At 34.0% G+C, this 140,620-nt stretch overlaps 18 protein-coding genes and 1 pseudogene across 38 annotated transcripts in view; 12 read left to right on the forward strand and 7 right to left on the reverse strand.

Annotated features, from left to right (window-relative positions):
* Positions 1–4,424: 4,424 nt before the first annotated feature.
* On the forward strand, positions 4,425–21,274 carry LOC108227973 (protein CHROMATIN REMODELING 24). Of its 8 annotated transcripts, none has more exons than XM_017403397.2 (26): positions 4,426–4,692; positions 4,779–4,910; positions 5,559–5,687; positions 6,375–6,443; positions 6,558–6,674; positions 8,244–8,357; positions 8,671–9,566; positions 9,668–9,798; positions 9,903–9,957; positions 10,355–10,477; positions 11,351–11,458; positions 11,915–11,970; positions 12,045–12,135; positions 12,685–12,822; positions 12,901–12,978; positions 14,191–14,400; positions 14,611–14,682; positions 16,808–16,888; positions 16,973–17,088; positions 18,133–18,244; positions 18,751–18,819; positions 19,098–19,192; positions 19,362–19,487; positions 19,869–19,934; positions 20,025–20,157; positions 20,828–21,274. In XM_017403397.2, exons 1-26 carry the CDS (start codon positions 4,578–4,580, stop codon positions 20,963–20,965), a joined length of 3,570 nt encoding a protein of 1,189 aa, XP_017258886.1. In that variant the 5' UTR covers positions 4,426–4,577; the 3' UTR covers positions 20,966–21,274. The 8 variants fall into 8 exon arrangements, with proteins under 8 accessions (XP_063935849.1, XP_017258886.1, XP_063935847.1 ...); XM_064079777.1 differs by having other exon boundaries at positions 8,677–9,566; XM_064079776.1 differs by having other exon boundaries at positions 6,561–6,674.
* Positions 21,275–22,482: 1,208 nt separating this feature from the next.
* On the forward strand, positions 22,483–26,393 carry LOC108227974 (purine permease 1-like). Its single transcript, XM_017403401.2, has 3 exons — positions 22,483–23,253; positions 23,591–23,916; positions 25,914–26,393. Exons 1-3 carry the CDS (start codon positions 22,824–22,826, stop codon positions 26,262–26,264), a joined length of 1,107 nt encoding a protein of 368 aa, XP_017258890.1. The 5' UTR covers positions 22,483–22,823; the 3' UTR covers positions 26,265–26,393.
* Positions 26,394–28,807: 2,414 nt separating this feature from the next.
* Positions 28,808–31,146, forward strand: LOC108225054 (purine permease 3). Its single transcript, XM_017399858.2, has 3 exons — positions 28,808–29,325; positions 29,878–30,203; positions 30,661–31,146. Exons 1-3 carry the CDS (start codon positions 28,926–28,928, stop codon positions 31,009–31,011), a joined length of 1,077 nt encoding a protein of 358 aa, XP_017255347.1. The 5' UTR covers positions 28,808–28,925; the 3' UTR covers positions 31,012–31,146.
* Positions 31,147–31,767: 621 nt separating this feature from the next.
* Positions 31,768–33,710, forward strand: LOC108226995 (purine permease 1-like). The gene is made up of 3 exons (XM_017401990.2): positions 31,768–32,299; positions 32,502–32,827; positions 33,146–33,710. Exons 1-3 carry the CDS (start codon positions 31,888–31,890, stop codon positions 33,488–33,490), a joined length of 1,083 nt encoding a protein of 360 aa, XP_017257479.1. The 5' UTR covers positions 31,768–31,887; the 3' UTR covers positions 33,491–33,710.
* A 352-nt stretch (positions 33,711–34,062) lies between these two features.
* Positions 34,063–36,310, forward strand: LOC108225506 (cytochrome P450 CYP736A12-like). Its single transcript, XM_017400395.2, has 2 exons — positions 34,063–34,921; positions 35,219–36,310. The coding sequence occupies exons 1-2, from the start codon at positions 34,229–34,231 to the stop codon at positions 36,044–36,046; spliced, it is 1,521 nt and encodes a 506-aa protein (XP_017255884.1). The 5' UTR covers positions 34,063–34,228; the 3' UTR covers positions 36,047–36,310.
* Positions 36,311–38,651: 2,341 nt separating this feature from the next.
* LOC108226352 (purine permease 3-like) lies at positions 38,652–40,548 on the forward strand (annotated as a pseudogene).
* A 1,148-nt stretch (positions 40,549–41,696) lies between these two features.
* Positions 41,697–48,943, forward strand: LOC108224908 (purine permease 1). Of its 3 annotated transcripts, none has more exons than XM_064079934.1 (4): positions 41,697–42,002; positions 43,333–44,070; positions 44,324–44,649; positions 48,489–48,943. In XM_064079934.1, the coding sequence occupies exons 2-4, from the start codon at positions 43,653–43,655 to the stop codon at positions 48,804–48,806; spliced, it is 1,062 nt and encodes a 353-aa protein (XP_063936004.1). In that variant the 5' UTR covers positions 41,697–42,002; positions 43,333–43,652; the 3' UTR covers positions 48,807–48,943. The 3 variants fall into 3 exon arrangements, with proteins under 3 accessions (XP_063936004.1, XP_017255156.1, XP_063936003.1); XM_017399667.2 differs by lacking the exon at positions 48,489–48,943 and adding an exon at positions 45,482–45,966 and having other exon boundaries at positions 41,701–42,002; positions 43,325–44,070; XM_064079933.1 differs by lacking the exon at positions 48,489–48,943 and adding an exon at positions 45,482–45,966 and having other exon boundaries at positions 41,701–42,002.
* A 699-nt stretch (positions 48,944–49,642) lies between these two features.
* On the forward strand, positions 49,643–51,750 carry LOC108192770 (uncharacterized). Its single transcript, XM_017359251.2, has 4 exons — positions 49,643–50,018; positions 50,123–50,298; positions 50,844–51,043; positions 51,447–51,750. The coding sequence occupies exons 1-4, from the start codon at positions 49,837–49,839 to the stop codon at positions 51,531–51,533; spliced, it is 645 nt and encodes a 214-aa protein (XP_017214740.1). The 5' UTR covers positions 49,643–49,836; the 3' UTR covers positions 51,534–51,750.
* Positions 51,751–53,389: 1,639 nt separating this feature from the next.
* LOC108192771 (cytochrome c oxidase subunit 6b-1) lies at positions 53,390–56,579 on the forward strand. The gene is made up of 5 exons (XM_017359253.2): positions 53,390–53,549; positions 55,219–55,599; positions 55,703–55,785; positions 55,907–55,988; positions 56,244–56,579. Exons 1-5 carry the CDS (start codon positions 53,508–53,510, stop codon positions 56,295–56,297), a joined length of 642 nt encoding a protein of 213 aa, XP_017214742.1. The 5' UTR covers positions 53,390–53,507; the 3' UTR covers positions 56,298–56,579.
* A 4,259-nt stretch (positions 56,580–60,838) lies between these two features.
* Positions 60,839–62,108, forward strand: LOC108224680 (blue copper protein). Its single transcript, XM_017399366.2, has 2 exons — positions 60,839–61,084; positions 61,494–62,108. Exons 1-2 carry the CDS (start codon positions 60,919–60,921, stop codon positions 61,886–61,888), a joined length of 561 nt encoding a protein of 186 aa, XP_017254855.1. The 5' UTR covers positions 60,839–60,918; the 3' UTR covers positions 61,889–62,108.
* Positions 62,109–66,819: 4,711 nt separating this feature from the next.
* On the forward strand, positions 66,820–70,071 carry LOC108224679 (serine/threonine-protein kinase SAPK1). 2 transcript variants are annotated; one of them, XM_017399364.2, is made up of 9 exons: positions 66,820–67,098; positions 67,288–67,362; positions 68,203–68,304; positions 68,620–68,673; positions 68,754–68,846; positions 68,958–69,050; positions 69,139–69,243; positions 69,364–69,486; positions 69,564–70,071. In XM_017399364.2, the coding sequence occupies exons 1-9, from the start codon at positions 66,979–66,981 to the stop codon at positions 69,837–69,839; spliced, it is 1,041 nt and encodes a 346-aa protein (XP_017254853.1). In that variant the 5' UTR covers positions 66,820–66,978; the 3' UTR covers positions 69,840–70,071. The 2 variants fall into 2 exon arrangements, with proteins under 2 accessions (XP_017254853.1, XP_017254854.1); XM_017399365.2 differs by having other exon boundaries at positions 66,825–67,098; positions 69,364–69,462.
* Positions 70,072–70,704: 633 nt separating this feature from the next.
* On the reverse strand, positions 70,705–79,760 carry LOC108226354 (uncharacterized). Its single transcript, XM_017401296.2, has 9 exons — positions 79,499–79,760; positions 78,504–79,355; positions 78,024–78,343; positions 73,820–74,083; positions 73,574–73,735; positions 72,337–72,592; positions 72,168–72,232; positions 71,969–72,091; positions 70,705–71,351 (listed from the first exon to the last, which is right to left on the reverse strand). Exons 2-9 carry the CDS (start codon positions 79,312–79,314, stop codon positions 70,980–70,982), a joined length of 2,373 nt encoding a protein of 790 aa, XP_017256785.1. The 5' UTR covers positions 79,315–79,355; positions 79,499–79,760; the 3' UTR covers positions 70,705–70,979.
* A 1,856-nt stretch (positions 79,761–81,616) lies between these two features.
* On the reverse strand, positions 81,617–87,499 carry LOC108225159 (uncharacterized). Of its 7 annotated transcripts, none has more exons than XM_017399978.2 (11): positions 87,346–87,492; positions 87,057–87,199; positions 86,775–86,947; positions 84,561–84,985; positions 84,427–84,478; positions 83,706–84,049; positions 83,134–83,534; positions 82,902–83,049; positions 82,523–82,684; positions 82,347–82,435; positions 81,617–81,967 (listed from the first exon to the last, which is right to left on the reverse strand). In XM_017399978.2, exons 2-11 carry the CDS (start codon positions 87,167–87,169, stop codon positions 81,829–81,831), a joined length of 2,046 nt encoding a protein of 681 aa, XP_017255467.1. In that variant the 5' UTR covers positions 87,170–87,199; positions 87,346–87,492; the 3' UTR covers positions 81,617–81,828. The 7 variants fall into 7 exon arrangements, with proteins under 7 accessions (XP_017255467.1, XP_063936615.1, XP_017255466.1 ...); XM_064080545.1 differs by having other exon boundaries at positions 87,057–87,177; positions 87,342–87,487; XM_017399977.2 differs by having other exon boundaries at positions 87,057–87,177; positions 87,346–87,485.
* Positions 87,500–110,576: 23,077 nt separating this feature from the next.
* On the reverse strand, positions 110,577–124,074 carry LOC108225495 (uncharacterized). 5 transcript variants are annotated; one of them, XM_017400374.2, is made up of 19 exons: positions 123,327–124,074; positions 120,347–122,416; positions 119,007–119,079; positions 117,946–117,989; positions 116,926–116,968; positions 116,737–116,781; positions 116,503–116,661; positions 115,019–115,087; positions 114,733–114,777; positions 114,492–114,571; positions 114,265–114,329; positions 114,115–114,181; positions 113,899–114,012; positions 113,658–113,731; positions 112,618–112,715; positions 112,501–112,542; positions 112,319–112,399; positions 112,183–112,236; positions 110,577–110,971 (listed from the first exon to the last, which is right to left on the reverse strand). In XM_017400374.2, exons 2-19 carry the CDS (start codon positions 120,439–120,441, stop codon positions 110,909–110,911), a joined length of 1,311 nt encoding a protein of 436 aa, XP_017255863.1. In that variant the 5' UTR covers positions 120,442–122,416; positions 123,327–124,074; the 3' UTR covers positions 110,577–110,908. The 5 variants fall into 5 exon arrangements, with proteins under 5 accessions (XP_017255863.1, XP_017255862.1, XP_017255864.1 ...); XM_017400373.2 differs by having other exon boundaries at positions 110,580–110,971; positions 112,483–112,542; positions 123,327–124,033; XM_017400375.2 differs by lacking the exon at positions 116,737–116,781 and having other exon boundaries at positions 110,581–110,971; positions 112,483–112,542; positions 123,327–124,029.
* LOC108224974 (putative F-box/LRR-repeat protein 23) lies at positions 121,786–123,634 on the reverse strand. The gene is made up of 2 exons (XM_017399750.2): positions 123,327–123,634; positions 121,786–122,416 (listed from the first exon to the last, which is right to left on the reverse strand). The coding sequence occupies exons 1-2, from the start codon at positions 123,632–123,634 to the stop codon at positions 121,786–121,788; spliced, it is 939 nt and encodes a 312-aa protein (XP_017255239.2).
* A 936-nt stretch (positions 124,075–125,010) lies between the features above and the next one.
* LOC108226355 (farnesylcysteine lyase) lies at positions 125,011–130,808 on the reverse strand. The gene is made up of 5 exons (XM_064080523.1): positions 130,131–130,808; positions 128,419–128,592; positions 127,020–127,379; positions 126,748–126,923; positions 125,011–125,477 (listed from the first exon to the last, which is right to left on the reverse strand). The coding sequence occupies exons 1-5, from the start codon at positions 130,614–130,616 to the stop codon at positions 125,210–125,212; spliced, it is 1,464 nt and encodes a 487-aa protein (XP_063936593.1). The 5' UTR covers positions 130,617–130,808; the 3' UTR covers positions 125,011–125,209.
* A 1,598-nt stretch (positions 130,809–132,406) lies between these two features.
* Positions 132,407–134,774, forward strand: LOC135147046 (F-box protein At5g39450-like). Its single transcript, XM_064079350.1, has one exon. The coding sequence runs from the start codon at positions 132,977–132,979 to the stop codon at positions 134,552–134,554; it is 1,578 nt and encodes a 525-aa protein (XP_063935420.1). The 5' UTR covers positions 132,407–132,976; the 3' UTR covers positions 134,555–134,774.
* Positions 134,775–135,139: 365 nt separating this feature from the next.
* LOC108192392 (F-box protein SKIP19) lies at positions 135,140–137,421 on the reverse strand. The gene is made up of 2 exons (XM_017373346.2): positions 136,922–137,421; positions 135,140–136,011 (listed from the first exon to the last, which is right to left on the reverse strand). Exons 1-2 carry the CDS (start codon positions 137,269–137,271, stop codon positions 135,381–135,383), a joined length of 981 nt encoding a protein of 326 aa, XP_017228835.1. The 5' UTR covers positions 137,272–137,421; the 3' UTR covers positions 135,140–135,380.
* A 2,507-nt stretch (positions 137,422–139,928) lies between these two features.
* LOC108192525 (farnesylcysteine lyase) overlaps positions 139,929–140,620 on the reverse strand; it is a 5,757-nt gene continuing 5,065 nt past the window's right edge. Inside the window, exon 5 of the mRNA XM_064079775.1 lies at positions 139,929–140,409. Within this exon, the coding sequence (XP_063935845.1) occupies positions 140,142–140,409 (268 nt within the window). The 3' untranslated portion in view covers positions 139,929–140,141. The remainder of the gene's footprint in view (positions 140,410–140,620) is intronic.

A 140,620-nucleotide genomic window follows, 5' to 3' on the forward strand; every position in this document is an offset into this window, starting at 1 on the left:
TCATCATCAGTATCTCCTCCTTTAGAGGTTGTAGGAAGCATCCTTAGTAGTTGCTCTAGTTGTTGTGGAGTTATTGTTCCTGTGCTGCTTGCAACAGACCTTGCATCACCATGTAATTGACCCTGAGCATTTGCAGCAACTCTTGCACCACCATTTGTCCTTCCCTTGTTCCACCTAGGCTGGTTGTTGCTGCCATTTCCTCTTCCTTTTCCTTTGAATAAGGGCTGAGTCTGAGGTTTTGCTTTAGCATGCCAGCTTGGATATCCTACTACTGTCCAGCATTTATCAGAGGTATGTCCTCCTTTTCCACATGCTCCACACTGCACTATTGGGGAAGTCTGTTGCACATTTGCTGAAAGACCAGTAGTTCCTTTACTAAACATTGCCAAACCTTCAGTTTCTTCTTTAACTTGGCCCAGCACTTCTCTTTGTGCCTCTTCCTGTTCCAAGTAACTACAAGCTATTTCAACAGATGGGAGTGTAGTCATCATTAGAATCTGACTTCTCTGAGCTCCATATATTTCATCAAGGCCATTCAAGAACTGAAATAATTTTTGCTCTTCTCTTTGTTGATGAAGGGCTGATATTAGATTTGTTATATCAGCAGTCACAGAACTGATTTCTGGAAGAGCTGTGAGTGATTCCAACTCTTCCCATAAAGCCCTCATCTGAGTGTAATACTCACTGACATGCTTTCCTTGTTGCTTGGTTTCATACAGCTCTTTATTGAGCTTGTATTTTCTGGATCCATTGGTGAGAGCAAATCTCTGTTCCAGATGTTTCCAGATTTGGTGTGCACTGTTGACAAACATTATGGATTTTTTGATAGATTCAGACACAGAACCTAAAATCCATGAGATGATCATATTGTTACAAGTATCCCATGCCTCTCCCTTGACAGCATCTGCTACATCTTTGGTGAGAGTTCCATTAACAAACCCTAACTTTCTTTTAGAAGATAGAGCTATCTCCATAGATCTTTTCCAAGATCTATAGTTACTTGATCCTTGGAGCTTATCTATAGCCATGAAATTGTTTCCATCAGAAGGATGGAGATACAAAGGGCTTGAGACATCTATTGTTGTCATCTTTTCCCTCTGTAATACTGAGCTAAGCTGATAATGATACTAACAAGCTATTCTAGTAAGTGTTTGTGTGTTTATGGAGAACCTCGCTCTGATACCATGAAAACATTTGAAACTATTCTGTTCAAACCAGTTCTCCATTTTCATTCATCTTAAAAACTGATTACAATATGAGAATTCATTCTCTACACAAAGGAAGTCTACAGAATGCATCCAAACCATTGGACAGGACCACTATCCTACTGACATAAACATGCAGACAAAAACTATAACTAATACTGCTAGACCAGACAATTAACCATAACGGACTCTGGCCCTTTCTGGACTCATGCATGCTACTGAATTTCTTCTGGACAGATGGTCCTTTGACTTCCATAAAGACCTTTGGCTTCATTAATATATGATCTTTCTGGATAATCATCAACATTTTGAAGCAACAGGGGTTAATGGCTCAAGACTTGTTAAAGCTGGCAAAACAGACCGACGATTAAAAATTAATCAAGAAAAAACATGAACACTGCGCTCTCATTCGCCGTCCTTTAGATTCAATCACTAGACACAAGCTGTGCTGAAGCTGGGAATTAAGCATTAATCTGGTTTATCATGCCTCATTAACAGATCACAAAACTAAAATTTCTATTCATCTTTAAAACATCGACATAATTACATTAATCAAATTAACCCCAGTATCTAACTTTCTTCTACTTGGATGCCAGAACAAGCCAAGACTTTTAAACATCGACATAATTTACAAGAAACAATAAAAAACGAGTTAATAGGCTAAAACATCATTAAACTGACCCCTAGTTGCAGTTGGATAACTTAACTCAAAAAATTTGCAGCCAACTCATGAAACTGATAAAGATTTGCATTCAACTCTACTCACAAGCAAAGGCTTTTAGTTATTTTTTGCCCAATTTCTTGTGAAGCAGATTCTTCAACTCCACCTGATACAGATCAAACTCACCGAACTTTTTAAAGAACTCATGATTTATTACCTCCCGTAGTGTTGGCGTATGCGATTGATACAAACAAAACTTCGCGAAATCTCTTACAGCCGATCCCGTCAGCAGCTCTTTCCTCCTCGTCTTCCCGTAAAAGCACCCCAGAACCAATCTATCACGAACAAATTTATCACGGTATTCATCATTAAACAAGCACAAAGCTAATCCTCCAACCATCCGAATATCGGCCTTCTGCTCCTCATCCTCACAATTCCTCCTCACAGGCAACTCAAGCTTCACCTCACAATCTTCATCCAAGAAAACAGTATTCAAATTAATGTTCCCATGCACGCGATTTTCACGTGCATGAATATACTCCAGTGCTTTGAGGACTCCCATGATCACGAAAGAAATAAATCTCTCGTGGCAGCCACGTCGAAACAGGGAGAATGAGTGCAGAGACTTGGCTGGCTGGATCGATATCGAAAACTCGTGATTTTGTACAACAGGTATCAAATCCAGGATGTTTTTGTGTTGGCGATAGATGGTGTCAGCTTCAACCAAATCAGAACTTTGAGTTGATGCCATTGGAACCGAAACACTTGATCGAGATTGACAGAAAATATACATGAGAGATGTTGATTATCTAGTGAAATTATGATACGGAAGTAGTTTAAGGTATGATCCCCGTATATAAGTACTGGTTTGCACAAATTAGAGTAGGCTTAGAACTCAAAAGTGAGTAATTTTCCTGGTAAGTGCTCGTTATTTCGGGTAACTGTTCTTGAAAAAGGTAAATCAAATATACGAAGAAATCCTAATAAATTAGATTTTGATTTGGCATGGACTGAATTTTATAAATATCATCGTCACGCAATTATTTGTATAAATTTATTATAAATACATATACTTCATGGGTCGCCCTCCTTAAATTAGAACCATAGAACTATTAGGGTTTTGCGGTAGAACTCTAAATTTTTTAGGATCTAAATCTAAATACATGTTTTTTTTTCATTGTTGTGTGTGTACAAAAATAATTTTAAAATATAATGCATGGATATTGACATTTTTTAGATGTGAAATTCTGCGGCAGAACCCTAACTAATACTAGAACCCTAACTAATACTACTAGAAATAAGGTAAATGTTGGGTCTCGTTCTTTCCAGAACATGACCCTATAACTCATTGTTTAAAAAACAAAAACAAGATAATATTTTAGAATCAAAATATAAAATTTCTCTAAAATTTGAATTTAATTGTTACTGTAAGCTGATTGACCTAATTTTATTATGAATAATAATAATAATAATAATAATAATAATAATAATAATAATAATAATAATAATAATAAACAATAAAAATGAACTAAAACACCATGATTATATGTAAAACTAATTGTGCAAATAATATTGATATAATTCTATAACGGATTTCATTCTGAATTCTATAATCAGAAGAAGAAGAGGAAATCGGAATTCAACGTGAGCGGGAGGGCAAAGGGCAATGATGGATTGATGGGCGAAAAAAGAATCAATTGTGAGGTCACGGTGGCGATGTGGGAAGAGGTCGAAGGATAAAATCGAGACAAAAAATATGGATAGTATGATCTTGATTGATATAGCTACATGTCTACATTTAGGATTGTATTAGAATTTAAGTTACAATTTTAGTTGATTTGATTTATCTTGTTTCTGAAAATTAGTCGTGTTAATTGTTGTTGATAGATACTTGAGAATGCAATCATTTAAGTTGAATTTGTGGTCACTATGTTTTTAATAATATGTTTTAGGTTGCGTTTATAATTTTTTTTTATAAGAAAGATATTTTTTGTATTTTTACAAAAAAATATTTCTAACTTGAATATTTGTGAAAAAATTTATTATTATTATATATATAATATATAATATGTATATATATTTCTAAATACATATATTATAATTATATATAATCTATTTTTAAGTATATAATATTAATCATGACATAAAAGCATACGAATGATAAAGACGATAATTCCAAATTGATAGTATTCAAATTTATCACATATTAAAGTGAACACGAGAATAAATAAATTAAAAAACACGCAACACAATAAATTATCAACTAGTAATTATTAAGTCTACATTCATCTCACTTGATAACTTTTATCATCACCCTCAAATTATTTCAGCATCTCTGCAAAACAATAAACTCCCGCAGTAAAATAACTAAATTCGTGTTATGACTCCACAAAATGTAAAAACTCGACCATTGAAAATTAAAATATTCATTACCACTCAAAAATTATTTTTTTCTTAAAAAAACTACTCAGCTCGCACAAAATCAAAACAGAAATAAGAAAAAAATATAGAAAATAGCAAGCCCTAGAATTCAAATATTTCAAATACAAAATCCGATACACAAACCCCGGCCAGCACAGCAAAGCAGACTATATTATAAAGGAAAGCAAGCGTAGATAGAGGAGCGATACAAAAATTTGAATAAGTGCCTTTCCGCTCAGCGGAAAATCTAACCGTTTCCAATCAAAATTAGGGTTTCGAGATTTCAATCCATGGCGGAGAAGAGAACAGCGGCGAAAGAGCCGATGAGTCTGAATCAGCGTCACAATCGTCTCCTTTCTGACCTCTCTTCTGCTCCGCATCCCAAGCCTCCTTTTCATTTCTCAAGTAACATATCTTTTGATTTCGTGTGTGTGTTTAATTTGATTGTTGTGTGATTGTGATTGTTTGAATTGATGTGTGATGTTTACTAGGAGATAGAGAGGATGAAGCGAAGGTTAATTTGACTAAGGCTTTTTCGTCGAGTCTTAATTTAAATGATGATGATGATGCTCCTACTTTCGCTGGGATTTCTGATTTTGATCCTCCTCCTCTTTCCAGTCCAGGTACTCTCTCTCTCTCTCTCTCTCTCTCTCTCGCTCTCCCCCTCCCTCCCTCCCTCTCCCTCCCTCCCTCTCTCTCTCTCTCTGCCTCCCTCCCTCCCTCTCTCTCTCTATCTCTCCCCGCTCTCTCTCTCTCTCTCTCGCCTCTCTATCTCTCTTGCCTCCCTCCCTCCTCTCTCTCACTAGATCCTCCCCCTTTCTCTCTTCCCCCCCCTCTCTCCCAGCAGCTATACGTGTGTGGATTAATTATTTATGTATATGTATATGATATATCGTCTGTTCTAGTGAAGGACATGATACTATGAAGTATGAAGTACGCTGCATCATTAGTCTGTGTATATAATATAATTATAGCTGATTGTATCGAAGTATTACCAGAGAATGGTTTTTAATTTATAGATATAACTTGTAATCGTATTAAATATTAAAATTGGAAACAATGTATGTGAATATATTGTATAATGTATTTGTTCCAGGTGCGGTATTAAGGATTTAACTACCATTTCTGGTTTATAGGTTTTAATGAAAGATGCTATACTGAAAAGATTATATCACCTCTTTACTGTTATGATCTGTTACAAATTTTAGCTGATTTCATTTATATATCTTGTTTGGTATATTTGTTGTGTAATAATGTTTGATTAAAAACAGGCGGAAAAGAGGAAGCAAAGATGAATGTCACCAGGGAATTCTTGCCAAGTGTTACTGTGAATGATGATGCTCCTACTTTCTCCCGTATTGGTGATTTTGGTTCTCCTTCTCCCCCTCCTCCTAAATCACGTACTCTCTCTCTCTCTCTCTCTCTCTCTCTCTCTCTCTCTCTCTCTCTCTCTCTCTCTCTCTCTCTCTCTCTCTCTCTCTCACGCGCGCAAGAGTGTATAATGTTTCTGGTTAGGTTCAATAAAAGTTATATATTTATCATTTTGGGTTTTTTGTATTTTTAAGTGAAAGTACTATACTATAAAATGATTATCATCCGAGTGCGATGAAAATACTATACTATAAAATGATTATCATCCGAGTGCGATGCTTTAGTACGGTTTTAGCTAATTTTATCCATGTATATTTAGAGAAATGATTTTCGATTGACACCTATAACTAAAATTTTTAAATGAGGAAACATAATGTGTGTCTCTATTTGTATAATTTATTTTTTCAGTCATAAATTTTAGAATACAGTACCCTTTTTGGGTGTATAGTTATTTTAATACAAGATACATGATACTGTGAAGTGTGAATTGGATATCATGTTTTTACTTCTAGGAATTTTTACAGTTTTAGCTGATTTCATTTATATGTATATATCTTGAAGACAAAATTTCCCTTAAATTTTTATTCGAATTTTTTTTTCCCACGTACTTATATTTGAATATTGATTACAATTTGTAATGAGGAAGAGTTTATCTCAATAATCTTTTTGGAATTATTGTTTTACTATCAAATTATGAATTACAACTACCACTTCAGTAGTTGCAGGAAATCCACCAGCTGTTGAGCATCACGTGGAGTGCTGGAGTGATGCACACAACTCTTTTGGTAGATCATAGTGTTTTCCCATACGATAATGCCGCTTTAGTTTTACGTGTGTTTCAGTGTTTTGCTTTTCTCCTCACTCTCTTGTTAATGTTTTCATTAATGACTTTTTTATAGAAGAAGAAGATTCACAATTGAGTCTCAGCAGAGCTTTGTCATCAAAGGATACCCAAAAAGATGACGCCCCTCATTTCTCCGGGATTGTTGGTTTCGACTCTCCTTCACCTCCTTGTGGTAAATCTTCTCCCTCCCTCCCTCCCTCCCTCCCTCTCTCTCTCTATCTGTCTATCTGTCTGTCTGTCTCTCTCTCTGTCTCTCCGTTTGTCCGTCCGTCCGTATGTATGTATGTATGTATTTTGCCTTCTCCAGTTTTGGGGTTTTTTAGTCTAATTTGAGATGATGGACGTACTATGAAGTTTTTGTTATCTCATTACAGATTAGAACGATATTAGCTGTTGTTGTGTACTTGTAATTTTCTCTTTTTGGGTGGTTAAGTGAAACTTTTCATTACTATTGGGCCATTGGCTTTTAGAAATTAAGTTCTATTGTTAATGGGAAGTTATATCTTTGCATGATGTAAATATGATTTCGTGCTTTCATATACACACTTAACTACTAATGCTAATAGATGCAGGAAATTCATAACCGTTGAACATACATTATTGTTTTCTCATCTACGATAATGCAGTTTATCTGTTTTCCTGATTATTCTGTTTTCGTATTTTGCTTTTGCATTTGACGTGTGCATGTTTTTGTTAATGTATGTTTTATTTGATCAATGTCTTATACCTGAAACAGAAGATTCAAAAATGAATCTCAGCAGAGCTTTGTCATAGAACAATACAGAAAAAAGTAATGCCCTTCTTTTTTCCATAACTGTGATATTGAGTCACTTTCCTCCTTGTATGCTGTTTCTCTCATCTTTGTGTACATAAATATCGGCCAATCAAAGTATTAGCATACTCTAGTCATTCTGGGTTCTTGGTCTGTTCGCATAGCAAGGTACCATTAACTTGTATCACATCATAACTTGCCAAGATAAAATCTAATGAACTCTTTAAAAATATTTAGGCCTCTTTTGTTTCGTCAACTTTCAAGTTGCATAGGAAATTGAACTTCCTTGTAACTAAGTTGCATCACAGAGTTCCAAGTTAAATAAGATGTTTGTGTTTGGTTCATCACTATGTAATTAGGAGTTGCATAATTAATTTTGGTAAGTAATTAATATTTTTATATTAAAAAGCTATTCAACTTGGAGTGACTATGGTGAACCTAGGTGACTAAGTTCCCATGTTTTGAGGTAACTACAAATATCATGGAATTTAAAGTTCCCTTATCATATTTAGATATCATGTAACCAAACACTTGCACCCAATTTATATCCAAGGAACTTCTAGTTACGTAGTTGGGTTACATCGAAACAAACAAGGCCTCAGTTTCCCATTAATATTTAATATGAAAATTTTTAAATGGGATGGATATATTAATATTTTCACATCACGTGTTTTCATATGAACTGAACTACTAATGTGTTTTATTGCACAAATTCCATCAACACATGAGCATCAAGGAGGCTACTCACACAGCAGTACTGGTACTGTATTATATAGTTGTTTCTTGTCTCAAATGGCTTAGATCCATACATATAACAATTTGATTGCCCTTTTAGAACATTATTACCATCGGAATCTCCTATTATATTTTTTGATGTAATATATTAATGCACTCTTTTATTTTTTCCTTTTCGCTGCCATATACCTCCTTTTGAACTATCTTTATTATCTGAATGAAAAATGATTGCAGAACTAGAATCAGACGTTGGTATTAAAGTCAGCAGTTCCTTAACCGAGGGTGAATACATGCCTTCCCTTAACAAAGTTGAGAAGGCCGAGTTTCATAAGTTTGGTCATCCACCTGGTAATCTTTTGTACACACAGGCAAATACGAGTCCACACACAGACACACATATGTATTGTATTGTATTTATTTTAATATGTGTACCTTGTAGAGTGTAAGGTAGGAGCAAGTCAGCATACATATAAAGCAAAGAGACTATAAAGCCGTGAAATCTTTTGAAGCTCATTAATCATAAATTAGCATTAATAATATGCTTCGTAATGATTTTTAACATGTATAATAGAGGGGCGTGTCATGTAATATTTTTGTTAACTGAAATAATACTTATAATTTTGGTTGTATCGGGTTAACTAACGGATTATGTAATGTACAGCAGAAGAGAGGAAGCCTTTGAAGGTTAAGCTTGAAGGTAGACGTCGACTCTGCAAAACAGTTTCATCAATTAATGACTGTGAAGAAGATGACAGTAGCACTTTTTTGAACGATGAACCAGACAATTCAGGGGTAGCAGATTTTAAATCTCCGCCCCCACTGAAGAAAGACCTAAATAGTGGTGATGAAATCATGGATATTCTTCATGATTTAAGTGCTAAATTTGAGGTTCTCTCGATGGAGAAGACTAAGAGACCATTTTCGACGAAAACTGGGCTAGTGGAGGATTTATCTGCTTCACGTATGAATAAGGGTACTGCATTTGACAAAGAAAATGAATTGCATAAGAATGCTGGTCCTTCGCCAAGACCTGATAGCTTTGGCAGTTCTAGTGGATATGATTTCAGCAAAGCCAAAGTGTACGATGATGTGTCTGAAATCAGGAGAGATGGTGGCATGTTGGTAAATGATATGAAGAATTGTGCAGGAGATAAAAAGAAGAATGGAACTAGGCACATGAATAATCACATCTCTAATGCAGGACAATCTAATAATTTAAAACATGCTCATAGAAGAAAAGACCGCAATGATGATGACTGTGTAGTTATTAGTAATCATAACTTTTTAAAAAGTTTAAATGCACGGGAAAGCACAGTAAAGTGGGAGCCTGATGATCGTGACAATATAAATAAATTGGACAAGGCTGGGGAAAATAATTTTGGAAATGAAGATTCTATTGTTTTGAGTGATCCTATCTCTCAGTTCAAATTAAATGGGAAAATTGCAAAAATGCTGTATCCTCATCAGCGTGATGGATTGAAGTGGCTCTGGTCACTTCATTGTCAAGGTAAAGGAGGCATATTGGGTGATGATATGGGTCTAGGGAAGACAATGCAGGTAAATATTCTGAATTTACTCCCAAGCTTTTTCTCATAATTCATTGAATATGTAAATGACACTTAAGATCATAAATGACATCTTTTTACACTTTATTTCAGATATGTGGTTTTTTAGCTGGGCTGTTTCACTCACGTCTTATAAAAAGGGTTCTAGTTGTTGCTCCCAAAACACTTCTACCGCATTGGATCAAGGAACTATCGGCTGTTGATCTTTCTCACAAGACAAGAGAGTGAGAATGCTTTGTTTTATTTTTTTATTATTGTAGTGTACTAATAACCTTGTCGTTAGATGAAAAATATGAAAACAGAAATTCTGAATATTTTTATATTCCAGATATTATGGGACATGTGCAAAAGCCCGGGAATATGAACTTCAATCCGTTTTTCAGGTGCTCCCTGTACTATATGCTTGTTCCTGTGACTGAATACCACTATAAGAATATATTGGTCTAGTTAGCAGGCCCTTTTAGGTTGATTGACATTGTTTCAAAAATAAAACATTGATCTTATAATGGTTCCATTATTTCCTCATGTTCCTAAAAAATCACCTTTATGTCCTTCATTTTCGACTATGTTGGAAAAGTAAAGGATTTATCTATTTTGTCTACCAAAGTATGATTTTCTTAGCAGACCAGTTTTCCGATTAAGTCTGGCTTCTTTGTGCCACTCTCACTTGGATTTCTAATATTATAAATTTAGAAAGAAAAGTGTTGGACTCATATCCAATGTTTTAGGTATGATCCATGTCATAATTTTGACATTTTAACTATCTTCCCTTCCTCTTAGGACAAAGGTATTCTTTTAACAACTTATGACATTGTCCGGAACAATACCAAATCTTTACGAGGGGACCATCACTTCTTTGACGATGAAGATGAAGAGACCTGGGATTATATGATACTTGATGAGGTATTTATACATCTTTGGTTTATGGTTCTGTTATCTTATGTAGGCTGCTTCAAATAGACATACCATTTCATTTAATAGGCTAGATCGTTCTACATGAATTAATACCTATATGTTGTTTAGTAGATTGATGTGTTATGTGGTTATTAAATATTTGGTAGGTGTACTGATTGACTAATGGAATAATGTGTATGTTGATGCTAATTGGTCTTGTCTGATGTGTTTGTTATGTGACACATGCTGTTTACACCTAAAAGAAAATGTTATCAAATTTTCCTTTGGTCACGATATCTCTGCCTTCCTTCATAAAAATATAAAGGGTTGTGCTGGGGTTTTAATTGTAGTTGAAGTGACAGGTATTAGATTAGCGATGATAATCAATTATGACGTATTACTTAGAAAATATATTTTTCTTCGTGGGAATTGTAATTTGTATGTTTTATCCACTAATTAACAAGTATTGATCTGGAACAGGATTTTATAGCAAATGAAAGTAAAAAATTATTTAAATAAGTCTGCATGCTGCCATGGTAGCAATCACAAACTGGAAAGAAAAGTTCAAAAGCAAACACTCGGGTATTCTAAAGTGTTTTTGAAACTTTTTAAATAGGAGTTGCTGTCATTTGGTCATTATTTCTTGCTTGCTAATGGCTTATACTTTATGGAGGTCGTTGTGTTACTTACTGAATAACTTCATGCACTTCTTTTATTATCCTAGAGGTAGGACACCTGTCTTAATTTTTGTATTTAAATATCAGTTTATAAAATTGATTGTGTTGCATTGATGCCATTATAATTGACAATTGGTGTCTTATTGGACATGAAAAATTATGATTAGTTAATAGAGTATACCTTTGTTGACATAAACAATTGCAGGGTCATCTCATAAAGAATCCTAGTACGCAGAGAGCCAAAAGTTTGCTTGAGATACCAGCTGCTCACCGTATAATCATAAGTGGCACACCTATACAAAATCACCTCAAGGTACTGACTGTATTTTGTGGCAATTAATCAGATATTTTGTAGTGTACTCTGTTTCACAGTTAGACTCCCAGTCAAGTTACAAGTGTAGTCAACTTCTAAAGTGTCAATACCAAATTTGATACTTATTAAATATATCTACCAAATTTGATATGATTTTCTTTGATCTGTGATCATTGTAAAACCAAGAATTAATATCACAAAATATGATACTTTTTAAATATAAATACCAAATTTGATCTGATTTTCTTTGAATTGTATTCTTTGTAAAAACTAAAAATTAATATAACAAGATCTATTAAAACTTTCTTACTTTGCTTATTGATGAAGTCATGCCAACACTTGAATCTTTGTATTTTACAAACACGGTAAAGCAGGCATATCCTGGAATAGAGGGCACACGTTTTGTTACTTTATTAAGCAGTGACTATAATCCTTTCTTCTATAAAATAATTGTAGGAATTGTGGGCCTTGTTCAGCTTTTGTTGCCCTGACCTTCTTGGTGACAAAAAATGGTATTTCCATATCTCATGAATGTGTTTCAAATTTTGTTTATAAAAAGAAATGATGGTCATTTATTCTGTTTTAGGTTTAAGGAAAAATACGAAAATGCTATTCTTCGTGGAAACGAGAAAAATGCTTCTGATAGGGATAAGCGTATTGGTTCGGCTGTTGCAAAGGTGATATTAATATGATCAAGATTGTATATTATTAATATTTTTATATTTACAGTCCATGAATTGTAAATGAAATTCGTTTTCTTGTGCATGTTTAGTTAAGTCTAAGATTACCTGATCATTGTCCTAGCTCCTACTGCATGTAATTTTCTGATTAAGGTATTAAAAACAAATGTATTTTTGTTGCTATTATATGTATAAAGTATACAAAGTACAAATGCTTGGACTTGGATGTGAATTTTGGCTTGTTACCCTGTCTTAAAGCCATCCACAAGTAATGATAGTAAATTTTATGTTTTGTTATTTTGTCGCATCTATTCTTTTCTTAAGATTATCCTGAGATTTGTTAATAGTTCACTGTTACATTTATTAATAGTTTGATTTGCTACTTATAGTGAAAACAAGTATCTCAATCTCCTAATAACCATGGATTTTGTCTTGTCACTTCGACATCTAGTTGACTATTTAAAAGCACCAACGTTTGGTTTATCTTGTTGAAGCTTGTCCGTTGTAGCATAAGAGTCAGTCATCATCATACGCTTATCTTGACAGGAATTGAGAGAACGCATTCAACCTTATTTCTTACGTCGCTTGAAGAGTGAGGTGTTTTGTGATGATGATGGCACAAACACGGCCAGTCTTTCCCAAAAGCATGAAATTATTGTGTGGTTAAGATTAACTAAATGCCAGGTACTAGCTAAAAAAATCTGAATTCTTTAGAAACGGTGATGACATATGTCTTATAGCTATCTATATTGCTTCATGCAGAGACAACTTTATGAAGCTTTTCTAAAGACCGAGTTGGTTGTTTCTGCCTTTGATGGATCTCCATTGGCTGCGCTAACGGTAATATCTATATTGTTTTTGACACACTTCATCTTATTGTGTGATATACTGATATCCATATCTGTAAATACAGTATCTACTATTTAATATTTGCATAATTAGTTATATGTTTGTGTTATGTGCGTATGTACTGAATATAGCTGCTCAATATGGATATTCTTTTGGTTAGAGCTCATTAAATTTTTTTATATTATGGCACTAAGTACAGAGAGTTGAATGAAAGAGGCACATTTAAACCTAAAAGGAATTCAGAAGTATTAATGAGTAAGCCATGTATGCTCGCAATGTCTGCTCAAGTTAGAATTCCACCCCACATTAATTGCTTTGCTTGCTTTAAATTTTTAATTATTGACCGTCAATTGCTGTCTATTCGGTCCAGTGGCCAGATATTACCATGCCATTAATGTCAATAGAAGAATTGGTATGGCTGTAGTTGGACACATGTAAGAATGTGATATAGCCTCTGGGGCTGTTTCTATAGCAAGAAGGGAAAAATGCAATGGATAAAGTGATGAACAGATTTGTTTTGTGTGAATTTATTGGAGATGAAGAGCTGTAGTAATAAAATTATAAAAAACTTCTGAAGGAGAAGAAACGAAAATTAGAATGAGATTGACATCTCATCTGGTAGTTTTAAACCGAGCAAATACCTGAAAACATATTTCTGTTTTCCATCCAATGTCCATTGCTACACAACACAGTAAAAGTTCAGCAAGCTTGATGTTATAGAACATGTTAGATTGTCTTTTTATGGATCTGTGAGGATGCCCTGTGTCACAATAGAAGGTCTGTATTGGTCAAACAACTCACCACACTATAACCTGCGCAACTTGATGAAAAACTTAAAAAGCGAAGTGTACGGGTATATATGGCTTTTATGTTACACACAGTTTATATATTTCTAAGAAAACTTAGGCCAGTTCAATAACTAAGTGCAAACAGAGGAATAGGTCAGAAAAGAAAGAGGCAAAAGGTGCCACAGTCATCGCCAATATCAAGCAGTGCTGTACAATGACGGCTGAATATTTAATTTTTTTTTATTTGTTATATCCTTTGTTGTTAAATTCAGCATCTTCTATATATCTAAGTCTTTGTTGGTTTTCTTTAAGGTTAATTGTTTTAGTCTTTGAAGTATCAGAATTTTGATTACATGTACGCAGTCTAATTTCACTTCATAATATATATCTTAGTGTCTTTCTTTCTCTCAAGTAGATCCTGAAGAAAATATGTGATCATCCATTGCTTTTGACGAAAAGAGCTGCCGAAGATGTATTAGAAGGGATGGATTCAATGCTTAACCCTGAAGAGCATGGCGTGGCTGAAAAGTTAGCAATGCACATTGCGGATGTGACTGAAAGGCTGGATTTTGCAGAGAAACACGACTATGTGTCCTGCAAAATCTCTTTTATATTATCGTTATTGGTTAGACTCCAACATTATCTATAAAAATATATAGATATATGCTCCTTGAAATGAAGCCACACTACTCACTACTAGTAATACATTGATAACAAATATTCTTACAACTACTAACAACCAAACAATTCACTCGCAATATTATTCGGCATAGACATGATTACTCATTTTTTGAACATCATCTGAATTTGTTATATCTCTAATGTTGTTTCACAGCCAAGCTTAATCCCCAGGGGTCATAATGTTCTCATCTTTTCCCAGACTCGAAAGATGCTTGATCTAATTCAGGTTAGTTTAGCTAATTAGTTTCTTGAAGTTTTGTCCATTACAAATTAACATATACACTAAATATTGTGTACATGCAATTAACGGTGATATGAGTGTAGATTTTACCTTTTTTTGGCTAAACGCAAGCTCATTGACTCACAAAGTTACTTAGTATTAGAATCTATACTCATTAAGTGAAATCCCCTTTTAGTGGAACATCAGAAGTACCAAATACCAAAGTACCAAAATTTGGCTGTTATCATGTAATTTCTTTTATTTGATAATTATTTTTTTATTATTCTCCGATAAAAAGACTTCCATATTGACCAGGATTTTGTAATGTAATGATTATCCCACCAACATAATTATATCGCCAACAAAACTATGTGTTTTAATTTTTAAAACTCAAAACAATTTAATTTACAAACAACTCTATAAAATTCCTATTGCATTTCAGAATTCTAATAAATAAGGAGTCCATATTGATAATATCAGCCAAATCCATATTAATATGAAAATTAATTCAACCTCTGCCTTTCACAAGATTGCGATAAAGACGAAGAAGGTGGGGTAACACGATAAACGCAAACTCTGTCAAGAATTAAGCTATTGCCACTACCACTATTAGAAAGATTGTCCCTGTTGCAACGTATAGTAAAAGGATCGAAACACAAGACATTGACAAAAAAAATTGATAACAAATTAGTTCTAAATTAGAGTTATTTAGGTTAAAAGCTCTTCTGTTAGATGTGTATATTAATATATTAATTTGTCAAACAACTACCACTACTAGACCTAAAACTTACACATAATATTCACCTGTTCGACTTTTATATTAATTTGTCAAAAAACTATTGAAATAACATTTGATCCTATGAATTTATTTTAGAACGATACGTTTTATTTTAGACCTACAAAAACTCCGACTAACCTTACACATAACATTTACCTATCAGGCGTCTAAAACAATTGCAAATTTAAAATTTTTAATTTACTAAAGATTAAAGACCGTACAAGTCAACTAATATTTGTTGGTGCTGAATATTCTTTCCATCTCTTTAAAAATCATAAAAAAGATAATGATTTTGCTAAAATAAAACATATTGTTCTAAAATAAATTCATAGGATCAAATGTTAATACATGAAAAATATTATATCTAAACAACAATAGTTTAAATGAGTATATGAAAAAGATGATAGTGTAATTAAATAATAAGACCTTATAATTCTAATAAATAATAGATTTAAAAAATTCATATAAACCGTGCTTGGCACGGGTAATAAGCTAGTATGATTTATATGCATGATGCTAATGGCTAACTTGTACACACACACACACATATAGACACACACACACACATATATATATATATATATGTTTGTATAGTATCACTATTATTTCTTAGCTATGATTTCTGTAGCATAATTATTCACCATTCTAAATCTTTGTTTTTTTTGGGCATTGAATAATCGCACATCAGAAGTTTAGCTATAACATACTTCTGTTTACTTTTAGCATCACTATGACCACAATAGTTCTATTTCCAAAGAACACAAGCAAGTACTTGTAAACCAACATTGTAAAAACTAAAAGCAAATTGCTAAAGGCTTGATTCGATATATATAAACATTCATTACATTTACAACGTAAATAATGGAGGTTAGGGGCAACAGTGCATATATATAATGTTTTTATTGCCTGCCAATGTTCTGGGCATTGAATTGTTTAGTATATTCTGCTTTATCTTATTCTTTGTTTCCTGTTAATGTGTTCAGCATTATGGGCGCCTTGTGTATTTTTTTTTTGGAACATGATTACTGCCTCTGTTCATTAGCATCCATTATTATTGTGCCTTATTTGCAACTCCTGTCTAAAGTGGTTTTTTTTATCACATTTGATTATAGTAAAGCTCAGTTGCATTAAATATATTTGGCTATTAGGATATTATTTGCATTTTTTTGGCTAAAATATTGTATGTCGCATATTTTAGTATTATGTGAGTGATCTTTTAGTTATATTTTTGTCTAATAATTTTACATCGGGTGCTCTGACTATTGTATTGGTAACGGTTGATCCAGATTCGAATCCGAGGTGATATTTAGTAGAATTTTTAGTTTTCTGATTAATCTTTATCTTTTTTTTTAGGATTCCCTAATATCTAACGGCTACAAATTTTTGCGGATTGATGGGACTACCAAAGCTAATGACAGACTGAAGATTGTTGATGTGAGTGTGCTAAATTATGCTAAATTAATTATCAGGAAATATTAAAAAAAATAGTTTTAGTGACACAAACTTGCATCGCAACAGGATTTTCAAGCAGGCGGAGCTCCCATTTTTCTACTGACTTCTCAAGTTGGCGGACTAGGACTTACACTAACAAAAGCAGATCGTGTCATAGTAGTTGATCCAGCTTGGAATCCAAGGTGAATGTTCACAAAATGTATACCGTTACATTATAAAGTCGGATCTAGTTTTCGAGTTGGTTAACTGTTTTGAGTCTAGTAGCAAGTTTAAAGTTTAATCTATTTTTCAAATATTGCTCCGTTTGCAATTAACTTCAAGTGCAATAATCTGTTTCAATTAATTAAAACGCATAACTTCTCTGTATACTAATATACATTCCCAGTATTCTTTGCACGGCATAAGTTTATTTGTTAGTGAAAAAAAGTCAAATACAATATTAGCGGTCTATTTGTATTTATCTTAAAAGTACTTTGATTTTCAGTATGTATAACTTAAGTGCTAATACTAATTTATTTATATTTATAGAATTAATAAAACTTTGTGCGATAATGAGGGACTAACTTAAGTACATTTTTGTACATTTAAAATTGTGAAATTCTACACATATATGTATATATATTATTTTCACAACTGTATAATAATTTCACGACATGGTGTCCTTCGTTTACAAATTGAATAACTTATAAAATACCAAGATAAGCTACTTTAGAAGTGCATTTCATAGTCTGAAATTAGTTTTGATGTGGTAGCTCTGTATAAAGATAATGGAATTCAAAAAGTAGAACTATGAAAAATTAGTTTTGAATCTTTTGTGCTGGTCACAAAGGAGTATTTATATACATGTGATTGAATTTGATTAAAACTTGGACTTTACCAGAGAAAATGAAAATAACATACTTTTTTTTATGCTCTAAAAGCAGCGACTGTAATGTACCAAAAATAAATTATGCGATTGTTGGATTAGCTTATGACATGAATTTTTAGCTGATGACTTTCAGATAAGATTTTGCCAAATCATTACCATGCATAAAATTATTCCTTTCCAGGTCTCCGTATGTACCCAATAATTTATCTACATAATATAACTGTATAATATGATACAAGTAAAACTTTTCTAAATAATTATAAAATATGTGTAAAAATTAAAAGTTTAGCTCCTCTCTCTGCATGATCTATATAAACATGAAATGCATTTAATATTTTATTTTCCATATCTTTTGCAGCACCGATAACCAAAGTGTTGATCGTGCATATCGTATTGGACAAAAGAAGGATGTTCTAGTGTATCGATTGATGACTTGTGGAACTGTTGAAGAAAAGATATATAGAAAGCAGGTAGTTTTTTTTAGATATGACTTTACTTGGTTAAGTTTTATGTTAACTTATATTCTGGTGATGCCATATTATGTCAATAAACTGTATGTTTTTTTTCTGATATTAAATTATGGGTTGTGGCGGGGATGTGGGTTTCACCCAAGGACTGCTCATATGACTTTACTTGGGTTAAGTTTTATGTTGACTTGTGTTTTTGTGTTGCCATATTATATCAATAAACTGTATGCTTTCCTTTTGATATTCAATTTTGGGTGTGGTGGGAATGTGGGTTCGCCCCCAAGGGCTGTTGCCTGTTCATATGTATAGAGTATATTTGGTACTTTTTTCATTTACAAGGTACCAATAATTTATATCTTGTATGCCTCAAGAACCTGCTGTTTGTTGGGGCACACGGTGATTAAAAAAAAACTGAAAGTCAATTTATTTTTGGCAATACATGCAATAGTGTTCTCATTTATTTGTAACTGCCCTCTTATAACCATGTTTTGCTATTTTATGTGACATAGGTTTTTAAGGGGGGCTTGTTTAAAAGTGCAACTGAACACAAAGAACAAATTCGATATTTCAGTCAACAGGTACTTAACTAACGGATCCAAGTCATCTTGATCTCTATTGTTTACTTGAACAACACACACACACACACTCACATAAGACACACAGTCATGCATTTTTAAATTCATATCTTTGTTTATAACAAAATTGGATCTCTTGACACACACACACACACATACATGTCATACTCACATATGAATATGTAAATTCACATCTTTGTTCTTAAGATATATGAATCAGTCAGACTGTTTTCTCTTCTTTTTTTCCTCCACTCAGTATATGTGTAAACATTTTTATGCAGGATCTTAGGGAGCTGTTCAGTATCCCTGAACAAGGTTTTGATGTTTCTCTCACTCAACAGCAGTTGCATGATGAGCACGATGGTCAGCTCAAAATGTAAAATCTTTTTTCATAAAGATGTTTATAGCTCTTTTTTGGTGATTTTTGTACCAGACCTGTAGTTTTAACTTTTAAACTACAATGCTAGTCACTGGGATTGGTATTTAAGTATTTTCATGAATATGCACTTATCTTTTTATATGTAGTACTGATAATAAATCTACAGGGATGAGTCACTGGAAAAGCATTTAAAGTTCGTGGAGTCGCTCGGTATAGCTGGAGTTAGCCACCACAGTTTACTTTTCTCAAAGACAGCACCTGTAGCAGCAGTGCAAGAAGAGGAAATTACAAGGTGAGCCTTATGCATGTATACTTGCTAGAACATTATGATACACAGTAGTAAATGCAGTGGAGATTGTGTAAACGTGATTTCTGGTACTATATGTAAACAACTGTTTAACATCTATTTGTTCATCACCATTCAAATTAGGGGATGTCTGAAGTGAGAAATTTTGACATTCAAATTGTTTGAAAGCCTAGAAATTCTTAAAACATTTGTGTTTTGTGAAGAAATCTTACGAGGGACATTGTCTCTCTTATCTGTAAAAACACTGATTTTTGATTGTATGTCTATGAAAGAATGAATATCTAGGTGAGGGAAACTTTAGATGAATCAGGGAAGGAGGAAAAGTTACTACTATTGTCTCCATCCTAATCGTTGTGTGGTGTGCAGGGTAAATCCTAATAGATTTGTGAGCAGCTCAGCCTCTTTCTCTTCAAATGAACGTGATATAGATGGGTAAAGCATATAGTGATTGTCAGTTTACTCCCTTCCACAATCATATTGCATTATTAGTTGGTATTAATTTGGAGACTTTTGTTTAAACAGTGCTAAGTATGCATTTAACCCAAAGGATGTTAAATTGCACACCAAAGTTTCTTCATCAAACAATTCATGTTCACCAAGTGAAAGGGATATTCAGGATAGGATCAAGAGGCTATCTCAAGTTTTCGCAAATAAGGTACTTCTTCTCTAAAAAATATCTGTTGGTGTTAAAAAACAAAACTGATTTACAATTGCTCGCTCGTTTTCCAAATTTTCCGAAGCAAGGGACTTCTTGTATGTGATGCATCATGCGAAAACAAAGACACCTTCCCCTTTAAGTCTGTTCAGAAGTTCATTCTGAATATTGTAACTTGAAATAATTCATGCCCAATCTTACCGACCTGTTAGTTCTTGAACTCTATGAAGGATTGTTCTGCAAATTCATGAAAACAAAACAAAACTGTGAACACCAAACAACAGTAAAAGCTGGGCTAGTTGATATCTATGATTGCTTTCCCTCTGTGTCATTCCTTTTTATTTTACTTTGCCTGGGATATAAACTTTGGCAAGTTATATTCTATATATTTATTGCATTATTAGTCTGGTTTGTAGCTTTAGCTAAATCATTGTCATTGGGATATGTATGCCGTAGAAGTGGTATCCCCTCCTTACAAAAAGCATGTAAAACTATTTTGATAAAGAGAACTTAATAGATTGATACTATTATACAACTCCTTACTATTTAATGCAATTGCGAAAATTTAGAACCAATAGCACACATCCTATAATTATCTGCTGCTTTGTTTGGTTTATACCCTTTCGCAGATATTGGCGTGTCCCTGAGATACCTTTATTCTTTTTTCCAGGTTATGATTTCCAACCTACCTGACAAGGGAGACAAGATAAGAAAGCAAATCGCTCAATTGCATTCGGAACTTGAAAATATTAGCTCGGAGGCTAGAAATAAAAATAATATAATCGATTTGGATGAAATATCAGGATAAATCATTTTCTTCAACTTTAGATATCTGATACTGACACAATTGGTGTTCATGATGATTTCATGTACAACTGAATTACGGGTGCAGTTGTTTTTCCAGACTTCCATTTTCACGAGCAGTGTAATTTTTCGGTCCATGTACTGCTCGGAGTCTGATAACACATTTCAATATTAATATTTTGTTGATATTGAAAGCACAAATGACACTTATTATTCCTCATTGTTACGTGTATAACAAGTGTAGTTGGACACAACTGTACCTGGCCAGTTTTTGGTTCTCTGATCTAAGTATCTCTTTTTTTTTTTTGGCTCATTTCTCCGATACACTTCTCTTTTGGGGAATTAAGTATAAATTAACCTTGTTTTCATGCTCACTGGCTCAGTGCTCAGATACCCATATTTATGCTACCCTGCAGCAGCTTTAATGAAAGGTGCAACGTGTTGCAAGTGTTTTATGGTGGCAGTTTCGCGACAGTTCTGATTACAGATTCTAGCAATGGTGGTTGTAGTATGATGTTGAAGCTGTTTTGTGATGGAACCGAATTCTGAGCTGCTACTCACAAAACTGTTTCAGTATTTTTCATTTTGGCAATTTTCAGGTAATGTGGCCGGGAATCGTCCCAACTTCCTATTGTTTCCTTGTTTCGTAATTGTTTTGTTAGTTGTCAAATGTTTGCTGCCTCAAGTTAAAATAAAATGCTCGTGCAGACTTTCGCTCATTCGAAGATTTTCTTGATTTTTTTGATGATCCCATGCTACAAATATCTCAAACCCGTTTATATTTATTTAAAAATTTATAAATTCTTGACGTTGATATGTAACCAAAGAAAACAATTCTGTTTTGTATTGTATACACTACAGTATAATTATTTAATGAGATATTCTTACGTTACAATCGTACAAGTCATATGGGTCACATTAAGCTGTCAACTATTACTTATGGCCCAGGGGTGAAGGACCCGTAAGTTCATTCCAAGCGTCTTCTTCCAAAAGGGAAACTAAAAATACTTTTCACATTATTAATGTGGATGAAAAATGTATTAATAACGATTTTTTTAATAATCTAACCGTACGAATGAGTAGATACTATAGAATTGAGCAAATATACGAATTTTCATAAAATTATATAACTTGCAACAATGAATTTATAAATCAGAAACCACATATATCGATAAGATATTAATATCCGTAAGATTTGATTAAAAAGTAAATCAGAATAGTAACAAAACTGAACTAACTGATAAATTATTAACATAGAATTTGAGATAGTCTTTTCTCTTAAATTAAGAAAAACTACGTGTATAATATGAATGTTCTAATAGACATGCAATTGATTTGATATATATATATATATATATATATATATATATTCTATTAATTGAGTTATAATTTTAAAATATTAGATTTTGAAATGGAAAAAAAAATCCAAATTCTTTTAAGTATTCAGGATGCACTTTTAAATAAGATATTCAATACCTCTCGGACCCAAACGAATATTAAGCCCGTAGATTAGTTCGACTAGCTAGCAGTGGCCAACACTCCTAAAGCCTAAAGTTTTCACCAAAACTCTAAAAGACTTAAAGCTTGATTTGATTCATCGGTTTATATTTGCATGTAAAAACATCTCATTTCTACGTGTCACCGACCGGCAAATCATGTCATGACTCATGAATACACCAGTGATTTCTTTGATTGCATGAGTTTACAATCGCGTTTGACTTAACTTATAAATAACTCGTAACCCGGAAAATATACATATTTTTCGGATTTAAGTAGCTTATAAGCTCGTCCAAACACTCATCAGTCATCACAGTCTATAGGAGTAAATAGAACTAGCTAGAGAATTTGTACAGCAAAAAATCATGGAGAACAAGGAAGCCGAAACTGATGCATCGCTTCACGAGACAGAAGTATCTGTACTTAGCCCCTCTACGAGAAAAATGTTACTCATAATAAGCTGCATATCCCTCTCCATAGGAAACTGCGGTGGTCCATTGATCATGCGCCTCTACTTCATCCACGGTGGCAACAGAATCTGGCTGTCAAGCTGGCTCATAACGGCCGGCTGGCCTTTGATTATCATTGTTCTCATCGCCGCCTTCTACCACCGTCGTGCCACCACGGGTGACTACACTAGCAAGCTCTTCAACATGAAGCTGCGCTTGATCCTCGCCTCTGCTGTCGTTGGTGGTCTCACCGGTGTGGATAACTACCTCTTCTCATATGGAATAGCTAAACTGCCTGTGTCCACATCAGCCCTAGTTATTGCATCTCAGCTTGCATTTACCGCAGGTTCTGCATTTATTTTTGTTACGTTAAGTTGAATAATACTCCTTCTGTTTTGTTTTATAAGTCATTTTAGAAAATGTTACTTGTTTATAAATATAGTTCGTTCTCTCTTTTCAAGAATAGTGGGGTTGTGTAATGACCATTTGTTAGTCTGCCCATATACACACTGACAACTATTTTTCACTTAGTGGAAGATTTTATTGGTAGAAATTTTTGCGGGTCATCTTTTTTACTAAGAATATTGTAGCCAATAAAAATCACCACCTAACTAAAAAGTGGTTTTGATGGGCACACGCTAGAAAATCCGTTTATTTATTAACAAATCCTTTTGTCATTGCAGGTTTTGCGTATTTACTAGTGAAGCAGAAATTCACTTCATTTTCGATTAACGCTGTTGTTCTGCTGACAATTGGATCCGGAGTACTAGCCCTGCACACGAGCAGCGACAGGCCGGAAGGAGAGTCGAAAAAAGAGTACATTCTAGGGTTTGTGCTGACACTCGGAGCTGCGGCGTTGTACGGATTTATATTGCCGGCGATTGAGCTGATATATCAGAAAGCAAAGCAGGCTGTTGATTTTCCGCTGGTGATGGAGATTCAAATGGTCATGGGTTTATTCGCCACTCTTTTCTGCACTGTGGGGATGCTCATCAACAAAGATTTCCAGGTATGCATCCTTGTTTTGTTTAACCCTAAGTTTCTACGTAGTTAAAAATAATTAGTTAGCTTTGCATGCATGCCATGCTTAGTTAATTGTGAACTTGGTATTCAGGACTGTTTGGACAAATTCATTTTTAAAAAATAATACCTTATTTTTTCTATAAAAAACACAAATATAAAAATAAAAATAAAATGAATTTGTTCCTTCTCATTTTTTTAACTCACAATATGGTATAAGTAATATATGAGTTCATGAAATATTATTAAAACACCATATATATGTCAATTTATATATTCACTAATTCGTTAAAAATGATAATTTTACTAGATTTCAAAATTTACCTGAAACCACTTGAAAATATTTTAAACCGTGAGGTAGATTTGTAATTTCTTTGGGATTGATTTTAGGGGCCGTGGTCAAAGAAAACGGAATCTTCTTTTTAACAATGGAATCTCGTTATCACTATTACTAGCTGTCTCCCAAATTCAAATTATTTTCATCAGTAAAACAAAGTCACACATGTCACATCTGGTTGAACTTTTTCTAATTGCAAATAAAAGTCACCTTTTTTGAATTAAGGTATCTGTAAAATTTGGGGCCTGACAAATTTTTTGTCATTCATAAGGAAAATGGAAGCGAAATAACCTTTTTTATTGGGTCAGGTTCAGGTATATGTAAGTCTTGTAGCCTAACAACTTCTGGTCACTCACTAAAACCTAGTTGGTAGAAATTGTGGCTGGACTACCGACTGTATATAACAACTTCCGGCGGTTTTATCAGTCACAAACAAAACACCGTCACTAGGAGCCTGTTTGTTTCGGGCTTGTCGGGACTTAAAAGTGTTTATAATTTTAAACTGAAAAATATTTTTTTTTGTGATAAGTCAAAAATTGACTTAAAGTCATGAATAAGTAGGGAAACTGACTTATTTTTATTAAATTTTATTTTATTATTATATTTTTAATAACTCATAATAAGTTAAAATCGTCTAAACAGACAGCTAATAAACTCTCAGCTAATTATATTAAGTCATATTAAGTTATAAATCATAATTTTCAGTTGAGCGAAACGAATTACTTTTTTACATTCATATAAGAAATCTAGAACTAGTAGCTTGTAACGGTAAAAAGAAGGCAAAGATGATTAAATCAGTCGCTTGCAATCTCAGACCCGGCTTAACTGCACGAGTCTGAATTCATTCATTCCTACAAGTCTAAAGAAGTTGTCTATTATGAGTAGATGGGAGAGTAAATAAGGGAAGAGTTGGGTGAGCTAGTGGCGCGCACACAAGGGACCAATATTCAAGTTGATCAGGACAATTCAAACCACTGCAATCTAACTATTAAATCTTCGACTACATATCATTAGCCCTACCCAAAAATGGACCATCACTGGAGTGTCCTGGTGTTTGTTCATTCCAAATAATATCACAATTCTTTTACTACAAGAAAACAACGGCTATATAATAAATCTGGGAAAAAACGATCAAATTCAGTTATTTTTCATCATAATCTTCTTTGTCGAAGGTAGCCTTTTTTTAACGCTCGAAATCTTATTTTATGAGTTGAAGAGTGGATCAGATATTCCCATCTTGTTCATATTTTATTGTTATAGTATTCAGAAATTCAGTCCTCTACTAAATCAGAGATCGGATATCATGTTGAAAAATAGTCAATCTAAAAATGTACTCCCTCCGTCCCAACAGATAGCTTACGTATACTATTTGCACGTATTTTGAGGCTCTTGTAAAGTATAGTTTTATAACGTTTTTTTAAATTTTTCCTTTTTTGAATAAAAAGTTAAACGTCAAACTTTTTTTTAGGAATTTTTAAAAAAATATATACATTTTGCAAATATACTTTATAGCGGTTTTAAAATGCGTACCAAAAAGTAACGTAAAGAACCTAAGACGGACGGAGGGAGTAACATGTTAGAGAAATACCCTCAATGAATCGTATGTTATATTTCAACGGAGTTCATTGTTTAACACGATTAATCTGCAGGCAATACCAAGGGAAGCAAGAAACTTTGATCTAGGGGAAACAAAATACTATGTGGTACTGGTCTGCAGCGGAATAATATGGCAGTTCTTCTTTATAGGAGCCGGAGGAGTTATTTTCTGCGCTTCGTCTTTGTTATCGGGCATCATAATAGCGGTTTTACTTCCCGTTATCGAAGTATTAGCTGTTATTTTTTTCAAAGAAAAATTTCAAGCGGAGAAAGGAGTTGCTCTCGTTCTTTCTCTCTGGGGATTTGTCTCGTACTTCTACGGCGAATTCAAACACAGCAAAAATGCAGAAAAGAAAGCCGAAGCTGAAATGGAATTGCAAATAAATCGAACTGCGCTTCCGTAAGCTGTGTATTATATAGGAGTATTAATTATGTAGCAGAAACTAATGAATAATACTGTGGTTTGTACTTTGTGGCTTGTGCAATGTATTCCTTTCTGCATTGCAGAAAATACATGAGATACATTTCAGATTCGTAGGTAGTGAAATAGAGTTGAATCTAGTTAATTGAATCTCGATTAAGTAATCTTGTTGGATTAATATTTTTCGTCGGACTAACAGATACACATTCAATAGAGAACCAAAACTTAAAATAGAACTATGAACCACTAAAATTCCACTGCAGAATTCTATTTAATTTTTTACACATATATATAACTTAATAATATTATTTTAAAGAAATTATGAAGTGTAAAGCTTTTGTGGTGGGGACCGGGGAGTAGTGCCAAAATTTTAGCGTGTCAGCTAGCTAGGTGGTGAATGCTTGAGCAGTTTGTTGATTCCGACGTAATATAAATACTCTCTCTCTCTTATTACAAGACACTAAGATTTTTTTACACAATTCTAGGTGCTTTGATCACATACTTAAAATTATTTTTTTTTAATATTTTTTTCTAAATTAAAATATATATATATATCACATATTTTAATTCAGAAAAAGAAAAATTTTAAAACAATAATCTTAAATAGATGGTCAAAGCACCTAGAATTGTGTGGAAAAAATCTTGGTGCCTTGAGGGAGTATATGATTAATCATACAAGTGCAATAAAACACGAGGCCAAATATAATGGTGAGAGAAAAAAAAACTGAACATATAATCTATCATACCCCACAAATATGTCATTTTTTTCTCGAATGCAGGTATGCATTACCCATTCCTCAGCAGTCAGCAATGAACAGATTATTTCGTGTCTACGCTATAATCCACCCGATCTTTGTTTAGTCTCAGATACTTAGTATTCGAAACTCGAATGTCATATCGTATCCAATATCTTGTTGCGAAGAATAAAATTTTAAACTAACAACTCAAATACAAAAGATATTAGTATTTTATAGTTGTAACAGAGTGTGTAATCGAGTCAAGCCAATTCGAGATCCGCCAAGCTCAGTCAAGTTCGACTAAAATGTTCGGACTCGAGCGGGAGTGAGATAAAAATATATTAAATATTTAATATACAATCCGGAATTACGGAGTAGTTAATTTTATGATAGTTATTTTATCTCTCTTTCACTCATAACTGGAGTCGGTAAATACTCCACTTATCCACCGAGTAGGTATATGTCACATTGTCACTAGAGTGACGGTGATTTCTGATCCAATTGCAGACTTGAAGTAGTAGACTAGGGCTAGTCAACAAATCGTGGGTCCCACCAATATAATTATTCCTGATTTCACATACATACACAACTAATAATGCAATGTTGTTATTAGCTTATTTGTGAAATATAAATAATAAATATACATATATTTCTAGTAAATATGAAATATTTATTAATGTCTATATTGAAAAAAGAATACTTAAATATGACCCCCTAAATTCACAGACTTTACGATGTATGATAAATTAGCTACTAATTCAACAAATGTGTTGCATGTATGAGCATGTATACACTTAGGAAAATGTCTGAAAACCGAAATATTATTTCAGATTATTTTCGAATTGTCATTTATATAATTAATAATTTTTTCAGTAACAATATGAGGCTCGCGTGCATACACATATGCTCACCATTTTTTGATTTTTTTTGTGGAAGATTAACACCGCTCATATATTTATGATTTTTCCACAAAGCACCAATGATAATCGGCAAGCAAATTATCACACGTATATATGATTTTAGTCGTGGTTAATACCCACACGTATATGTTTACTTCCACTGAAACTCCAACCATTCTTGTTTTGTTAAGAACAGATCAAGATAAATTCATTGTAAGGTCAGCAATTTGAGATACATATGTGGATAAATCACTCAGGTTACGTAGTATCATTTATATTAAATAGCTGAAAATTAATATAGTTAAATTAAGATTAAGAATACATGAATGATTTATTATCATTTTATACTACTGAGGCTTTTTGGCTTCATTTAAAATCGCAGACTGAAACTTATTTTTCAATTTTTAGTTAAAAAATATTTGTTTATAAAATAAATTAAAAAACGATTTAAAATTTACTTAAAAGAAAAAATAAATATTCCAACAAATTAATTTATATTTGTGATTTTACAAAATTAAATATCATCATTCAAATGGATAAACTATCAAATTTATTTTTGTTATATTTGACAAATAAATTATTCGTAATACAAAAAATTCAGACAGACAAATTATTATATCTTTATTTAGATTGTGTGAAAATACCATCTTGGAATATTGGATAATTGGAAATTAGTTAGAATAATTGATTAGAGCATCACTTAAATATATCAAAATATAATAACAATAGTTAATTTATTAAACTCATCATATTGGTCTTCAAAAATATATATATAAGAATTATATATTGGTCTTGAAAAATATTTGATTTTTAAAAATCAAATAGGTGGAACCCATTATAATGCTTACAATGTCTAATCAGGTGATTGATAAGTTACATGGGCTATTTTCAGAAGCTCCCCACTATGTTCCAGTGTCACCACAGGGCTTGCATAGTTGCATGAGTTTATGAATGCACTCTGAGTCTTTATATGTAAAAAAAAAAAAAAAAAAATAGTGCAGAGAAATCATGGTGAACATGGAATCAAACACTCATGTTTCACCTCATAAAAGCCCCTTGCTCCTTGTCTTAAACTGCATACTCCTCTCTGTGGGCAGCTGTGGGTGCCCACTGCTCATGCGCCTCTACTTCATCCACGGTGGCAAAAGAATCTGGCTCTCTACTTGCCTCTTAACTGCTGGCTGGCCGATCATCCTCGCTGTCATAGTTTTCACTTTCTACCATCGTCGCGCCACCACGGGGAACTCCACGGCTAAGATGTTTAACATTAGGCCACGGTTGATCGTCGCCTCGGCTGTCGTTGGTGTTTTGATCGGGCTGGATAACTATCTGTATTCGTATGGTGTGGCGAAACTGCCTGTGTCCACTGCAGCACTTGTGGTTGCTTCGCAGCTTGCTTTTACTGCAGGTTTACATTTAGATTGCGTTTGTGAATATGTGTTTTATTTAAATTTTGGATTTTAAATGACATGATTTGAGTTGTAATTTCAAATTATCAGTTTTATACGGGTATTTGAATGTCTTAGATTTCAAATGAAATTCAAATCAACTTCTTTTTTATCCAAGCATGTCATTTGATTATATTCAGGATTTCAAAAGAAATTTATAGTATTTTTATTTTGCTGTTCTAATTCATCAGTATTGTTTGACTATTTGACGTGTTATTTGATCTTTTGTCAAATAGTCAAACAAGACGGACAGACAGTTAAATTGGGACGGAACAAGTAAGAGTGCTTGACACTGGTCTATGACCAGGGGCGGATCTAGGAAGAGGCGGGGGACACGTGCCCCCCTAAAATTATTTTTTACTTTTTTTCACCATTCTAAATTTTACAAAATTATAGAAGTGCCCCCCCAAAATTTGAAAATATATAGGTTTTTTTCGAAAATTTGCTTGGTGCCCCCCTAAGATTTTGGGTCTAGATCCGCCCATGTCTATGACTGATGATTTTGATTGCAGGTTTTGCGTATTTACTTGTGAAGCAAAAATTCAGTTCGTTTTCGATCAATGCTGTTGTGTTGCTGACTATTGGTTCCGGAGTACTAGCCCTGCATACGAACAGCGATAGGCCAGAAGGAGAGTCGAAAAGAGAGTATGTTCTGGGGTTTGTTATGACGCTTGGAGCAGCCGCCTTGTGGGGATTTATATTGCCATTGATCGAGTTGATGTATCAGAAGGCGAAGCAGGTTATTGATTATCCGCTGGTGATGGAAATTCAACTGGTTATGTGTTTTTTCGCCACTCTGGTTGGCATTGTCGGGATGCTCATCAACAATGATTTCAAGGTATGATCATCGTTTAGCCCTCAACTTAGTCCCCTAGAAAAGGCTCGAATTTTAGTTTGCGAACAAGATAGAATAATTTGTTCAGTGATTAACAGATAATGAGTTTGTTTGTTGTCTATACTTTAAGCCATGGGCTTATAGCTTTTTCTGACCTAAAGTGAGAAATAAGTTGGAAACTGACTTAAAACCAGATGTAAGTTTGATGTATATTTGAGTGATTTAATTTTTTATAAATTATTTTTTAATAAAAGTAACTCATAAATCATAAGTTACCCAAAATCATTTTTATTTTTATTATTAAATTTTTAATAACCAATAAGTTATTAATAAGTCAAATTGACCTAAACACACATTTTACGCTCTCAATCATGTCAAGTCATATGTCATAATTTTAAACTCAGCGAAAGGAGCTCAATACTGATATTGAATTATTGATGATTTAATCTAAACATTGCAGGCAATACCCAGAGAAGCAAGAAACTTTGATTTAGGGGAAGCAAATTACTACATAATATTAGTCTGCATTGTAATTTCGTCGCAGTTTTTCAATTTAGGAGCAGGAGGAGTGATATTTTGTTCCTCATCTTTGTTATCTGGCATCGTCGTAGCAGTTCTGCTACCCGTTACTGAAGTTTTAGCTGTTCTGTTTTTCGGAGAAAAATTTCAAGCGGAGAAAGGAGTTGCTCTTGTTCTCTCTCTCTGGGGATTTGTTTCTTACTTCTACGGTGAAATAAAACACAGCAAGAAATCAGAGAAGAATAGCCCAGCTGAAACGGAACTGCCAATAAACCAGACTTCTGTGAAATAAGTACATACTTAACTAGCATGTATAATCTTGTCTTTTTGTATTCGTGTGATATTTGGAAACATCTCTTCTAACAACATTATGCAGATATGTACTTGACGAAAACAATTTTAAAAAGAGGATGTTACAATTTAGCTATGTGTTCTTCTCTACGCGCCTGATTTCTTCTGAAGTAATTTAATTTTATTAGATTCTGCGATGGCACCTTATGTCGTAAAGAGAAGCATTGCAGGGGGAAGAGGAAGTGTCTCGGCCCTAAGCACTGAGAAACATAGCGGGGGCAGAGGAAGTGTTTTGGCCCTAGACTCGTGCACTATTTTTTTTTCTAATCGGACTGAATAAGGAAGGAGTCCGCCTAATCTCATGATCTGAAGTCTTATAACATACACAGTATAGAACAAGATATGAAATTCTAGAAAAATTTTATTGAAAAGCCAAGGTGAATATGAAACAAAAAGCCTAAAACACAGAGTCTGGACTAACAATATTTCTACGTTTAGTACGCTTGGAACACTAATAATATAGTCTGGACTGCCGGACACTCCTAAAAACCGTTATCAACAACAGAAAATCACGATTTGTTTAACTGCACTTGTAGTAAAATATGCACTAGATACAAAATTCCACTCCTAAGAATGTCAACAACAGTATAAAAATGACTTGATTGCATAACTTAAAAAAGAAAGATAAATATGTTTAACAAAAAACAACTCTTAACTCAATATCAAGTAGTCATCATTCTTAGTTAAAAAATAAACTAAAAATGTTTGAATTTTGCTGTTAAACTAGTAGTTAGCACGTCTGATTCTGATCATTAGTCTTTAATTACCAGACTAAATTGCAATATTAAGATCATCACAGTAGTTTTGGGATTTCATTATGGTGGACATGGAATCAGATTCTCAAGTTTCACCTCTCCAAAGGCCCTCTGCAAAAAAGGCTCTCCTGATATTGAGTTTCGTAGGACTCTTCATAGGGAACTGCGGTTTGCCACTGATCACGCGCCTCTATTTCATCCATGGTGGCAACAGAGTGTGGCTATCAAGTTGTCTCTTGAGTGCCGGCTGGCCATTTATTCTTGTTATTATGATCGCGGCCTTTTACCATCATCGTGTCATCAGGGGGGACTCCAGTGCCAAGCTGTTTAACATGAAACCACGGCTGGTCCTCTTCTCGGCTGTCCTTGGTGCTCTCACTGGTGTTGGTAACTACCTCTATGCATATGGCATATCGAAACTGCCCGTGTCTACATCAGTACTAGTGATTGCATCACAACTTGCATTCACTGCAGGTATGCTTTCTCTTAAGATTAGTGGCCGAACCAGGACTAGAAAACAGTTGTGGCTAATTTTAGATAATACTAATTTTTTTTCATATCAGCTCGGGCTAAAAATGATTTTTCACTAATTTTTAGCTAAAAGTTAGGAACTGAAAAAAATTCTATTAAATCATGGAATTTAACACTAGCCTAATATTGAATCCTATGATTGCAGGTTTTGCATATCTACTTGTCAAGCAAAAATTCAGTCCATTTTCAGTCAATGCTATCGTTTTGCTGACTATAGGATCCAGTGTTCTAGCACTGCATACGAACAGCGACAGGCCAGAAGGAGAGTCGAATAAAGAGTACGTTCTGGGGTTCGTTATGACGCTTGCAGCATCGGCCGTGTGGGGATTCATATTGCCATTGACTGAGTACACATATCAGAAGGCAAAGCAAATCATCGATTTTCCATTGGTAATGGAGATTCAATTGTACATAAATTTCTTTGCTACTCTGTTTGGCATCGTCGGGATGCTCATCAACAATGATTTCAAGGTATGTTTATCTGTTAGTTGATTACTCCCTCTCTTTTTGAAATATAAGTTGTTTGACTTTTTGACATATACTTCTAAGTTGTTCGACTGCATAGTTAAAATTATTATTTTTAAATTTATTTTTTTTGATAAAATTATATGATTAATATTAGCATTCAGAAAAAGAAAATTATAAAAATAATGATTTTAGCTACGCGGTCAAAAGACTTAGAAATACATGTCAAAAAGTCAAACGACCTAGATTTCAAAACAGAGAAAATACTACTTTGTTTGGTTTGTGATCAGGAATTAAAATCGCCAATTTAATCAATTTTTTCAGGTAATACCAAGGGAAGCAAGAAACTTTGATCTAGGAGAAACCAAGTACTACACAATAATAGTTTGTACTGCAATGCTGTCACAGTTTTTCGCGATAGGTGCAGGAGGGGTAATATTTTGTGCCTCGTCTTTGTTATCTGGCGTAATCATATCAGTTTTACTTCCAGTAACAGAAGTTTTAGCTATTCTTCTGTACAAAGAGAAGTTTCAAGCAGAGAAAGGAGTTGCTCTTGTTCTTTCTCTCTGGGGATTTGTTTCTTATTTTTACGGAGAAATGAAACACGCCCAAAACACAAAAGAGAATACTAGCCCAGCTGAAATGGAAGTGCCACTGAATCATGGCTAAATAAGCATATTAGTTTAACTCGCATGTATATAAAACAGGGCTTGTTCTGTTTGCCCTCCTGCTTTATAGGTAAATTATGTTAATTTTAAGATCAGTGGCCAACTAAATATGTTTATGTCACATACAGTGAACGCAAACTGATACAAATTGTGCAGCATGTCTAAGTGTGATGTGAGATTCAACTAAGAAGGTGAATAAATATTAGAGAATTCAAGTCAAATATTGCAGGCGTTTTTGTTGGATGTTCAGTTTCGTCTTTGATTTCTTTAAATTATTGCGGATTCTCTGATCACAATCATACTTTTAATGGTATTTCCGTTAAGTTAATTATAAATATATTATATGAAATATTAGAATCACAGATTTTCACTTGGTTGTGATAATATTCAAGAAAAATGTGCAGAACTCCATAAATATTATTTTTACTCCGAGAAAATATTTAGAGATACATGTATTTTTTATGACTTTAATGAGATATCCTGTTAAAACCGATGAGTAAAGTGATATATGACCTCTATTCAACTCCGGGTTTATGATCTATTGATTGAGTTGACATATCAGAAGGCCAAGCAGGCACTGATGTGGCAGATTAGGCACTTGGCCCAAATTGTCTGCCCTTTCTATTGTGTAAATTTGTTGCATCTAACTTTAGCTAGAGGTTGGGTTTAAGGCTAAGGATATCCATTGCAAGGATCACATTCCTTTGACATCCAGCCAACAAACGCTCTACGCATCACAATGTCTCTGATGGATTTCACCACTATTTTGGTACTTGTAGGACTGGTTTGGCCGTTCATTTATCTGTACCGAACCATCTTCACCATGAAACCGCACCACAACACACCACCGGGTCCTCCAGGCTTACCGATTATAGGTCACCTCCACATTTTAGGAAAATTTCCTCACCGTACTCTCTGCAAACTGTCCCAAAAATATGGTCCCATAATGTCCCTCCGCCTTGGTTCTGTTCCTGCCATAATCGTCTCGTCTCCTAGTACTGCCGAGCTCTTCCTCAAGACCCATGACACCGTTTTTGCTAGCCGTCCCAAGTCTCATTCCGCTTATTACTCATTCAATGGCACAAAAGCAATGGGATTTAGTGATCAATATGGGCCTTATTGGAGGAGTGTGAGAAAGTTTTGCACATTGGAGTTTCTCAGCGCCTCAAAGATCGACTCTATGGCTGGGCTGAGAAGCGAGGAGCTGAGGTTGGCGGTCAAGTCATTAAAACAAGATGCAGAGAAACAAGTGATAGTCGATGTTAGTGAAAAAGTAACACGTCTGATAGAAGACATGACTTGTGGAATGTTGTTAGGCAAGAGCAGACACAAAAGGTTTAACTTAAGCGAGATTCTGCACCAATTGGCAGAGGTTATGGGAGCCTTCAATATTGCAGATTATGTCCCATTTTTACAAGCACTTGATCTCCAGGTAATAATAAAATTATTTTCCTAAATTTGACTTCGACGTTTATGGCCTCATCTGATGATACTTACCCCAAATCTTGTCCCAAAATTTTTCCCCAAATGACGTGGTTAACAAATTGTTGATTTTAATTGGATGATTTATGTGCATACAGAGAGTCTCATTATTATCGGTGTGAGTGGAACTAATCAAATAATGTCAACTAGAATTTGAGAACAAATTTTGGGGTACCTGGAATTTTCCCTCAATATATAGGTTTTGATTATATAATGTTTATCAAAACTAATTATGATTTGTCATCAGGGACTAACTCGCCGGCTCAAAGTTACTAGCAGAGCAGCAGACGAAGTCTTGGAAACTATCATTGATGATCATGAGCACGACGCATCCAATGAGGACAAAAAACTTAATAGGGATTTCATCGATGTCATTCTATCTTTGAGAAATAACCCCACAAGTACTCATGAGCATTTAGCGCAGAACATAAATCGATCAAACATCAAAGCCATCCTGTTAGACATGCTTTTTGCAGGTATTGACACCTCCCAAACTGCAATTGAGTGGACCTTGTCAGAACTTTTACGGCATCCAAGGGTGATGAAGCTAGTTCAACAAGAAATTAAAAAGGTCAGAGCAGATTGCGAATTTGTGGAAGAGTCAGACTTGTCAGAACTTCATTACCTAGATATGGTAGTCAAGGAAAGCATGCGATTACATCCTGTGGCACCCCTATTAGTACCTCATGAGTCGACAACAGATGCTGTGGTTGATGGATATTACATACCAAAGAAATCGCGCATTCTCATCAATACTTGGGCCATAGGCCGGGACCCTGGAATTTGGTCTGAAAACGTCGAAGAATTCCTTCCAGAGAGATTTGCAGGCACCGACATAGATCTCCGGGGAAAAAGTTTTCAACTTATACCATTTGGCTCAGGCCGGAGAGGCTGTCCAGGTATACACTTGGGCCTAATTAACATAAAATTGGTAGTAGCTCAGTTGGTACACAGCTTTGATTGGGAGCTACCTCCTGGCATACTGCCTAATGAGTTGAATATGGATGAATCTTTCGGTCTGACGGTGCCAAGAGCAGAGCATCTCCTAGCCATACCCAGTCTACGGCTACCATAAGTTCCACTGATCATCATTACATGTTATTCTGAATGTGATCCCTGAGCACTAAAATGAACGTTGCATCTTAAAAATATAAATTATATTAACAGCTATATGAGTATTGAGTTGACGTTCTTGTTAGAGCATGTATGAACATCTCCAACATATTAGCTCTATATCATATAGAGCTAATATGATTAGTTACCGATGTATTCTAGTAACAAATGCATGGATTATATAATTATTGGGCCCTTAAATTTTTTGATCCTGAGCGGTTGACCTGAATGCCCTCCCTCTAGGCCGGGCCGGTCTATGATGTCATAAACTATGATTTTGAAGATTATGCTACAGAAATTTCCACCACAAAGGGTAGGAGATGTAAGGATTCGAAATCACAACCTTGTCAGAGAGGAGCAAGTAGATAGTTTTTTCCATTAGCCTATTCTAAATCCTTTTATTGCAGGTTTTGCAGTTTTACTTGTCAAGCAAAAAATCAGTTTGTTTTTATCAATGCTGTTGTTTTGGCGACTACTCGAAGGCGTTCAACATTTCTTATTTAAAAAATTAGTACTCATTTTCAAAAAAGTACATATTTATATATATTATTTTTCAGAAATAAGTGACTTATTTACGAGAAGTAAGGAAAGTCTCACCACCGCGCCTCTAATTCACAATAGTCATCTTACTGTGATTCTTTTTCCCCTGGGATTTGTTTTCAAACACTGTCAACAGAACAAAAAGAATGCTCCACTTAAAATAGAAGTATGATAATGGAAGTGCCACCGAATATGTCTAAATAAGTAAATATTTTCCTGCGCCATCCTACTTTTTAGGTTAAATGATCAACTTTTGTTTATTTTTTTTTTTTTTTTCATGTGGGGTGCAGGAATTATTATAGTTTTGGATTTTTCTATTAAATACAGCAATGTCATTATCGACTCTTATTATTGTGAGGGAACTACAATTTCATATTATATTATTATCTATAATTAATAAAATATATAACTGAATTAGAATTTAAAAGAGAAAAGGCTTAAATAATGGATAATTTGTTCTCCAAACTCTATTGGGATTTAAGTAAATTTTCCACACCTTTTTACTTTAAAATCGAAGTGGGCTTGCCCATTTGTGTCTAGTTGGCTTGCATTTTACTTTTTTAATGACTGAATCAGTCAGCAATGGAATAGTGTCAAACATTATTTCATTAAACTAAATTAAATTATAAAGTAGTATTTCGTTATATATATAATATGATAAAATTTGCATCCACTAATATGATAAAATAGTTCTTTCCACTAACCTGTTCTAAACCCTTTTATTGCAGGCAGTTCAACTTGTCATGCAAAAACTCAGTTTGTTTTAGATCAATGCTGTTGTTTTGCTGACTATTGGAAGGGGAATATACAAAAATCAGTAGTTATTGTTATTGAAGCCATGTATATACAGTTAAGTGATTTAAAGAAGTGGATCAAAGTGAGAAGTAAATTAAAATTTATTATATATTATAAAATTTTATAATTTAAAATTTAACTAACTCAGATACTTTTCTCCAATATACTTATTTTATACATTATATATCAAGTGATCACATCGCTATTCTCACTTTTCTTATTTTTTCATCATTATTATATTTATTTTTTTAACCTTTGCGCCAAACTCAAATATAAACATTTGGGAGTATATATTTTCTTGTGCCCTCCTACTTTTTAGGTCAAATGATAATTTTTTGTTTAGTGGACAAACCTAAATGATAGATATATTCACAGATATGAATACTGTGTAAGATGCAGGAAGATATGCATATCCCTATATCAGGGTAAAAACAAGTGGGGTGCAGAATTATAGTTTTGGATTTCTTTTTAATGAAATGCAACAATGTTTCACATGTCACTATCAACTCGTATTATTATGGAATGATCATCTCTTATTATCATCTGCATTGAGTGAACTAGAATTTCAAGAGAGAAAAGGCTTAAATTAATAATAAATATTTTATTCTCCGAACTCAGTCGTGACTTTAATTAAATTTTCTGCACTTTCTCACTTTAAAATCAAGGTTCGGGGAAACATTAACTGATTTTCGAAGTTCAGCTAAATTGTAGTTTGAACTACTCATTTCTAATTCGGAAAATGATTTTTTTATTTTTATTTTTTGTCATAAGACTTTCACGTCACTAAATTGTACCGAAATACAATATCGAAAGGATCGGATCAGAGAGTTTCTTTCATACATGAAAAACTTTTACAATTCGGAAATGATTAATGATATAATAATCATACACTTCACTTATAGCATGCTTTCACACACCCCATAACAATAATATACTACCCTCTCCTAGCTCAAACTATAGAAATCAAGAAATTGTGAAATCACAGTGGATATGGAAGATGGAACTAATGGATCATCTCATAATGAACAAACAGTGGTAAGCCACTCTATGAAAAAACTCCTCCTTGTAATAAACTGCATAGTCCTCTCCATAGGAAGCTGTGGTGGTCCCAGGGGCGGATCTAGTAAGAGGCACGGGGGGACACGTGCCCCCCCTAAAATTTTTTTTTACATTTTTTCACCATGCTAAATTTTACAAAATTACAGAAGTGCCCCCCCTAAATTTAAAAATATATAGGTGCTTTCCGAAAATTTGCTTGGTGCCCCCCCTACATTCCGTCTCTAGATCCGCCCCTGGACCGTGGTCCACTTATCCATCGCCTCTACTTCATCTATGGTGGCAAAAGAATCTGGTTATCAGCTTAGCTCTTAACTTCAGCCTGGCCATTACTCCTCATAGTTCTCATTTTCACCTTTTACCACCGCCGCGCTGACTCCAGCGCCAAGCTCTTCAGCCTTAAGCCACGCGTGATCCTCGCCTCGTCTGTCCTTGGTGTTTTCTCCGGTCTTGATGGCTACCTCTTCACATATGGCGTAGCAAAACTGCCTGTGTCAACATCATCACTATAATTAGCTTCATCACAGCTTGTGTTCACTGCAGGTTTTTCCTTGAATTTTTCGATGCCCTGTATATTTTCTAAAACGTTACTCCCTCCATCTCAAAATATCAGTCTTGCTTGATAAAAAAAAAATATCTCATATTTTATTATTTTAATATTGACTAACAAGACTAATATTTTGAGATGGATCGTTTGTGGCAGTTTTTGCATATTTTCTTGTGAAGCAGAAATTCAGTTCGTTTTCGGTGAATGCTGTTTTTCTGCTGGCTCTGGGAGCTGGAGTACTAGCTCTAAATACCAGCACCGACAGACCAGAAGGAGAGTCGCAAAGGGATTATGTCAGAGGGTTCATCGTGGCAGTTGGAGGAACAGCCTCGTATGGACTTATACTGCCACTGACCGAGCTGATGTATCAGAAGGCGAATCAGGTTGTTAATTATCAGTTAGTCATGGAGATCCAAATGGTTATGTGCTTGTTTGCCACTATTTTCTGCACAAGGGGGATGTTCATTAACAATGACTTCGAGGTATGCATTCTATGCTTGTTCAAACATTATCTACTCGTTAGAGCATCTCCCAGAGACTCGTAATTGTTAGAATATGATCCTGGTAAGCCCTCCTCCTAACACCTTGAGGTTTTAGGAGAATTGGTCCCTTAACATGGTATCAGAGCCTAGGCTCGCGGGATACTCGAGTTCGACTTTTGTGACCCCCAATATTCTCATAATTTATTAAGGGCACGTAGGCAAGTTTATGCCCAAAGATGGGCGCCCGTGATCCATTCTCGACCCATAATGGGCTTTCACTAAGTTTATGCCCAAAGATGGGCGCCCGTGATCCATTCTCGACCCATAAATGGGCTTTCGAGTGAGGGGGAATGTTAGAATATGATCCTGGTAAACCCTCCTCTAACACCTTGAGGTTTTAGGAGAATTGGTCACTTAACAGTAATTTCCTCTTTAGATATAATATAAAACAGGTTTTAAAAAATAAAATTCAATGCACTAACTTCTTTACAAACTAGTTCAGCTGGAAAATGAATTCACCACTGAATATGGATATCTGCAGGCAATATCAAGAGAAGCACGAAGCTTCGAGTTGGGAGAAACAAAGTACTACGTAATACTGGTTTGTACTGCAATGATGTGGCAGCTTTTCTTCCTGGGAGTTAATGGAGTCATATTTTGTGGATCATCTTTGTTATCTAGCATCATCATAACCCTCTCACTTCCGGTCGTAGAAATTTTAGCGGTTATTTTTTATGACGAAAAGTTTCAACCTGAGAAGGGAGTTGCTCTTGTTCTTTCGTTGTGGGTTTTTTTTTCTTATTTTTATGGCGAATTTAAACAGAGCAAAGAAACGAAAAAGAACTGCACAGCTGAAATTGAACCATCAACGGATCAGATTGTGGTTCCATAAATGTCATGTACTCCCTCCATCCCAATTTAGATGAGCTCTTTGCTCATGTCACACATATTAAGAGGTAACATTTAGCATAATTGTCTGATCTGATGTTTTATGCTTTTGTGCTCTATATTGTAAAATGAAAGGTGTTGGTACTTCTTATCTTACTCTGGAGTCTAGTCCTGTTGTTATTGGATTAATGGATTGTGACAATATCCACCTCAACTCTAGATGTTATGGACACTTACATAGAGATGCAAATCTCGAAAAAATTGAAATATATTGAAATATTGGGAAATCATGGACGTTTTTCTATGAAGGAAACTCTGCGGTGAGGTGGAGTGATCGGTGATGCGCCTCTACTCAACACAAGCAAAAAGTCAGTCTAAAAGTGATGCGCCTCTACTTAACGGAAGCAAAAAGTCAGTCTAAAAGTACTAACAAAATGATATATATCAGTTATTTGTTTGTGTTTATAAGAAACCCAAATATTTTTTATAAAATCAATGTGGGATGTTAGAAAATTCAAACATAACAAAATAGAAAAAAATTACACAGCTCAAATGAAAATTTCACTAAATCAGATTGTGATCCCGCAAATCATTTAGATGGACTTTTACCAATGGGCGGAACTAGGAAGGGCGTTACCCGGAACCGGAGGAAGCTAGAAAAATTAATGTATTTTGTTCTATTTACTCATATATATACTTGGTCCCTTAAATTTTGTAAAAAAAAATAATTTTAATTCCCCGCTAACCAAGAGTAGTCGATGGAGGTGTTAGAAAAAGAAAAGTTTAAAACATATTTTTAACACGTTTTTGATAACTTCTTTAATATGAGTACTTAAACTTTCATGTTTGGATTAAGACATTTTTTTAGTGTAATTCATAAATAAATTGGGTTGAAAATACTTATTTAATGTGGGTTGTGTAGTTACTAGAATATAAAAACTTGTATACCACATAAATTTGATAATGGGAGGTTGGTGAGTTTATATTACCTCACATTCAAGGATAGCGCACAACTACCAAGGGTGCATGTGTTAGTCGCGCTCACCCACACGTCTGTGTAAGAGATATATACAAAACCCTACCTGTGCAATTTTATTTTTTTTATGGATTTTTTTTTGACAATGCAAGCTTATATGCCTCACAAATTAGTATCTGTTCTAATAAATCTCGGGGTGAGCCAGAGTCGAACCCGGGTGTCCCGGGACAACAGAGGATAAACCCACCATTAGGCTATCCAATCGTCTAACATATGATAAAAAAAACAAAGTAATTATATAGATATAATTGTTATGGGCTTGAAATTGGGGTCCTCAGGATTTTGAGGCCTGTAGGGCTTTTTGCCCATGCCGATCATCGGCCCTGCCTCTATCTTCCTCTCTCAAGCTCTCTCTCCTTCAGCTCTCATATACACACTGCTGTTCTCCGGGGACTGAGGTACGATAGTTGAGTTTTGCCGTGACTGTGAGCGGATTACTCTGTACTTATTTTATCCTGTGAGCGATATTGCGACAACCCGTCATGTAGTGGGACAATTATCACTTCAATCTAGTTTTCATCAAAGGGTTAGGTGACTCAGCTGTTTAGTATTCTTATTCGAGCGACGGTATAAGGTGCGCTTTTATTTTTATTTCAGTCATTACAATATATGATTATTTTATGAGCTTACTGCACTTTGCAACCCTCTATTTTGCTCGAAAAACACTTTGGTACATAGACTTCTAAACGTGTCAGTTCGCCCTCCAAACTTCTAATCCGTTAGCAGTTTGCCCCATTCCGTTAAATTTTCCGTTAACTTTGATGTTAAAAATAGTTTACAGCAGTTTGCACCCCTAACTTTATATTTCGTTTTAGTTTGCATCCTTGAAACACTTTTTCATTAAAATCAATCATATTTCGTTAAAAACAGAATCAAGTATATTTTAATTTAATAGTTTGTATCTATAAAAAGAATTTTTATAATACAATAATATCAAAAAAATAATATGCTTAAGTTTGCTAATTAACTAATTGAATAACTGAGCAAAATATTTGAAGCAAAAAATCGTCACTAAAAGTACGAAATAAAGACTAAACTTTATTTTATTATATTATTTGACAATGCAGACTAAAATTTATCTGTTCTAATACTTTTCGGATGAGCCAGAGTCGAACCTGGGGTCTTCCGGGACAACAGAGGATAAACCCACCACTTGAGTCACTAAAAAGACGATTTGAGAAAATGTACACGAGACTACAATTAGATAACTCAAGTGGTGGGTTTATCCTCTGATGTCCCGGGAGACCCCAGGTTCGACTCTGGCTCATCCGAAAAGTATTAGAACAGATAAATTTTAGTCTGCATTGTCAAATAATATAATAAAATAAAGTTTAGTCTTTATTTCGTACTTTTAGTGACGATTTTTTGCTTCAAATATTTTGCTCAGTTATTCAATTAGTTAATTAGCAAACTTAAGCATATTATTTTTTTGATATTATTGTATTATAAAAATTCTTTTTATAGATACAAACTATTAAATTAAAATATACTTGATTCTGTTTTTAACGAAATATGATTGATTTTAATGAAAAAGTGTTTCAAGGATGCAAACTAAAACGAAATATAAAGTTAGGGGTGCAAACTGCTGTAAACTATTTTTAACATCAAAGTTAACGGAAAATTTAACGGAATGAGGCAAACTGCTAACGGATTAGAAGTTTGGAGGGCGAACTGACACGTTTAGAAGTCTATGTACCAAAGTGTTTTTCGAGCAAAGTAGAGGGTTGCAAAGTGCAGTAAGCTCTTATTTTATATATGGCCTTTGTGTTTGATATATTGATTTGGTTTCGTAGGCATGTTCTTATTTATATAATATAACTATGTTAGATGGCAGATTAATTTTTTGAATTTCGGGAGTCAATTATGTCCCTTCTGATTGTAACTAAAATTTGCTAGCCTTCCAGAATCGAAAACAGGATGTTTCCGGGGAAGATAAACGTCAGCTATATACACACGTTCCCCTGTTTTGCTCTGTCTGTGGCTCCAAGCTTAGCTAGGCAGAGACTTTGCGAAAATTAGAATTTGGCAGTGGCCTAAATACAGTTTTTCTATCACAAAGACCCGAATATAGGTACAGTTACACCACATATCTTACTTTGGACGAGTCTGAGTGAATTTTCTTTGGCTTTATTATCTTGTATGACTGTCCGGGTGTTATATCAACACACTATAAAAATATCCCACACTCGCAGACATATAGTGCTCAAAATTGTCTCGAAAAATCATGGTGAACATGGAAGCCGAAACTCATGCCTCACCTCATGAAAGGCTTAGCCCCTCCTTGAAAAACACTCTGCTAGTAATAAACTGCATGGTCCTCTCAATTGGACACTGTGGCGGTCCATTAGTCACGCGGCTCTATTTCATCCATGGCGGCAAAAGAGTCTGGCTATCAAGCTGCCTCTTAACCGCGGGCTGGCCATTCATTTTGGTAATTTTCTTAGCCACCTTCTGGTTCCGTCGTGCCACCCTCAGTGACTACACGGCCAAGCTCTTCAACATTAGACCACGCTTGTTCCTGGCCTCTGCTGTCATTGGTATTCTCACCGGTGTCGATGACTACATCTATGCATATGGCGTCGCAAGACTGCCCGTGTCCACAGTCGCGCTAATAATTGCTTCACAACTTGTATTCACTGCAGGTTTTGCTTATACTTGTTACATCTCGGTCATTTTTAAATATTTTATTGGGTTTTTCTTAAAAATACTCGAGTTGCAAAATGTTTTTTCAAAAATACGGTGCAACCTTGTATACAACCTAAGTGGCAACGGTTGCAACTTGAAAATCAAACCTCATTTGCAACTTTAACCTTATTTTTGAAAAAAAAAATTCCTATTTTATATTCCCGAACTTATGGTCTTGTTCAGTATTATCGCTGAATCAATTTACTGCAGGTTTCGCATATTTACTGGTGAAGCAAAAATTCAGCTCGTATTCGGTGAATGCTGTTGTTCTGCTGACAATAGGATCCGGAGTACTAGCTCTGCATACGAGCAGTGACAGACCGGATGGAGAGTCGAAAAGAGAGTACGTTTTAGGGTTTGTTATGACGCTTGGAGCCGCGGCCTTGTACGGATTCATACTGCCATTGATTGAGTTCACATATCAGAAGGCCAAGCAAGTTATTGATTATCAGTTAGTGATGGAGATTCAAATGGTCATGTGTTTGTTTGCCACTCTTTTCTGCATTGTGGGGATGCTTATCAACAATGACTTTAAGGCATGTCTCTTTCTACTCTGTTATTTACTTATTTACAATGCCAGTAATATTTTTTATATACTGTGTCTTTAGTCACTGTTATTATTCTGCTGTCATGGAATTACTAATGTGTATAATCCGCTGCAAATCATAATATTTACGCACACATCTGACTCAAAATATATATCAGACAATAACGCGATAGAATAAAGTACTCAAAAATTTTGGGATACTTAAGTGTTGGGCGGCAATGATCAATGTCACCACGGACTAAGAAATTATTGAGAAATCTGTGGCCTTGTAGTAGTCAAGAAATGCAGCTTGAACATTTTTATTGAATATGAGACACTACTATTCTTTGTGACATAGACATATGTTGATATCTGACAGAGATATCTCCAGGGTATAATATTCGGTTTTTAGCCTAACAATTTCGATCTTACATTTTTAATGGTAGGATACAATTTTTCTGTAAAGTGACTTCTACAACGATAATCTTTTAGCAAACAGAAGCAGGTTGTCGATCCACGGTTCTATCGAACCAATTCTAAATTTATTCTCCGTTTACAACTGGTCGAAATTGAAAAAGGGACCACCACTACCAGTATTCTCTGCTGTGTTTCTTGTTCATGGTCTGATATTGTTTTAATTGGTACCAAATTTATATCCGAAAAAACAATTATAAGCTTTAGTAATTTAAAAGCCAATGTTTTATAACTGTAAATTTTTCCAGACCTACTAAGTGATACCCTAGGTGCTCGCCTCAGTCGCCATACCCAAAAGTCGGCTCTCTGTATTGTGCTTGTTTTGTGATCAGCAAGTGATTTACTGCTTAATATTTAAATGTCTGCAGGCAATACCAAGAGAAGCAAGAAACTTTGAACTGGGAGAAACGAAGTACTATGTAGTACTGGTTTGTAGCGGATTGATATGGCAGTTTTTCTATTTAGGAGCCGTCGGAGTTATATTCTGCTCATCATCGCTCTTATCGGGTATCATTATAGCGGTTTTACTTCCGGTTACAGAAGTTTTGGCTGTTATTATCTACCGAGAAAAGTTTCAAGCGGAGAAAGGAGTGGCTCTCATTCTTTCTCTCTGGGGATTTGTTTCTTACTTCTATGGCGAAATAAAACACAACAGAAGAATAGAAAAGAGTCGCAGGGCTGAAATGGATCTGCCTTGAGATCAAATTGTTGTTCCATCAGTGTAATATCTAGCATGTATAGTGTACTCTGTTTCTGTAATTTTGTGTAAGATTGAGAAAGACGGAGGACTGTCTGCCGAGTGATGCTCTTGAATCACTTTTTAAAATATAATATCAATATGTGACTCCCAGTGGGTTATAAAGTATTGAAAAAGAAGACAACTCTAATATTTTTCTTTATATGTGCTCCTTATTCATATAAATGGGAAGAAAAAGTAAAAAGAGAGAAAAATAGTAGGTAAAATTGGAGAGAAACTAAATTATATTTATAAATAAAAGTTAAGAACTACTAAAATAGAGGAGAGATGATGAGAGCATCTCCAATATTCTCTTAAATCATTCTTTAAATAATATAATATGTAGCTCCAGAATCCTAGTAAGTTAATACATTGAATATCATGACAACTCCAACCTCATTCTTTATACTTGCCATTTATTAATATTTTATTATTATTTGAAAGAAAAGTTAGAGAGAGAATGAGAGATCCAACCCCACTCTTTATACTTGCTCTTTATTAATATTTTATTATTATTTGAAAGAAAAGTTAGAGAGAGAATTAGAGAGACGTGAATAGAAATAGAGGAAAGTGATTATTTTAATCAATGAGAGAGAATTAGAGAGACATAAATAGAAATAAAAGAAAGTGATTATTTTATTCAATGAAAATAGGTTAAAAGCACCTGGATGCTCCTTAAAAAGAGGAGAGAGGGGAAACTTTTAAATTTTTAAAGAGCTGCCAGGAGCTCATTGGAGTTCTAATTTTTCATATCTTTTTGGAGTTAGGAGCTTGTTTGAGTATTCCATTGTATATAAATTTTTAAAGAGTTTCTAGGAGTTATTGGGGCTCTAATTTTTGCCTAAACTCTTTAAATTTGAAATTAATAGCTTGTTTAGAGAGCCCCTTCAAGATGCTCTCGGGTTCTTAGTCTAATTCATTCTGTCGTCTGATCCACTTAGGCCCGCCTAAATTTGCAAAATGTTTAATAATCGACTTTTGAAAAAATGAGATGTTTTAACCCAATTAGGTGCCATCTAGGTCGAATTTTAGAACCCGGTTTCTTCTGTCGTAATTGCTAAAGGCCGAGGGTTTCTTCGTGATGGCTGAAGCTGTGAAAAGATTCTCTCTCGGTCTCTTCTGTTTCGAGAGTGGTATCTTCTGTTTTGAGAGTTGACCGTCCTAAGTGTTCTTATTATCATTCCTCCATTTTCAATGGTTTGGCTAATCGACTTTCTATGGCCTCTTTCTCCACTTTCTATGGCCTCTTTAAGTTGCTTTGTTTGGCAAAAAAGGTAAAAAGGCTTCTTTTGAGTTTTTGAAATTAGTAGTTGAAAATCAAAAATACAAATTTTTATAACTTTTTTAGTGATTTATATTTATTATGTAATTTTTAAAATTTTAATTTATAATAAATTTTATTTATTAATAAAGTTCTTGTATTTTAATTATTTGATTTTTTTAATTTATAAATTTAAATTACCAAACATTTTTAATAACTTACAGGTGAAGTGCACTTATCCATGACGGCAAAAGAGTCTGGCTATCAAGCTGCCTCTTAACCGCGAGCTGGCCATTCATTTTGGTAAGAAACATTTTGGTAATTTTCTTAGCTACCTTCTGGTTCCGTCGTGCAGGTATAATCCAATCCAAATCATAAAATTTATGCACACATCTGAGTCAATATATATAGTAGTATCAGACAATAAATAACTTGATAGAACAAAGGATTTGAAAATTTTGGGAGGCTCAAGCGTTGGGCGGCTATGATCAAGGTCACCACTGACTAAGAAATTATTCAGGAATCTGAGGCCTTGTATTTTAGTAGATAATTTCTTTTTAGTCAAGAAACGCAGCTTGAACATTTTTATTGACTATGACACACTACTATTCTTTCTGACATAGACATATGTTTATATCTAACATGGAGCCTGTTTGAGAACACTTAAACCAAGTGACTCAAAGTAGTTTTTGATTTTAACCTGAAAACTGTATATTTGTGTAATGAGTGAGAAATAAATTAGAAATTGACTTAAAGTCAAAAATTAGTTTGAGATACATTACTCATAAGTCACTCTTATTGTTATTATTGCCTTTTTTCAAGTCATAAATTACCGACAAGTCAAAATTGCAAACAAACATTTTAAAATTTCAGATTGTAACGTTAAGTCATAAGTCACAATTTTAAGTTTGCTCTTATGTATCTCCAGGGGATCATATTCTGTTTTAGCCCAACAATTATCGATCTTACATTTTTAACGGCAGGTACGATTCGGTTTTTTCGTAAAGTGACTTCTACAACTCATAGTCTTTTAGCAAACAGAAGCAGGTTTTCAATCCACGGTTCTATCGAACGAATTCTAAATTTATTCTCTGAGGATTGAGTACAACTAGTTGAAATCGAAAAATTGACACCTGTCACCACGACTGGTATTCTTTGCCGTGTTTTTTGTTCATGATCTGACATTGTTTTAATTGATACCAAATTTATATCTGAAACAACGATTATAAGCTTTAGTAACTTAAAAGCTGATGTTTTACAACTGTAGAAAATTTCACCTCAATCGCCTCAATCGCCTTACCCAAGAGCCCGTCCTGTATATTGTGTTTGTTTCGTGATCAGCAAGTGGATTTACTCCTTAGAATTTACATGTCTGCAGGCAATACCAAGAGAAGCAAGAAACTTTGAACTAGGAGAAACGAAGTACTATATAGTACTGGTTTGTAGCGGATTGATTTGGCAGTTTTTCTATTTAGGAGCCGTCGGAGTTATATTCTGCTCATCGTCGTTGTTATCGGGTATCATTATAGCGGTTTTACTTCCGGTTACCGAAGTTTTGGCTGTTATTATTTACCGAGAAAAGTTTCAAGCGGAGAAAGGAGTGGCTCTTATTCTTTCTCTCTGGGGATTTGTTTCTTACTTCTATGGCGAAATAAAAGACAACAGAAGAATAGAAAAGAGTCGCCGAGCTCAATGAATCGGCCTTCAAATCAAATTGTTGTACCATCAGTGTAATATTTGGCATGTATAGAGTACTGTTTCTGTAATTTTGTGTAATAGATTGAGAAAGAATGAGTACTTGTTAATTTTGGTAAATGGGAAGCTTTCTTAGGATTTCATCGCCTGCTTAGAGTCCATAGTCGAATTCTTTCCGTCGTCTGATCCCACCCGCCTAAATTTGCAAAATGTTCAAGAATAGTGTACATGCACAAAATTGGGTACAGAATTTTGCACAAAATGAGATGGCAACTGAGGTGGAAATTTTTAATTGGTGCTATTAATACATATACAGGGGGTCAGTCCAATCAAAAGTTAACACATACTCATTATGTGAATATTTTTGTACCCAATTTATTCTTTTGAAAATAAGTTTATTCTTTCGAAAAAATCTGGTAAATGAAACTATGAAAGAAGTGGCCCGTTTGAGACCTAATTTCATTTGAAATTCTGTTCTTTCCATCTCACAAATGATTTAAACAACTCCTAACAAATCTATCCCGACCGGAGACGTTTAATTTAGCTTCACACCACAAAGCTCGTGAACAAATTGTCAGTTGCACGGAATATGACCTGTTCAAAACCATTCATTCACAAGTTACGCTCATTTTTCAAATTGTCTACCTCTTTCTCAGCAAAGAACAAACAACAAAAGTGTACCAGCACATTATTGAATATACTGTAACACACGGCTCGACAATCTTGCTCGCTCTCGCTAAAATCTCATCTACCAGTCTTCCTTCCAGTTTGGTGCAAAAATTACTTTCACAAATAGTTGTTTTAATATAAGCCGCATGTGTTGCACATTTATCAAATACCCGAAAGTGGACTTATTTTTTAAATAATTATATCCATTCCCCATTATTAAATACGGACTGCTATTTTCAACTGCACCTTTGTTCCAATCTCAACAACTCTTAAAAAAATATCTTAAATTCGAAATTTCCTTTCTGAATCTTCATCATTCAAGCCCTCGGAAGTTGATAGTGCAGAAATTATCTTACAGAAATATGGCGGGATCTGTGGTTTCCAGCAGTCTGGCTACGTTGCCACCGAGATCGCAGATTATTTACAAAAATTCCACGTGTCATCGTCCGATCGGGTTGCATGGATCTGTATTATCTAGCAGTCAACGCTCCCTGTATCTCCCGAAGCAGAATCAGGTGGCGAAGATTGTAACCAGATCAAGAAGGTATGGTTATTGATCAGTTTGAGTTTTCGGCGTCATACTGGTTATGTTTGGTTTGGTTTACGAGATTGGTTTTGTTGAAACGATGTTTTGTGTGATATGTGTAGGAATGTGGTTGTGCGGAGCAGTTTGGTTCCGCCAGAAGTTGACATTCCTGCTCTTCCCACTTCAATTGGGATTCCTGGGTTGCCTGATTCATGGCAAGCCTGGGTAATGGGAGCTGTTGTTACTATTGGCCTGCCATTCTTGACCAACAAGTGGGGCCCACTCTTGGGGTGGATGGGTAAGATTCAAACTTCATTTGTTTAGAGATATAGTAATTATGAAAATTTGTGCTTAATGTCATATTATATTGAGTTAGACAGTGATTAAACCAAATTAATATACTTTTTTGTTTTATAATAAAATGGTGTCCTGAAAAAAATAAGAGGTTGACCTGATCGGTTATGAAACGGATGGATCAGTGTTTAATCAAAAAAGTAATTAAAAACATACTCTAGAATCATATCAAGATTAAAACCAAACATCAAACGTGTTGGCAATTCTTTAAAAATTAAACAGTGTTTTATTTTATGAACGATCATTTATGTATTATATTATAGGATGGCAATTTTTGAAAAACACGTTTTAACATGAAAATACTTATTTTTATGTTATAGAATAATATAATATTAAAAAATTAAAATAACTATAAAATAAATAATTATCATTACAAGTAAACTATTTTCACTTAAATTTGAATAGTATGTACCAGATATTACTAGATATTTTATCTTTCAAATTGTGTTAACAATTTACTGATTAAATGAAACTGATTTGAAAATGTAGAAAAGCTAAAAGGAATATTACAGACAACAGAAAATATAGCAGAAGCAGTAGAGGATATAGCGGGGAAGGTTGACAAAATGGCGGAAGAGATCGAGGCTGGCCTGCCTGAAGGACAACTCAAAAATGCTCTGCATAACGTTGAACTCGCTGCCGAGGAGATTGCCAAGGATGCTGATCGAATTGACCAGTTGATCGATAAGGTATTTTCACACTCAATTATTTCCTTTCAAAGTTTCGCAATATTCTCACTCGGATAACAAGAATAAAAATTTCGTCATCCACTTACAAAAATTAGGTTTGTTTGGGAGAAGCATAGTTATAAAAATCAAAAATTGAACTTCAATTGATCAATCGATAATATATATATAAATTATAAATTATTTGAGATTTGTTTTTGAACAATTCAAGAATTTTTTTAGTTGATTGATAAATCGATTAATTTTTTGAAGATTCCTATAACATATCTGTAAATCAACTTCGAAATCGATCGATTAAAATCAAAATTTTTGATGATTAAAATTTTAACAATATTATAGTGAAGTATTGCTGATCTGTCATTTTGACTTGTTTTTATAATAATCTGTGCTGTAAATTTGTTTGAAGGTTCAAGAAATGGAAGAAAAATTCGAAGATATGGTGGAAGAGTCCAATGAATTAGCGAAAGATATAAAAGCTTCGAAGCAGGCCTAGACCGTGGAGGATGAATTTAGTGCTTTGAAATCATTATTTCAATGAACAAAAAACATAGTTATTTGTAAAGTAGGACATTTTTATGAGACGCGATGGGGCTCTATTTTCGTTGGAGTAGCTTGCTTCGGTTTTTTTACTGTGCTATGAATTTTTTTCTTCTGGCTGTGATGTATATGTAATTACGTTCTGCAGTAAATTGAAGATATTTGTCGGTTAATGGATAATGGATCCCAAGTCATAATAATTTAGGATTTATGTCATGAGGATTATTTTATGAAAAAAGAGCGAATATAAAATGTTGTTTAATTTTATGTTAACTCGTTTAGATAAGAAATTAATTTGCAATATTATTTTTAAGTCTTTTGAACTCGGAAATAACCATAACTCATTATTACTTTTTTAAACATGAATTTTTTTAATTTCGTTTTCAAATATTTTTAACTTAAAATAATTTATTATGTTTTTTTAACTTGTATGAATTTAAGTAACCTTAGTTTTGACTAGTTTTTGAATATGAGAGAGCTTGTCAATTCCTCCCATTCGGGAATTTGCCGCCTCTGACTCAAAAATAATCTTTAAAATTCTATTTTAAAATATATAAATCAAATATTTCAAAGCCTATAACATATTATATTATAGAATAATTTCTGAAAATTCGGACTTACCACAACTTGAACTTCAAATTTAATTCATTTAAACCTAAAATATATTATAGACTCATTCTTTACTTTGAAATTGATATAATTTAAGATATATTTATATTTTTGACCAGAATTTATATATGAGAATTCGTCCTTATAGTATCTTTATATTAAATTTTAACAATTTTAGTCAAAGCATATTAATTTAAAAACGAACCTATTTATTTATATGAAGTTAAAATGACTATAATTCGGTAATATATTTCAATTAAAAAAAACACACCCTCTCCTACACTTATAATACAAACATATTCATAATACTAATAATAATAATAATAATAAATAAAATAGTACTCCTTCCGTTTCAAAATACATGTCCACTTTAGGAAAAAAAAACTGTTTCAAAATATTTGTCCACTTCAAATTTCAATGTAAATTTATACTCCTTCTGTTTCATATTACATGTCCACTTTTGATAATTAAAAATTGTTTCAAATTAGTTGTCCCATTTCAACTTTCAATGCAATGTAGTCAATAATTGTATTTCCTAGATGAAATTTATACCACATGCTACTAAATTATATTTCCTAGATCAAATATATCTCACATATTATACTTGGTCGATGCAATAAATACAATAATAGATGAAGGTTTTCTACAAAAGTTTTTTTTCTTAATATGTGTGATTTGTTCAAAAGTGGAGATGTATTATGAAAGGAGGGAGTATTTCCAAAATCAACTCTCCTTCACATGTTACTAATTTATATATCCAAGATCAACCATACACCACATATTATGTTCAATTAATGACTTAATACACCTCTTTTTTCTCACAATCCACTTTTCTTAAACTATGTTATTTTTTAAAGTGGACATGTAATTAGAAACGGAAAGAGTAAAATATAACTTACATTTAAAATCTGTAAAAAAAAGTCTGTTAAAGTTTTTAAAATTCATTGTCTCGAGAGTCATGAATTGTTTTTGAAAATCTTAAGAAATCAAAGAGAGTCATCAAAAGTTTATAAAATCCATTAAAATCATCCTCTCAAAATTTGTCATTAAAAGTCATGATACAGTACCAGCCTCTAAATTAGAACCGTATCAAATTCAAGGCTCGGATACTCGGGTATTGCGCCTCGGGTTAATGTGTAATTGGGCTGGACACCATCGAACTGGGCTGAACATCGAATCATCGGGCTAAACCGAGTAAAAACTGGATCACCCCTCTCGGACACAACAAAGTAAAACAAGCACTATTATCGTCAAACACATCTACTTACATTTCTCTCTCTTAAAATTCTCGGAGCATTGTCTGAGGCTGCTTTCATCAAACATGGCCAACGCCGACACCGAAAAACCCGCCACTCTCTCCGAGGTATTCCCGATCATGTCTTTACTTACATGTACTTGTATGTATACTTCTTGACTTATCAGATTGACCTTGTAATGAACTAGATTGGACTCATTTATAAATAGTTGCTGATAAATTAATCTTGGGATGAGCGAGAATCGAACCGGAGACTTGGGGCAGGGATAAGCCTTTACCTGTGTATGCAATTGTGTATAATTTTTTTGTTTTTGGGTATTGATATATAAGTTAGGTTCTTAGTTGGTGTTTGAATCTTGATATAATCTTGATCTTGAAATTTTGTTAAGCCCTAGTAAGATTGAATTTTACGCCTTTTGTTTGTGCTTCGAGACGATGTTTATACGAAGGAATTTGTGGAAAAAATTGTAAGGTATATTGTTTCTGCTGATTATGAAATTATTAGTCCATGTAATTGTGCCTGAATAAGAGAATGCACGGATTTTAACTTCCTGTTATCGATTCTACTGTGTACTTATGTCTTTCGGTAGCATGTATGTGTGGAATCTATTAAAAAGCTGATTTGATTTGGAAAAACATTGGTCAGCCCCGTAGATTTTCAGGCCTGAGGCCACCATGCTATGTGATAAAGGAAGATTTTGAAAAGCAGTTATTCTCATCTTTGAATGGTGTAAGGATCAGATTACAATGTGTCACGTCTCGTGTAAACTACTAAAAGTTAGGAATGAATAAATGATTACTTAGGATTGCTGTGTATCTCAAAACCAGTAACAAAAAATTGGAAATATGTTATGTTTTGTCTCTCACTGTCTCCTACTCTTTCTTACTTGAAATTGGTCATGTTGTTCAACAAGTTTTAGTAGTGCAATGATTGCTTGTATGTGATGGACAAATTGAGTAATACTACTGCAGGAGCCTAATTGTAACTATTATAACTTTTGTGTTAATTCCTGAATTTGAAAACTTAGAGGACCGGTTCTAGTCTGTTAAACTGTGGGGGCTTTGATTCACAAGTTGCTGGAAATTTGATTACTAGCAAGTAATGCCACCTTTTACATAGGGATTTCCTTGTCATTGCTTTATAGCTGGAGTGTGTATAAAAGCACTAGTAAGGTGTCAACCAAACCCTCCCCCCCTCCCTTTTTTATGGTCAAGTTTGGTAGCGATGGCCTGGGTTGGAGTGTATTTAATTTTTTTTGGATCAGTCACTAATCTCGTGTTGAGAGTTTTTCTTAGCCTGCCATATTAGTCTTTAGTACAGTTGTAGCCTATGGGTTTTGAGAATAGTTGGTGAGAGCAGTTTGATCTTAGAGTTTTCGGCAGACGTGATGTATGTTTTGTTTGGATACCACATGCAAAAGTAATGGAGGAAGGAGAAATAGGTCAATGAAAACAAATATTTGATCCTCAGGGAAATTCAGTGATTAAATATCAAGATCATTATATTTTCGAATGAATAAAATATGAAAACATAACCAATATCTGTAAAGCTACCACTTAATTCTAGAGCAAAATTGGACAATTATATATTATATATTTATAAAAAAATTTGCTAATGAAGCATGAAGGCAAGGATTTTATAGTTTAATCCATATATGTCCTGACTTCTGTGTTGAGCTACTTGGCGCTTAATGTTTATGGACAATTGTTTTTTTTTTATATATAAATTAACACACCCTCTTTGTATATATGTCGGTGTGTGTGTTTGTGAATTCAGCAATATCATCTTGAGAAAGAAGAAAAGCTGAATGCCGCGGAAGAAGTTGCGGTAGCAGATTCTGCTACCGAAGCTGTAAAAGAAGTTGTAGCTGCAGGGACTGAGGAATCCCCAGCGGCACCTAAAAGTAGCGAACCTGATAATGCTGCTAGTGGGGGAGACAATGAATCCCCTGATGCTACCTCTGGAGAAAGTAATGAAGCTGGTGATAGTGTCACTGTTGCTACTCCTGAAGATAGCAGCGAATCCCCTGATGCTACTTCTGGAGAAAGTAATGAAGCAGGTGAAAGTGTCACTGATGCTACTACTGAAGAAAGCAGTGAAAGTACTGAACAAGATAATGCAGGCGACCAAGAAGTTGAAGAAACTCCAGGAATTAAGGTTAGTGTGGTTTATTTAGTTGTTTTAACCCTTTTATTCTGACCCCATTAATAGCACTTCTCTAATATCATCTGACCTTTTCTGATTATTCAACTGATACCAGCTTGAGACGGCACCAGCAGATTTCCGTTTTCCTACTACAAACCAAAGCAGGCATTGTTTTACTAGATACATTGAATACCATAGGTTAGTCACTCCTAGTATCTCGACCTTCTTAATCGGTCACTTGGGTCACAGTTCTTTCTTAAGTTAAACTTTTCTCTGTCGGGCTATTTACTATCTTTTGGGTTTGGCCTTATCATCTCAGGTGTGTTGCTGCAAAAGGTGAAGGTGCTCCAGAGTGTGATAAGTTCGCCAAGTACTATCGTTCGCTTTGCCCAGGCGAATGGGTATGACTGTTCTTTGTAGTTTGTACTTTCATGTTTTTAAGACTTTTGTAGTGAGTCTTGTTTCGGCAATTTAAATTTCGATTGATAAAAACTTGTGTCAAACTTGCCTAGTTATATTCTTACCTTCCAAGATCTAAGCTACTTATAGTCATATAAGTATATTCAAGCTTCCTTATATCTTCCTCTTTTGTCTCTAATTTTACATCATCCGAGTCCTAAATCTTTTAGGTGTTATTCTGTTTTGTATGGACGCAGGTAGACAGATGGAACGAGCAAAGGGAGAATGGCACCTTTCCAGGTCCCCTCTAGGCGATTACTGCTGCTTAAAGAAAAGCCGAGTATAAATGCTAGATGTCATTATGTGTACCTTCTGGATCTGCTGATGAGTTGATCAGCACGAGTTAATAATGTTGCATTTACTTCACGATTGAATACTTGTTGCTGCACGGCGGAAGTTTGTGCTAGTAAGCAGAAACATAAAACTTCATTTTTCGTTTAAGTAAATGCTCGACTATCTGTAACAGTAAAAGTTAGTCCATGAACCAACAGGGTTCTTGGGCTTGTTATAATCTACGACACAATTACATGTTAGTGATTAGTTTATCCTTGCTCCATGGCGCCTATAATTTTAGTTCATAGTACTTGGGAAAGCTGACTGTTCTGCTCTTCACTACAGCAAGACATTTGAGTCAAATGTATTCCTCCCTCCCTCCGTTTTTCTTGTTAATTTGTCAAAATTCATCTTTTAATCAATTATAATAAATTATAATAAATAAGCTAGTATATGTTATCAAAGGTTTGTATTGTCTTTTAGAAAAATTAACAAATTGAACAAGAAATTTAGTTATAAGAAATTTTATCTGAATATTAACAAGTACTCTATAAGCTTTGCTTAGGACACACTCACAGTGGCGGAACCAGGACTTAGATTTAGGGGGGGCTCAGGACTTAGATTTAGGGGGGCTCAAACAGTGTTGTTCACGGGTCATTCGGGTACTAGGTACGGACGATCGGGTACGTAAAATGCCAGTTGTTATGAATCGGGTACGATGACCGGCGAATCCGGTTCGCGGTTCGATATCTTGATCTCTTTTAGTGATTTTTCACTAACAATATATAGTCTACTTATGATTTCATGATTAAAATATTTATTTTACCCGAAAATAGAGAAGTAAGTTAATCAAAAAATGAATTTTAAGGTTACTTAATAAATGGTAAGGACCTTCAATACATATTTATAAGGGGATCTAAATCTTTTTTGTAAAAAGGCATGTCTCGTGTGTCTTTTCTTTCATCTGTATCATCTTCTCAGCTCCTTTCTTTTCTTATTTCTTTTACTAAAGTACGTTTCTAAAAACAATTTCAATCAAGATAGTGTCAAGTTATCTTCCTTTGTAATATCGCTTACGTTAAAGGTGGATCGCCAAAATCAGCGAACTCGAACGTGATCCCTGGTGATCCAGGTCGAAGTGGAATCATGTTCGAGAACATTTCAGATCGATACTTTTTATCTAGAGTGCAGGAGCATTTCTTAAGATTATACAAGCTGCTAGAAGAGGGTCCATGCACATTTTAACATATAAGAAGAGTAATGTAATTATGTGCAAAGTCTTTTGAAAACAACTAAGTGACCATCATAATTCAAAAGAACAAATGTAAAATAGTTCAAAATTCAAACTCTAATTCTTGAGAAATCCAGAACCCTCAATTAACAATCTTTTTACACAAAATCACAACAGATACGAAAAGATTAAAGAATAACAATTTATCCAAGAATCGATCAAAATATCATACCTTGAAATTTGGAAAGCAAGTCTCTCTATATCTATAATCCAACGGGGGCTAAAAAAAATTATATTGACATCTCAATAACTTAGGGGGGGCTGAAAAAAAAATATACACTATTTTTTCAAGTTCGGGGGGGCTCTAGCATCCCCTAGCCCCCCTCTGGTTCCGCCACTGCACACTCACACACATGATAAATATCTGTTGTAGACATCAATCATCCTACCTGCAGAATAATACTCTTCAGGGGAATATCTTTAGGACAACTTATTATCTTAAAACTGAAGCAACATCAGTAAGTCAATCAGAACATTATGGGGCCGTTTGAGTGAGTTTAAAATGAGTGTTTTTTGCTTAAAATAAAAAAGTGGAGTAGAAATTAGAAGCAAGTTAAGACTTATAAGTGATTAAAGTATTTGGGAAATAAGCAGAAATCCTGAAACAAAAGCTAGCATTCCTAACTTTTTATAAGTGCTTCTTGATTTTTTACACAAACGGTACGAAACAAGTGCTTCTAACTTATGAACCAGAAGCCGGCTTAAAAGTGGGAAACAAACCCCCACTATATTGTGCATGTATGGGAGAAAACCTCATTTTGATCGGAATCACATTGTACGTACAAGTTGTTTAAATTATATGTAAAATTTTGACTTATCAAAGTATAAGAAGTTGAAAATTCTATTTTGTTTTCCCAATTGACTTGTTCTTATCAACATGTAATATTTATTATTATATTAGTAATTTTATTCAAACTAATAAATTAAAAATTATTTTTCAATCACAAGTAACTTTTTATTTTTATGTTAAACTAAACGGTCCCATTATCTTCGTTATCTTCTCGTGTTTCCGAAATCTCATTTGAATTTGAAGGCTTACCTAATTCCATAGGCGAGTGTTGAACATTTCTCGCACTCCCTTCATGTTGGAGTATTGTGGTGGTCGAAAATCATGCAATGTTAGACCAATTATACCGGTACTTTGTTTGTTGAGATGTTCTGTAAAGAACTTTGTTTCATGTTACTGTGTAAGTTGGGATGTCAAATTCTTGTAACCAGATTTGTTCTGTTTTCTTATCATGAAAGCAAGTGACTACATTCTTTGTGGGTTGCTTTGCTCGCATCAAATAGATATTTGATATATTCACTCGACTACTCGAGAAAGGTACATGGAGAATGAGATGTACGTAAATTTTAAGAACGGTGAAAAATACTTGATCTTGCCAGAATACGGAGTCTGTTTTAGTATTGTATTGATGATCCGATCGTATAAATGTTATGTACATAATTAGTGCCGTTCATTACTAGTACATACAATTCTGTTAAGTTTAAAATTTGGCTTTATCAATGTTATAGAGCCCAGCGCGTAGTAGTTGACCTAATCCGGTACATCCCCAGCTTCTCTAAGCCGAGAAAAGGCCCTGAGGGGCACAATTTCAATACATAATGCCCTAAATGGCACTGTCCAGAAAAAAGGCCCCAACTGGCACTTCAAAACACGGGTTAAAGTAGCGTTTTGTATATTTGAATAAGACGCCACACGCATTCACGTTTTGGCAATTCCATTTACTAAATAAGCATCAACGTGACTTGGAGTCACGTTTACCCACCTTGAAACGTGATCTCAAGTTACGTTTCACTGATTAATTTTATAAATAAAACTTGAAATTAACGGTTGTTAACATTTTAGAGTTCACTTTTAGGTTTTAGAATGATTTATTTATACTCGAAATTAAATTGACAGACGGTTAGGGTTTAGGATTGAGGGTGTAGGGCCGGTAGGCCCTACTCCCTCGAGCCTAAACCCTAATTAATACGAGGCTGAAGGGCCGAAGGCCCTGAAGCCGAGACGCTGGCGGAATAAATAAATTTACAATCGTTAACATTTAGGGTTTAGGTTTGGGTTTTAGAATGATTAATTCATACTGTAAATTAAATTGGCCGACGGTTAGGGTTTAAGATTGAGGGTGTAGGGCCGGTAGGCCCTACTCCCTCGAGCCTAAACCCTAATTAATGCGAGGCTGAAGGGCCGAAGGCCCTGAAGCCGAGACGCCGGCGGAATAAATAAATTTACAATCGTTAACATTTTGGGTTTAGGTTTAGGGTTGTAAAATAATTAATTCGTACTGTGTACTAAATTAAAAATATTAATCTTAAAAACATAGATTAATAATTTTTAATATTTTAAGATTCATATTTGGGTTTTAGAATGATTTATTTATCTTGAAATTAAATTAATTTTTAAAAAAACATTAGTCAAAACGTAACTTTAATCTGGGACTAAGAGGTAACACAGACACTAAACGTGGAACGTAACCACAAGTTACGTTTCTAACTTTGAGTTATATATAAAAAAAAAAGGTGGCTGAAACGTTACTGTAAGCCACGTTTTATTTGTTGAAATTTGAAACTCATGATTGAAACGCAAGACGAAGTTGCGTCTTGCCCTTTTGTATAAAAAAACATGTAAACGCCAACCGAAGTAACGTTTTGATGTGCCATTCAGGGCCAATTTTTATCAGCGTGCCATTCTGGACCATTCTTCGAGCTAAAGTGACTGCCAGGGCCCTCACCCGACCTGCAAACCGAACCACCATGCTAAACTTATCTTGGTACTGTTTCTTGGAATTCCCATGTGGTGGGGCTGCTATACTTCGGACTTCGCGGATATCTTGGAGTTACTGATATGATCGGTAACTTAACATGGTATTAGAGTTTAATTCTAAATAATTATCAGGTTTTAGTTTTACTACCCCTTATATTTATACTACCTTTTATATTTTTAATTGTCCGATTTAAAATATTGAAACTGCGTCAATAGACACATCCAAATATTAAGAGTTAAAAGGGCATTTCGCCTATTCTATTTGTTCAGGTGATAAGTAACATCGAAGCAATACGCGACACATCCGAAAAAGGGTACAAGATCTGTTTGGTAAGTAAATCCCTTGCTGTGTACAGACCATTTAGGACTACATGAATCATGATCACTCACTTGAAAAGGACTAAAATATACATGATTTTTTTTCCCTCAGAAAATAAACTCTATAAAGGAGGCCTCTATTTTCTATTACATAGGATCACTATATATAGAGAGCTCCGGTTCAGAATCATATTAAACCAACTCCTCTCTCTTTAAACTTTCGACAATGGCAAGCTCTGTTGCAGGCATTGTGTGTTTGATCTCGATTTTTATAACTGCTGTGCCGAGTTTAGGCAAAGATTACACTGTAGGGGACTCATCTGGCTGGGCACTCAGTGTTGATTACAGCACTTGGGCTACTGGCAAAACTTTCAATGTTGGAGACAATCTTGGTAAGTTCACAATTTTATTTCATTTTCTATACACTCGGCTCAAACATCCAATATCAATAACTCAATTCGTCACCAAGAGTCTGTTTGTCTAGATTCAAAGTTAGGGACGTAAAACTATTTCTGACTTTAAGCTGAAAAATGTTTGTTTGTGTAATAAGTCAGAGGTTAGTTTGATGTATTTTTTTCAGCGGCTTAATTTTTTAAAACTTTTTTTTGATAAAAGTTACCAATAAATCACTTTTATTTTTATTATTATATTTTTAATAAATCATAAATCATTCATTAGCCAAAATTACCAAACAGATATTTTAAACTTTCAGTTTATCATATTAATTCACGTTAAGTCATAAGTCAGAATTTTGCCGGCAAACAGGCTCTACATGTGCTAATGTTTTTGTCTTCTTGGTAGTGTTCAAGTATGGAAGTGGTCACACTGTGGATGAAGTGAGTTCGGGTGATTATAGTTCCTGCACTATCGGAAATTCAATAACTTCTGACAACACTGGATCGACAAAAATCCCTCTGAAGACCGCAGGCACGCATTATTTCATCTGCGGTGTAATTGGACATTGCAGTGGAGGAATGAAAGTAGCGGTGACTGTTGCAGCGGGTGCTACCCCAGCACCCGCTGGCACTTCAGTACCACCCGCGACCGCGGGTGGTACTAGTGCTACTTTTCCCACACCAACTGCAACTACATCAGGCAGTAATCCGGCTTTAGCTAGTTCATCAGGAACTTTTTCCGCGATTTTGGACCTGTTCCTCAGTACTTGTCTTATTTTGGTCTGCAAGTTAATTGTTTAGTAATGTGGCCATGTTGAAAACCTCCAACTTTCGACAGGCCAGGATAGAGGCAGTGCCGCAGGGCTCTCTAGCTACTTCATTTGGTTCTATTTCATTGTTGTTTTCGTGTATTTATGACTGAGTATTTTGAGTTATATTTGTGTTGAACCTTTGTCTAGAGTTCTTGGAGCATGCTAAATAAAGTTGAAGAAAATCAAAGAGCTGTTGTTTTAGACTTTTATTCCGGTAATGTTTGGTCTTGATTCTTAGAGCAAGTCCAATACTAGATGCTATATATCTATTGCTATTGCTATAATATAACACCAAAAAGTGTTTTTTGGTGCTAAAATAAAACTTGCACTCCAATGCTAAGTTCTATAACTAGTTTCAAATTTAACCAACTCATTAACTTTTACCTAACTTCTATAAATTTTATTAAATATCTCAACAAATATAGAACCAAGGATGATGTGGCAACATGGATGGATCCATCCTTGGTTTCAAATATAGAACCAAAGATGCATCTATGCATCGAAGCATCCAAATATAGCACCCCTTTGGAGTTGAGTTTTTTTACTTTTGATGCTATAATATAGCAATGGAACCAAGTATAGCATTGCATTGGAGTTGCTCTGGAGATTGAGGTTTCAAATATGTTTAATCTAGTAGTTTAATAACCTTTTCTGAAATCATTTCGAATATAGGTTTCTCTGTGTATATTAAATTTTTTTAACTTGAAAAATTAAATAAAACCAGTTTAATGTATTTCAATGCAGGAGGACTTATTTTTTTAAACTTGAAAAACTGGACAAAACCGATTTAATATATTTCGCCGGAGACCAAGATATATGCACATCATTGGAGAGGCAGCTTGGGCCTTGGGAGGGTTTACTAGAAAAAAGGTGGCCTCAAAACTAGAAAGGCCCAAGTAATTAGGCCCGTATATAGACATGTTAGTCCATCTCTTTTTAAATCCTACTTTAAGAAAATTGCTATAAGATTTATAAGGCCTCAAAATCAGCATGAACCATCTAGGCCCATATACATGTATAATCTTACCGTTGATCCTGAGCGGAAAGATATCTTTTTTATTATTTTAATTTCGTAAAATAAATCTCAAATGGTATATCTACAAACTTTTTACAAAAAATACACTTAACAACCTTTCGTCCTCGCAATTGTATAAATTATAGTTTAAATTGAAAATTCCATTCCAAATATTTGGGGGTGGGCCGGGATAGGGCTGCTCATGGGTTGTCCAACCCGTTGGAACCGACCCGACCCAATCCTAAACCGGGCCGACTAAACCGACCCATTCAAAACCGAGGGCCAATTGGGTTGATTTCTGTTTGAACCGTTTATAATGGGTTGGGTTAAAATATATCTTTTATAAACCTTAAACCAACCCAGCTCGGCCCAATAAATTAAGCAACTCATTTCATGTCTACTACACTACTATTACTACAGCCCGACTTAAAACCTGGTTTTAGAATTTGTGGCAAAATGTATTTAGTCTGTCTAGTTTAAGTTGTGATCACATGTTTGGATTAATTTGCATTGGCACAAAGCCACATATCCTGATTAATTTGCATTTGCATTATAGTTAAGGCACATTATTTCAGGATATTCCTTATGTTTCAACTTGCGACTGCAAGATAGTAGATCCTGGTGTCTTGTGCAGTGCTGAGCGTACAACTTAATGCTGTGCTACATAAACACTTACTTTTTACAACAAATCAGCATATGAACTAAACCACACTCAGCATTCGACAACTAGGATTTTGTCTTTTACAACCCGATCAACTCTACCCCAATCAACCCAACCCGTCGTACTATTAGTAGGGTTGGGTTTCTAATTATTTTTATGATTGTTGGGTTAATATTTGGTAACCCGTTCTAAATGGGTTGGCTCGCTTAAATGGCCGAAACCGGCCGAACCCAGCCCATGTGCAGCCCTAGGCCGGGGTAATTATTTTCACAATGATATTCTACAGGGATGGGGAGAATTTTGTATTAAATACAATTAGAATTTAAGATTTCATTAAAGATTTTTGAAAAAGTAAGATAATGTCTATTTTTACAGCTGTATTAGATGTTGGGGTATATCTAAGATTTTTGTAAAATTACTTGTAAATTGTAACTTGAACATTTGAAATGTAACAGCAAAATACAAATAAAAGGGAGCACATGAAAAATCAAACTCTAAAATATTATGGAAAAAAAAAATAGACAAGGATATACATAACAAGGAGATGTAATATAATTAGCAATTTTTTATAGACCACTATATATGTGTTTGTATATATGTTTGTGATTTTTGATCTTACCATAAAATATAATGTATAAACATTAGTCTTATTCAGAAAAACTAAACTCTCAACCTAATTTATTACCGTTAACATCTATAAGATTTTAAGTATATGGATGATATTATATTCTTTTTAAATTTTCGATCCGGTTCTATATCTCCATCCAAAATTCGATATTCATATATATCTTCACAGGCGCATAATAATGAATTTATAATCTCTTAATATCCAAGATATCTTTTGAAATTTATGATTCGAGACAAATTCTTGACAGCAAATTGAATGCTTTTTACAAATGCACCGCATCTTCACACATCGCCTTCAACTATAAAAAAGCCCCCAATCCCACAACTCCATTCACAATTTCTTAGCCTTCAGAAAATGAATTCCAAGTCCTCGTTTTCTCCCTCAAATCCAGTGGATTACACTTTTCGTCCTCATGGCCCCACTGAAGAAACTCGTCTCTATTCATTCTCAAACACTAAACCTCCAATGTCGAATTCTGGAGTCGACACTGGTATTGCTAATATCTCAAACACTAAAAACACTAAACTTCCAATGTCGAACTCTGGAGTCGACACCGGTGTTGCTAGTATCTCAAACACTAAAAACACTAAACTTCCAATGTCGAACCCTGGAGTCGACACCGGTGTTGCTAGTATCTCAAACACTAAAAACATTAAACTTCCAATGTCAAACCCTGGAGTCGACCCTAGTATTGCTAATACAAGCGCGGTTGGTGGCAGTGCCGTTGTTCGCCCTTCAGGCAGCAAGCCACGAGGACGCCCCCGTGGTGCGAAAAATAAGTCTCACAGAAATGTCATCAACACGGCTCCGCAAATAACATCTGTTGTTCTTGAAATCCACCCAGGGGTCGATATGGTTGCATGGCTGAAACAGTTCGCGCAGGCGAGGAACGCGTCTGTGAATGTGCTCAATGGCTCTGGAATGGTGTCACAGGTGGCTTATAGCCACGTGGCGTCGCCGCATCCGATAATGCTTTCGGAGACGCTCAACTTGGTTTCTCTTGCGGGCCTGGTGACTCCATCAGGAATTTGTTTGGGCTCTTTCGCTGCTACATTGAGCAGGTTGAATGGGAGCGTCTTTGGTGTGAGGGCTTTGAGTTTGGTTGCTATGGAGTCTGTGGTTTTGACTGTGCTTGTTTCTCAGAACACCGAGGTCATTACCGCACCTTCACCGAATCATGGAAATTGAAGATTCGTTGCATCTCATTTATTATTTAATTTCCGTATTGAATCGTATTAGTATCCGCAATGCGGCCGGCTAGCTGTTGCAATTTCATTAATAAAAAAGAAGAAGAAAAAAGTTGAGAAAGTTTTGTTTTAAAGTTCTGAGATTCTAAATTTTATCTGATTCATGTTTTTCATTATAATATTTTGTTTTTATCTTTCTTTTTTTTTCTGTCGCTGTCAATCATTTTTTATGGTTATTCTAATGTTGAAATTGCGGAGTCGTTTTGAATTTTAATTAGTGGAAGATGCTCATCGTGATATCTAGTATATGATGTTGGAATATGTGAGAATTTGAATGAAATTATCTTCTTCGGACAAAAAAAAACAAAAATCATCCCAAATATTGGAAAGATATTGCAAAATATTTTTTTGTTTGGATCATGTCTATGGAGCTGCTGTCATAGGCCTCTAAATCTGACTTTAAAGTTAAATAAATTATATGATACCATCTTAAAATTTCTAATTTTAATTAAAGTTGGATGAATATTTATTAATTGAATATTAAAAAGCCAAAATGTTATAAGTCATCTATCTCTTAACTTTTGTCGAGAATAAATTTGGGATAGAAAATTTTTGTTTCTAATTCTGTATATTTCTGTTTCTTTTTTAATCTTTTCTCAAATTCAAAAGAAAAGTTACGAGGAAAACATTTTAGGGTAATTCCAATGCTATCAATTCTCATTATTTTTCTTAAATATCTAATTATAATTTTTTTAAGTAGTTTGGAAATAAATAAAGTAATAAGATTTCTTTTTATTTGTATACAAAACATTTTTCGAAATATTTTTTCTCTTTCTTATCCTAAAAATCTTTATTAAAATGAAGTAATGCATTCAATTTTTTAAATTAAAATTATGTGCACATATCATGAGTGACGGACGAAAATAATAACTCGAACTATAATTTGGAAATTTAGGTTGGAAAATAATTTGAGATTGGCCACAATTTTATCCTAAATCGGGTCATTTTTGTGTTATTAAATTTACCACTCAAGCATCTCCAATAGCGTGGATATCGTGTTTGAATGGTATTAGTTATATTGATTGTCTTTAATTTAAAAAATAATATATTATTAATATTTTATATTAATAAAATAAAATAAATTATGTAATTTTAGAAAAAATCAATAAATCTCAAACTTTATTTTTGGTTTGAAAATTGAAACTAATAAATCCCAAATTTAAAACTTCTAACTTAATCATTCGACCCGTTCTACTTGGCATGAGCTAGAGCTGTAATTCGAGCTGACTGGACTCGACTCGAATAAATTTGACTCAAATTAGGCTTGATTTGTCCAGTTCGGCTCGAATTACAGCCCTAGTCGAGTTGTTTAAGATAGCTAAGTCAAAGGAACGAGTGACAAGTGTACAGTTGCATCTTCTGTCACACCCCACCTGTCCAAATCTTCAACACTCAGCTTTATCCCCGCGTGGAAAAATGACTCACTCTCTTTTCTTCACCATCTTTTTCACATTTATATATAATATATTTCTGTCTCTAGTTGTGTGTATACAAAGACCTTGTGTATGTACTTGACAAATCAGTTGAAATGGAGGGCTATGAAATTTTAAGAGATATTGGGTCCGGGAATTTCGGGGTGGCCAAGCTTGTCGTGCATAAATGTAGCAGCGAGTTGTTTGCTGTTAAGTTCATTGAGAGAGGCAATAAGGTTTGATTTCTTGATTTTCTTTTTTGGGTAATTTTGATCAAGATTTCGATAATAATTCTTTGTATTTGACAAGATTCGAAACCCCGGCTGATAGTTGAGAATTTAAAATATTTTTTTTTAATGTTGTGTATTAGTGTGTTCTTGAATTTTGCTGGTTTGAGAAGTGTTTGTGATTCTGAACTATTGCAGATTGATGAACATGTGCAGAGGGAAATCATGAATCATAGATCATTGAAGCATCCCAATATAATTAGGTTCAAAGAGGTTTGTGTTTCGACTCCACATTGAAAATTGAATTTATGAAATAAAAGAAGAGTTGTCATCTTTTTGCTATATGATTAATTTGAAGTAGGTAATAATCTTGTTTTTGTAAATGTGATTGTAGTTGTACTTTTCGATTTAGGATTAGTAGTTCCCTTTTTTGTTTTTTTTTTGGATAATGAAATCGAAAGTTCCTAGTGAGTAGTCTAATTTACTCACTCTCACACTGCAGGTGCTATGCTTTGAGTAATATGTACTATGTAGTGTAGTTGTGTAACTCTACATGGTTTCGGTTTATAGAATTCCAAATTGTCGGTCCTTAATCAAAACTTCTAGGTCATCATTTCCACTGAGTGAAGGACTAGAAATCTAATTTAATACCTCGATATAAAAAATGCCGAATGAATGCAGCTCCCTAGCCGAGCATGATATGCAGAATTTCTTATTTTCTTTTAATTGTTTACCCCCTTAAATATATGCACATTTGACCACCTCTATTCGAAGTCTCCAAGTGTGGAGAGACATTTTAGTTTGAACTTAATCTGTAAAATATTAAAATTTTAAAAAAAGATTATGTATTATTATGTATCAATATGAGGCTGAGGGATCAAGTCTGTCTAACAATGCAGCCTGGCAATGTGTATGATAACTTCAAAACTTAATTGAGTTCTTTTAATTAAGAAAAAAATTCGTTGTCATGGTTTGAGTGGAAAAGCATAGTCTTCAATGTATTGAAATTGTTAAATCACATCACTTTGACACCTATCGAGGAATTAGGAGTGAGGGGAGATGGTTTCAGACTTTCAGTGTGTTGAAGTTCAAATGTTTTTCTTCGTTCTTTAGGTATTGTTAACACCAACCCATCTGGCTATGGTTATGGAGTATGCTGCAGGTGGGGAACTTTTTGAGAGGATTTGCAATACAGGAAGATGTATCGAGGATGAGGTAAGTGCGGACTTGTATCACCTTGTTTTCAAATATTAGCTAGTTATATATATGTGTGCTCATGGGTTGATGGTCTTGCACTCCAATGTTGAATCTCATATATAATGGCCCTTAGAGCTATATTCGAATATACTGAATATATGTCAGCTGCCAGGCCCAAGTTTCCTCTTCCTTCCATGGAAATGAACTTATTGTTCGACATTTATCCAGTAATTAGTTACATTGCATGCATTTAATTTTTTTTATTTTCTTATAATAACTAAAAAGTGGATTTTGTGTACTCATTTTTGCATATACTGTTATCTTTATAACCAGGCAAGGTTTTTCTTTCAACAACTGATATCAGGAGTTAGCTATTGTCATTCAATGGTATGTATCTTGTCCTTCATTTTTGCTATCAGATCCGACTTTAAGAGTTTTAGTTTTAAAAGATCTATGATGTTTTACAGCACATCTGCCATAGAGATCTGAAGCTTGAAAATACACTATTAGATGGAAGTTCAGCGCCACGTGTCAAGATATGTGATTTTGGGTACTCAAAGGTACCAATTCTATAGATTACAGTGTGTTAAATACAGTTGTAAAAATGTTCTGTCTAATAAGTTCACTTTCCTCCGTCTCTTTTTTCTATCGGAGGATTTGCATACTGCCAGTCATCAGTTTTTCATTCTCAACCGAAATCTACCGTGGGAACACCAGCTTATGTTGCGCCAGAGGTCCTGACCAGGAAAGCATATGACGGAAAGGTGATAATTTGTTTTTGTGATGATCTCCTAGGCGATCTACTCAATTTCGATTATAACCATATGTTCTATGTAATTATTGTGATAACAGATTTCAGATGTTTGGTCTTGTGGAGTAACTTTATATGTGATGCTTGTTGGGACTTATCCCTTTGCGGATCCTAATGACCCAAATGACTTCAAAAAGACAATCGAGGTTAGTATATATGAAATTAATTTGCACACAGAAGGGAAATGGAAGCCAAATTTTAACTGCCTGTAATTAAAATGAGCGCTATAGGCCCTTTTGAATATATTTATTATTGGCTTGTGACAGCGAATACTGAAAGCACAATTCTCGATCCCCAACTACATTCAGATTTCCATGGAATGTAGGCATCTACTATCTAAAATATTCGTCACAAACCCTGAAAAGGTGATAATTATGTCCTGTATTGAGGTATTATATAATAATTTCACTCTTCTGGTACATGATCAATTCATCAGTTCAATTATATACTAATCTTCACTTTGCAGAGGATAACGATTTCGGAAATTAAAAACCATCCTTGGTTCACGAAGAACTTGCCTATGGAGCTTTTAGAAGGCGGAAGCTATCAACGCCATGATGTAAATATCCCATCCCAAAGCATTGAAGATATATTATCGATACTGCATGAAGCGAGGACTATGCCTTCCGAGGCAACCATAGGTGGGAAAGAATCATTTGGAGGTAGTATGGACTTTGATTTCATGGATGATGCAGATGTTGAAGACATAGAAACTAGTGGTGAATACGTGTGCCCGCTGTGAAAGTACATCACTTGTTCAGGATATCAAGCGGATTACTTCTTCAGAAACAGGTTACAATCCGTTAAACTGTAAACTAGAATATTGGAAAAGAGTCTGATGCTTTCAAGATATCTTCAATCAGTAGTGTCACATGTAAAGCACGAGACTGAGACCACACATGTATGATGATGATCTTCTTGATGTAACTCGAATTCATGGCACAAAGTTAACATCAACTGCAACACTTTGTAAATTTTTGCATTTGCTAATGGACACAGAAGAAAGAAATAAGAACTCAGCAAAACTGTTCTAGCCTGCTAGGTACTCTGAAGTCAGAAAAATGAAAGAACAAACAGAAATTTTCTAGCCAGCTAAACCACTCTGATGCAGACTTGAGACCTACCTCCGGCTGAACTTGTTCCATCATATCTTATCAAATTTGGGGTGGATCTCTAGTATAAAATGTAAAGAACAGAATGGAGAAAGAAAGTGATGAAAATTATAACAAATTACGGAATTATCCATCACGTAGTCTGAATTGAATTCCATTCCTTCCAAATTCATTCATCCCAATCAAATACAGCTTACATAACTTTGATATCACGTGAATTATTCGGAAACAGCTTACAAGACCTCAAGATGAAAGCTTTCGAGAAACTGCGAATCAGACCCTTTTTTTCATGGTATCTTTGATCAGTTCATTTTCTTGAAAGCCAGGGTTTTTCACCCAAGTTATGACCATACACTTTAGTAATTTTGGTAATTGCTGCAATATTTTGTTTCAACAGAATCATAAATTTTGGCTTCACAAGATGTTTTAAAACAGCTCAGGGACAGAATCAGCATACGTTGATGATAATCTATGATAACTCACGATGCAAAAAGGTGTCCAACTAAATCCTTTACTAGAAATTCGACTAAAAAAGATCAAAATCCAAACATATCTTTTGGGATTTTAATAGAGCTAGGTGCCTGTGAAAGTCTAACATTGGAGCTTTTCGGCACGAAGACTATAACATAACTGCAACACTTCCTAAATTTTTGCATTTGCTAATGTACATAAAAGAAACAATAGAACCCAACAAAATTGTTCTAGCCCGCTAAGTACTCTGAAGACGAAAAACAGATAGATAAACCAACTAAATTCTCTAGCCAGCTTAACTACTCTGATGCAGAGACTTGAGCCCAACCCCCAGATGAACCTGTTCGCTCATACCATTGTATTGTCCCACCCTCGCTGGACATACTCTCCTCCCCACTACTGGAACTCGATTGCGAGCTATCTTCATCATAACTGACATCCTCAGCTTCCTTTTCTTTTCTCATAATGTCCATATTCTTGAGACCTCTTCCTTGCAGTGCTAACCGTCTACGCCGCTTCCTCATTTTTCTTTTACCCTTTGGGAATTGGTCTTGGCATGATTCTGAAACATTTTTACAATCTCCAACCTCTGTACTCTTTTTGTTGCTATCCTTATCCTCGGAACTTAGAGCCTCAGCATTATACATGCGTCGCTTCCTTCCAGCATTTGACTAGTGCAATAATTCAAAATCAAGTCAGCATACTGTATACAAATTGACTGAATAAAGACAATTACAAGGAGCATGTTAAATGAGAATACAAACAAAAAGTAATGATGCTATGAAGCAATCTAGGGCTGTGTTCACTTAGATGGAATGGAAGGAGAGAAGAATGGAATGAAAAAGTATATAGATGTTTTATGAAGAAAGAAGAAAGTATGAGATAAAAGTGACTAAATATGAATGAGTTTAAATTTCTTGTGATAAAGATTGTAACGAATCATGATGTTGAAATAAGAATTCCTTCCAAAACATGTGGATTAGAAATCTAGTTAAAATAGTAGGAATGGAATGATTGAAGGGATGAAAATTATAGGCATTTTCTTTAATCAACCCCATGTTGGAGTAAAAAATTCATTCCATTCTCCCTCCATTCCATTCCATCCAAGTGAAGACAACCTTAGTATATAGTGGTTACTCCGATATCTCTTCTTAGGGGCTTCATTAAAATAAATAAATAAAAACGCTTGATACTATTGATTGGTATTCAAAAAAAGCGAAACAGCAAATAGTATTCCTGCTGATCTAAGCAAAAGCAGATATAATTGCTGAAGATTTCAATAACATACCTTGGGACCACGATCAACAAGCTGAGCCCACTCTCTTCTGCTCCTCAGGCAATCAAGAACAGCCTGTGAGTGACTTGAATATGCATAACGCTCCCCATTATTCTTCCTCAAGTATGGCCAGTGCTGCATAAGAGAATCAGAAAGTTGTGACTTTGTATTTATTTCACTTTTTAATGTGAAACAAGACACTTACACATACCGGTAAAACAGCATCACAAAGCTCCTTATAGGTCATGCGCTTTGTTATAATCTCTGAGAGTAATCCTGTAGACAAGGATTTATGCATGAGCAGATGATGAAGAGAATATCATAGATTATATTTATTATCATAATTATTTAGTGTTCTTATTTGAATGCAACGCAATAACCTGGTAACGTCCGACGGGTGACAATGATGTCAGAGCCAGTGCCATTATCAGAGGTTTGAGCTGACTTAGATCTGGAAGACACATATCTTTTGTTAGCTGCAGGAGGATTACTCTTGTTAGCAGATTGTAAACCTGGTGCTGACCCACAGTCCACTTCCCTCCGGGTAGCAGAAACTGCTGTGCGATCCGAGTCATTGGTCCTCTGATAATTTTGAGTGCCCTCTTCTGCTATACTCTTTCCTTTTCTTTTAAAAACCTTTGTTTTAAAACGACAAGAGTTACTGTCACTTAGTCAAGCACCTAGTATAAGCACAAATATGATCATGTGAAAAATTGAAACTGCTTTGTTTAATACTTGTTCCATTATGCCTTTTTTTGGTTAAGGTCATTGACAGAAAATTAAACACACGTGTCAGTTTGTCATATGCATACCTACACTAGGCCTAATCCTCGACCTCTTGTTACCAAGAGAAGAGGGACAATCACTAGGTTACGAAGTACGAAGATGTACCCTTGGCAATGTAAGGCATTACCTAAACAAGATTAATTTTATAAATCAAGAAATATAAAATAAAAAAAATATGGGCTGATTTGTATTTTAACAAATAATTCCAAATTAATATCCAAAATAACCATATTTTACACCTCAACGGGTATGGCAAAAAGTCCAAAGCAATTAAAATGGAACAAAGGGATTACATAAAAAAAAATTAGCCAAGGTCTAGAACTTAACTATTGTACGAGCATTCCCAAAACTGATGAAGCATGGAAAGAACATGCTTATTCTATAATAGAGCCTTATCCATGGAAAAGATAGGCTATATAAAAACACTTTCAGATCAGAAAATATGTATTAGAGTATTTCTTATAGCTTATAATTTATGTAAATTGGTGTAAAAATTTTATCAATTCCATGGCCCAATTTGAATATTATACATGATTCGATTTGGGCCTCAATTTAACACCTTGGGGTTTTCAGAGAGGTGATTATTAGAGCCCGCATTTAGAGAGGTCTCAAGTTTAAGACCTCACGCCCTCAATTTATCAAAAAGGAAAAAGAATCAGAGCACTGCCAGCTCAATTTAGATTCTATGCAAACAAATTCACATCAACCATGAAACAAGCACCTTACCAAGAATCAAATGGATATTTGGTATTGCTTAAGCACAAGAATAAAAGGACATGCAGTGGATGATATCAGTATATCTGAAATTCACAAGTAACACGTGCAACTTACTGGTCCGTGGTCTTTTCCCGCAGAACTAGATGGAGACTGTTTCATAAGCATGTTCGCACCAGTCGGAGAAGCTAACTGAGGTAAACTACCAGCATGCCGCATTCGTGGCACCCGAGGAACTCTTGAAGATCTGTTAAGTTTTTGATGCAATAACAATGCATACTGCAAAAGATGAACCAGAAATCAGCAACACATGAACAGATAAGCTTGAAGAAAATGACAACAATATGCCAGCCCGACTCAAACCTCTGCATCACTTATTGTTGCAGGAGCGTTTGGAGCTCCGGAGTGAGGCTTTAGTAGGGTGTGGTCGACCTTCGATAATTGTTGGCAATTTAAATGATTAACAGTTTCACTTCTCTGCATCAACCCAGAACCTGTAGTTGTATTATTACCTACATAAGAAGCTATCTTAGGTTGTTGCAGGTAACCAGCAGATTCACTGGACATGGGAGTGCTTCTATTGACACATCTTTCTTTGTCCCTCTGGTTATCAAGATCTATAACATCCTGACAAAACAATAAGATACTGTCATTCCAACTGAATGCAATGTTATGTACACTAGCAAGTAATTTAATCCATCAAATCAAGAATACAGAGCTATGCATTGAGCTTAAAACTAGGTGCACGTGAGGAAAACTAAAAACTGAATAGTTGACATGCATACATTGACTGCACATGTATCTTGCAAGAATTAGAAACATGTTAGCTGGTCAGAGCTTTAGTGTCTGGGACAAGTTAAAAATACCAACTGTGTTACTAAAATTAACAAGTAGAAACTTCTTCAAGGGACACGGTAACATTGCCAGTATTTAACAATTCAACCAATCAGCCATGAAGCCTTTAGCAAGGGGAAAATTTATGAGAACTATTACTGGATTTATTATTATAAGATGTTGCACGCCTCTACATGTGCTTGAAGAAGCCATAAACTTATTTCACTTGACCTCTTCGCAATGAGTTACTGATCTCCCATCATCACTTTACTTATTATTAAGAATAATTTTCCAATCATGATTTTTTTAAACAGAAAATATAAACCAACTGCCGAAGTAAGTTATTGATTACTTGAAAAGATTTTACACAAGAGGGAAATCAACAAGCCATGCAGAATAACTATATATGTATGGAGCGAAAGTAAATTTTATTGTATAATGCAGCTAATTAAGTTTAGTTGATAAATATAAAGATATCATATTAATTCAAAAGCCATACCTTGTCATCAAGAGATATTCATCAATAATATGTTATTCAGGATCTAAGCTTACAATATTTCTGATAGATCAAAACCTTGGGAAAAATAAAACAAAATCACTTCTAAAACAAGCAGCAGCAAGAATTTAACCTACCAGATGTTCACTATTATAAGTAATACATACATGTTTAGTTGACTCAGAACCAGGACAAAACAATCAATATCAACAAATATAATGTGGCCCCTTACAAATCAATCCAATCTAATTTCTAACTTTTTTGAGTTATGAAAGAAGAAATTAAAAAATATAAGAATAGCTGAAAGGCAGGCAGTTTTAAAGGAATCCAATTCTTATTTACAAATTTGATACATTCAACATTCAAGGAATTCAATTCTTATTTTCCAAGTTAGAACTAATCGGTTAGCATCTTTCACTTACTGAAGCATCCATTTCAAAGCATTCCTATTCCTGAGTGCGGGTTTGGTGATATAAGTCATGTCGGATGAGCAAGCGATCACTAACTAACTAAAAAGGAGGAACTTTTAAAATGACAACGTAAACTTCCTTTCTGATTTCAAATTTATATATAAGGTAATTATAGAAAGATAATTAATTCATAAATTTATATAGATCGAGAAGATGATTATTATTTTTTATCAAGTAACTAGTTAACTATTTAGCTTTCGTTAAAAACTCTCCACAATAATTACTATCCTTACGAATGAAGATGTCTGTAATGTATGCCTAACAAGTTAAGGCATAACTCTACATAAAAAAAAACAATTCACAAATAAGTACAATATATTCTATATAATAATCAATTCACGAATATTAGTTGTACAATTTTTGAGGTTAAATTACTCTAGACGGAAAAGGTGACAGTTTTCTTAAGAGTTAATAAATTCATTACTGCCGATCTACTAGATGTATCCGTAATATATTTAAGATTTTATGATTTTCGATAAGGTTGTTGTAAAATTTTTCATAACCGGCCGTTCCAAGACGTGCCAGACTGATATTTACCTTTTATAACGGTATGGATAGGTTATGGTTTCTCTTTTTTTTCGAAACTTAATTATAATGGTTTGGACTTGCCTTTTGTGCCAACCGATATAGTCGAACTATCAAAATGGATGACAAAACTGCTCGGATCCAAATTACCCAAATATAATACAATATTTATATAATATATAAAGGGGCCTAAATTAATATTCACCTTTATATCATAGGTCTATGTGTTATATATATAGTTATAAACATATAAAGTGGACTTAGTTTTCCAAATTATTTGCAAGTATATGTTATTTTTTTAACAGTTTAAAACTAAAACCAAAACCGCCCGAACCAAATCATTATAATTTGGGTGGTTCGCTTTTGTACTAACTGTTACGGTTATTGGTCTTGGTTGGTCGAATTAGAAAACCAAAATTTTTGGTTTGGATGGTTTTCTCTTTGAAACCAAACACGATCAAAACGTCCACTACTCACCCTCAATTTTCGAGGTTAAATTACTCTCATATGGAAAATATGAGTGTAATCTTAATACTTAATGGATTCGACACTTCTAATCTATTAAGTAATTATCTATACTCTTAATTTTTTTTTAAATTTATATTCATTTTTTTTTGAATTTTGTATTCATGCATTATCGAATTAAGTTTATACTTCGACTATCTTGTGCTAGAACTTTGGGTCGTATACATAAAAGTACTATACATGCTTTTTTTTAAAAGATTGGGCTCGGGTTTATTGGAAGAAATCTTTACGGCGGAAGAGCAAGTCTTTTCTATTTGACCTTTCGAAGAGCTTCTTCCACTTCTCGAATGATAAGGCGGACTTGGTACTCAGAATCATTTATATCAATGATTTGCACAAACATGAAGAATGATTCATTAGGAAATCCTATGAATTGTGGCTAAATATGTAAGTAGTGAGGAGATAACATATTTTTTATTGAAATGTTCCAATGTTCTACATTAGAAAGATAATTGACCATTGAAAGGAAGGTGAATACTTACTATTTTACTTAGTAATTGAATGTTTATTCAACTATGTTTTTAAGTGTGTTGCTTTGTATATTAGCTTATTTGTCCCACTAAAATTATTTATCATATAGTTCTTGTAGTTCTTTCCGCATGGTGAAATTCAACGAAGATCTCTTATATGTGTATATCTTAATTTTTTAGAATTTTCATATCTAAAATTCTAAGCAAATTCACGATATTCTAATTAACATCATTTAAAATGTAAATTGTGATTAATATAAGCCATGCCTAACTTGGCATACTTGACTTCGTAGCATGGCTATCACGACACCAAGTCAAGACTCGACACCGGAGTATCTTCAAGAAGCCTAGTCGACAAGTAGCCCAACTAGTCGTGAAAAGTCGAAAAGTTTTTTGTCATACATTTATTGACTATATTTAATATATACATACATACATATATAACTTAACACATCAGATTTATAATTTTAATCAAAAATAATAGAATAACAAGTTTAAAGTAAGTATGTTACTACATAATAGCATCCAAGTACCAAATATGAACCATGTCCAACAAAATAAAAGCACAAGTGACAATAAAAATAAAGCAAATATCATATCATGTTTATCTCTTCCATCTCCATCTTGTGAATTGTTGGGATCGGGTGATTGTACAGCATAATCATAGTTATCCTTGCATGTCGAGATTCGAGGCACTTGACACCCAAGTCACTGATCAGTCTTCTTCGTGATAACCATGCTTTGTAGTAATATTGTATATCATGAATTTGAGAACTTGCCTATGTCTGCATTTGTTTCTCATATAAGCTACTTATATTTTAGAATACACAAACACATATTCCACCTTAAAAGTTACTTATAAGGCAAGTCAAACATGCACTTTACAGGAGGATTATATCCATATTTGTTTCATATGTAATAAACATGGCAAATTGCTTGATTATCAATCTGTTGATTTCAACCTCAATGGTACTTAGCATAATTGCAATTGTTTTTGGTTGCATTAGTTATGGTGTACGTCCAATGATATACAAAGGAGAATACAAAAATAGTTAAGGCCTTGATTAATGCAATTTTACTAATTAAATAGAAGCATAAAGAAACAAGAATCCTATTAGTTACCATATATAAATCAAAAGAAGTATAATAAAAAAATTCCAATTAAATAATAACATACTAAAAACAAGAATCTTATTGTAGTTTTTGTCCAGGTGCAAATTGGAATTCTAAACTATATTTCAAAGTACCTTAGTTTTTGCAGAAAGACTCTCAGAATCATTGCTATCCAATAATAATTGCACATTATTACTGATTTTAGAAGAATTCTGAATAGCAGCAGTAAGCCCGTCACATTCATCCTTTGATCTTGCTTTAGGTAATAATCTGTGTGTTGACACGACACAGGTCTCTGATGCCTGACCACTAGTGGTTACAGTGTTCTTTGACTCATCAACCCCAACACCATTTATGGGAAATCCTTTCAGGGATGGTTCAGCACGCACATTGCCTGTTACTTTTTCATGTTTTCCACTTGAAATAACATTCCGATCGACCTTAAATCCTTTTCCTTCATGAAATTCCAAAATTTTGGCATAACTTAATGGTGCAGATACTAATATATAAATGTAATCAGCAACTAGCATTTCAATTATAACAATGTTTTTGCTGCTCCATATTATAAAAGAAGATAAAAACACAGGGCACTAAGCACAGGGTTCAAAGATCACCTGGTCTGGAAGCAGAAGGGCTTCTCTTACTAGAATTATCCCTTTCTACATGGACAGCTCTCGCCTTTTTTTTCCTACTGACATCGTTTGAATTCTGTGGACCTTCATAGTTATGCTTGCCCCTGTCAACCGCGGTAGAGTGCATTGAAATCCTGTCCTTCATCATGCCAATCTTCCGGGTGCTCCTAACATCAGTATCTACACCCTCCCCTTTCTTTTCCTTAATTTCTTCCCCTTGCGTTCTCTTCCCCGCACCAAAACCTACAGAACCACCATCAACCCCCGCTTCCACACCACCACTCTCATTCCCACCACCCCAATCAAACTCCTTATACTGAAACCCGAACTTCTTCGGCACATACCCAGTAGCCTTCCACAACCCCGCGCCAAAAACCCCCGACAACCCACTCCCGCCAAAAATCCCACTCTCCCCACCCGGAACCCCCTGCACATGCACCCTCTCCTCCCTCGGCACCTGCGTCCGATACCTCCTCCTAAACCCCCCACTCTCCCCACTCCTCCCCGACCTCTCATTCGGCATCTCCACCAACACACCCGCAGCCTCATTCTCCTCCTCCCCATCCCCACTCCTCACCCTCCCCTCCCTCCCACTCTTCCTCCCCTTACACTTCTCGCACGAAAACATCTTCTCACTCTTCACATACCGCGAGCACCGCGTATGCACCCACACCCCACACTCATCACAGTCCACCATCTCCTCACCGTCATCGAAATTCACACCGCAAACACAATCCACCGTCCACGAACCATCCACCCAGTCATCCGGCGTATCCGCCGCATGACTCCCCATCCTAATCAACAATCAACAACTCTACAACACGTTTACAAACCCTAATTCACATCATCAACACAAATTAAACCAAATTAAACCAAAAATAAAATCAAAAAACACAGCAATCACTTAATTGATGTAAATAATCGAGAAATAAAGTTGATAAGATGAAATTGGGGACTAGAATCAGGAGAAATTTCACCTCGAAAAGCGTGAATGTATAGATGTATGTATGTATATGTGTGTGTATAGGTGATGCTGGCGCCAAGCAGGTGGAATTGAAAGTGTGATGTTCTCTGTAGTCTGTACGTCGTTGTCGGGGGTGCAGAGCTTTAGGCCTAGAGAATGCACTGAATATTTTGCATATTTTAGGAGAGAATTGTTGTTTTTACTTATTTTTTTTATTTATCCACACTTTTTAGAGACTTCATGTTTTTTTTCATAAAAAAATTAATTGAAACATGTATTTTTTATGTATGAGATATTATAATAAATTAGATATTTTTTTAAATATGTGTTGTATTTAATTTGTATAATATACAAATATGATATACTTTTTGAAAAATGCTAGTAACCTAAAAAATGTTTTCGAATTTTTTTTACCAAATTTTATCAGTAACGTGTTATTGGTTCAACTCATATTAATTAATGATAATGATCATTATAATAAAATTAATTATTAGAAAAAAAATTGAGAACAGAATATAAATATCTTGCACTACTCATGTTCTTTTGTCTCATGTTTATCATGATCAAATGTAACGTATGTTGTTTTGTCTCATGTTTATCATAATCAAATGGAAGTACTTTAGGAAAGTAACGGAAACTAAGATACTTTATTTTATTTTAATTTTATATTCAAATATTAATATTTAAATGAGAACATGAGATACTTAATTTGAAAAGTATAAATTTAAAATATTTCATTTGTAACTATTTCATGATTTTGTATTATCAATTCCGTCGATTAATTCATGTACGATTTTTAAAATCCAATTGACCATTATAAATTCTCAATAAATGATATATTATATAGTAAATTAAATTAATAAATTAAATATTATAATATATCTGATTTTTAATCCGATTAATCTCTGATCAGCACCGTCAATTAATCCCGATTTTTAACTATATTTTTAATATGCAGTTGTTTTTTTTCTGCCGAGTCGCAATATACTGTTTTAGAAGTGTGAATTTAAGATACATATGTAAATTTTGGATAAACTCTCCCTCTCCCAAAAAACCCTAATCCTCTCTAGCCTCTCTCTTGTCGTAGCCGCCTGGGGCTTCCATCGGTTTTCACCGGTGGAAAGCCCCGAATCAGTTAATTACTTTGTTTTATTCTTAGTTTTTGAATAATACTTCTTCTCGGGAAACTTAGATCCAGAGCCATCGGAGATTTCGTTGTCTCTCTTCCAAGCGGGTGAGTTGCAGTTCGATTTTTCTTGTTTTTGTGGTTCTGCTCCAAATCTATTCTCGAGGGATTCTTAGATATAAAACCATCGGAGATTTCGCTGTCTTTCTCCTCTATTTCAAGTGGGTGGACTTTCAGTCGGATTTCTCTTGTTTCTGTGGTTTCATCTAAGATTGTTTTCTCTCCCTGGTGAGAGCTTTGTTTTTCGCTTCTTAATTGTAAGCGGGGTTTGATTTGGTATGAAAGTTTGTATGGAATCGCAGTTCTGGTCGATAGCTCAAACGAGATGATGAAGAGGGTACCAGTAATTCAACGAGAATGCATGAAGCGGGTACTTTTATTTGTACATACAATTTCTTCAAAATATCAGGGCATGATGAAGAGGGTACCACTAATTCACCGAGAATGCATGAAGCGGGTACTTGTATTTGTACATACAATTTCTTCAAAATATCGTTTAACTGTCTCATTGTGAGATCAGGCGATTGCAATTTACTGTTTGTTCGACTCGATCATTGGTGTAGATGCCGTATGGCTTTTTATTATTAGATTAACACCTTTGTTTCAAAAAAAAAAGATACATATGTGAATTTATATAATTTTTTTCCGTTAAGAATTCAGTGTTTACATTTTTTTTTCACTCATTCCAAAATCTGTAACCATCAACTGGAAAAATGATAATTTTATCCCTCGCTCTTCTATTTTGTGCATATTCTTCTTTATATCTTGAAAAATATGCGATGGACTCATTTACAATGTAAATAAATTGTTTTTGCTTTTCTTTTCTACTGCATGTTTTTCTTATCACCATTAGTCCATTACAAACTACAACCAGGATCTCCTATTTACTGGTCGAGTTCAAGATGGGCACGACCCCCACAAAAATACGAGAGTAAGAAGTTAGGCTTAAAGTTTAAAAGACTAATTCCACTAAAAATGGCCGGAAAACTTGAGTACGGAGGGGAATTGAGCACCGGTTTCGGCTCAAGCCATAATCTCTATGAAGCGATGGAGGAAGTAATGGATATGGTAAATATTTATCTGCAAAATTGCATTCCATTCCCTCCACCTTCAGTTCTACCAACCAAACTGACCAATAAGATTTAGAATATTCTAATTTATTTCAACTTGTTTACATATTTGAGGAATGCAAGTGCTGGGTTATCCTTGGGGGGTGCACGAATACGAGCTGATCTCCGGACATCTGCTTCTTCCACTACAGCCTTGTCTTCCTTCAGTTTTTTTTGTATTCGCTTACTGCAAAAACACATTTGTACAGAAAAATAAGTAAAACTATAAAAATTAACATTGTGGCAAGGAGCTGCTGAGAGGCTGGAAGTGGAAGGTGCCCCCCTCTTTTAGGATAGGTCCGATAGGTGTTATAATTCATCACTTGTAACAAGCAACAGTAATTACTTATCCCCGGAAAAAAGTTGGACAAAGTCAAGCTATTAACACAAATTGAAAAGCAGAGACCATAAATTACCTAGCAATGTTGTTCTACATGGCTTAGTTATGTGATTATACTCTAAGAAATGCAGGATTTAACGAGTAATCAATAACAAAATGGATGAAACATTACTGCACACTTCAGCTGTAATCTTAAAGAGACTTCCAAAAGTTTGAAGAAACTCACCATATTTTCCCATAGTAATGTTCCAGCTCTTTTTTAAGCGCCCTCTCGCGTATGCCCTTGCAGTTTAGTGTGCCCATAAATGAATCAAGCTGTTTACGAAAAAAAATATAATGGTATATTCAACACATACTCAACAGGCTTAAAAATGTTTGGTTTAAACTAATAAATAGTAATACCTCATCTTTCCTACTGTAGTAGCCCCACTGGGTAGAATCAGAACTCTCAACATATATTCTCGAATCACCTCGGAAAAAATAATACCTATGGTGATATCTGTCTTTCCCCAGTGGACTGGTGCGGATAATTCTTTTCTCCATCTCCCGTCTAAGAAATTGTTTCTTAAGTGTTGCAAAAAGATATGAAGCAAATTAGTATGTAATGTGTAAATGTACACATGCGTACAATAACAGACATTAGCTACTTCTGGCAAGTGAAGACATGCATGTGGACACACACACGATATATCTTACATGTATGTATGTACACACACACCAACCAGCACATATATGCCTAACCAAAGAAGAGAAATAAGAGAACTAGACCTTACATCCTTACCCTCTGTCTTAACCTTCGTTCTTCACTTATATCTTTGTTATCATTTGTCTCCACTTTCTGAAGTCCCTTTTTAGATGAAAGATTCATGCCTCCTGCCGCAACTTCACTATCAACCTTCTCCGTCATGGAGTTCTCTTTTCTACTTTTACTGCAAAACATATTTTATCTTGATCCCACAGGTGGCAATTGGCATACATGATGAATACTTGACACAATAAGAAAAATCCTATACCTCAATGTAAGATCAACATATTCAATAGCCCCATTGTGTTGTGTTGCTAATTCAGTTGAATTGCTGGCTTGAAAGCCTACCCCATGACCTTCAGTTGCTTGCATACCATTAGAAAGCATATTGCAGTCCTTGGATTCCTTCTTTCTACTGTCAGATAGTGTTTCCTCCTTGTTAGTTGTAACAGGTGTTTGCCGTTCTTTGATGAATTCATCCAAATTCTCTTTAAAAATCCCAGTTTCAAGGACTCGAGCAACCAATTCCCGCAGAATTTCCAATTTAGGACCAACATCCAAAAGCCCGTAATAACCACGCCTAATTGTTGATCGGTGACTGGAAAATTCAGCAGTTCCGACCATTTCTAGGAAATCACACAAATACTCAGCCCACTTGATTAATGTGACCTGTGAGCAACATTAGCAAAAATTAAAAGCGAGAATATACGCTGGCAACCTATATAATTTTTTAAGTGGTGTGTTGGTCATTAGGGAAAAGGAAATATCCTTGAGCAGTTTCTTGTAGTACACATGTATCAGAGAAGGGGAGAATATTTGGAACTTTTTAAAATGTTCAACCTTTGGTTTTCGCTTATTTCGCTGTATTGCTGAAAGAAATTCTTCATCATCATTTATTAGCAAGTTAAACAAAGCTGCATGAGTTTCAACAATGAGAACCACATAGCTTTCTTTACAGCATAGCGCATTCTCAAAATCATCAAGTGAGAATGGAGAAAGCTGCAATAGCTTCCCAAACGAACAGCAAAAATCCCAAACCATCAGAAAGTCTCCAACAGAATCCATGGGAATCTTGAAACTTCTGGATGGTGAAGGGCGTTGAGCCAAGTCTGGATCATCCGGAGCAGGATGCACCAGTAGATCATCAATTGGGAACTTGGGCTCATCATGTTTACTATCAACTTCTGCATGTCACATATAGAAATAAGAGACCGTAATATAAACAAGGCAGCTAAAAATAGTGATCAAGAACAAAAGAATCTCAAGTTGGAAGTAATGAAATCAGGTACTGTTGGAAGAATTATCATTTTTCTTCCATCTTCCATTCTATTCGTATAAATTTAATTGAGAGCGAAATTGCACTAATTTGGAGATGATTAGATGAATAACACTTGCCTACATATTTTCTTTGCCTATATATTCCTTTCACCTTTGATTTTGTGTTCACAAGTTTTTCATTCTAATACGTTTCAGTTCCATTGCCCTTGAGTGCTGTAAGAAACTGCTAACGTTAAATCAAAAGGTATAAAGACTTGCTTGGTACGGAATAACTCAGTCTTACCTGTTACAGTATGCTCCTGGTTACTCTTTCCCGGCGCTTTTTCATTTCTCTCCTAAAACCATATACATATATATAATTAGCAAATATGACTCTTTCTAATAGAGAAGAAAAACTGAAGAAAATCCTGTTTATACCAGATTGTCAAGTTCGTTTTCATCCTTTCTCTTCCTCTTTTTATCAGTGACGGACATCTTGAAAGCTATTTCTTCAGGTGGATCTATTGAGATTCCATGCTTCTGTGCCAATTCCTCATGCAGCACCCAGGGAACACTTCGATACGTTGATTCTCTGATAAAAGACTTCAGCACATCTCTGCTATAAGGCAACCTCTTCTTTATCAAATCATCGCCATCTACAACTTCATTACCAGTTACCTTCTTTTCCTTGTCAAGCCAAGCTACCTGATACTGAGTTTTGTCAGCCTCGTCTGCAAGTACTTTCATTATTTTGCATGGATAAATGCGATTGTTTTTCCTCCCATGTAATTCACTACCCACAGGCATGCATTCCTGCAGCTTCGCAGAAATCTTGCTGACAAGGTCATTTAGCTTGAGCATGCCTGCAATACAGAATTTTTTAAAATTAGGCTCTACAGGTAACTAAGAGCGTGGAATTAAATAGCAACTTCATTATTGCTGCATCATCAATAAATCTAACATATGGTAGCCTACTAATATTGTTAACGTAGTCGGAAAAAGCTATAGCCTTCTAGTACAATACGTTTTTTAACATAATAACAAAAAAATATCAAATGTGAAGGGTATTTAAGAACATGAGATGACTTACAAGATTCTAATATCTTACTTTCTTAAAAAGTAGAGCAACTCTGCCTTGAAAAAAAAATAATGTCATAAAATAAAATTAAAATTAAAAACTTCAGCAACTCTAATACTCATATAGAGGCCTTCAGTGTAATGTTTGAGTGCTTAAGTTGAATATGCTAACAGAATCATATTCAATCTGTCATGCATCACACGCAATATCCAACATTATTGCTAGGAATGTCTTTGCATTTTTACCTTTTCACGGACATATAATGTTCATAATCTTACCTGATAAATGTTATATCTAGTGAGCTTGTAATTATCATACAAATTAAGGCTAGGAATGGGCAAAGCAGTAAAAGGTCCTACTAATTATAAGAAGTCTTTGCTTTTTTACCTTTTCACGAAAAGAAAATGTTCATAATTCTTACCTGATAAATGTTATATCTAGTGAGCTTTTAATTATCTGACAAATTAAGGCTGAGAAATGGGCAAAGCAGTAAAAGGTCCTACTAATTGTAAGAAGATGATGATTCTTTGGGATATATATAAGAACACCAGGGAAGTTGATATGGAAGGGAAAAACTAATATCATGTTCAACGCACAACAATAGAACCCAATGAATCTTAACCATATTCAGAAGTTCCTAACAGCATTTGCAATTTAAATTAAGTATGTAAGACGAAGTAACTTACTATTTGCATAGTAATGATACTATTCTGGAGTCAACTTCACATATGACAACAATTCCAGTTATACTCAATTCATTTTCAAAATATATTCAGTTCAAATAGTTTGCACATTCGAATAAAGTTTTAAGGTTTCGTTCACTTGGATGGCATGTGATGAGAGAATGGAATGGCAAATTATAAAGAAGTTTCATAGAGAAGGAAGAAAGTATGAGAAAATAATGATTAATTATGAGTGAGTTTTTGAGGGTAACGTGATGAAGGAGTGGAATGATCATTTCTTCCAAAACATGTGGGTTAGATATCTAGTTCATGTAGTTTGGAATAGAATGACTGAAAGAATGAAAATTATAGACATTTTCTGTAGTAGCGCTTAATTTAGAATACAAATTTCATTCCATCCAAGTGAACGCTGCATAAATTCCCACTTAACCCCATCCATCATTGTCATTAATCCAAACGATAGGTACAAGGACACCTATATATTACTCCCTCCATTCCAAAATAATAGTCGTTTTGACTTTTTGCACGTATTTTGAGGTGCATAAAAAACATATTTCTAAATATTATTTTTCAAATTTTCTTTTTTTGAATAAAAATAGGGATGTTAAACTTTTATTCAGAAAAAGAAAAATTCAAAAATAATGTATAGAAGCATGTTTTTTTACAACTTAAACTACGTGCACAAAGTCAAAGCGACTATTATTTTGGAATGAAGGGAGTATAATTAAACAATTTCTAGAATTTCCAAAAAACACCCAACACAAAAATGTGAGTCACATTTCTACAAACCAAGCATACACCAAACAAAAAACAAAGCAAACACCGCAATACATAAATGGATCCATAAGAAACACAAAACAATAAAAGTAATAAAGTGCGAAGACCACATACTAAATTGAACATCCCTAAGCACTGGAGCAATTAATTCACTCGGAAACTGCTGAACCTTCTCAATGGCCTTTTGTTCCGACACCAACGCCTCCTCATACGTCAAATTACTCTTCCCCGTAACCTTACAAGTCCAAACTCTATTCCTATACAAATGAATCCTACTCGCATACTCACTACAACCACAAAACAAATAAACACTCAAAACAAATCAAGTAAAATCATCAAAAAAATGTAAAGATACGCAGAGAGAGAGAGAGAGAGAGAGAGTGTGTTAGGGTTTACGTATAATCTCGAAAAACCTCCCCCGTGTAACGAACTTGAAACACGAGCTCATCGGAGCTCAAATCGGTAGGATTTTCAACTAGAGGGTAGGGCTTTCGCTTGTATAGAGGCATGGTTTCACCTAGTAAAACACGCACAAAACCCTAGAAATGTAAGTCAAACGTGAGATGCAAAAAAAGGCGCCAAAATTGAAATTTAATAGTAAAGCAATAGAGAGAGATTCAGATGCGTAAAACGGAGAGACTATTAGTATAGAGAGAGATGAGAGAGGGAGAGAGATTATACTCACTGCGAGATGTGTGTATATGTGAAGGAAATGAGCGTCGGAGTTGGCTCGGAGAAGAGACTCTCTCTCTCTCAATCTCTTTCTCTCCCCAACTCTCTCTCAATCTCTCTCGCTCTCGGACTCTTTCTTTTTGTTGTAATTTGCAAAGAGGGAAGCGCTTTTTATATTTTATATTTATAGGGGCCGTTTGGCTTAGCTTAAAAGAAGTGACTTCTTGCTTATAGTAAAGAAGTGGAGTAGAAGTGAGAAGTAAATAAGTTAATAAAGTGTTTGGAAAAGAAGCAGAAGCTGTGATAGAGAAGCTAGCATTTTCAGCTTCTTAAAAGTGCTTCTACTTCTTTACACAAACGGGTCAAAAGAAGCAGAAACCAGAAGAAGCTTCTGCTTCCGTAAACCAAACAGGCCCATATTCTATAATATACTATTATACTTATTTTTTTTTAAGATGCAGGGGTAAATTTGGTATATAGAGTTGACCGATTTGGCTACGTTTTAAAGTTTGCAGTTACAATGTTGGTAGTTGCAATTAATATTGGTAATGACGGCCTACAGTTTATCTCCTGCTATACTATTTTCTTCATATTTATAATATGTTGCTAATATTTCACTTTACAAAAAATATTAAATTTATTATTTTAGTTATTTTATATTATAATAAAATTTATTTTATTATTATTTTATTTTATTTAGAATGTAACTAAATATTAAATTGATGCATGTACTGAATATATTATATTAAAATAAAGTAGATTATAATAACTCCCTTGTCCGAGTAACTGGGTAATTTGGATTTGAGCCGTACGATGCCCTCCTGTAACTGCAAACCTTACCCTAATATAACTACATAGACACGGCGTGTAAATGTTAATTCTTTTTTTTTTTTGAAAAAATAAATGTTAATTCTAAAACACATGTGACATATACTTTTCTATTCTTCATTTTCTATTACATATCATTAACATTTTTTATTTTAATATCATACTTTTTATGATCCATATTTTTAATTTTTAGGTATGCTCTTAAATTATACTACTTATATTAAAATACATCAAAAATTATATAATTTTTTTTAAAAGTTATGAAAATAATTATATAACATATACAAGTAGAATGTAACTAATAAATATAGGACATTGGTAAAATATGTACGGTACACAGAAAATTTAAATAATTGAACACATAAAAATTACAAAATATTAATAAACACTATACAGTACACGGAAAATTTAACTATAGAACACATAAAAATTAAAAAATATTACTCCCTCCGTCCCTTTTTACATGTCCCTTTTGAAAAAAAAATTTGTCCCAAATTACTTGTCCACTTCTCTTTTCAAAGCAACTTTTTGTATGTTTTTTCAAAATGTAACAACTTCCAATGTTTGACTAGCATATATATATACACAACTCTATCTAATTCATTACATTTATTAAGGATATGTATGAAAACAAGATCTCCACCTAACATTTTCTTAAGATGCGTTATTTTTTCAAAAGGGACAAGTAAAAAGGGACGGAGGGAGTAATAAATAATATACAGTACATAAAATAATTAAAAAATATAAAAGAATTATATAACACATACAAGTAGAATGTAATTAATAAATACAGGACATTGGTAAAATATGTACAGTACACAGAAAATTAAAATAACAGAACACATAAAAAATTACAAAAAATTAATAAATAATATACAACACACAAAAAATTTAATTACAGAACACAGGAAAATTACAAAATATTAAAGTATAATATATACAGTACATAAAATAATTAACAAATATAAAAATAATTATATAACATATACAGGTACAATGTAATCAAAAATTTAAATAACACGAAAAATATTGTGAGCCCAAAAAATTTATGCAGCATTAATAAAAATACAGAACACTAAGTACAAGATTGATATCGAGTAACATTCAACAAAAATTACCAAATACAGAACATGTGATTTCCACGTCTGATATTTTATAGAGTAACTTTTACAAAACACATAAATTATATATAAAAAAATAAGAAAATGAGGAGTACGTGGGTTAAAACTCTGTTTTTATCTAACGACGTTAGTGTATAGTTAAGTGTCACTAGCTTACCCAATCAAAAGTTACCCACTGAACCTCCCCATATATATATATATATATATATAGGTTCCAGAGAAAACCAAATTATCAAGAAAACCGAGGAACCCTCTCAGATGCCGTTGATTATTTTTGTCACATATACTTATTTCCCAAATTAAAATCAATCATAATCTAACACACACAGGGGCAAAATCGTACGCAATCTGTTTTTTATTAATTATAAATATTTTATTTTTGGCATCTGTCCAAATCAAATCAAAGCACACAAAATACACTCAAATCATTACATCCGAGATCATTACATATACACACTGTCCTGAAGAACGACTACGAGATCGTTTCCAAGATCATTACATATACACGCCATCCTGAAGAACGACTACGAGATCGTGGAAACACTGTAATTCATCAATTGAAGGTCTGTACCACACATCATTCTCAAGGATCTAAAATCTTTTTCGTTAAATTTGTTTGTTATAACTTTTGTATAATCTGCAGACCCATGTATTCCTTTTACAGAGAGAAAATGACGGAGAAGAATCTCCATGAGAACACCGGCCAAAATGACGAAGAAGAATCTCCATGCTGAGATTCTTTTAGGTGTTTAGCTAAGTTTGAGGTTCTTAAGATTTAAGGTTTCTTTTTATAATGTCATGTTTTATGGCCTGTGATTCGGGATCGCTTGCTAACTCGGAATCGTCTTAAATATTGGCAAGTGCAGCAAACTGTTTCTTGTAGTTTTTGTGGAGAGATTCCTGATTCTCTTTCACATTTATATTTTCAGTGTGGATTCTGTCACTTTGTCCTTCCGAAATTTCAAAATGAGGCTATTGTTTGTTGTACCAAGGGAATTGGGAGGAGTTTATTCGAGAATCTGTTGTTGCTTGGCAAGGAAAATCTTTGAATGTTCTAATTAATAAGCTCGTCCTGGTTGCTGTAGTTTCTCATCTTTGGAATGAGAGAAATCGAAGGCTTTTTCAGAAGAAGAATAAGTCTGTTGGGTAGATTATTGATGATAAATCTGATGATATTCGGAAAAAATTGCAGGGGATTTCAATTTTTAATTCTCCGACGGTGAGAGATGATTTGCTCAGATGGGGTTTAAATTCTGAGCTTCTGTTAATCAATCATGTTTGACATGGAAGATGTCTTGGTTTTGGTGGCAGTTTATTTTTGGCTGAGCCAAGAATCTGCGTCTGCTATTTGTTTCTGGGATATTTTTTTGCATCAGCCTACTGAATTTGTAAATTGATTATTGGCCGCCTGTTATGGGTGAAAGCCTTCTTTTTTGTATGTTTAGTCTTGGCCCTTACTGGGAGAAAATTTTATCTTTTAAAATCTGATGTATGGATTGTCTGAAGTGTTGATAGAGATTTATTTCTGGAAAAGTCTGCAGAAAGTTGTTGATGCTGCAGTTCACTGGGCCATTGTCTTTTTATGGTGCTGTGGTATAATTGATGGTAGTCCTATTTTATTTTTCTGTGATTTGTTCCAGGATTGCTCCAATCGCAGGGGATTGTTCTGCTTGAGTAATTTCGAGGCGCTGCAGTTTTTTAGGTGGTCTGGCAGAGTTAAATGTTTGTTAGGTCCAAAGTATCGTAGAAGGGGGGGTTGAATACGATACTCACTACAATTTAAAATTCTTTCGAATCTTGCGGATAAATAAATTGCAGTCCTGTAATGGGTTTCGTGTTCCGGATATTTATTGGGTCGGTTTCTGAGGATATGAAAATATTAAACCAACACACAATATTTTCCAAGGTATATCTGTATATTGATAAATACCTCGAAGGTGCTACAAATCCAAACCCGAAGGTTGGCTACAATGACCACTCCTCTAAATATTACAAGCCCTATCCACTACAAATATTTATGGTACAAAACTAGGCTAGGGTGTGTGTATATTTGAGAGAGTTTGTGCATAGCACTTGGCCATCCATCCCGAAGGATGATGTAAATTGTGAGAACCACAATCACATATTTATAGGCTTTCATAAACTAACCATGGTTAACGAGTTCGTCCTGGACGACTTGAGTTCGTCCTGGACGGATTCGATTTAACAAAATAAATCTAACTCCAAGAAACTCCATAGTGAATGTGCTCCCTTGTTCTCTCTCATCTCTTGGGGACGAACTTTGACTTGGTCAAAGTTTGCTCCTCAAGAGTGTGGATACTCCATTGTGATGTACTTAGAAAATTTTCTAAGTGAGGAAGAGCCTTTGACTTTTGGTCAAATGTTGCTCCTCACATAGCTTCCTTGTTCTCTCTCATCACTTGGGGACGAACTTTGACTTGGTCAAAGTTTGCTCCTCAAGAGTGCATTGTCTTCACTTGTGATGATACTTAGACAATTTTCTAAGTGAGGAAGAGCTGTTGACTTCGGTCAAATGTTGCTCCTCACATAGCTTCCACCATAGTGTCTTTTGACTTAGTCAAAAGTTGCTCCACCATTGTAAAAGCTTTCCTTGTTATCACTCCTTTGACTGAGATTGACTTGAGTTTGCTCCTCTCCCAACTTAGCCAAATTAGCTCAAATCTTGAGTTGGCACAAATCATATATTATATATATTATATTATATTCATAATATTATATAAATATATGTATAAATAAAGATATACATATAAATATATATAAATAATATTTATATAAACATATAGTAATATATATATACATATATTTAAATATATTCTCATATATTCAAATATATATAATATACATATAATTATATGTAAATATAAATATTAATATATATATATAGAATATATATAATTACCTATACATATAAATATACATATATTTATGCACATAATATAATATATATATACACTTAAATATATAAATGTTTATGTAAAATATAAATATATATACTATATACATATATATTTATTTAAATATATATACATATAAATATACATATACATATGTTTAAAAACATATATACATATATATTATATATATTATATTTAATTAAATATACATATATACATATATAATTATATTTGTACATATACAAATATATAAGTGCACACATATATAAAATGTCACTTCCTGATATGGCTTTCTGTGGAAGCTTTGACATATGGCATTTGAGCAGTAAGCTTTGGCATAGCTGGCATTTCGCTTGACTTGGCTTGGCTTTGGAACAAATGACTTGATATGACTGGATCAATTCTTCGATCGATAAATACTTTGCAAAGCTCCGTACGTGCTGACGCTTAGTGCACTGGTCTGGTTCACAAGCGACTAACACTGAAGTTAAACATTGTACCGTCTTTGTCAGCAAACATTGATCAGTCGGTTCCGGGTTAGTTTATGCTTCAGTTTGTTGATTATAAATAACCAACCAAGATATATAGAAATATCTTGCTTCAGGGGTTGCACTGAAATCTTTCGAGTACTTAGACAACATCTTCATTGCTTCCACAATCTTGAATACTTCAATCTTTATTCTTCACTGAGGCATGAACATATTAATGAACTTCTTCCAGTGAACTTATTCATTCAAGACTGTAGATGGCTTCTTCAACCTTTGTCTTCGTATCTTCCGATTCCGGTGCAGGCGTAGTGTTATTTACTCGTCCTGTTCTATTTTTGAGTTATCATCCCTATGTAACAGATAGGGTTGTCTTTACATTTAGACTTACAATCTCCCCCTATTTGTTTGTTAATCATAACAAGCAAATCCTCTGGAGGATAACTCAACTAACACTATAAAAAGTAAAGTCCTGGACTAGTAAATAATGCTACAAAGTTTCTGGATCATATAATACATTTCCAGATTTCATGAATAGAAACAACAGATGTGCATATCACCTGTATTTCCTTGGTTCTTGCTTACCTGCCAGATAATCCTCATAGTCTGTCTTGAAGAGAATTCAAAACATTCCATTATGCAAAGAACAATCAGCAGCTTCATTGAATTCTTCAGTGGTAATGAATAAGTTCATGTCTACCACTTACTGAAGAATAGATGTATCACCTTATACTTCTCCTCCCGTTACCTTGATCAGGTTCCCCATGGTGATAAGTAGCTATCTCCCTTTAGATGAAAGATCAATCCTCCTCCTTAGTTGAAAGAAGAATCTCCCCCTCAATAGTACACAGCTAAAGAGTAGTTTAATCCCCCTTAGTTGTAGACAACTAAAGAAAGCTAACTTACTTTTTCCTCCCCCTTTCATATATTCTCCCCCTAAATATATTCTCCCCCTTAGTTGTGGAATCCTCCGAGGATATGTGGTATCAAATAGGTCAAGGAACGTGTACAATACTTCCTGTACCAAAAGATAATCTCCCCATAGAGAACTAAACAACACTAAAGCTGGGGTCGAAGAAAGAGTTCAGAAGAAGGGTTTACTTTAATTGGGTTGGTCCCTATACTGAAAGAATAGGTTCCAAACGGAAAAGTAATGAGTAAAACTGACATTCCAGTAACAACATCCACTTTTTCTTTAGGTATAAATTTGGTAATTAGTGGGTGTCTCACTAAAATGTTCTGCAGGTGTATCACTCAACACTCAATTTTCTCTCGGTTTTTTGGGTAAGGGTGTCACTCACGAGTTCTGTAAGTGTATCCCTCCACACAAATACTGAGCTTCCAAAATGCTGAGTACCTGCAAGAAAATCACCTTAGCCACCCTTAAAGGGGGTCACCGGTGGTGCAATGGGAGTTCATAATTCCCAGTCCCTGCAGACTCATCGGATAAATCCGAATCATGGTCCACAAGTTGCCAACCATTAAGTGGCTTATCCAATTAAGGATCCAGAGTTGTTTGCTCTGGGAGGTTAGACAAAGGCTTAATTATGGCAAAGGCCTAAGTCCTCCTCAATGTCTGTGAAGACACTTGATTCAAGAGAATCATCAACCATAAATTCACACCGTGAAATGGAATGAACCGTAGTTGCTTCCGTCAATTCTTTCAACAACTTGTGAGCTTTCAATACCAATTATTATTATATGTACCTCACAAGTGTTTCACTCTTCTCAATTTCCTATGTGTTTGCACTCACTCATGCTCACATATTTCTCATTCAGATATCTAACTGGTTCTTCTCAGAATCTCACCAAGTGTTTAACTCTCAGTGTTTGGCTCACAGTGTTTCTCTCAGCACTCAAAGTATGGTCTTCTGTACCTGCATGAGAAAATCACCATAGCCCCTTCAAGAGAGGTCGTTGGCGGTGCAATGGGGTTTCGTAAATCCCCGATCCTCAACTGACTCATCAATAAATTGACTCATAGTCAGAGAGTTGCCGATCTCCTATAAATAGGAAATCCATTCCGATTGGATCCAGATCTGTTCTTATCTGGGGAGGGAGACGAGAATCCTGAAGATTTGGCAATTGAGATCCTCGTTTCCTCCTTACACCTGTAAAGGCATCAACCATCTTATTTACCGTAAAATGGTGAATGAAGAAGTTGCTTCTGGAACAAAACCTTTAACCTTATTGTGCACTCTCTTGTATTGTGTCCATAAGATTTTCTATTTAGGCTCTTTATCAGAGTGAATACTGATGATGTGCTTGACTCAATACAAGATGCTCTGGCTGACGAGCGAATTTCAATGGACTCATTCTGTTGAGAGAATGATTCCAGAGACTGTATTATTGCCTTTTCAGCTCTATATTCTTTTGAGAGAATACAGATGAGCAACAGTTACCTCAGGTTTGAAAACACCTTTTCTTCTTGAGAGGTAGAGCTGTGGGTACACTATCCCTCACATCCTTATTTGCTGCAACAAGTACAGTTTCTCCCTCATTGACCTCTAGTCTAATAAGTTCCTTATTACTCCAGGGGAAAAGTTGGGATGTGTTCTGAATTTGGTTTTATAGTCTGGGATAAAGATTGTTGGTTTTCAACCTTATGACTATCTAGGAAAGCCAAGAGGCTGATAAAGTTCCGAAGAACAGAATGAGATATAAATGCACTTTAAAAAATCTATGATTTTGAATGAAAGCAATTGCATTTAATCTTTTGAGGAAAAATGAATCAGTTGTGACTGTAAAATTATTTTCATAAAGAATGACAATCACAACCGATGAAAGAATTAAAGTTTTCCATTAAAAACTGGTTTGAGTACGAGAGTCTGAATCTATGCATAAAAGGTTTAAATGAACTTGTCTTTGAAAAAGACACAGATTCCTGTTTCTCACTACAATTTTAAAAAGGAAACAAGAAAATTTATGTGCTACAGTGTATAAAGCATTCGCCACACTAATTAGTGAAAAGGCCTCATACTAGCACATCGTCAAAACAGACGCTGCAAGTGACAAAGATCACCAAGTACACAAATACAAGATAATCAATATCTCGTCTTATGACGCTACATGTATAGATGCAAAATATTCTAAGAAATATTTATGAAATAGAGTAGTGGATACCAATTGTTAAAATCAATTGATAAGGAAATTTCTTTAAGGAAACTCACCACTCCAGAACATAAATACGAGACAGATTAGATATTTTGTTGTCTCCTTTGTACTCAGAATATTAAACACCTAAAATATATTAGCACTAGTGGTTTTAAGAAATATGCAACAATATTTCACCAGTGCCAACACATCACAATTCATCCACAAATAAAACATCAATAAAGCATCAAAAATAGATACCAATTAAATATTTCAAAAATGAATTAATCATGCTTCTATTATTCTATCAAAGTCAATCATGAAACAAATAATCATATAATTGTCATGGATCACAATTTAACTAAGATAAAATAAAAATTACTTACGAAATATCATATAATTATCAGATAAGCAAATAACAACTAAAATCATGACAATCATACAATGATATTCGCAAGCCCGAGGGAAAGTTGAAGAAAAGTTCACGAGTCTTATACAGATAATCATTAAACACAAGTGAACTCACACAACTCCTCGCAGAAAATGTTAATACTTAATATTAGTGATCTACATATAAGCATGCAAAAATATCACTAACACTATAAGTATCACAACTAATGCAGTTAGACATGAAACAAAATATCAATTAATAAATCATCAAATATCCAACACAAAAAGTTATGCTTCAAGTATATACACTAATATAAATGGATTCAGCCTAGTGAGAATCTAAGTAACTCCACAAATACTAGTATATCATGACTAAATTCTAACTAGATTCTAACCACATACCAATTACTGATACAAGTCACAAGTCTAGAAACAAATAAGTCATGCTTCAGATTTTATACCTATAAAAATGAATTCAACCTAGAAAATAATCCTAAGTATGTTCACAAATACAGATATATCACGACTAGATTATGACAAAGTTTCTCTACTAGATACCAATTGTTAAAGAGGTATAGATCAAGAAAAATAACATAATTAAGTCATGCTTCATGTCATCTCTAATCATTTAAATCATGAACAAATAAGTCACTTAATTGTCATGCAACATAATTTAAATAATTTGAAATAGCAAATACTCATGCTAAAACATATAATCACCATCTAAGCATGCAAATCAATAAACATGGCAATCATATAAAATAGCAAAAAGCACGAGGTACTGGATTTTAAATAAATTCACAAGTCCTAAGTATAGACAATTTAATACTCATGAATTCATTCAAGAAATACGATAGACATGCTCATGAAAGAAGTATACCTTATAGAAAATATAGTATATGATCTACTTGCAGTTAAGTAAAGTGATAGGTTGAATACCTCTGAGACTTGACATTTCAGTTGATGTACCTCTCTTGTACTGATCAAGTCCAGTGGTTGTTGGCATAAGTCTTGGCAGGTCTAGAATCTTCCAAAATGCGCATATTCAAAAGATCCTTGACTTCCTTTTATTGCCATCATTCTTTAGGCTAACTAGTAGGCCATAAGGAATTGCAACTTTCCAACAAACTCATCATATCACTAATCTGCATTCACTTAGCATTTATCTTGCACAAGTGACGTTAGTCCACATATAATATAATCATGGTATCACAGCACATATATTTGTATTGTGTGTGCCTTGTATCATGAGAGGTAATAATTTGGATACCAAATATGACTCTAGCAAACAGATATTAAGATAATATGCTAGTCAGAAGTCATACCATGTCTGTGACGATCATCAGGTGTTGGATACCCACTCATAGAGAGATGGTGAAGAAAGAGAATACAAATTCCGTTGGACCTGCATTTGCAAAGTCCTTGAGATTGTATGAATCTTCATCTTCTAGCTCATTGTAATATCCTGAACCCGAGTCTCATTAATGGTGCTTTAGTTCAATCACGAAGGTCGTTGAGTCCCCTAAGATGTAGAGTCCTGAGCTTGAAGATTCTATTTCCATCATCTTCATAACCTTCTCTTTTGAAGTAACTCTAAGCAACCAAATTTGGCTTGTCCCTCGTAACAGAGCCAAAAACATCCAGTTGGAATCTAAATACCCGACAAGTACTAAGTACTGAATTGTCTTTAGGTCAGGGTATCAGAATCCGCACAATCTGCTTTACAACTTGATTGAGATCATATTGTTGTGTAATCACTCAATCTGGATCCCTTTAAGAGCTTCTGAATCTTCCTCAAGTTTCACTTCAGATTGAAACCCAAAGAAACAATATCCTTTCACAATAGCTCTCCTAGTCTTCACTTCACCATTCGGAACATTTAAGAACTAGAACCCGGGAATGATATTGACTCCAGACCCTTTGTCTAAGCAGATACGTTCTTGATATGTCCTGTTCATCTTCAATGTGGTGTTGAGTTTGACTAGTGGATCCACCAAATGCTCCCCCTAAGCTGTTGCTGGGATTTTCTTAACAATCCTTATCGTTGCAAAGAGATTCTGCTTGGATTTGAATCATCATAATACCAATGATATCACCTTTAACAGCTTGGAGCAAAGTGTCGTTCAATGTCCTGTCCAGACTTACAATCACCTTCTGTTGATTAATCACAATCACCCTGTAGACTGTAGACTCCATTGAGTAGCCGAGGAAAATATTCTTTGAGCTTCAAATGCAAGACTTGCAAAGAGGCATTTTCCTCCAAACACATACCAAGAGTTAGTGTTTGCTTCTGATTGGCCACTGACAAGAATGGTGTCTTTCTAGATTTATCAATGATCAGGGTTCATCTTGATCAACCTTCATTTGTGACGTCTTGTCCTTCGAACACATACGAACAACACGAAAAAATCTAGAGTAGTCAATGATCTTCGCAAAAAGATATTTGGCTTTGTTGTAGACATGACATTAACTGATCCGTAGAAATCCATACGTATCATCTGAAGAGGCTCAGTAATATTGATCATATCTTTGCTTCTGTGCGATGCTCCTTTGACTTCCCTATTGACATACCTCATAATCTTCATCCATAATGAATTCCAGATGAGGTAGTCCTCTCACCAATTCTCTTCTTACGAATAGAAAGAGCTCCTTGTTTTGACATACAAGTGCGAGAGCTTCAAGTGCCATAGCTAATACTCATCCGATGAAGCATTACTATCGAAACAGCTCACTCCATCTTCAATTGAAGTTACATATTAGCTACGAGCAAATTCAAATCCTTCCTGATTTGAGATAAAACACTATTCCATGAACTGACATAATGTCCTTTGTCAGAGAACAGTCTGATACTAGGAATTTGTGTGCTTTGACTCTTTCAAGAAAGATATGTTTCCATGATGACATTCCAGGAAAACAGGCATGTCCCGCAAGAGAATCTTTGTTGTCATCTTTCAAAGATTATTGACGGAACTGCTCACACGATCACATTTGCTGACAGGGTACTTTTGGTAAATATATGATTTCAGCTACTCAGCAAACAGAGTGCACCAAAAATCATATGGAACATATGTAACCTGCAATCACAAATGGAAAGTGTTCTATGGTCCCCAATCATAACTGGGTCCGGATGGATTAGAGATTTTTCTTTAACAGTGGTAAAAACAGAATCAACCTTAACATGCTAATTCTTATTTAGACATTGCCCTAATGTGATTCTCAAACATGCTTTTCTAAAATCAATGCAAGTACACGGACATGCATTCATGACAAGAAAATAAGCAGACATGATGTTGAATACACATGGCAAATAATCAAAGATAAGACAAGAGCAAGGTAGGCAGTTATGCAATTCAGAAGATTCAGTACTCTCTACTTAAACCAATTAACACAAGTGTAATAGGTAGCAAGTAGAATTACAGATATTCAATAATCTTCTAAGAGCATAAGGATCTGATTCCAATCTGTTGTTATATGGCATTATACTATCTCTATTACCTAAGTCAGTTTTAGATCTAACATGAAGTTCTAAAAGTTCTACTGACACAAGGTAGACATTCCATCATAGAACAAAATAAAATCCTTAACAAACAATTCAGATTAGATAAGCAAATCTAATTATACTGGGGAATCTGAAAGTAAATGTTTTAACAGAGTTATATATGCTAGGATCATAACCCCTAAAACTAAGAGTCGTGTTCCAAAGGAAAGCTTCTAATCTCATCATTGCAAATAATCAAATACTAAATATTCATACACATGTTAAAAATCTGCTAAAGACACATGCACAATATTATCATCAAACCTAGTTACTAGAGAGGTCATCTAGCATACTAGTTTAACATTATCTATTATGATGCTATCATGCTTGTGCTTGTGTGTTAAAATATTCTACTCAGAGATTTATAACATGCTTTGAATATAAAGAAATATGTAATGCATAGTTAGAAAGAATTCGTACCTGAGATGTGCGAGTTGAGTCATCTTCAGAGAATGCTAGGATAGCCAGATAACCATAATCATCCTTCTCATCAGCAACTTATCCAGCTCACACCTTTCCTTAAGTAGCATAAGAACTTGTTGTGATGCTTCGTTCAAAACATCCACTTGAATTTCAGACAAGCCCTATCATCCTTGTTTGTCGAGGCTTCAATATATATAGCAACCCTTCTTTGCTTAAGATACCAAACAATATTGTGTGTACTGACCAACTCAGTTTTCAAACAACCTGTCGAACTGAACCCCGAAGAGTCTCCACTTGAAACCAATGGATTCCATCTGAATCTGACATGACTAAACCTCTCAGATAGTGTTATGCTAATCCTTGAAGTTCTGTCCTCACATTCTTCAAAAGTGTTAACTTTCGTCGACTTGAGCTTCCTCAAATTCAGCAGTTACAAACTCTTCTGTTCATTCCTAAGGTTCTGACATAAATGCACGAAACTGATTTGGTGCGGTAGCAACTCAATAATTATATCCTTAAACCTCCACAGTTCTCTGTCTTTGATTCAGTTGATTCTGGATGGATTTAGCATTGATACAATTCACTGTGTAATTGTATATCCCTGAATCACTGAGTTAGATTGAAATCCCTTGAAGATTCGTCTGCAAAAACTTCTCTTTTCCTACTACCAGTGGTGCCATTCAAAGTTGACATTCCGAGCCCTGGAAAGATGCTTCACTGCATATGTAGCAAATTCCCATCCTGATCTGGTGATCTGATAATCAAGTAGGAGTAATTACTCAGATCAAGGCCTGAAGTATCTTCTTCAAAATTCACTATCAGTAGTGTCCAATCAGTCTTCAATAGAATCTTCTTCGAATCACAATCAGCTTTGTCGAACATAGAAAACTGCTTCTAATAATCCTTTGAGAAATCAATTGGATTGGGTCATCAATGTACATCCATTACCGGTTCTGAGAATCTGGTATTAGAAATCCCGGTGTTTGTCTTGTAATCTGTCAGCCTGATCTGTCTCAACTAATGTCAATCTGATTTGTCTTGGAGTAGAATAATTAAAAAGGTTACGGGACACTTGATTATTTAAACTAAGTTTAAATTATAAAGAAAATAAATTTAAAAATAAGTTTTTTTAAAAAAAAAGAAAAATAAAGTATAAAATAAACTTAGTTAAATCTATAAAGTAAATTTAAATATATTTAAAAAATAAATTCAAATAAATTCATAATAAACTGAATAAGTTTAGAATAAATTTATTTCAAATTCATTTAGTAAATATATTAAAATTTATTAGATAAATTTAATTTTTGAAAATATTCAAGTGTCTCGTCTCCAATTAAATCATAGCTTCCAAAACAAACTAAATTGAACCATTGAACTTGAACTTATATCCATAATCAATAAAATCCTCTTAAATTTATATTTTATATTTTAACTTAAATTTAAATCATAAACTATACAAATTTAAATAATAAATTTATAAAAATTTATGATAAACTTGATAAAGTCTAAGAGTAAACTTTACAAGTCTAAAATAAATTTAAGCAAATTTATTAAATGAATTTAGTAAAGTTTATAAAGTAAATTTAATTAAGTTTATAAGATAAATTTAATTAATTCATAATAAACTCAATTAATAAGTTTAAAATAAATTAAGTCAAATTTATAAAATAAACTTTTTAAAATTTAAAGTATAAATTTATAAGTCCGGGTCCAAAGTTCAGTATCCGACAGATAATCCTTGCTTAGGCCTACGGACAAATTCAGCAACACAAACCGGAAGAACATTTCCCCTAATCAAATATCAAAAGTTAGGTTCTTGATTTTCCGTACGATAAGGATCCTGATTTGTATATCAATCAACCTGGCTCTGATACCAATTGTTAGGTCCAAAGTATCGTAGAAGGGGGGGTTGAATACGATACTCACTACAATTTAAAATTCTTTCGAATCTTGCGGATAAATAAATTGCAGTCCTGTAATGGGTTTCGTGTTCCGGATATTTATTGGGTCGGTTTCTGAGGATATGAAAATATTAAACCAACACACAATATTTTCCAAGGTATATCTGTATATTGATAAATACCTCGAAGGTGCTACAAATCCAAACCCGAAGGTTGGCTACAATGACCACTCCTCTAAATATTACAAGCCCTATCCACTACAAATATTTATGGTACAAAACTAGGCTAGGGTGTGTGTATATTTGAGAGAGTTTGTGCATAGCACTTGGCCATCCATCCCGAAGGATGATGTAAATTGTGAGAACCACAATCACATATTTATAGGCTTTCATAAACTAACCATGGTTAACGAGTTCGTCCTGGACGACTTGAGTTCGTCCTGGACGGATTCGATTTAACAAAATAAATCTAACTCCAAGAAACTCCATAGTGAATGTGCTCCCTTGTTCTCTCTCATCTCTTGGGGACGAACTTTGACTTGGTCAAAGTTTGCTCCTCAAGAGTGTGGATACTCCATTGTGATGTACTTAGAAAATTTTCTAAGTGAGGAAGAGCCTTTGACTTTTGGTCAAATGTTGCTCCTCACATAGCTTCCTTGTTCTCTCTCATCACTTGGGGACGAACTTTGACTTGGTCAAAGTTTGCTCCTCAAGAGTGCATTGTCTTCACTTGTGATGATACTTAGACAATTTTCTAAGTGAGGAAGAGCTGTTGACTTCGGTCAAATGTTGCTCCTCACATAGCTTCCACCATAGTGTCTTTTGACTTAGTCAAAAGTTGCTCCACCATTGTAAAAGCTTTCCTTGTTATCACTCCTTTGACTGAGATTGACTTGAGTTTGCTCCTCTCCCAACTTAGCCAAATTAGCTCAAATCTTGAGTTGGCACAAATCATATATTATATATATTATATTATATTCATAATATTATATAAATATATGTATAAATAAAGATATACATATAAATATATATAAATAATATTTATATAAACATATAGTAATATATATATACATATATTTAAATATATTCTCATATATTCAAATATATATAATATACATATAATTATATGTAAATATAAATATTAATATATATATATAGAATATATATAATTACCTATACATATAAATATACATATATTTATGCACATAATATAATATATATATATACACTTAAATATATAAATGTTTATGTAAAATATAAATATATATACTATATACATATATATTTATTTAAATATATATACATATAAATATACATATACATATGTTTAAAAACATATATACATATATATTATATATATTATATTTAATTAAATATACATATATACATATATAATTATATTTGTACATATACAAATATATAAGTGCACACATATATAAAATGTCACTTCCTGATATGGCTTTCTGTGGAAGCTTTGACATATGGCATTTGAGCAGTAAGCTTTGGCATAGCTGGCATTTCGCTTGACTTGGCTTGGCTTTGGAACAAATGACTTGATATGACTGGATCAATTCTTCGATCGATAAATACTTTGCAAAGCTCCGTACGTGCTGACGCTTAGTGCACTGGTCTGGTTCACAAGCGACTAACACTGAAGTTAAACATTGTACCGTCTTTGTCAGCAAACATTGATCAGTCGGTTCCGGGTTAGTTTATGCTTCAGTTTGTTGATTATAAATAACCAACCAAGATATATAGAAATATCTTGCTTCAGGGGTTGCACTGAAATCTTTCGAGTACTTAGACAACATCTTCATTGCTTCCACAATCTTGAATACTTCAATCTTTATTCTTCACTGAGGCATGAACATATTAATGAACTTCTTCCAGTGAACTTATTCATTCAAGACTGTAGATGGCTTCTTCAACCTTTGTCTTCGTATCTTCCGATTCCGGTGCAGGCGTAGTGTTATTTACTCGTCCTGTTCTATTTTTGAGTTATCATCCCTATGTAACAGATAGGGTTGTCTTTACATTTAGACTTACAATGTTTGGTAAATTTTCTTTTTGATAGTTCCAGAGTTCGATTGTTTGTTGGCTGCCACTGGATTTTTGTTTGGTTCGAATTGTCCTGTGATTCTGTTAAGGTGATGAGTAAGGTGATGAGTAGAGGGTCTGTTGGGTGGATGCTGCAGGAGTTGCTGCTGCTATATGAGGGGTCTTTTTTTTAAGTTCTTTTCATGGACAATTCTGTTGGCCGAGATGGTGGTTGAGTCCTTACTTGCTGCTGTTGCTCGAGTAGAGTGGTTATGGTGGTAAAGTTGCTTTTGAATATTTTCTGGCCGCCTGATTTCGAGATGTGCTCTAGTCCTAACAGTATGCTTTGATTAAATTTTAGGAATTTAATTTCGGGGTCTGTGTATCCAAGATATTTTATTAATTTTAATTTTTAATATTTGTACCATGCGAGATTCTTTTAAAATTCTTAGATTTGTCTTGTATAATTTTTTTAGAATACTAGGTTCTTGTGTAAGTTGATCTTGAGTTAATTTTTGGGTGTTCTGGTTTATGTTCTAGTTATGTTTGCTTAAAATATTTCGAGATGTGCTCTAGTCCTAGCCGTATGCTTTGATTAAATTTTAGGAATTTAATTTCGGGGTCTGTGTATCCAAGATATTTTATTAATTTTAATTTTTAATATTTGTAATTTTGTACCATGCAAAATTCTTTTAAAATTCTGAGATTTGTCTTGTATAATTTTTTTAGAATACTAGGTTTTTTGGGTGTTCTAGTTTATAATCTAGTTATGTTTTCTTAGAATACTAGGTTTTTGTGGAAGTTGTTCTTCAGTTAGTTAGTTTCTGGGTGTTCTAGTTTGTGTTCTAGTTATGCTTATTCAAAGAAACTTCTAGTAGAATCTTTTATTCAGAGAAAACTTGATAATAAAACTTTTAGCAGAATCTTAATTTTAATATTAAATTAAGACCATACAATATTCTTTTAGTTAATATATACGAGATTCTCTAAAATATTTTATTATTTTTAATAACAAAATTTGTTCCATGCAAGATTCTTTTAAGATTTGAGAGATTTCATGTATAAATTATTTACCTTATGATATTCTTGTGACTCTTTTAATAATTTTAATAATTATTTTGAAGAATCTCAAACCAATTAATATAAAAGAATCCCAATACAAAAATTATAATAATATCTAAAGGAACACTTTAAGAAACCTCCTCCATCCAAAAATCATAAATAAAAATAAATGCTAAAATAAATCCATGAAATCTTTTCTATTTATCAAGTTCAATCTTTTGAAATTTGAAATTTGAAATTTAAAATTCAAACTGAATACACACTGATTAATTAAGATATGAATAATATAGAAAAGGAAACCAATTAATTGTATATCTTATTATTTATGTTAATTAAAGAACGTGTATATTTTGTAAGATGTTAATAAGAATGTTTAATGAGAATATTTTAATACTATTATTTGTAAAAATATTAATAGAGTTTACGAACATTTGGTAGGATATTAAATATTTTTTTTAATGCTTAAATTATTTTTTTAACTATTTTACAAAAGAAACATGATGTATTATAATTTTTTTATTTTTGTGATAAGTGAAAGATTAATATTAAGATTCTATTAACCATTTTACTTTTAACATCATTTTACTAATGATGTTAAAATATTAAGATTCTATTAACCATTTTACTAATGATGTTAAAATATTAAGATTCGATCTATCAACCATTTTACTAATGATGTTAAAATGTCAACATCTTATTTTTTATTTAATAGTAAATAAGTAATTAAAACATTAAATAGAAAGCATTTAGTATGATAAATGCTTAATATTTAATTTAGTAATTTGATATTAAAACACTTAATCGAATCTTAAATATATAATCATTAACATGACCATACAAATTTTTTTTGGAATATATGTACGAGATTCTCTAAGATATTTTATTATTTTTAATGATAAATATTTGTACCATGCAAGATTCTTTTAAAATATTTGTTTTGCCAAAATTCTCTTAAGTACTTTAGTATAAATTTAAATAATAAAATATTTGTCGTACCAAGATTCTCCTAAGTACTTTAGTATAAATTTGATAAAATATTTGTTTTACCAAAATTCTCATAAGTGATCGTAAATATTTGTTTTACCAAGATTCTCCTAAATAATAAAATATTTGTTTTACCAAGATTCTTTTAAGTATTTTACTATAAATCTAATATAAAATTTGTTTTACCAAGATTCTCCTCAGTAATACATAGTAGAATTTTTAAAAATATATTTACAAAGTTGAATTAAAAAATCTATTATAATATATAGTAGATGAAGAGATTCTTTACAATAACCGTTCAAATATTTTTCAAGTGAGGGATCTTTAAAATGTTGTTTCAATATTTAAATTTTATATTAAAAGCAAAAGAAAATTAAAAAAAACTTAAGTCATTGTATACAATTTTTAATAAATTTGCAATATTATTTTATAATATTTCAAGATTGCAATAAAATATTTATTTTAAATTTAATAAATTTAAAACAAAATTTCATACAAAGATCTTAAACACTTTAATTATATTTTGCTTCCCTTTAATTATATTTTGCTTCTACTATAAAATTTAATATATTTTTTCAAAAAATATTTAAAATTTTCAATTTTATACATCTTGCATCTTTGTTTATGATTTCAATTAAAAAGATTCATTTTGGTGTTCTAGCGGAAGATTAAATTTTTATTATTTTATGAGTATGAAGTCTATTATTTATTCAACTTAAAGATTTATTTGGTATTCTAGTATACTATTCATTTTTTGTTTTGTTATATAATGCAACGTTTTTTTTTCCATTCAGTTTTACACATATTTCTTGCTTACGCTTACCTTATAATAGATTCATTTAGGTGTTATCATTTATTTAGAAAAAATATTCATTTATATATTTAGGTATCTGATCAATTTTTTATTATTTTATAAATATGGATTATACTTATTTTTTAAAAAATAAAGATTCATTTAGATATTCAACTATAAATTTAATTTTATTCATTTTTTGTATGTGCTTATATTTCACTTATTTTATATAAGATTCATTTAAGTGATCTAGTGCAAGATTTGATTTTTTTTATCACTAAATCTATATATATTTATAATACAAGATTCAATTTTTTATTATTTTATAAATACAAATGATGGTTATTTATTAAAAATAAAAATTGTATCAAGTTTTTTTCAAACATAAATCTTGTTTTACACGTTAGTTTATTTATTTTCTGTATTTGTGGGTTTAATATTTTTTTTATCGAAACCTTTTAATATCTAATCACAAGCAAATCATTATACAGTGAATTAAATAAAAAAAATTAGTAAAGAATTTTTAAAATTCAAAATCATGAAGTGGAGTGTAGAAAACCGAATGCATACATCATTAATTAGAATATACTGTACGAGATTCTTTAACATATTTTATTATTTTAATTATTAGAATAAAATAATACTACCAAAAATATGAAAAGAAAATCGAGCTTTTTGAGGTTTTGTACAATCTTATTTTACTGACTAATTTATATATTTTTTATAACAAGATTCTTTAAGGTGTTATTTTCACAAGATTCCTTAAGGTGTCGCGAGATAAAAATAGTCTATTTACTTATATCCACCTCCGGTCATGATGTTATTTTAAAAGGAATTTATGAACACTTTAGAATACCTGAGATAATAGTTATGACTCCTTCATTAAACACCATTAATAACCTTAAAAAAACATATTTTCAGAATTACTATTAGTTCTTTCTGGGTATGTTCTGCGTATTCCTTGCAAGTTCTTGAATCGAGATACTATCATGTATTCCTTGTAACAATTAAAGCATTGATCAAGTTCATTTTGAGCCATCTCAACATTCAGTCATCTGATATGTAGCTAAGTTCTGTATATAAACTCCAAAATCTTCGAATAAACTTGGATCATCAAGAATATTGTTGCTCCAATCACCTATGAATAATAAACAACAGAAGAAGTATGCATGCTTATATATCTGTTTTACAAAAACTTCGAGAACTTGAAAATATTTAAAAAATTACCAGTAGTTGAATGGATTGCTTCATTTGAATCTGTGTTCTCCATTAAAACTTGAGAGAGATGAGAATGCACAACAAGAGTAAAAAAACTGAAGCGTAGTGTTATGCAATTATGGAAACAATATGCAATAATGATCTTACGTTTCTTCTGCAACAGAAGCGTGTATCATGCAATTATGAAAAAATATTCTCTACAATCTTATTGCACATAGTAATATTCTGATTGATTATGTGTAATTCTATATTCCTAAACTACCCATTATTAACTAGATTTAATTGCTTATTTTATAAATTACTGATTAGATCATGATTATAAGATCAACGGTAGATAGACGGGTTCCTCAGTTTTCTTGATAAACTGGGTTTTCTTAGGATCTTCCCCCTATATTATATATATATATATATATATATATATATAGGAAAAAGTTCTATAACCACAGTTGGATATGTTGGCTTATCCAACCAACCCATCTTTAACCGTTAAAAATAATAATCAACGGTTAAAAATACGCTATATAATAGAACGTATACGCTCGATTATAGACTCATTGTTTTTGTGTGGCATTTTGATGTTACCATGTGTGACCCTAACTGTGCGAATGCTAGTTTGTATTCTCTTTTGTCCTCACTCTTTCACAAGATAAATCAAGTATACGTGTTCTATTTTCATTTGCTACTCAACAAAATAGATGGCGATGTATGAGTACACAAGAAGAGCGACTCAACTATATTTGACGTCCTAAACGGATATTTACAGGAGGCATTTTCTATATATAAAAATATTTTTTTATTTAAAATAATGTATATTTTAGATTATTATAAAATTATGCACACAAATTATTTATGACAAGATGATAATTAATTATATTTCCATCTTACACAAAATTTATATCCCATTTTATATGTTGTTCTTTTTATTTATTATTAGATTTATTTGTATAATGATGTAACACTTCAACTAATTAAATATTACAAAAGTACGTACTATAACACAAAAAATAGAAATCACATAATTTATAATAATGTAAAACTTATGAAAAATAAAATAAATATTATAGCTTTAAATAATAAATTTTATTACATTTAGTAAATACTTAATACAATATCTCTAAAATAATTTAAAATCAATTGATTCATTTAATTCTTATTTTTTAAGATATTTTTTGACAGAACTCATTTTTAAGTTAATCTTATTTATATTTATGAATATTTGTTTTAGATATTTTATTTTTTTCATATTAACAAATAAGATTTTAATTTTTATTATCTTCTTCAAACTTCTTCCAACTCCGGAAGCTTCAGTAGGTTTAATAGAGTCCTGTAAATGTGGAGTGTGAAATCCATAAGAAGTAGCAGACTAGGACGTGATAGTACATCTAAAATTAATTAAGATGTTCAAGACATTGAACATCTAAAATTGAACATCTAAAACTGTACCTGCAGAGAGCTAAGATAATACGCTATATTATATCTCAGAGGGAACATGTGATGCAGTGTTGGTCTATCTGTACTTACTCTATATAATATAGCGTAGGTTCAGATTTTTTTAGTCGTAGGCGAAAAACCCTAAGTACAAATTAAGATAATTATATAGCGTATACGCTATATTATATAGTGGAAGTCATTCAATCTGACCGTTGATTATCTATTTCGAGGGTTAAAAATGGGTTGGTTGGATAATATAACATATCCAACTGTGGTTGTAGAACATGTCTATCTTTTATAAGTTGTCTTGCACATAATTGTCAATTAATCATTAATATCTTTCAACTTTAACAAGTATTAAGATTATTGTTCTGCTTATTAGTTATATTGCAGAACATAGAGTCCTATGATTTATAAAAATAATTATTCTACCATTTGATCACGATGTTTATGTTGCAGAACATAATGTGCAGGTTGTCAAATATTTACAAATATTATTGGACCAAAAAAATTAAAATTTAGATGACTAGATTACATTTTATCAAACTTTGTACTCCAATACTCCAATTTTTTTTTACTCCATAGAACTTATCTCTCTCTCTCTCTCTCTCTCTCTCTCTCTCTCTCTCTCTCTCTCTCTCTCTCTCTCTCTCTCTCTCTCTCTCTCTATATATATATATATATATATATATATATATATATATATATATTTATTTATTTATGTATTTACAAGTAATTGAAACTTTTCCCCATTGTTTTCTCCTTTTTCGGAGTAACTAATGTCTAATAATACTTGGATCCCGAAAATTTCACCTCCATATCTATTAAATCTTTTTTTACATTATTCGACAAGTATTTTAGAATATATAAAATAAACTTTCATAACTTATTTTCTAAATTTTTTATAAACAAAATTTTAAATTTTTATTCATATTAAAATAATTATCAAAATTCCGAAACTCTTGTTAAAGCTAAAGAATTAGCATAATCAAGGTTTAAGAAAATAAGCATCAAACCGAATATGAAATCTTCAACCCTGTTGCTAACCATCAAAAAAAAAAAAAAAAGAGGAGTCAGACTTATTTTTGGTCTAAACTTTTCCCTCAGAAAAAGTACTCTCCCCTAATGTATTCTGTTATAAACAGAAAGGAGAAAGGAAAGAGAAGTCAGACTAATTATAGTTTTGGTCTGTTTTTATTCAGATTATTTGTGCAAATAACCTATTAAGATTGTTAATCTACAGGCTTAGCATTCAACACAGTGGTCATCAGCTGAGCCAACACTGCAATTAACTTGCACCAAAAGTCTCCAGCAAACACATTCCAATCTGATACTAATCTAGAGCAATTTAGCCTTGATCAAGGAAGCAGCTTTGCCCCCGCTCCCTTTCGCATCGTCCAAAATACACTGTGGTACTGGTTCTGCAAGCAGAAGACAGGTTATAATTACTTCACCAGATGACTTCGAAAGAAAATCAGGTGTAAACTAAAGAAAATAAAATGTTGCAGGTTCTTGACATGAAAATCCCAACATGTGAAAAAGAAATATAAAAACCCTCTCGAAATGGATCTAGGTTCTCTGTTTGACATACTTTTTTGCCAAAAATTCATTAAATTTTTGAGATTACGCAGTAGATTTTAGTTTATAGCTTTACAGCCAAACTTCAAGCAAGCCAAAATGCACGTGAAGCATGCAACTCCAATACAAATTGCTCAGGAAATTAAAAAAAAGAAAACTGTTCTGAAAATAACATTTGGAAAAGTATAGGGCCGAATTCCCGAAAATGAGTAATTTGAGCCCATATGTATTGTTTTTGAGGTAAATAGACACTGTTCTAAAGATCCCCGGTTAATCCTTAAAAAATATTTTACTGATTTACCGATTACACTCCAATCTGACTAGAAATTCTTGATTTATCGAGAAAATCTCCGATAAATCCTGAATCGATAAGTCAACCGATTAGTTCCGATTCACGATTTCTACAACCATGTAAATAGGCATTAATTCCTATTATGTTGGGACTGAAACATATGTTATAAACATTTCTTTTAAATCCAACATTTCGTTTAAATCCTACTTACCCTCTTGCTACTCACCTTAGACACTGTCTAAATCCTACTTACCCTCTTGCTTAGAAAGCTCATTCCCTATATTATATGCACCAAAGGTTTTTAGCCAGTAGCCACCCTAGAATAAGACAACTCTTAAGCCAATGCAGACTTACAGCATCTCTTGTGTGCTACCTCCACCAAAAGTCTATCAATAATTGATACTGGTAAGCTTCTCAATCGTCTTACTAGGTTACTTTACTCTAAATAGGCGGGATACGGGTAACTTCTCTGCTGCCAACCTAATACTAGTACAATTTCCTTATTCACTATGTAACTACAAAAGCTCAATTCATCTGAAAAAAAGTATATCTGATGGTAGTTAATCTTTATATAGATTTCCACTAGTACTGTAGCAATAGTGTGAGTCACATTCCCATTTTGAACTAAATCTGCCTATGTTCTTAATGAGTTCCATTGCATTACCAGAAGTCGATATATTACATATATAGCTTGTACACAGTTGTAAATAAAACTAATAAAGACAACAGTACACAGATGCATGGACAAGTTGAGAAGCTTACATGCATCATCGACCGAGGATTTGTAGCATATGTGGTCTGAATTGTCTGTTCTTTCTGTCGCAGATAATTAAAAAAATGTAAAGACCTTTTCACAAATGATATGCAACAGAGTCTAGCTTGTGCAAATTGACGTTACCTCCAACTGAAATCCATAATGAAGAGCAGCTTTTTTCACGTCTTCCAAGCTAAGTTCAATTGACATAACAGTATCTCCAGCCTGCAGAACATGATATATGACCATTTGCTTATATAATAGAAGAACGTGATATTAGAGCATATGCTTATATAATATAAACATACATCGTCTTGACTACATACATCCGCAAAGTGATAAAGCAGGGGACCCAAGTTTATCCAAACCTGTCAAGCAATTAGTTTAGATATTTGTGAACACTGTAAATATGAGTGCAGCCAACAACAATTTGTAGTACTTACAGCACCCTCTTTTAGAATTTTTGAAATCACTTCAATATATTCAACAACGTTGCTCGCTGTATCAAGAAAGAAACAGGTTACAACTGCATCCCAGGCCCCTGCATACACAGAACAAAAGCCTTTTGAGTAGCAAAACATGGTTCATTTGTAATAATTACAAAGAGAAAAACTATGATTAGCATATCATGTGTATCTTTGGCGACTCTAAGTGGTAAATCGGGTCAAGAAGAGAAAATACAACACCAACGTCCAGAAATTAATATCTTGAATTTCCTCGTTGTATATCAAGATATAATACACCCTCAACTAGAATTATATTAACTAGATCTAGAAAAAAAGAGATAAAGAACTACATGATAGATGAGAGAGATTTAGAGAAACTGTGAAGGGGAACCCCCATGGGTGATCTCACATTTTTTGTATAATCCGATTAGATAGGCCCACACAACATACACAATACTGTATCTGAAGTACATTATACTCTGGTCCCAACTCTGAAGGGTGTAACATAAACCTTCCTACAATTATTTTTTGAATTTTCTTCCTTATTATACCTTTTTTAGACTCGTGTACTTCTCTGTGAAACCTGAAAACTCTCCTTTTGAAATTACACCATAAAAAGCCTCGTATCAAAAATTACCAAAAAAATGATATAATGGACATTGTGTCTTAGGTTGGCCATAGCTACTTCCCTGTGAAACCCGAAATCTCTCCTTCTGATATTTAGCATAAGAAGCCTTGTCTCAAAAATTACAAGAAAAATGATCCAATGGATGTTGTGTTTTAGGTTGGTCATAGCTTCGCCAAAGTGGTTTTTTAAGTTATACATAGGACTTCATAGGTTTTGCGCTCTGAACAATTCTTTAAACTCCAACTTCATGGGACTATGTTGTATGGGTTAAAAATTGCACAAGGATATAAGCACTAATCTATCTAAGCAATCAGTTATAATGATTCTGGTGTCTAGGCTCTACACAGACTGAATATTAAAGATATAACTAAAACAGTGTATCTTAGCTGCATCAGTTTCAAAAACCTACCCAGTTGGCTTGGATCACTGTAAACTTCGACAAAATCACCTCCACACATGGAAAAACCTTCAGTTATTCCTGCGCTGTTTTAAAAGATTAGTAGAATGACATCTAGAACAATAAGGCGCTCCAGCAGCAATTGTAGTTGTAATAAGTTTTAAAAATCACTTTGATTGGTTTATAGGTATTCATCTGAAGACAACCTAAGCCAAAAACATTATTGATAGCAACATAAATAGTAAGTGCATACCTGGCTGGGTGAATATCTGGTATCGAAACAGGCCGAAGCTGGTCACTGTCAGAAAGTGAGTTGCAGTTGCTATGAATCCAAGGATAGATAGTCCATTCATTAGCCCTTTCAGTTCTAAATAAATAATTAAAATTAAAAATGTTAGAATGATCAACTTTACTGTGGAAGAGACAAGGAACAGATCAAATTGATAAAGAACTTGCATGATAATCTTACTGGTTAAGAATAAAACTTGAGCAGATCATCATATAGTATGAAAATTCATTTCCTTGGCTTGCAAAACCTTGGTGATTAGATTGATATGTCAGATAACTTCTAAATGGACAATACAACCTCACAATATATGTGTCTGTATCAGAAACATACCAAGACGGGAAATTTCCAAAGCCAGTCTACCAAGTCCAGCACCAGGAACTAAACATGCAGGAGGGCTAATAATTTTTTTTTTTGAGAATTTAGTTCTTAAATAACAAACATAAAACATCAAGGAGATTGTATTGAAAAGGTATGAGAGGTCCACTAGCACTGTGATAACGACATGCTTGTAGCAGCACTTGCAGACCTAACTTAAAGGCAACAAGGTAAAGTGATACCTCCTTTTACTACGGTTAGGAAATTGTAATTTAAGCTCTTCAAGAATAGGCTTATAGCACTGGTCACGTTCTTGTTGTCCCTGCATTCAATCAGCAGTCAATAAACATCATGAACTTATTCTTTACCTTTTAATAATCTTTTAATGGGCTTGTTTTGTATTGGGGGTTTAATTTAACCATTAGCAATAAAAACCTTGAAATTCAAGATAGAATAATCGAAACAGCAAGAACTAATGAATACCTCTGCAGCCCAATCTCTTACAATATTTCTTATAACAAATTGAACCTGACAAAAATATTAACACAGGTGATGGAAATAAGAAACCAGATAAATTTGACAACAATAGAAAGATGAATCAAATCAAAGGGATAGTAACGGGAAAAATCCATCTCAATCACTTTGACTTCACCCTTACAGATTATGAGAGTAACTATTGTGATAAACATTTATTTTCACAAGAAACATAAAATATCCTTGAACTTCGAAGTTGAGTGCAAAACGATTCCCCAACTTTACAAGAACATACCTTGTCCACATCAGCTAGAGGAACATGCAACTGGAATGATGGATCCAACCAATCAGGAGATGAAGACACCTAAAATTATACAAGAATTAATGCAATAGTTTCAGAAACCAGCATATGGACAATCAATAACCAGAAAAATAGTTTAACTTCTCTTTTGAAACATTTCATCAGTGAATCCCAACTTTAAAGTAAGAACATTTTGGTGAACGACCGCATCAAACATCTGTAGATTATAATTTAAGCACCCACACCCACAATTATTTAATTAAAAGTGTTCACTACTCGATCAATCTAGGCTGAACACATCAACAAAACATGTTTCAAGTAAAAAAAATAATCATAAGAACCCAATTTCGATTATGCAACTGCTGTTCCCACCCACACAGATACCAAATTCTGTTGGTCATCAGTGTCAATTTAATGTTGCAGACAGTTTGCCATGGTAAAGGCAGAACAGACACCAAAACAGAGGAGATTCATTCACACCTAGCTGCCACCCAATGCAAATATTGATTTTCTGGGTAAGTGAGGATGGTTGGTGCGAAATTCCACAGAAAGATGTTATTAAAAAAAAAAAAAAAGTTTACCATGCCAACCTATGTAGAGAAGCAGATGGCCTAGAGGAAAAAACCAAAGACGAAGAAATGGCAAATCACTGAAGAAGCTGGTGATGTTAATCCTGATGAACATAATTTTCAGGAAGGCGGTTGAGTATGAAAACAATATCTTTAAGTTAATAATAAGAAGCCTTCCATTTTTAAAATTAACAAACTGCCCACATTTCAATTTTATTTTTGTGCCGTAGCTGAGCAGATCATTAAGTAAAAACTTTGCAATTAAAAGCAATTCTGGCAAATTAGTTTCTAGCATGTAATGCCAATGAACTGCAAAAAATAACTGTGTAACTATTTTTGGAATATTGCATCCATAGAAAATCAAGACCACTTGTACAACTACAGGACATAAAACTGTTTATACCTAAGTAATAAGAAACAAACCGAATGAACTACCCTCGGAATAGAGAACCGACAGGAAAAAGATCTTTATCACCCATGAAAAAAATACAAATAGCCTGGCCATATATTATTTACCTTTTTTTTCAAATAAAGTTATTGAACTAGACTGCTACCACCATAAGGCAATGGGGTCGAGGTAGGTTACCACCCAAAATCAGTCCTCAAGAACTGGGAGAAGTTCCAAGTCGTCATTTCTTAAATTATTCTAGTTTATTGATTATTGATTTACTCAAGGACTAGATCATTAATTTTTATATATTTATTATTTTTTTGGGGGGCAATCACACTTATTTTTGGAGTCTGCATTAGAATATGAAGTTTCCTGAATCTTAACACTGTTGCTACCAGCTTTATCTGCTTTGGTAACACCCTCCACTACATGATGACTCTCAGTGGTAGACCTAAAATAAAGCCCAGGTTTCTTATCCTGCTACATATGATGGCCAAATATATAACAAAAGCAATTACCTTAGGGGATCTGGATACTCCGCTCCCCTCATCTCCGCTGATAGCCTCATCGCATCCTGATGCAGACCCCCAAGAAGAATTTTCGGTTTCACTGGTATTCTGGGAATCTTGTTCACCAATGTCAAGGTCTTTGCTCAAATCTATTGGAGGTTGAAATGCCTGCCAAACAATAAACTTAAACCCTATAATGGCTTGATAAACGACTCAATGAAATTATGCCACGAACTACTCAACTGAATTATTCATCAGGTTCAGGACAGGTACGGAAGGAATATACATCTTCAGACAATCAATATCATCGAGTGAGTCTTGTGGCGTAAGTGACAAGCATACAAAGAAGTAAACGGATAAATGATATATGATGGAGATCACAATATACTACCAAGTTATAGTAATCAAAACAAAAGGGACTAAAAGTATTACCTTTAGCATTTCGTATATAAAATAAGAATTCTTAGCTATACACCTGCATGTGGAAAAACGCCAACGTCAGTGTCAAGTCTACCTATTCTGTACAAAACCACACCACAATACATATTTACAAACAATATTTTGTTGGTACATTTGTAGTACCAGAACCTAGTCAATCTACTGATACTAATTACCAAAATCAATGTCTACAAATGTTTTTATCTATGTTATATCTGCATTTTATTTTTATTTTTTAATTTATTGTTGTATTTTACATTAAGTATAATAACTGTGTGTGTGCATATAAAATTTATAAATATTTGCAGTCTTTTAAGAATGACTCATCATCTCACGAGTTGTCAGACGACTTTTCTACATGTCATCGTGACAGTAAATTGGCAACTTGGCATTATGAAAAATATGCAAGACATGCGTAACAGTGCCGCACAGTCTAAGAAATTTCCCAAATGTTTTATTCACACAATCTTTATATTGGATGTGGGCAGAACTTCTATAATAAACTTGATCATTACATAGTTCTAAGTACATAATAGATTTAAGCGCCAAAATGCTATCTACTGTATGCTATCTAAACTATTGGAGTAGAACACATAGAATCCTCAAAAATGCTTATAATTCGATTTGTATTTAACATTTTCAGGTGTCATATACTTCTTTTTAAAATATGGATCAACTTTTTTTCCCTTGGATCATGTCTCGTGTTGGCAATGAGTCCATGAACCAGATATACCCGCACATTGTCAGAGTGACACAAAATTCATGACAAATTTTCAAGCTTGAATAGCTTGATTCTAAAATAAGCGAAAACTTACACCAAACAAACAAGAACCTACCAGAGGACCAGAAATACCTAACAATAAATAGATATCATCATAACCATTGAAGTGTTTGGCTGATAAACATAAAATAAGAAAATGCAATTCAACTCTACTACCATGAAGCTATAAAGATTAAACATTGCATGCTCTCAATATTCATAATGCAAGAAAATATTCAAAAAGAAAAAAGTACCTTCTTAGACTTCGATATTTTAAAGGAAGGTGGGACAGGAGAGCCTACAAAAGCATCAAAGGGTCAGGGAGAGAAGTGGTCAAAGCAAATGTGCATTAAAAATTTGCTCGACAATCACTCTAATTTTACCCAAACTTTAAAGAGTGAAATATGTTTATACACGGTGTGCAAATATTTCAGATATGTTGTTAAAGCAATTACATACAATATCAATTGTTCACATAAGTAATCTGTCAAGTGGCAAATCTGGATACTGTTAGGAGTTGTCCCACATCAGTTGTGAGAGGGGCATATAAACAGTCAGAACTGTATGAGGCCTTTTAGGAGATGCCCAAAAACAAACACGTGCCGGCTCGGCCCAAAGTGGACAATATCATATTATTGTGGACGTCTTGTATGGGTGGGCCTAAGGGGAGCTGGATCGCACACCAGGAGGTAGTATTCGACAGGCGTCGAGCCCGATGTGTGAATGAGGCTTTATGGGAGATGTCCCAGATGTGTGAAGGGAGACTGGCAATAGGGCAGAAAGCTAGAATATAAGAAGTCTGAACAAGTCCACAAGTCCAATAGTATGAAGGCCTTTTGGGAGATGCCCCCGATGTGTGAAGAGGGACCTACATCGATTGTGGGAAGGACAAAAAGCTATAATATAAGCAGTCATAACAACTCCAATAGTATGAGATTTTTTGAGAGATGCCTAGGAGGACCCACATCCAATAGTATGAGGCAGAGCGAGGCGGTTGTGGGAAGGGTAGAAAGGTAGAATATAAGACATTCGATATTCACCAGCTAAATAAATTCAACCTTTTTTTTTCAAGAAATAAATTCAATCTTTAGTCATTAACATACAAACTAACACTAGCATGTATAATGCAAACTAATATTTTGTTTATATATATAATTAAGTATAGAAAGGCTTTACAATATGAAAAATGGGATAGTAAATACATGAACTAGTGCTTCAAAGAAAACATAAAACATGCAAAAAGACCAAGCAAGTTTTTAGTAAGATGCATGTACAGATATAGCATTGGGAGAACGTTACAAGAAAGATTATTTACCTTATGGGATGGTTCAAGCCTTCTAAAAGATCTTTCATACCTTTTAACGCCCTCATCTGCAGCCTTTCGATAACTATATTTGTTATGCAATAGAATAAAATAAAGATTAGAAGCGATTATAAGTACCACCGGGCAATCTATTTTAGTAAGGATGTTAAAATAGAACAAGCCTAGTCTAACAGCAACAAGTACAAGCTCCAAAATAGACAGTCAAAATGTAATTTGGATATTATGAAGTCTAAAATAAATTTGTATTTTAATCGAATTGATACTTTGTCAAATTCCTTGTAATGTACGTACTGTTGTGTTAGATAGTTCAAGTAATTCTATTGTATACAGCTAAAATGACAATTGAAACATTGACACACGCAAATAAATTAGTAGAGCTAATATAGAATGGCAAGAGAATATTTTACAGAAAAAAAAATACAGGGTAAATGAAAAGCATCGAATATAATTAACACACACCATCAATACAGGCTTGATAATTATGATAACAACACCATAAAACACAAGTACTCCCTCTGCTCTATTTTATAAGACGTTTGAATTTTTCTATGCATCTCTACGAGTCTTGTCTCGATAGTGAAAATTACTAGTTTTAAATTTATTTTTTGGATAAAAGTTTAATATGTATGTTTTATTCAGAAAAATGAAAATTTAAAAATATCATAATTAACTATCAAGTCAAGACTCATGGAAAATACACAAGAAAAAAGTCAAACGATCTATAAAATGGACCAAAGCCCGGAGGGAGTACATATATATTTGATGTCACGAAGACATAAACCCATAGTTGTCAAAACCAAACCAAAGGGAAAAATAGTTCCAAAAAAAAAAAAAACGAGACTTTGGCATGGCAACACATATATCCTTTAACTAACCCTTGATATTATAATGAGACTATCAATCTAGTTAAGTTAAATGATTATGACTTGCTCTGTACAACACCAATGCAGGCAAGAGCAGCATATAGATGCGGTAACAATAAAATCTGTAAGGTAAATTATTCCGAATCTAACAGTATAAAACCCCCGTAAGGTAAATTATTCCGATTCTAATAGTATAACCGAATTACACAAAATTGATTCCATATGCAAGCAATAGCAATTCCGCAACACATTCAACTAAGCAAATTAATCATTTATATCATCAAATCATACAATTATTTATTCGACGCATCAACATTCTTCGACGACTAATTTCACAACATACGAAAAACCCTAGAGGGCTTAAACACTAAGTTGATCTTCTTTGATAATTAAACCATGTTCATAAAGATAAATTGACACAGTCACACAGGTATATAGATATATATAGTGCAGTGTTGAGAAAGATACTTGAGATAGGTGCTGATGATCTGGCGGAGAGATTTGACTTCGAGAGCTTCTTCTTGCTTTCTCCGGAGCTCTGCTTCTTCATCACTTTTAGACATCTTTCAATTTTTTTGGGGGGTTTCAAAATGCCTCAAATGGTACAAAATATATAATAAGAATATCGGGTTTTTAGCACGCACAAATGTTTATACAAAATACGATAATCGTGAGGTCGGTTTTAGAACTATCTAGAGTATTGACATCTTTAGCACGGAATGACGTTTATACAAAATGCGCATGAGCATACATTTAAATTTGACATTAATATCCATAACTCTTTATCAGAATTTATATGACATTAAAGTTAACTAGAATTGGTTAACGAAATTACTACATGCTAGTGTGATGGAAGGATAAACACAAAAATGTAATAGGATACTTGAAGCCATTTCAAATCTGTTCGACGTGTAAGTGCTACGAAAGAATAAACCAATGGCCGTGTTTGGAAGTTAGAGGTTTGGGGTAAAATTAGAGGTTCGGGGTGTTTCAGAGGTTTGGCCATTTCAATCCGCTGAGGTTTGGGCTCAAAAAGCTACTTTGAGGAGCTTATTGGGTTAGAGGTTTTAGTATTTGTCATAAAAAACTAATCCAACAACTATTTACCAACCAGTTTTACAAGAAACCGCTAATTCAATCCACTAGCCAAAAAAATTCAATCCACGAACAGATAGTCGCTAACCCCTAATCCCCAAACAGGGTAATGGGCTTTTGCATGAACATGTCACAAAAGAGGGATCGATATCTCTTAAAATCATAGCGATAACTCAATAGATGGTAATTTCATACACAAAATTTCAAACTTCCTTGATCTTGTAGAGACAACTTAATATACAATAGTTCATTATGTGTCACTTGTTAGAATCTAAGCTATCCCCAGCATCTATCAGCACTGACGATCCCTGAAAACTCATCAAGTTAGTAAACTATAATTAGAAGAGCTAGAGCAAAATAAATGCGGGTGGACAGCAGTGTCCGCGTAAATTATGTGCGGAAGGCCCAATATCCGCGGAAAACAAAGCGCGAAATACGGGAAAAAAATTCTTTTATCTCAGCCGTCGGATCATCGATCCAACGGCTGGGAAACAATGTGTTGGTTAAACGTTTGCACTAGTAAAACACTTTTTTCTAATAAAACAGTAATAAGCCCACTTAAGAATTCCACTTGAGAAATAAAATACCAACAAAAGATGGACTCAAATCCTTTCACTTCCGATTCAGAATTCAGAAACTAAAGACTGAACAAAACAAAGGGATACATAGGAAAACACTGTCTTCACATGAGTTTTAAAAGGAAAATTTAAGCAAAGTTAACATGGTGGCTTATAACAAGAGAACTGCTAGGGCAGAGTTGCAGATAACACAGCTTTAAGCTTAAGCTTTAAGCTTAAGCTTTAAGCTTTGTTTCAGAGGAGATGGTAATAATCTGCAACGCCATCAGCAAAACCACCAAAAGGTCCAAAGCCACCATCATCATCATCAAAGCCACCACCAACATCATCCAAAAGATCGTCATAAAGCCCAACATAACCATCCCAGAGATAATCTTCATACTCATCTTCACTATCGTAGGGTGCAACTTTGTGGCCTATCATAGAGTCACGGGGGAGCCTCAAGTTCTTGATTCGTTCCTTACATAGCTTTCCACAACTGTCGTAAAGTTTAATGCTGAAGCATCCACGTAGATCAAGGGACTGAAGGTTAGGACAACCATCCAGAATCGCCTGTAAACCCTTGTTTGACATTTCATTGCCAGTGAGCTGTAGGTGGAGTAACTGCGGCATGCCTTTTGCAACAGATATAACAAAGTCATCTGCAGCATCCATCCCTATGCTATGCCTCCAACCATGATTGTTATATGTGAATGACTTGAGCATGGGACAACATCGACTAATTTCTGCAACAGTCTCCTCCGAAATAGTAGTGAAAGTAAGAGCAATTTCCTCCAGCATCGGAGCCTTTCTAAATAAGTCATTCCAAGATTTATGCAACGAACCATAGCAATATGAAATTTGAAGACGCCTGAGCTGACTTGATCTGTTACGAACATAACATAAAACAGAGCAATACTATGATGGACAACTATCAAGGAGGGGATGATGCTGGGATACACAACAGACACACACACAATACTGTTAACATCATATAAGCAGCCTCAACCTAGCGGAAAGGACTGAACGACGATAATTAAAGTGAGAACCATTTTCATTAAAAACATATGGCTATCACTTGGACCATTTATCTTAAACTTGATCCTTCAAGTTATCCCAAGTACAAAACGTCATCACTTTATATTTCAACTCCCCGGGGATTTATAACATCCCGTGGAGAGAGTTGGATTAGGTAATTCTCAAATAACTACTATAAACAATCCTAGTATTATTCAAGGATTAAATTTGGTTATCGAATGGTTGTTTTGAATATAAAATTATAATATTCATATCCAAAGGTTAATCTCTCTTTACAAATATACCCGTCAAGAAAGAACAAATCATATTTATAAAACGTGTTGACTATCCTAGGTTTACCTTTTGTATCTCACGACAACCTCACCTGTGTTAAATTAAACAGAAAACGACATATGACCATTCCGTACAACTGTAAGTACTAATTTAACAGAAAACGACATATGACCATTACGTACAAATGTAAATTTAATAGAAAACGACATATGACCATTACAAACTAATGTGATATAATATCTCCTTGTACAATTTTATCATATCAAAAGTTTATCTCAACCTTTCTATAACCTAGAGAGAGTAAACGAGAAAACATACCACCACACTATCACAAATCCGAATCCTACATCATCAGTTCAATTACTAACAATAAACCCTAACAACAAGTGCACAACATAAAATCCAAGAAATCAAAATCAAATAAATTTCTAATAACAAAAACAGACACAAAATCTTGATGAAACACACGAAACAGGAGCCCATACCTTTCGCCTTGAGCGAGGAATTCAATCAAATCATCAGTAGGAAAATGTTCGATGCTTAAATCAACAAGCTGGCCTTGACTCCGATCAATCACATTCATACACATCTTCTCAAGTGCACGAGGGTTAGCCAAACCTTGAAGATTTTCCATGTCGATAACTCTCCACATAGCCGGGTCTTTGCAGATTTTACGCCACGCAGTGCACACCTTCTGTGCGTTCTCAAGAATCTCAACTACGCTCAACCTATCGAGTATGTTTGTTGTAACATCATCAGGAAGATCTAACCAGTTTCTTTGATCCATGCCCATGGTTTCTGTGCTGGGCTTGGAGGGTTTTGTTCGGTGAGGCATTCTGTCGAACACTTGGTGGTTTTTTTTCTTCTAAGCTTTCTAGGCCATGGAACCGCCTTAACAGAGTAAAGGGATAAAGATGATTGTTGGGTTCTAGGGTTTGTGAGCAAATACATGACGATGTTCAGTTATACGTTACGTAACATCAATTGCTGGATTTTATCATACCGCCTGGATTTCTTTCGTTTGCTCGTTCATTTTTGAGCTTATTGCACTTTGTAACCACAGATTTTGGCTCATTAGCAAATTAGACCACACACTTTGAAACGTGACAGTTTGTAACCCTAAGTTTCAATTAGCTTTCAATTTGTAACCCTGACCCCCAAATCTGTTAAAAACAACCGTTAAATTTAACTATTTGAGAGGTAACCGTGCGTATATTAGTTTTTAACAGCTACTTTACCCCGTGCCCCCTCAAAGTTTATTTATTATATTTTAAAATTATTTCTGAACACACACAATGATGTAAAAATATTTAAAATATATATTTAGATTTATAATCTGAATTTTTTTTTACATAAACGATGCGACTTATTTTAAAATAAACACATATTTTTAAAAATTATTTAAATTTTTTTACATCATTGTGTGTTCAAAAATAATTTCAAAATATAATACATAAACTTTGAGGGGTCACAGAGGGTAAAATAGCTGTTAGAAACTAATATACACACTGTTACCTCTCAAACAGTTAAAGTTAACGGCTGTTTTTAACGGATGTGTGGGCCAGAGTTACAAACTGAAAGCTAATCGAAACTTAGGGTTACAAACTACCACGTTTCAAAGTATGGGGTCTGATTTGCTAATGAGCCAAAATATGGGGTTACAAAGTGCAATAAGCTCTTCGTTTTTCCATTCACACACATATATGATGATCTTTAATTTTCAGATTAGAATTTATATGAGAAAAACAGCAAAATAAAGAAATAGTTTGAGACGGATAAGGATAGAAATAAAACTATAAATGGGCTTCTGAGGAGATAGCAAATGACCGAGCGAGCATCTAGATATATGTTGCCGGGTTTCTTTGCTTTCAAAGTCAGTTCTGGCCTTCTCGGATTCTAAAATTTTGAAAAATATTTATATATTTTTAAATTTTGTGAAAACACTTTTATAATTTTATAAAATTTTGAATGGTAAAAAAATTAGGAGATACAAATATTCTCATGCCTCTTACTGGATACGCCCCAGGGGAGCAGGTTTATCTTCCAATTCGATTTTTGTAATTGTCTTCCCCAGGGGAGCAGGTTTATCTTCCAATTCGATTTTTGTAATTGTCTGACCGCAGAAATTCAGATACACTAGTACACATCTGGCACGTACAACCTTAAAAGTAGACAGACCCTAATCAAATAGAATTGACAACATTTTCCCAATCCTTGTACTTTCAGACATATACCGTTAATCCGCAGCGGAATTGATATTTACAAATGCACCATAAATTACAAAAATACAAGCAAACACAGGAAGTTATTTCATACAAGATTATACATACATGTCCTCACACTTCTGTATAGCAGAACTGACAGGCACTCACAGATCTGAGTGAAGTTCAGATATTATGGAACCAGAAGTTGCAGGGTCTGATGAAATAGAAAGCGGCTTGCTTGAAGATCTCGATATGATCAGCCGTGCTATATTCTCAGCTGCAACAGCACTTGTTTCCATTGTGCTGGCCGCGTTTTCAAAAGCATTGACATAGTACAAATGTATATCGTCGAGCATAAAAGGTGCAAACTTCTCAGGAGAGTGGTAATGAGGGTATGCCCCCCAGTCTATCCGAATTGTCTCATTCCTCGCACTGCAAAAGGAAGAAAGTGACATGTATTAGCATCTAGTAAGATGGCAAAATATAAATATTCAGCAATACAGATTCGACCATGATAAATGCATACAAATCGGGTTTTTATAGGTTGCTAATATAATAAAAAAACTATTAAAAGGGCGTGAACAAATAGCTATTTTATGCATCTTCTAACCAAGCTTCAAAATACTTCATACCAAGTAGCTTAAGAAGAACATTTTCATGTGTCTTTGCTGATAGCAAATTCATTATAAAGAATTAGCAAGCAAAAAAAGAAAAATTACTCCAACAGAAAGTCGAAAATAGTAGAAGGCATAGTACTTCTAAAGTACAACTCGAAAGCTTGATTAGGTAGTTCGCTAAAGATTGTCGCCTAAAGATTGGCCACAATCTTTTGCTATTTCCTACATACAAATCTCTGAATCTCATTATAATCATTGTGCGACCTTACTAAATTGCAATATTTATACATTAATGAGAGCCGCCATTTCGATTTTGAGATGTGGTTGTAAAACCTTGCTGCTAGAAAGATTAGATTGGTTGGTGAACGTAACCTCCTTAATTGCAGCTTGTATTTTGCTCCATTATTACTGATTTTCAATGTCCAAAAGAACTAACAAGAGGGGATTGCTACACATTTACCTAGAGCGACAACATGCACAGAAGTATTCTCAAGAGAATGAACAGTGCCAACAAACAAAAAGAATGATCATTACACATCATGCTGGCCCAGAAGTAGAAAAAGGCTGAAGAGTTTATAGCATTCTACAATGGCCAAAACCTAGATATCACTTGAGCCACAATGTATCCGATTGTTCTTCCACTAAAAGCCAATTCTCCTTCGAATTTGATATGAAAATTGTTCGACCTCGTAAAGCTTGCATGGTTCTTTAAAAAAACAATACGGTATTAAATTTTCTCAGTGCTAAGATTCTCAATTAGTCTTTTTTCCGGGATGATAAACCAGTATGGTCTAGCTATCTGATCTTGTTCATAAATTGTAGTGACTAGTGAGTATTCCGGATTCCTTCAAATTTCTTTCCTACAAGCTCATTTTTTCGGTGTTTGGGGGTAATAAATTCAAGAGTATACAGGATATAGTTAAGTTGTAACTGGATTTCAGTGAAATAGGTTTAATCTAGTTAATTGACAAGAATATATCCTTGGTTATGCAGGTCCAGCATTTGTTCAAGCTACAGCATGCAAAGAAAGCATATCTCTCATAGTGAAAAATCAGGTTTTTATTAGCAACATATAGAGATATTACCTAAAAATTTGATCCAGTAACACATCTGTCATTGGTTGCCGAGAAAACATTTTGTAGGTCATATCTTTCTCACTGTGTTTCTTGAGTATAGAAATGCATGTGAATGGGAGATCTGAACTCTCTATTGTCCCCACCAATTCTGGAATATCAGTTACATAATTGAAGCCAAAATATGCCTAGTCAAGAAAGTCATCCATATAAGAATAAAAACATAAAGGTCCATCCTATGAGGAATAGTATAATATAATATAAATTAGAGACTAGATACTCACAGGATTCCAGAGCCCCCTAATAAAAGTTGCATGAGTATGCTGCAACTTCCTATCAGGAATCGAAATCACAGGGTTAAAAGATATATCAAGCTCATCCAATGGAGTAGCAACCACAGTTACATCACACTTGTAACTGTTCCCTCTTGTTGAATTGAGTTCATAAGCACTTCTGGTGTAAGAAATAGATTCTATTTCTTCACTCATATGCAATGCAACATCTGAACGATTTATCAATCCGGCAGCCATTTGCCAATTTCCTCCTTCAACTGCCCACAACCCACCACCAGACCCTGCCAAGGAAACTGCACCAGCAAGTCCGCTTATGCTAACACTCTGACCATAGTTAATTCTTGTGATAACCTGCGCAACAGCATATGATCAAGTAAAAATACGGATGAAATTATGAATGGAGATATTAGATATACAAGCCAGATATTTACAGTTCCTAATTTAGATAGCAACAGTGTAATATATGAAGAACTAATGAAATATATTCATATTGAGAAACGAACACCCTTCGTCCTGTCCAAGGCATCAAAACACTATTATGGGCCGACTGAAGTTAATTCAAGAAAAAAATTTAGTAACAAAGAAATGATAAATGATATATTGACAGAACAGTTAAGAGTGCAGACAAAGAGAAAGAGAAGGTAAATTTGTTTCCCATTTTGATTGTGTATCCAATTACTGCCTAGGAAGTAAATATGAATTACAGACTCCAGACTTCTATAAACTACTGACTTGCTGCAATATGAGAACATAGAGCAGGCGTACCCCTTACGTTATACATCTTTTGATTAAATAATGCATACTCTTTACTTGACCTTCAGTAACTTCCAGTTATATATGTCTGACAGAGGACCAGAAACATAATCTTGAGTACCACCCGACTAGGACCACAAAAATTAAACCCCTTCAGAGTGCATAACAATACAATACAAGACACTGTGGCATTTAAGAAAAATAACACAATAATTTTAATTCAGGCATTACAGAACTGCTCTGTATATGTCAGACAAGGGCAGCTCCAGTTTTCTTTGTTTATAGATCAAAACAAACACTCACGCCTTATACCGTATCACTGTCTGGTGAGTGCATGTGCACACAGAAACACACATATGTGCCCACCACGCGCACATACCGTATCACTGTCTGGTGAGTGCATGTGCACACACAAACACACATATGTGCCCGCCACGCGTGCACAGCCAAACACACAATAAAAAACTGTCAAATGGTCAGTAATATTTAAGGCAAGAATCTGCACAACTATAGTTGAATACTGCAGATACCTAGTTACTACAGGACCACCACTTCAAGAAAAATACTATGCGCTTCAATTGAACACAATAGACAATTATTCACATAACTTTGTATAATTAACAAGAAGAATACTTACTGTAGCAAGCTCGTCAATCAGTAAAGAAGACAATCCAGCATCAGTCAATTCCTCGTGCAATGTCCTAGTAGTTAAATTGTATAAACCTGCCCATTTAAGCATTTCCTCCACAGTTCCAAAAATTGGCCTAGATTCCAATGCTTGATAATACTTTAAGAAGCTATCCACAGTAACCTTCATTGTAATCACATGCAAGACCAAAGTACAAAGATTTAGTTCAAACTGGGACATATATGTATATATGGTATAAATAAATATACTCATAACAAGTATACAGAAACAGGTTAATACTATTTCATGCACGAAGATAAACAGCGAATATAGAAGATTATTGGCTTCATTAAACTTTGCACATAAACTGTGAGATAAATACCAGTTCTCTAAAACGAAAACAAAATTGTTTATCAGTCTACACGGGAAGAGACCCAATTTTGAACAGCTGATGGCATTCCGAGATATTACAACCCACAATTCTATAATAGGTTAGCATGAAATTTCAATTATATTAGCATAAACGTTGACCATATGACTACATAAATTCACATGTAATGCATGGATAGCGCTTCAATTGCATAGAAACCAATACAAATAAAACAAAGAATACTTTAAACAATATATCGCTTATATTTCTTCCATCGCCTCTTACAAATTTATTTTTTTCATATTATTTTTTTAAATTAAGTTTAAATTTATATTTTCATTTAAAAACAGGAATCACAAATAAATGATGTATCAATGTTTCTATTTACCTCAATTTCCGTAAAAAAAAAAAGTCAAATGGACTAAAAATAAGGAACGAAGGAAATATTTTTTAATTTTTTGCCAATCTTTAACATTGACTTTACTACTTAAGTTAAGGATGAAATTGTCAAATCATCATGGAAATGTGATAATTTAATAGGAATAGGAGTATAAAACAAATACAAATGCGATGTATATAGAGATAAATGTCCCCCTAACATTCTAGAAGAGCATGTCTAGTACTTCAGAGACTAGCGTGGCAGTATGCCGGAAATGGTAAAAATACAAGTCTGAACTGCATTATCCAAACTTTTTGTGAATCTGTCTCTGACACACCATCAAAGTTTTGAAGAAAAAAATTGAATACCTGCAACAGTGCTATGATGAGATTTGAGAACAAATTAGGTATATGGAGGGAATGGGGCATTTCTTCTAAAAATGGGGTTGTGAACTCTAGTTTATTGATGTAAGGAATGGAATGGGGGAATGAATGAAATTTTTAAACAATTGTTCATAATATAGTTCAGAGTTCATTCCATTCCTTCCCGATTCAGTCACCCCAACCCAACACAACCTAAGGCCTATCAATTTACCCTAGACCTCACTTCCAAGCGGGGCACAGTAACACGCCAAGTTTAATTTAATGCACATTTAGTATAATGTACTTCTATAGTCCATCAATTGCAAGGAAATAGGGTTGTTAAGCAACACTCCACTTTTAAACATGCACCAACTTAAGACACTAATTTGGTCCACAATTTAACTTTATCTCAAAATGATATTACTATGGTATATTCATTTGCACTAATGCACATGACTTATATGCATACTCTACATTAAGGTATGCTATAATTGCCACCAAAAAAATTCAACTCTGTATTGCTAGATTCTACCTAAAACCGAAACACGAAAGTAGGCAATACTCTTGATATCAAATTATTTCATACTAAACAACGGAGCTCCTAACTAACCTCGACAAACTGATTCATTTTGAAGAGCGCAAAGCCATACCGAACCAGCATTCGCACTGAATTAACGAACCCTACGATACTCCGAATAATCGAAAACCTAGAACTAATCTCAATCGTCTTAAAAACAAATTCCTTCCCGTTCCAAATTCCCAGCGACACCGACTCATCAGACTCATCGCTCTTCGCTTTCAGCTTCAACAGTTTTGTGTAATTCACCGCGTGGTAATTCTTCGGGTGGAGAATCGAGGCGCCGGCCTCGAACGTGTCGCCGGCGATCGTCACAGTGGCCATGCGGCCGCCGACGACGTCGTTTCGCTCGAAGATGTGGATAGGGCCGGAGTGGGAGTAGTGACGGAGGAAGTGCGCGACGGAGGCGCCGCCGATGCCGCTGCCGATTATGCAGGTTGTGGGAGAGTGTGAAGAGGTTATAGGAGAGAGAGTGAGGAGGATGAATAGAAGAGAGAGGGTGGGAGGTACGGCGGACATGGCCGGAACTTGATCGCCGGAGGGTTTTCCCGCTGGACTGGTAGTGTGAGTGAGGTGTTGATCGGAGAGGTGTGTGAGAGTTGGGCTGTGGGCTTCGGTAGCTAAAAGTGGCACAAGACTACAAGAGATGTTGCTGGGTCGTTGACCGTTGAGAGAAAAATGATTTATTATTTATTTCAAAAATCTTTTTTTAGAATGAAAGTCATTTTTTATTTTTGGTTTTTTCTATATAGATAGAATACAGTCTTACGCACTATAATTTTTATATTAAATAAAATTTAATAATTTTTCGTATTTGTATGCTCCCTCGATCCAGGCAGTATTCTCTGGAGTACAGGTTACTGGCACACAGTATTTTTTCTATATAAATAAAATACACACTATAATTTTTATATTAGATAAAATTTAATAATTTTTCGTATCTGTATGCTCCCTCGATCCGGGCAGTATTCTCTGGAGTACAGATTACTGGCGCACACTATTACTATTTCATTAAAATATAATTTTATAATTTATTTTGATTGTAATTATGATTGGTAACTCAATTAAAATATCTTCTTCTCGATGCAGGGAAGAGGGTACTTGTAAGCATCTCATCTTTAACAAATCGTGTGATTCCATGTAGAATGAATTATTCAGCAATTGATTCTGTCATATATTTGTTCGACGCAACTATTTTTTAGATGGTATATATTTTTATTGTTAAATTGATTTTCTAACTAAAAAAAGTGAAACTCAATACACAAATATAAATTTACATTCATCTCATTTTCAGGAGAAAAAATTCAACATTCATCCAACACATGAGTTCCACCACAATTTAGCAAAAACTATCTACAGTGAAAACTCTATAAATTAATAATGTCCGGATCGAAGAAATTTATTAATTTAGAGAGTTATTAATTTATCGATAAATTAATAATTATTAATTTAATGAGTTTTTAACCGATTATATCATACATACCAAACAAAAAGGAAAATTAGTATATGTTTCTTAGAATTATGTTGCCGGCGAATTTTAGGAATCAATGTAAATTAGTAACTACTGTGTTCATGTCTATTGGAAATCAATAATGATTTTTGAAGTATTGCACTGTAAATATAAATGAGAGGAATAAATGTGTTCAATGTATAATATTCTTAAGTAAGTTTGGTATATATAAATTACATGAATGGAAAACAGACAACTACAGAATCATATTTCAATCAGTTTCTATAAATTATTAATTTATGATTTTTTTGGGACCGAAAATTATAAAGAGATCTCCCGAAAAATTATTATCTTATTATTTTATCGAGTTTTTCAATTTTTTACATTGGCCCAAGTCGGGGCCGGACAAATTTATTATTTTAGAGAGTTTATTAATTTATCGAGTATTAATTTAAAGAGTTTCTACTGCATAAGAGATCATATTCAAAATTCTATGCATCTCATCATATTCAAAATTCTACGCATCTCATTATCAATTTTCATATACTAATCAGAAAATTAATTTATTTATTCTTAAGATCAGGTATACTGATTAAATTTTGCCCAACTCTGTAAATAAAGAGAACTACTGACACACTCATACTCTGCTGCACTCTTGCTGAGCGAGCATGATAGTGCACTTGCTAATATCATACCAAGTGAAATCACGTTTTCAATCCAGCCAGATCTGTAACAAATTAATCAGAAAAATAATTATTTATACGGCACATTTAATTTTTAATTGTTCAGAATTTAACTGACAATTCTTACATGGAGATACACTTGTTAACCTTGTAGACACAAGAAAATGGGTACACTTGGTGGGGACAACAGTAATCGTAATCATGGTCCACTCCTTTTTTGACTTAAACAACACAGTTTGGTCGACTACTCAACCCCTTCTCAGCTTCCACAGATTCACCAATAAAATCCCCATTTCCCCACTTTTTTCATCAATCTCCACAAAATAATCTTATTATTTTCAACAAAAACTCTGAAAACAATAAGCCCAGATGATGTTTATGATGACCCAGATCAGGATCTGATCATCTGGGCTTTCTTGAAATTCACTACTACAGTTCTTGATTCAGTAGACATGTTTGTATTTGTTAAGGTGATGTTGAATTCTCAAGATTGAAGATATATGATTTTTGTATCGTGGGTCTTGCTTTAGATGTAATAGAAGTCTCATTTCTTGATTTTGCACTATGAATTGCTTGGCTTTGTGTATTGTGCATAGAGAGGTAGCTAGATAAGCTGTTTAGTTGCTAATGTTGTGTGGAATTGGTTAGAGTCTTGAAGTTTGTAACTTGAAAGGCATAGTTTGGTGGTAGTGTGGATTGATATATTTTTCGATATAGGGTTGTGCAGGTGATCTGTTATTTTTGCCATGTGTGAGCCTTGTGGGTCGAGTATGCTTCTTGCGCTGCCTGATGATATTTTTGCAATTGTTGCACAATCTTTGAGTCCGAAAGATGTGTGTAACTTGTGTTTGTGTTGTAGAAGCCTGAGTGGGCTTGCGAGTAATGATAAGGTGTGGTTTACTCAATGTGAAATGCTTAGAGTGGTTTCGGTGAAAGACCTTGTTGAATGGCGAAAGGGGGTATTGTCGTACAGGGTGCTTTGCAAGTTCCTTGTTAGTGTCAAGTCGTTGATTGGGATTTGGGTGCACCAGAATCCGGAATTGGGTAATGTGGTTTATGTGATGCCGGGTTTTATTTCTGTTGTTGGGTGTCGGATTATACCACAAGAGCTTGGACCGTTGGGTATTAAAGATGGTCCTATTTTATGGGCGCCGGTTTTTGAGATCTTAAGCAATATTGATGGCTCCTCTATGTTTTTCCTTCATGGAAGGGACAAGGATGATGATTATATTTATCCTGGTTCTGTTAAGGCTGTAGATAAGGCTTGTAACATGCTATTGCTTGAAGTTATGCCAAAAGAACGAAGTACTGGTGAAAAATCAGTGGATGATAAGGAGCTACTTGTGAGAGGTGACCACTCACGTAGCTTGAATATAAAGTCTCAAAGGGTATTTGGACAGAATAAGCAGAAGGTACAATTCAATCGGTTGGCTTTTGGTGATAGAAGAAAGCTACTTGAGACTGTTACTAGTCAAGTTCGGTTGAAGGTCCCGGATTTGGCAAGTGGACTACTTTTTCCTCGACTGAGCAGCGATGAAAATAATTTTCAACAAGATTTGGTGCATTTGCACAAGAGAAGATCATTGCTGATGGAAATGTACAAGCTTCGGAGTGATTGTAGCAAACACAATGTTGGTCCTCATCCACCTGCTGATCCTACCCAACTAAAAATAAGTGAGATGAGAAAGGCCTTCGAGAATTCTACTGGTTTACACACTTCCCTTGGTGAGGATGATTGCCTTACACAATCTACAAAAAGGAAAAATCTAGCTGGATATTTTAAAGATGGCCTGAAACAGATACTTGGGAAATCAACCTTAACAATTTATGGCCGTGAACGTGTAAGAAGTAGTACTTCAAGCAGTGACAGCAAGCATGCACAACTAGACGACTTTCTTTATTCTGGTGACACAATAGGACTAGCCCTAAATGCTTCAAATGGAAAGCTATCTTCTTATAGAGCTTGGCCAAATATGCATGATAGTCGTTTTGCTCTTTACAAACTGCCCATGCAAGAGCCAAAATCATCCCAAGAATACGGTGGTCTATGGGGAGGAACATTTGGTTGGCCTCCTGGGATGCCCTCCGAAGACAAGCCTGGAAAAGCCCTTTACTTCCTTTTTTTATCATATGAAGAGTCCCAAGGCCAACGCTTACTCATCGCTACTAAAATATTAGAAGGGACTCATTATGTTCTACATCCAAATGGTTCTGCTATGTTTATAGTCAATCTTGATGAGCCTTCTTCAGATCCTTTCCCGTTGGGCGGTGATGGAGATTTAGAACCTCTTGATATTAAGGTGATGTTGAATTCTCAAGATTGAAGATATATGATTTTTGTATTGTGGGTCTTGCTTTAGATGTAATAGAAGTCTCATTTCTTGATTTTGCACTATGAATTGCTTGGCTTTGTGTATTGTGCATAGAGAGGTAGCCAGATAAGCTGTTTAGTTGCTAATGTTGTGTGGAATTGGTTAGAGTCTTGAAGTTTGTAACTTGAAAGGCATAGTTTGGTGGTAGTGTGGATTGATATATTTTTTGATATAGGGTTGTGTGGGTGATCTGTTATTTTTGCCATGTTGTGCGAGCCTTGTGGGTCGAGTATGCTTCTTGCGCTGCCTGATGATATTTTTGCGATTGTTAAAATTCATAGAATGTGTAATTCTAATAAATTTATGACTGAATTGAAAATCAATATATTCAATTAAACCATGACTTATAGCCCAGTAATGTTTCAGGTCCCCGATCAACAGATTACAGGATGAATTCATTTTTTCGATTTGTTACTTTATTTAACTCGGTTATTCGATTCTAATCATTTCAAATTTACAAGATGGTATACATATAATGTGAATCTTATGACTGTAGTAGTAAAACACTTTTTTCTAATAAAACAGTAATAAGCCCACTTAAGAATTCCACTTGAGAAATAAAATACCAACAAAAGATGTACTCAAATCCTTTCACTTCCGATTCAGAATTCAGAAACTAAAGACTGAACAAAACAAAGGGATACATAGGAAAACACTGTCTTCACATGAGTTTTAAAAGGAGAATTTAAGCAAAGTTAACATGGTGGCTTATAACAAGAGAACTGCTAGGGCAGAGTTGCAGATGACACAGCTTTAAGCTTAAGCTTTAAGCATTGTTTCAGAGGAGATGGTAATAATCTGCAACGCCATCAGCAAAACCACCAAAAGGTCCAAAGCCACCATCATCATCATCAAAGCCACCACCAACATCATCCAAAAGATCGTCATAAAGCCCAACATAACCATCCCAGAGATAATCTTCATACTCATCTTCACTATCGTAGGGTGCAACTTTGTGGCCTATCATAGAGTCACGGGGGAGCCTCAAGTTCTTGATTCGTTCCTTACATAGCTTTCCACAACTGTCGTAAAGTTTAATGCTGGAGCATCCACGTAGATCAAGGGACTGAAGGTTAGGACAACCATCCAGAATCGCCTGTAAACCCTTATTTGACATTTCATTGCCAGTGAGCTGTAGGTGGAGTAACTGCGGCATGCCTTTTGCAACAGCTATAACAAAGTCATCTGCAGCATCCATCCCTATGCTATGCTTCCAACCATGATTGTTATATGTGAATGACTTGAGCATGGGACAACATCGACTAATTTCTGCAACAGTCTCCTCCGAAATAGTAGTGAAAGTAAGAGCAAGTTCCTCCAGCATCGGAGCCTTTCTAAATAAGTCATTCCAAGATTTATGCAACGAACCATAGCCATATGAAATTTGAAGACGCCTGAGCTGACTTGATCTGTTACGAACATAACATAAAACAGAGCAAGACTATGATGGACAACTATCAAGGAGGGGATGATGCTGGGATACACAACAGACACACACACAATACTGTTAACATCAGAGAAGCAGCCTCAACCTAGCGGAAAGGACTGAACGACGATAATTAAAGTGAGAACCATTTTCATTAAAAACTAATGGCTATCACTTGGACCATTTATCTTAAACTTGATCCTTCAAGTTATCCCAAGTACAAAACGTCATCACTTTATATTTCAACTCCCCGGGGATTTATAACATCCCGTGGAGAGAGTTGGATTAGGTAATTCTCAAATAACTACTATAAACAATCCTAGTATTATTCAAGGATTAAATTTGGTTATCGAATGGTTGTTTTGAATATAAAATTATAATATTCATATCCAAAGGTTAATCTCTCTTTACAAATATACCCGTCAAGAAAGAACAAATCATATTTATAAAACGTGTTGACTATCCTAGGTTTACCTTTTGTATCTCACGACAACCTCACCTGTGTTAAATTAAACAGAAAACGACATATGACCATTCCGTACAACTGTAAGTACTAATTTAACAGAAAACGACATATGACCATTACGTACAAATGTAAATTTAATAGAAAACGACACAAGACCATTACAAACTAATGTGCTATAATATCTCCTTGTACAATTTTATCATATCAAAAGTTTATCTCACCCTTTCTATAACCTAGAGAGAGTAAACGAGAAAACATACCACCACACTATCACAAATCCGAATCCTACATCATCAGTTCAATTACTAACAATAAACCCTAACAACAAGTGCACAACATAAAATCCAAGAAATCAAAATCAAATAAATTTCTAATAACAAAAACAGACACAAAATCTTGATGAAACACACGAAACAGGAGCCCATACCTTTCGCCTTGAGCGAGGAATTCAATCAAATCATCAGTAGGAAAATGTTCGATGCTTAAATCAACAAGCTGGCCTTGACTCCGATCAATCACATTCATACACATCTTCTCAAGTGCACGAGGGTTAGCCAAACCTTGAAGATTTTCCATGTCGATAACTCTCCACATAGCCGGGTCTTTGCAGATTTTACGCCACGCAGTGCACACCTTCTGTACGTTCTCAAGAATCTCAACTACGCTCAACCTATGGAGTATATTTGTTGTTACATCATCAGGAAGATCCAACCAGTTTCTTTGATCCATGCCCGTTGTATCTGTGCTGGGCTTGGAGGGTTTTGTTCGGTGAGGCATTCTGTCGAACACTTGGTGGGTTTTTTTTTTCTAAGCTTTCTAGGCCATGGAACCGCCTAACAGAGTAAAGGGATAAAGATGATTGTTGGGTTCTAGGGTTTGTGAGGAAATACATGACGATGTTCAGTTATGCGTTACGTAACATTAATTGCTGGATTTTATCATACCGTCTGGATTTCTTTCGTGTGCTCATCATTTTCGAGTTTATTGCATTTTGTAACCCCAGACTTTGACTCATTAGCAAATCAGATCACACACTTTGAAACGTGACAGTTTGTAACCCTAAGTTTCAATTAGCTTTCAATTTGTAACCCTGACCCCCCAAATCTGTTAAAAACAACCGTTAAATTTAATTATTTGAGAGGTAACCGTGCGTATATTAGTTTTTAACAGCTACTTTACCCCGTGCCCCCTCAAAGTTTATGTATTATATTTTAAAATTATTTCTGAAGACACACAATGATGTAAAAATACTTAAAATATATATTTAGATTTATAATCTGAATTTTTTTTTACATAAACGATGCGACTTATTTTAAAATAAACACATATTTTTAAAAATTATTTAAATTTTTTTACATCATTGTGTGTTCAAAAATAATTTCAAAATATAATACATAAACTTTGAGGGGTCACAGGGGGTAAAATAGCTGTTAGAAACTAATATACACACTGTTACCTCTCAAACAGTTAAAGTTAACGGCTGTTTTTAACGGATGTGTGGGCCAGAGTTACAAACTGAAAGCTAATCGAAACTTAGGGTTACAAACTACCACGTTTCAAAGTATGGGGTCTGATTTGCTAATGAGCCAAAATATGGGGTTACAAAGTGCAATAAGCTCTTCATTTTTCCATTCACACATATATGATGATCTTTAATTTTCAGATTAGAACTAGTTGAGAAGCCGCGCGTTGCGGCGGCCTATAAAAATTATATTAATGATTTAATATTAATATTTGTAAAATAAAATAATTTTGTGGCTATCTATAGAAACTATATTAACATTTCAAAATTAATATTTGTAGGATAAAATAAAATTTATATTATAAATATTTTGATGTGATACTAATACTAATATATAAAATTGCAAAATTGGACTATAATTCATGGTGAAAAAATGAAAATAAATTTATACATGTAATCAACAATTTAAAGCACGACGAATCTTAATTTTATTTGTGTTTTTTTTTTTTTGAAAAGTAATCATGTTCTTACATTGTCACCTTCCGTCAATTTTTTTTGGATTGATTGTGCACAAAAAACATCTAACTTAAATCCGTGAGGTTGTATTGAGAGAGAAGATGTTGTGTTTAGATGATCCAAAACCTTACGATATATATAGGGGTATTTATAAGTACAGAGAGATTTGTGTGCTACTATTTTCCATAATTAAATAATCTGAAACAAAATCAGATTAAAACTTTCAAGCTACTATATTTCGTAAATAATCTGATACAAAATCAGATTCTGAAACTTGTTTCTAATATAGCCGAAACTAAAAAAGATAGTTCTAATTTTTGATATTTTTCATCCAAAAATTGTAGAAAATTAGAAAAATAGAACGGAGCAATGTAAGAGGCGCCGCCTACACGCCCTTCGCCTCTCCACCATATTTTCATGTATACAAAGTAAATCATATAAAAATTAACAACAACAAACATGTCCGATGAAAAAAACAAATATTATAAAAAAATAACCAACAAACATACATCACTAATAATTAATTTATTGATATCATCCATCAATATCATGTCAAGACTATATTTTTTTCCTCTATTTCAATTTGTCGACTCCCACATAGTGATCTATAACTACATTTACTTGCAACAACCTTTATTTTTTTAATACTATATAAATAGCCTTCACTTATCGTTTGTAGAAGAACGACACCACCGAGTTAGAAATCAAGCAAGAGGACTATCACCAGAGAGAGATAGAGTTGTAATATCGAGAGATAGGAGGTTGTGTTTAGATGATCCAAAACCCTACAATCTATAAGAGTATTTATAGGTGCGGAGAGACTTGTGTGCTACTCTTTCCCGTAATTAAATAATCTGAAACAAAATCAGATTAAAACTTTCAAACTACTATATTCTATATATAATCTGAAACAAAATCAGATTGTGAAACTTGCTTCTAATATACCCGAAACTAAAAAAGGTAGTTCTAATTTTTGATATTTTTCATTCAAAAATTCTAGAAAATTAGAAAAATAGAATTTAGCGATGTGAGAGGCGCCACCTACACGCCCCTCGCTTCTCCTTTATATAAGTATATTGATTTATATGAGAAAAACAGCAAAATAAAGAAATAGTTTGAGACGGATAAGGATAGAAATAAAACTATAAATGGGCTTCTGAGGAGATAGCAAATGACCGAGCGAGCATCTAGATATATGTTGCCGGGTTTCTTTGCTTTCAAAGTCAGTTCTGGCCTTCTCGGATTCTAAAATTTTGAAAAATATTTATATATTTTTAAACTTTGTGAAAACACTTTTATAATTTTATAAAATTTTGAATGGTAAAAAAATTAGGAGATACAAATATTCTCATGCCTCTTACCGGATACGCCTCCGGGGAGTAGGTTTATCTTCCAATTCGATTTTTGTAATTGTCTGACCGCAGAAATTCAGATACACTAGTACACATCTGGCACGTACAACCTTAAAAGTAGACAGACCCTAATCAAATAGAATTGACAACATTTTCCCAATCCTTGTACATTCAGACATATACCGTTAATCCGCAGCGGAATTGATATTTACAAATGCACCATAAATTACAAAAATACACGCAAACACAGGAAGTTATTTCATACAAGATTATACATACATGTCCTCACACTTCTGTATAGCAGAACTGACAGGCACTCACAGATCTGAGTGAAGTTCAGATATTATGGAACCAGAAGTTGCAGGGTCTGATGAAATAGAAAGCGGCTTGCTTGAAGATCTCGATATGATCAGCCGTGCTATATTCTCAGCTGCAACAGCACTTGTTTCCATTGTGCTGGCCGCGTTTTCAAAAGCATTGACATAGTACAAATGTATATCGTCGAGCATAAAAGGTGCAAACTTCTCAGGAGAGTGGTAATGAGGGTATGCCCCCCAGTCTATCCGAATTGTCTCATTCCTCGCACTGCAAAAGGAAGAAAGTGACATGTATTAGCATCTAGTAAGATGGCAAAATATAAATATTCAGCAATACAGATTCGACCATGATAAATGCATACAAATCGGGTTTTTATAGGTTGCTAATATAATAAAAAAAACTATTAAAAGGGCGTGAACAAATAGCTATTTTATGCATCTTCTAACCAAGCTTCAAAATACTTCATACCGAGTAGCTT

The sequence above is a fragment of the Daucus carota genome, chromosome 6, assembly GCF_001625215.2.
Source record: "Daucus carota subsp. sativus chromosome 6, DH1 v3.0, whole genome shotgun sequence".
NCBI classification, from domain to species: domain Eukaryota; kingdom Viridiplantae; phylum Streptophyta; class Magnoliopsida; order Apiales; family Apiaceae; genus Daucus; species Daucus carota.

What these genes read in the sequence shown, in the direction of transcription:
- LOC108226354 (XM_017401296.2), bottom strand. Translation starts at nt 79,314, where the DNA reads ATGGGGAGTCATGCGGCGGATACGCCGGATGACTGGGTGGATGGTTCG. An exon ending in GTCTTTCTGCAAAAACTAAG is followed by an intron (nt 74,084 to 78,023) that starts GTACTTTGAAAT and finishes TTGTTTTGTCAG; the next exon opens with GATGTTATAGATCTTGATAA. An exon ending in TTGTTGATCGTGGTCCCAAG is followed by an intron (nt 71,352 to 71,968) that starts GTATGTTATTGA and finishes TTATTGCACTAG; the next exon opens with TCAAATGCTGGAAGGAAGCG.
- LOC108225054 (XM_017399858.2), top strand. Translation starts at nt 28,926, where the DNA reads ATGGTGAACATGGAATCAAACACTCATGTTTCACCTCATAAAAGCCCC. An exon ending in GCAGCTTGCTTTTACTGCAG is followed by an intron (nt 29,326 to 29,877) that starts GTTTACATTTAG and finishes TTTTGATTGCAG; the next exon opens with GTTTTGCGTATTTACTTGTG. An exon ending in TCATCAACAATGATTTCAAG is followed by an intron (nt 30,204 to 30,660) that starts GTATGATCATCG and finishes TAAACATTGCAG; the next exon opens with GCAATACCCAGAGAAGCAAG.
- LOC108225495 (XM_017400373.2), bottom strand. Translation starts at nt 120,441, where the DNA reads ATGTCTAAAAGTGATGAAGAAGCAGAGCTCCGGAGAAAGCAAGAAGAA. An exon ending in GAGTATCCAGATCCCCTAAG is followed by an intron (nt 115,088 to 116,502) that starts GTAATTGCTTTT and finishes GTATAATTTTAG; the next exon opens with GTGTCTTCATCTCCTGATTG. An exon ending in TCAAGTTTTATTCTTAACCA is followed by an intron (nt 114,013 to 114,114) that starts GTAAGATTATCA and finishes TTATTTATTTAG; the next exon opens with AACTGAAAGGGCTAATGAAT.
- LOC108226995 (XM_017401990.2), top strand. Translation starts at nt 31,888, where the DNA reads ATGGTGGACATGGAATCAGATTCTCAAGTTTCACCTCTCCAAAGGCCC. An exon ending in ACAACTTGCATTCACTGCAG is followed by an intron (nt 32,300 to 32,501) that starts GTATGCTTTCTC and finishes CTATGATTGCAG; the next exon opens with GTTTTGCATATCTACTTGTC. An exon ending in TCATCAACAATGATTTCAAG is followed by an intron (nt 32,828 to 33,145) that starts GTATGTTTATCT and finishes CAATTTTTTCAG; the next exon opens with GTAATACCAAGGGAAGCAAG.
- LOC108225506 (XM_017400395.2), top strand. Translation starts at nt 34,229, where the DNA reads ATGTCTCTGATGGATTTCACCACTATTTTGGTACTTGTAGGACTGGTT. An exon ending in TACAAGCACTTGATCTCCAG is followed by an intron (nt 34,922 to 35,218) that starts GTAATAATAAAA and finishes ATTTGTCATCAG; the next exon opens with GGACTAACTCGCCGGCTCAA.
- LOC108224908 (XM_017399667.2), top strand. Translation starts at nt 43,653, where the DNA reads ATGGTGAACATGGAAGCCGAAACTCATGCCTCACCTCATGAAAGGCTT. An exon ending in ACAACTTGTATTCACTGCAG is followed by an intron (nt 44,071 to 44,323) that starts GTTTTGCTTATA and finishes AATTTACTGCAG; the next exon opens with GTTTCGCATATTTACTGGTG. An exon ending in TTATCAACAATGACTTTAAG is followed by an intron (nt 44,650 to 45,481) that starts GCATGTCTCTTT and finishes AAATGTCTGCAG; the next exon opens with GCAATACCAAGAGAAGCAAG.
- LOC108224680 (XM_017399366.2), top strand. Translation starts at nt 60,919, where the DNA reads ATGGCAAGCTCTGTTGCAGGCATTGTGTGTTTGATCTCGATTTTTATA. An exon ending in CAATGTTGGAGACAATCTTG is followed by an intron (nt 61,085 to 61,493) that starts GTAAGTTCACAA and finishes TCTTCTTGGTAG; the next exon opens with TGTTCAAGTATGGAAGTGGT.
- LOC108224679 (XM_017399364.2), top strand. Translation starts at nt 66,979, where the DNA reads ATGGAGGGCTATGAAATTTTAAGAGATATTGGGTCCGGGAATTTCGGG. An exon ending in ATATAATTAGGTTCAAAGAG is followed by an intron (nt 67,363 to 68,202) that starts GTTTGTGTTTCG and finishes TTCGTTCTTTAG; the next exon opens with GTATTGTTAACACCAACCCA. An exon ending in GGAAAGCATATGACGGAAAG is followed by an intron (nt 69,051 to 69,138) that starts GTGATAATTTGT and finishes TTGTGATAACAG; the next exon opens with ATTTCAGATGTTTGGTCTTG.
- LOC135147046 (XM_064079350.1), top strand. Translation starts at nt 132,977, where the DNA reads ATGTGTGAGCCTTGTGGGTCGAGTATGCTTCTTGCGCTGCCTGATGAT.
- LOC108192770 (XM_017359251.2), top strand. Translation starts at nt 49,837, where the DNA reads ATGGCGGGATCTGTGGTTTCCAGCAGTCTGGCTACGTTGCCACCGAGA. An exon ending in ATTGTAACCAGATCAAGAAG is followed by an intron (nt 50,019 to 50,122) that starts GTATGGTTATTG and finishes TGATATGTGTAG; the next exon opens with GAATGTGGTTGTGCGGAGCA. An exon ending in TTGACCAGTTGATCGATAAG is followed by an intron (nt 51,044 to 51,446) that starts GTATTTTCACAC and finishes ATTTGTTTGAAG; the next exon opens with GTTCAAGAAATGGAAGAAAA.
- LOC108192392 (XM_017373346.2), bottom strand. Translation starts at nt 137,271, where the DNA reads ATGCCTCACCGAACAAAACCCTCCAAGCCCAGCACAGATACAACGGGC. An exon ending in TTCCTCGCTCAAGGCGAAAG is followed by an intron (nt 136,012 to 136,921) that starts GTATGGGCTCCT and finishes TGTTCGTAACAG; the next exon opens with ATCAAGTCAGCTCAGGCGTC.
- LOC108224974 (XM_017399750.2), bottom strand. Translation starts at nt 123,634, where the DNA reads ATGGGCATGGATCAAAGAAACTGGTTAGATCTTCCTGATGATGTTACA. An exon ending in TTCCTCGCTCAAGGCGAAAG is followed by an intron (nt 122,417 to 123,326) that starts GTATGGGCTCCT and finishes TGTTCGTAACAG; the next exon opens with ATCAAGTCAGCTCAGGCGTC.
- LOC108225159 (XM_017399978.2), bottom strand. Translation starts at nt 87,169, where the DNA reads ATGCCTCTATACAAGCGAAAGCCCTACCCTCTAGTTGAAAATCCTACC. An exon ending in AAAACGAACTTGACAATCTG is followed by an intron (nt 84,479 to 84,560) that starts GTATAAACAGGA and finishes ATATGGTTTTAG; the next exon opens with GAGAGAAATGAAAAAGCGCC. An exon ending in CATTACTATGGGAAAATATG is followed by an intron (nt 81,968 to 82,346) that starts GTGAGTTTCTTC and finishes GTGTTTTTGCAG; the next exon opens with TAAGCGAATACAAAAAAAAC.
- LOC108227974 (XM_017403401.2), top strand. Translation starts at nt 22,824, where the DNA reads ATGGAGAACAAGGAAGCCGAAACTGATGCATCGCTTCACGAGACAGAA. An exon ending in TCAGCTTGCATTTACCGCAG is followed by an intron (nt 23,254 to 23,590) that starts GTTCTGCATTTA and finishes TTGTCATTGCAG; the next exon opens with GTTTTGCGTATTTACTAGTG. An exon ending in TCATCAACAAAGATTTCCAG is followed by an intron (nt 23,917 to 25,913) that starts GTATGCATCCTT and finishes ATTAATCTGCAG; the next exon opens with GCAATACCAAGGGAAGCAAG.
- LOC108226355 (XM_064080523.1), bottom strand. Translation starts at nt 130,616, where the DNA reads ATGTCCGCCGTACCTCCCACCCTCTCTCTTCTATTCATCCTCCTCACT. An exon ending in TGATTGACGAGCTTGCTACA is followed by an intron (nt 127,380 to 128,418) that starts GTAAGTATTCTT and finishes GCTGTTGCGCAG; the next exon opens with GTTATCACAAGAATTAACTA. An exon ending in TTAGGGGGCTCTGGAATCCT is followed by an intron (nt 126,924 to 127,019) that starts GTGAGTATCTAG and finishes TTTCTTGACTAG; the next exon opens with GCATATTTTGGCTTCAATTA.
- LOC108192771 (XM_017359253.2), top strand. Translation starts at nt 53,508, where the DNA reads ATGGCCAACGCCGACACCGAAAAACCCGCCACTCTCTCCGAG. An exon ending in AACCCGCCACTCTCTCCGAG is followed by an intron (nt 53,550 to 55,218) that starts GTATTCCCGATC and finishes TTGTGAATTCAG; the next exon opens with CAATATCATCTTGAGAAAGA. An exon ending in AGATACATTGAATACCATAG is followed by an intron (nt 55,786 to 55,906) that starts GTTAGTCACTCC and finishes TTATCATCTCAG; the next exon opens with GTGTGTTGCTGCAAAAGGTG.
- LOC108227973 (XM_017403397.2), top strand. Translation starts at nt 4,578, where the DNA reads ATGGCGGAGAAGAGAACAGCGGCGAAAGAGCCGATGAGTCTGAATCAG. An exon ending in CTTTTATATTATCGTTATTG is followed by an intron (nt 14,401 to 14,610) that starts GTTAGACTCCAA and finishes GTTGTTTCACAG; the next exon opens with CCAAGCTTAATCCCCAGGGG. An exon ending in AATGAACGTGATATAGATGG is followed by an intron (nt 19,935 to 20,024) that starts GTAAAGCATATA and finishes TTGTTTAAACAG; the next exon opens with TGCTAAGTATGCATTTAACC.